At 42.3% G+C, this 111,406-nt stretch overlaps 4 protein-coding genes across 15 annotated transcripts; 2 read left to right on the top strand and 2 right to left on the bottom strand.

Moving 5' to 3' along the window:
- Positions 1 to 5,653: 5,653 nt before the first annotated feature.
- LOC306915520 (KAT8 regulatory NSL complex subunit 1-like) lies at positions 5,654 to 57,253 on the top strand. 4 transcript variants are annotated; one of them, XM_079492885.1, is made up of 15 exons: positions 5,654 to 5,732; positions 13,490 to 14,960; positions 34,703 to 34,844; positions 34,994 to 35,065; positions 37,839 to 37,948; positions 38,323 to 38,464; positions 44,758 to 44,923; positions 47,159 to 47,314; positions 48,377 to 48,577; positions 48,801 to 48,955; positions 50,239 to 50,360; positions 51,955 to 52,012; positions 53,511 to 53,623; positions 54,587 to 54,845; positions 54,992 to 57,253. In XM_079492885.1, the coding sequence occupies exons 2-15, from the start codon at positions 13,558 to 13,560 to the stop codon at positions 55,193 to 55,195; spliced, it is 3,303 nt and encodes a 1,100-aa protein (XP_079349011.1). In that variant the 5' UTR covers positions 5,654 to 5,732; positions 13,490 to 13,557; the 3' UTR covers positions 55,196 to 57,253. The 4 variants fall into 4 exon arrangements, with proteins under 4 accessions (XP_079349011.1, XP_079349012.1, XP_079349013.1 ...); XM_079492886.1 differs by lacking the exon at positions 5,654 to 5,732 and adding an exon at positions 9,781 to 10,217; XM_079492887.1 differs by lacking the exon at positions 5,654 to 5,732 and adding an exon at positions 9,781 to 10,358 and having other exon boundaries at positions 50,242 to 50,360.
- A 187-nt stretch (positions 57,254 to 57,440) lies between these two features.
- Positions 57,441 to 85,319, bottom strand: LOC306915521 (uncharacterized protein). 9 transcript variants are annotated; one of them, XM_079492896.1, is made up of 20 exons: positions 85,232 to 85,319; positions 78,455 to 78,632; positions 76,772 to 76,897; positions 75,833 to 75,904; positions 75,487 to 75,609; positions 74,709 to 74,732; positions 72,375 to 72,412; positions 72,059 to 72,187; positions 71,523 to 71,583; positions 71,398 to 71,436; positions 70,850 to 71,106; positions 69,987 to 70,079; positions 69,727 to 69,819; positions 68,966 to 69,058; positions 68,164 to 68,256; positions 67,237 to 67,329; positions 66,341 to 66,433; positions 63,486 to 63,567; positions 61,992 to 62,101; positions 57,441 to 59,694 (listed from the first exon to the last, which is right to left on the bottom strand). In XM_079492896.1, exons 2-20 carry the CDS (start codon positions 78,612 to 78,614, stop codon positions 59,497 to 59,499), a joined length of 1,977 nt encoding a protein of 658 aa, XP_079349022.1. In that variant the 5' UTR covers positions 78,615 to 78,632; positions 85,232 to 85,319; the 3' UTR covers positions 57,441 to 59,496. The 9 variants fall into 9 exon arrangements, with proteins under 9 accessions (XP_079349022.1, XP_079349014.1, XP_079349015.1 ...); XM_079492888.1 differs by lacking the exons at positions 67,237 to 67,329; positions 68,164 to 68,256 and adding an exon at positions 61,103 to 61,256 and having other exon boundaries at positions 59,553 to 59,694; XM_079492889.1 differs by lacking the exons at positions 67,237 to 67,329; positions 68,164 to 68,256 and adding an exon at positions 61,103 to 61,256 and having other exon boundaries at positions 59,553 to 59,694; positions 75,508 to 75,609.
- A 5,873-nt stretch (positions 85,320 to 91,192) lies between these two features.
- On the bottom strand, positions 91,193 to 93,718 carry LOC306915284 (myosin light chain 1, cardiac muscle-like). The gene is made up of 6 exons (XM_079492583.1): positions 93,690 to 93,718; positions 93,452 to 93,601; positions 92,201 to 92,374; positions 91,750 to 91,827; positions 91,606 to 91,642; positions 91,193 to 91,252 (listed from the first exon to the last, which is right to left on the bottom strand). The coding sequence occupies exons 2-5, from the start codon at positions 93,552 to 93,554 to the stop codon at positions 91,614 to 91,616; spliced, it is 384 nt and encodes a 127-aa protein (XP_079348709.1). The 5' UTR covers positions 93,555 to 93,601; positions 93,690 to 93,718; the 3' UTR covers positions 91,193 to 91,252; positions 91,606 to 91,613.
- Positions 93,719 to 98,650: 4,932 nt separating this feature from the next.
- On the top strand, positions 98,651 to 111,185 carry LOC306915688 (DNA excision repair protein ERCC-6-like). Its single transcript, XM_079493200.1, has 10 exons — positions 98,651 to 98,867; positions 100,978 to 101,054; positions 102,356 to 102,400; positions 103,269 to 103,590; positions 104,005 to 104,834; positions 104,975 to 105,089; positions 105,467 to 105,655; positions 106,299 to 106,642; positions 107,750 to 107,939; positions 108,447 to 111,185. The coding sequence occupies exons 2-10, from the start codon at positions 100,990 to 100,992 to the stop codon at positions 110,196 to 110,198; spliced, it is 3,852 nt and encodes a 1,283-aa protein (XP_079349326.1). The 5' UTR covers positions 98,651 to 98,867; positions 100,978 to 100,989; the 3' UTR covers positions 110,199 to 111,185.
- The last annotated feature ends 221 nt before the right edge of the window (positions 111,186 to 111,406 follow it).

Raw genomic sequence — 111,406 nt, 5'->3', positions numbered from 1 at the left:
GTGGAGAACAGCTACATGGTCATCAACGAGTTACATCATCAAGAATTGGTAATCCCTTATAATATATACATATTCGATATATATTCAGCATAATAGCATGTAAATACGTGCGCAAGTAAAGTAAAACTGCTGTTCCAAATCTTTACCTGAGACATGCTTTAGACCTTATACCATCCTGAAATGTACCCACCATCAACAACCAATAATGCCATTCTAATCCCGACATACTGTACACACTTACATACCCTCTACCGACCTTATACCAACTTTGTAACCTACTCTACTTACCTCATTAAGATTCGTGAACAACACTGACCTAAGTTACCAAGCCGATCGCACTACCTTTTACCCTCCCAACATTGAAACCTATCTTAGTTACGTCAACATCAACAACCAATAAGAGACCACCAAGGACACGCCAACATACCATACATAGCCTACCATACACACCATACATTAGGGGTGGGACGATATGGGTTCCTCACGATACGATATATATCGCGATATTAGGCCCTCGATAACGATAATATCACGATATTCGATATATTGCGATATTTGCGATATATCGATATATTGTATGAAATTTCATCAACGATATATCACGATATCTGCAACTACAAAATACTTGGAACTGAAAAAATGCAGCATTTTGTATTCCCACAAAGCTGTTTGGACAAATCCCCATCCAGTAATTCAGTACTTCTGGTTGCTGTGGAATCTGAGTGGGATTTGCTTTATTTTAGCTGTCATTTCCTCCTTTTCTAAACATGTTGTTCATCACTTCATTATGAACAACATTTCAAATTTCAAAAAAACAAAACAAAAAAAAGTTTTTTTCCCCCGATATCGATATTTTAATAATCAATATCGATTATTTATCGCGGGAGGACGTATCGATATATATCGCCATATCGATATTTCAGAACACCCCTACCATACATACCAGACATAATAATCTCTATAAGGATAATATTACCGTAAATAGTAATATGATATGATGTAGTGATGTCAATTCCTTAAAAAAAAAAATTTCTGTTGTTCCTCAGTTCCATCTGCTTTGACATGTCTACACATTGTCAGTTAGTCCAAAGTCCAGACTTTTGCCTTTTTGCAGACTCATGTGATTTCACCAAATCACATGAGTCCGCAAAAAGGCAAAAGCTGTAGTTGGAGAACTGAATCCTAATGCTTTATCGGTTGCATGTCTGTTACATTTGAGATATTTGTGGCACACTACTAGAGAGCATGTCATGTGTTCCATGATACGTGTAAACTCCCATGAGTCCCATCCATGCTGGCCAAGACACTGCGGATCCCATTAAACAAATCAAACTGTTGGAAGCCTGCAGTCAAGCTGACAGAATAGCTGGGGAATCTGTGGAGTGTACACTGTGGAGTCACCGCTCCATCTAGTGGCCACTGTGGCCACTACATTTGGTTAGGGCAAACCCTAAATAAAAGCCTGGGTACTGAGGCTAGATGGGCAAACCCCAACCAAATTCACTTACAGAAATGGTAGGAAAAACACTGAATTGTGGACAGCTTGAGAAGTAAGCAGAACACCCATCCATCCGATAAATGTCTGCAGGCCTGCAGTCTGCCCTATATGGACACCGCAGTCTTACCTATATCCTCCATGAACAACTATGAACAAGACAGCAAGCGTGGATTCCAAGGAAGCAACAGTTGGGTGATGGTTGAAAAGAAAAATATTGGGAAATAGTTAATGGTGGGATTTATCTCTCGAAAGGGTGGGTCTAGAACAGCTTTAGGCTAGTAATAAAGGCCAGATTGCAGTTGTGTAGGAAAGTTATCCAGTGGTGAACTGAGCCTTCTCTGATGAAGCCCTGCATGGCTGGCAAGATGAAACTCTTCAGCTGCCAAGAAATTCAATAATTTATAGTGCAAAGAAAGTCAGTTATGGCAAATTTATGGGATGTGTCACCATTCTGACCATTACTTTGGTGGGGGTTATAGAGGTGCACGGCAACTGACTGCAAGATTTATATCCACACAGCTGTGTCAATGTCAATCATGCAACGAAAGACAATATATCCAGGGAAACAAATCAAGATGGGTAGAGATTTTTGTTGCATATTGTGGGCCTGTATAATTAATACATATAAATAAATACAATTTTGAATTGCAACACTGACCGCTAAATCATAGCATGCCAATTGGTCAAGAAAATGAAACTGTGCTCATATTTAAGCTGACCGAAATGTAAGCATTTTAGTTACCCTTTATTACACAATTAACTGTTAATTTAACAATTATTTAAATAATAAATAAATAAATGTGCTACAAGATATAGGCCTACGTAGGGCATAGACCTATACAAATAAATAGCATTATTACATAAACATAATTTATAGGTAATCATTGCTACATTGTTTTTACAGTAATAGGGGTCTCTCGAGCTCTCTTCAGTTGGGTTGCCAATTTCATCCAATCAGGAGAGTATAGGCTATCAGTTTCAATGTTTTTGTTCCAGTTGATTTTGTCTGCTCATTTCAGTTCAATTTCATTACTTGAAACTGAAAGTTCTCTCGACTGATCAAATTGGTATCCCAACCTGAGCTATATGGGAAGACTTGTTACTGGACCAACACGATGCAATGAATCACTTCATTCAGGTAAGAAAAGACCCTCTAAAAATGATAGCAGTCAACACCAAAGTGTTTATTTGTGGTCAGCACTTTGTACCAAGCAACTGTCCTTGGTTGGACATCTGCCCTTGAACATCTGGGGTTGTTTTGTGAGGATCACCACGTGATAGATCATGAGAGCCTGCATTTATATACAAGTACAATAACTGATCGTACCTGACCCATGACCCACCTTTTTTAAACACATTTTGGTAGCATAGGATGCATAGCATTGGTCATCGTCATGTTGGCTTGTGGTGGACATTTTTGTCAACATGTATTTTTTTGCCACAGACATACAAAATGAGTGGACAAATAACAGTAATTGGGTCTTATGATCAAAATAAGAACATCATAATGGTGTGTAAAACAGAAAATCATTTTTTTTGGATGACTCTGGGTAGAAGACAGAGTCAAGCGAATTGAAAATGGAACTGACATTCAAAATTGTAAATGCAGCTCTGCCCTCCATGCCATCAGTGCCCGTACACTTGACTGTACCTCCAAAAGGTGAGCAACTCCCACAACCACAACACTAGAGGGAGTGTGAATAATGATCGAGGTGCCACCCTGACCCACCTTTAGAACAAATATGGGTAAATTCACCTTCCACAACACTGCCACTCAGGTGTGGAATGCCCTGCCCCCTTAACTCAAAACAAGCAAATTTCCTTTAAAAAGGGGATGAAAATACACCTGTCACTGTCATCCGGTCAAGGGGAGAGAAGGTGATTGCCCCACCTCTTTATCCCCCCCCCAATTTATTCCTATTCCAACCTGTACATGTTATTTGAGATATCTCAATTGTTGTTGTCATTGTTATTGTGAATGAATGCATGGGACATGGATGGAAACAAGACTGCAAGGTATTTCCAAATGTACTTGACTGTACGATGTACTGTTTTCATTTTATTGTCTAATAAAATTATCAATCAAGAGAAACAACAGCAGCTTCACAAACACTCAAATGGGTCTGTAGCCTAATTCAAGAGGTCAAGACCTGGGAGTCAGTACACTGCAAATTAACTGGAATGTTTCTGGTTCGGCCCTGACTCCTCCTGACATTTAGTAGCCTATAAGCGTAGTATTTGAGCAAGACACTGACAGCAATATTGCTCCTAATAGTTAGGATGCTAAATACGAACTACGAAGGACACGTTCTGTGTATAGCCTACATTACCATCTTAATGCCAAGACCACCATCAGTAGCACCACAGTCTGGCCATCTGGCCTTCAACCAAAGCTTCCCACTGATGTCGCTTGAAGCTTCTATGCACTCTGCCTTTGCTCAGAGGTCCCCCTCACCATCCTTATTGTTCCTTCCAGATATCACTCAACCCACATCGTCATGCACATGCTTTCTCGTAAAGCACGTTTGCTTAAATCTAGCGTAGCCAGGCAATGTTTGTGCTTGGGTGTTACTGAAAAATAGAAATTGTTGATGTGGAAAACATGATAATAATAGCTAAACGGGGAAGGAATGACTTCAGGCAAATTTTGACATAGGCTACAACAAAAAAACAATACATTTATTTGGTCAACGTTTAAGTAAAATATGGTGGCTGTCTGGATCTATAAATTGTCAAACAAATTGGCCCAGATGAGCTGAGCAACTCGTCTGTGTATAATGCTAATGGGCATGCATTTAAAATAATGCATTTTATAGATATAGCTATAGGCCAGAATGCAGTTGAACTGGATTATGAATAGATAGCGAGCGTTATGAGTTGACAACATAAATTTGAGAATACAGCCAATGCACTAATATACAACTAATGGTGTGATTGGGAAACAAGCAATTCGATATTTCAGAAGGAAAATATTTTGGTATAATGAAGTTTCTTGAACTTCGGGTAGACATTTCCGCTGTACGGGGTATTTGCATTGGTTGACAGCGGTGACAGCCAGTAAAAAGCGCCGATTCAAAACCTGGACCAATCGCCGAGCAGAGGGCGGGTTGTTATCAAGTCGTCAACGGTTAGTAACAGGACAAGCAGGTAAGTAAGATTTTGTCTTATTAATCTTGCAAAATTATTGAATGTTTCCAGTGACAGAAAAAAGAAACTCGTTTAATTGAGTCGTATGAGGACAGCTTTAACGCGTTTAGATTTTTTGCACATTTTTCTGACAAACAAAACGGCACACTATTCATCGTAAGTCAGTATGGGATTGGGAAGCTAACAAGCGTTAGCATGCTGGCTAGCTGTGCCTGGATTGCATAGGGTTTACTTTTTCCCTGGCCAATGACCATAACAAATCTCAAAGCACATTTTAACTGTGTAGAGGGCTTGAACTGAGCTCACGTACTTTTGTGAGAACTGCTAGTTTTACTCACTACGTTAGGAATGTAAAATTATATTCAAGTTAATTAATTATATGAAATGCATGGACTGAAAACATTTGCTTTTAAGACAAAATTTATACCATATGATCTCCGTATGGCCAGCGTTAGCCAATGTAGCCAGCCCAGCTAGCTTATGGAGAAAGTAACGTTACTATTAATTGAATTACATGGGAAATTAACCCATTGACATTTTATTCAGGTTGAAAAGGGTGTTATATACTTTTTTGGTTTTAAAGCTTGTTTATTTGTTTTTCTCAACTTAAGTGCATGATGTTGCTTGCGTTCGTAAGCAATTTCTTCTTGTCTTCTACTACTGCTGCCATTACATTAGCTCAAAACAAACTCGGCTGGCTAGACCATTTCATTTTCAGTCGTTTTATGTAATAATTTACAAGAATGACCCTTAAAGGGGGAAAAAAATCTGTTAAGCCTTTGTAACATGGACTGCTAAGTATATTTGTATATCATTCATGATTCTATTCAATTTTTTTATTTAAAAACATGGTTTTGTATTGGCTTCTAATTTTTAAATACATTTTTCTAAAAAGCCATTCAGTGACATTGTATTCAGTCACACAATTACTTTAATTAATCTAGCATGGTGCTGGAATTATTTACATGTCAATTTATTTAATGATTATTTTCTTTTTCTTTTAGGTGTTATGCCATTTACTCATGTGGAAATACCAGTTATGGCTGCAGAGATATTTGCAAGGAGATTCTCTGAAATGGAGTTCAAGGTATTTTTTTAAATTGTTATGCTGTTTGTTTTTTGTTTTTTTTTGCTTTTGTGCCTTTTATTGATAGTTACAGTAAAGATGGACAGGAAAGAGGGAGGAAGAGACAGGGAGAGACATGCAGCAAAGGTCGTCATGAACGGGACACGCAACGCGCTGTCAGGCCAGAGCCTATATGTGGCATGCGCCTGGACCACTAGGCCAGCGGGCGCCCCATGTATTTTGATTTTGTGCCAGTTATTCATGCCAGTGTAGTAGTGGATTAGCCACACATCTTTGATGTAGCTGTCAATAACTGCAATTTGACATGTAAGACCTGCTTAATAACAAACCTGCTGTTTAGGGCTGCAACTATCGTTTATTTTCTATGCGGTTATTTTATTCTATTCCATTTTTTTAGATCAACAAATCGGTTAACCACTTGAGTACATCAAAGAATCGATTAACCACGTATGCCCCATTTTCGTCACACAATGGTGTCATGCAAAAATAGTAAATGGCTGATCTACAAACTCATGACGTGTTATAGCTATTTTCTCTATTTTTGAGTTTGGGAATTTGGGATGAAAATGTTCACCTTTTTAATTACCAGCCCAAAATAGGATTAACTAGAAATGCACTCTCTCGAGATGCCAACTTGCGCCTTGCACACAAGTAGGCCATGTATGGCCTACTTGTGCGCAAGCAGAGCACGCCATGAGGTCCTAGAACTACTTTAGACCCGTTATTGATCTTATACCAACCTTGAAACGTACCTTAGTTACTTAGTACCATGAAGTAGCACCAAGAATAAGTCCCTAATAAGAGTTAATAAGTCCCTTATTAACTGTTGATGGTGACGTAATCTTAAACAAGAGAAGACACCGTCACACCGACATATACCCTGACATACATGCATACATGCATACCCAGCCGATTGTAGTACTTGCACGCTCTGCGCAAGTAATCGACAGAACTCTGACGTCACTCTGACTCAGACATAACCATAAACCAACTGCATACGCCCATATATAGGCAGGACCACAGCCACATCTCTCTGACTCAGAAATAACCATAAACTTTGTCAATGGCATAAACAAACCTGACATGCCTACGTATAGTCATGTCACTATGACTCAGACATAACTATAAACAAATGTGAAATGCCCATATATAGACATATACTGTATGGAGATCCGGTTGTCCAGAACTGCCAATCTGACCCATATGTCCATATATGGATATCCCTTTGTCCAAAACCACTAATCCAACCAATAGGCCCATATATGGGCAATGACATCCATTCTCCAGATATGGGTATAATTAGGGGACACAGACAGATGGGTATAACTGTTACTATGACTGAGCCCTAGATGCAACTTGCAACACATTTTTTTTATGTTTAATCTAGAGTTGCAACACCAACCATTGACAGCCCATACATCCAAACAGAAATGTCTTATCTCATTGTATTAAACAACATTAAACTCGCCAACATTGCAGCTGTACTGTTTGTTTCATAAAAATCCACAGCAGACCGATATGAGCTACTTTCTGTCAATAAAAGTGTTGGAGATTGGAAGTGCTCGTTGGAAATCACCCATGCCATCGGTACCTGGTACCACCTCTTTAGAAATTGCACATAATGCAGGAGGCAGCAGGAGGATGTTGTGTTGTTGAAAACAAGCACTTCCAAACTCAAATTATCATCTGCACAGAATTTATTGACAAAGTAGCTCATAACATGTTTTTATGAAACAAACACTTTGCAGATAGAGGATAATTCAAGCTTTCTGTACAGCTGCAAGTTTAATGTTTAATACAATCAGATAGGACTTTTCTGTTTGGATGTATGAGCTGCCAATGGTTGGTGTTTCAACTCTAGATTCAACTTATTAATATGTTAAATGTAGTGTTGTAGTGTTGGCTAACTAAGCCCCGACATTATGACTCAGACAGACATATCAGATCACCATAACATCGGTGTGAGGGCTGCGTATCGACCCGAACTCTAGATGTGACTGCTGCCTAGACCGAACCTCTGGTATATTATTAAATCATACATTGATATTTTTTTTAAATAATCAATTAAAGAGCTATGTTTTGCCAAGATACATATTATAATTACATAAAACCATAATTATCCACATTGAGGCAGACATACACAGATAATATAACAACGCTTTTCATCTGAGGACCTACAGAATCAAGTGGAAACTTTATGTGCAAACCCTGAATATTGGTGCGCTTTGAAATTTGTCACTGGCAAACACCTGCTGGTCAGGGATACTGAGCCTATTCTAATTTCACAATTGGTGGTGACAGATACATGACATGCCAAATATACAGTGTAAACACTAAACGGTAACTGTCACTCTAAATTACTCATTCTATACATTGACAGAACGTAGTAGTTATAGACTACACCTTTCAGGTGTCACTCCCTAGTTATTGCAGCTGCACAAAACTCAGCCCTTCAATCACGTATTTTTAAGCAATCCTAGCTTAAGCCTAATAGTTGATAACACATTAGATGTTACTGCATCTTTTGGAGACTTGTATGATTTACAAAAATGTTGTACACACACAGAGTTACACTCCAGTATCTGCATTTGTTTTTCTCCTAAAATTGTTCAACTGCATGCATTACACATGAGAGACTTTTGACTTAAGGTCCTTGCTAGCCCCTCTCGGAACCCTCGTAAAAGGTTTCTGACATTTGGATGTTTACCTTTTACGGAGGGTCACTTGACAGTTGTCGCCCGCAACATGGCGATTCTGGGATACAGGCGGACTTGGCCTCGCATATGTCCTTGCTGCGCTGTTTCAGTGATGGTTATATGTATCTAAAGAAGCATATATCTGCAATAGGAGACAACGGAGACAACGGAAACCTCAGCGAACGGCGATGAAGCCGTTAAGTATTTTTAATCTTTGTTAGACCGTTTTGGCAGCTCTGAAATTATCTCTTCCTCACTTCCCATGTCCCGCCTCCCGAGCGGTGGCTGGCTAGCTAGTTACTGCCTCTGATTGGCCGACCGCATACATGCAGGATGTTTTTCAGAGCTGCCAAAACGGTCTAACAAAGATTAAAAATACTTAACGGCTTCTGCGCCGTTCGCTGAGGTTTCCGTTGTCTCCTATTGCAGATATATGCTTCTTTAGATACATATAACCATCACTGAAGCAGCGCAGCAAGGACATATGCGAGGCCAAGTCCGCCTGTATCCCAGAATCGCCATGTTGCGGGAGACAACTGTCAAGGGACCCTCCGTAAAAGGTAAACATCCAAATGTCAGAAACCTTTTACGAGGGTTCCGAGAGGGGCTAGGTCCTTGCAAACAAAACCAAAAACACAGCAGTCAGTAAGGACCTTTACATAGTAACATTATTGTAGGCCCAAGGCCAAACATTCTCAATTAAACAAGTCATGTGCAATGTCTAACATTTTAGCTTTGACTTGAATTATAAGAGATTTTTTTCCTAATGTGAGTACATTTCAATTTCCTAGAGGTAAATGGCAACATTGGGTCTTTTGTTCTTGGTTGTGAAAAAGCTCCTTCAAGTGGCCATTGGTTGTATAGCATATAGCTGTGGTAATAGTGGCCAGTCCAGTTCCTGTGTACAATTCCATTGAACTGCAGTCATACTCGACTCCTCCCTTTTCCCTTGGGGTTGTCTGTTATATTCCCAATAGGAACTGTGAAAAATGTTACTGTTGACACAATTAATTAAATAGTTACATTTGCTTTTCATTCTACAGCTTGTCTAATACTGTATATAATGAGATGCATAACTTATTAAGTAATACGATCAGTTATAAAAAGTGTTTTTTGTAAAAGAGGGAAATAGAAAAGTGACTATTTTGAACTCTTGTTCACAGTATACTCGCTATTTAAGCACTGCCCACGTTACTTTATTTGGGCCTATTGTCCACTACTTTGATGTCTAATCTCATCATAACAGAGTGCAGAATATACATTGAAAGACAATGCCCTCCTGTGGTGTATCTGCCGGAGAGCTTTTCATGTCGTTTCTTATCTTGCCCTTCTAGTGGCGAGTATGAGAAATGTCTCCCGCCTACCCGCGAGCAACACGCACACACTCACACAGAGACACACCACACGCGCACACACTACACACACACAGCACTTCTGTTTGTCAGACTCAAATCCGAGGGAGAGGAGCTAGCCGCCATTTTCTGAGCGTCTCTCCCTGAAACTGGGGGAAAAGGCTCGCTGTAACGCGGCGTTCGGACCACCTTAACGCAACAAGAATCGGACGTTTTGACACGGGATTATCGTGTGAACACATAGATTTGAAGATATTTGGAACGGAACGGGCCATTATCCGGCCTTGTGTAACATTCTGTGTAGGCGGCGAGGCGGACTAGCCTAGCGCGCTAGCAGGGCGAGCAGCAGCAAGGTGTAGTTGGGTTGATTCGCCCATTTGCCTGATTCCGGAACGGATCCGAGGCGGCTCTGGAACCCGGGCTCTCCAGCTAACCCGGTTGGTTTGTTTTTGGACTGATCGATGGCATAGTTATCTAACCAAGTGGAGTGCTTTGTGACAAACACGGTTTATTATTTTCGTCTAAACTGGGGGATTTGTTGGCCGAAATTCCCTCGGATAGTGCAACCTCGTCACGTGGTAGGTTCCTCCTTTTTCTTTGTTAGGGCTAATGTATACTTGTCGCGCGAGCGTGTGGCTCGGGCAATAATGACGCTATTTTCAACTGGGAAAAGTAATGTCTCGTCTCACGTCGACACTTTGGCCAGCGGAAAATAACGTCATTTTTGCTGAAAATACGTCACTTTTGTCGGGCGACATTGGTCATAATTTAAGCCTCTAGTCTAGCCAGTTAGCGAACCTGAACAGGCAGTTCTACTCCCAACTTACTTGTGTGACATTATCTTCATTAACATGAGCATTATGTGACAAGGACGATACTGAATCCACATCATCACAGAACTGCGTAATGACTTATCTGAAGATCTCACCCTGCAGCGACCGTCCGATCTGCTGCTTTAATGCGTTGATTTGACGTAAATAAGTTGTGATCCACTGGGATTCTTGGTTGCATATTATTTCGCCAGTTCTCAAGCTTTCAACGTTATGTTTTCAGTAACGTTATTTTTCAAGTAATCATCTCTCGCCACTGTGTTAATCGTTAACATTTGCAAACCAGTGTAGGATTTGGCAGGCGATCAGAGTAATTACATTTAGTATGGCTACCGAGACCAAAGGGGCTACAATAACGTTACGCCTTTGCGACGCAGAGAAAAACACCGAGTTCTATGTTCTTCACGTAGGCTACTATATGGTTATGTGATGTGAGTAGGTAACATTATACTGCAATTGGCTTACTAGTCCTGCATGCTAGCCTGCTACGTTAGCAGGCTGTTTCTTGCATCAGCAGCTCTGCTGGGCTATAACCCTAGCCAGAAACCAGGCGCATTAATTTGCACGCAGTGTATTGAGTGACATGGTTTAGCTGGATATCCCCATTTGATCGCTCGCTTGCGTATATTCTGCTTTATAGTTTATACCCCTCCACTCCTCAATGGCTGGTCTTGGTAACGCAAGACCACGGTGAATTCTGGATGATATTTGGCGACAGCTATCGGACTTACAAGCTCGTCAAATGTTGCGGAGCCTCTGAGCCACGCGTGACTGGAAGACATTTACAGAGGCACCAGTTTTCATATACATTTGGGGGGTGGGGGGGTGTAGACGGTCCCACGCCTCTAGTCATTAAGATTTAATCTGTAGGTGAAACGGATGTTGTGACAGGATGGTTTACCGGAAGATAGTCAATTCAAAGGCAATCACGGTCTAAGCGACGATCGCACTAATTACGGCAGTATTTGTGGATAAATTGGGTGCATTTGTTGGTGCGGAATGGGCGGTTTTAGGTGGATGAATTGCATTGCATAATCTCCTTCTGAAATACCAACATGGCGTAGTGTGTGCTGACTGGAAACTGCGGTGGAATACTGAAGCCCCCCCATTCATCTGGCCTGACAAGACCATACGGTCATATAGCCTGCTTTTGATGTAGTATTTTGTTATAAGCAGTCAACATTTGGATCCCACTCACTCACACACACACACACACAAACAGTTCTTCCATGGCACTATTATTGTAAATACTATTTGCAGAACATTTTTATGTTAGACAATTGCAACATTTTAGAAGATTAACCAAGCTTTGAGTTTTTCATGTGAAAATGACAGGAAGCGAGGTAGGGTGACATCATGTGCTTTGGACTAATGCTAAGGCCTAAATCCACCTACTTACACGCCCTTATGGGAAACCCTGACTTACCAGGGCACATGTAGGCCAGTAGGGTTTGAATAATTTGCATGAGCTTTGCCTGTTTCTGCCCTCATCAACTAGTCCCAAATTAAACAGCTTATTAGACTATATGAGCCACTTTTTTGGTAAATGGCAGTGGGCAACTTCACACAGGTGAAGGTGACTACACACATGCAGCAAAATCATTTATTGGCCTGGGATTTAGCTACACTGCTGTGCTTACTGACATCCTGTCTCTAGCTTCAGAACCCCACCCCCAAGGTCATTGCACCTCATTAATTCCCTTTTATGTATAAAAAAGGAGGGGGGGGGGGGAAAGTAGTCTTGGGAAAGCGTACCCACAGACCAAAATACAGATGTGGCGCAAGTCATTCAATAAAATGTTTACGTCCTGTCTGGAATTGTTAAGTTAGCAGTTTTGTAGGTGCAATTGAAATTGGTTGCCACAGATGTGCCCCCCATTCTCCTGCAGTGTTTTGCCTGGTCCTCTTGCAGTATCAGTTTTAGCAACATCAGGTCAACAAAATGTCAGTGAGTCACCAGTTCATTAGATTAGGCTTTGAACTAGATTAGAAATGGATTGTCAGAGACAATCACTTACGTTTTGTAATTGTAATGCACTATTATTATCCACGTAAAGCTTCAAGAGTGGCAGTAGTGTATTTTCCTTGTTTCTAGATTGTATAAAATATTATAATGGCCCTTTTCCTCTTGACCAGGGTTTGTAATTTTCCACCAACTGTATGCTTAAAGAAGCTGCCCTGGGATTCCAATTGCATGTTTTAATTTATAGAGGTGCATGCCTATTTTTTTCCCTCGATTTTCCACTATCTTTTATGCTAGTGGAGAACTTGGAATCAAATTGAGTTTTCTTAGAGGTGCTCCGATCGATCGACCACAGATTTAAATCGGACGATTTTCACTCCAATGACTCAATTGGAAATTTACCCGATCTGGAGAAACCGATCTTTTATACCATATAAGTGGCATAAAAGTCGATCAGATATATAACATAATATCACTTTGCATCTTTGTGACAGGCCTAAACATTCCCCCCCTTCCTCCCCGCACACACAGTTTTGACATATTAAAAAAAAAGGAAATATTTGAACTTTCCCTGAGCACCCCTATAAACCATACACCTTATTTCCAAATTTAGTTGTGTTCTTCTGGTTTAAAATCTTGAACTATAAAGGGAGGAGAGACACCCACACCCAAAAGTGGGCAGCCTGAGGAAGGGTGAGAGCCTGCAACATCACAGCACCACTCTAGTGCAATCAAAAAGAAATCTGGAGCCCACAGTGTGCAAGCATTCTCTTTTACTTTTCATATAAGTCTTGGAACTCTCTTGAATTATTAATTAATGGTAATTATTGTCTAATGCTGGTCCTTTTGTGTCATTTCACCTCACCTGCTTATTTGACTTTTCATCTCTTGTTTCCCCCTTTCCTCTCTTCTCCAGGCTGTCCTCTGGCGGGGCAGTAAGCGGGTGGTGTGGAGCAGGCCGCGGTGCCCGTCCCTCTGCACTGCATGGCTGCGATGGCGCCCGCTCTCACAGACGCCCCAGCCGAAGCTCACCACATCCGCTTCAAACTGGCTGCCCCGTCCTCCAGTCTCTCCCCAGGCAGTGCAGAGAACAACGGAAACGCCAGTAACATCCTCATCCACACTAGTGGCCCCACTAAGCGCAAGGCCGCCTCCCAAGAGTGTCCCCTCGACTTCTGCAGTGCTGACCAGGAGACGGAGCCCCAGCCGCAAACCGGCCCTCCATCCCAGACATCGGCCCTGGGCAAGCTCCAGCCATTGGTGGCTTCTTACCTATGCTCGGATGTGACATCTGTCCCTTCAAGTAAAGAGTCAATCAAACTGCAAGGCGTCCTCATCAAACAGTCTGTGCTGAAGAGCCACGGCATCCTGCCTAGCTCCCTGCTCAACGGCGGAGGAGACTTCCTGCTGAGGAAAAGGCAGACAATTGAACTCTCTGGTGGAAAGCTCAAGAGCCTCATGAGTGGCAACACCAACGGCAGCGGCCAGCCCATGGCGCCTGTCAATGGACTGGCGAAAAAGCTGGCTGCCATGCCTGGCTCTGGCTGCGTCATGGCAGTGAATGGCGGCAAGCCCTCTGCGACCACCACGGACACCCAGCTCCAGAGCCAACCTATGGCTTCTGAGACCTTGACGGACACTATAACTGGGCATGTCCCAGTGAAAGGGGCCCTTAAGCAAAAGCATTCCTCAGGGGTCTCTCGAAACACAGACGGAAATAACCTTGAACCACCACCGGTCCAGTCTGCCGCACCTTCTCCCTTTGCCCATGGTAACTCTCAGCCTAATAACCAGATAAACTTAGAAGAGGCAAGTTCAGACACGCCCAACAATCAGCTACAGTGGTCAGACGGGGGTAGACCAGGAAGCAGCCAGCAAGGTTCCCCAGCTTGTTCACCTGCAGTGCTGCCTTCTTCCTCTTCTTTCTCATTGGACAGTCTTGATGCCCAGGTGAGGGAGCGCACCATACTCAACAGCAACCGTCAAGGTGAGATCGAAAACCGCCTGCGGCGGCTTCGTAAGCGTCTCCAGGTGGTGCAGGCCAAGCAAGTGGAGCGCCATGTACAGCAACAGCTGGGTGGCTTCTTAGACTCGGCTCTTAGTCGACTGTTGGCCAGTAACCGCAAGTCGGAGGTGGTGACCCCCACAGCCACGTGGAGGGCCGGCCGTCACTCGTCTTCGGGCAGCAGATACAGCCTAGGTCGCTTCCTAAAAAGCGGTGCTATGCCTTCGGAGCTGGAAAGGCTTTACCTGAGCGGGACAGCAAACTTGCACTCGGCTGAGAGTGCTTTTGACTCAGATGTGACAGAAAGCAGTTCAGGGGGTGATTCTGACCTGGAGGAGGAGGAACTTGCCAGAGTGGATATCGAGCAGAGACACGTTAAAATGTAAGTAGCACAGAGACCTGCAATGAATCTTCCCTGAAGCCCATCCAAATCGATACTTGATGATTTTGATGAGATTACAGCAAGTGCAAGATGAGCTACTCAAATTCAGGGAGGCATCTGCAAAATGTCTTTAGTTTTGTATGAAGTTATTGTATTTTAAGTAAGGTACTAATTGTGATATGTGCATCTTTTTGGAGCTTACACCCATCCACTCTCAAGCTCTGCCCTAAATGTTTCCCACTAATTCCCAGACAACGGCAGCAAAGCCGGCCTACTGTAGATGTGGGGTGTAGGTATTTCCCGCTAATTATCTCGCTGATAATTAAGGGTCTTATTCTTTGCTGTACGAAGCCCCACCCCCGAAGCTGTCAAGAAAAAAAAGTCCCTGTCATTTCAGTCGCTGCAGTCTGTTACATGGCAAATGCTAATGACAATTAGAACGGCCTCATCTCTGCATCTGTGGTGCAGGTGCCTGGGTCAAATTCCAGGGAGGGGCAGAGATACCACTCTTTCCTGAGGGCAGAAACAAAGTGTAGTGGTGTGGATGGCACCACACAGGGAAGCATGCACAGACCCCAATGGATTCAAATTAAGAGGTCTAAAGCTGAAACTGAACATTGTTTATATGCAGAGCAAAGTGAGCACCCCCAAAGCAGCAGAATGTTTTGATATGGCCTGAAACCAGGAAGAACCGTTGGTTGGGTGTCAGGTAATGCAGAAGGTGTGGGTTTCGTGTTTTCATGTGCTGCCTGGTGAGCTTTTGGGTTTCACCTCAGCAGGGGCTTGCAAATGTATTCCATGGGAAGTTCGAATCAGAGCACTGGCAGTTCTACCATTAAGGCACTGGAAAGCGAAAATAGACATCTAGTTGGGTCAGCAGCATTAATGGACTTACTGACCTGTGTAAGACTAGGTTGATTATTAACAAAAGCAGATTCTTTTTATTTTTTTCAACAGCCCTATCCTGTTGTCTTTGGACCTTTGACCTAAATATCTTTGTTACTAAACAGGTCTGTTTTGGTTGTGCAGCACATGACCCAAAGGCAGAGAAACTGGCTGTTTTCGATCAGGGAATTATAATCCTGGCTTTGTTGCCAGATTTATAATTGTGACGCATCCTATTTGAGGGGGAAAAAAGAAATCACATGTATTTGTTGGGAGAATACAGGTTGTCTGTGTAGGAAACTATGGGTATGAATCTTTGTCTTCACTTCGTTTTAATCATTCAGTACTTTGTCAATTTGATTGGATTGGATTCGGTAACTTTTAATCAAAGTTCTATATGCATGACTATTGAAATGAAACGATCAGTAATGATAGATACTCTCTGTATTGTATTCTTCTGAAAAGTGGAAAAATAATCTATTTATTTATTTGACAGGGACAGTGCTCATTAATCAACATTTCAGTTTTCACTTCCATGTAAATGTGCCAGAGTTAGCCATAAGCTAATTTTCATCTGTAGTCCCTGAGCAGGCTCTTAAAAAGGTAGTAAAACTAAACATACAATGACACATACAGTATAGGAAATAGAACTATTTAATTCTATGAAACAATTAGGCATAATGTTTAAACAATCTAAATGAAACTCGGTCCTATAACAAATTCACAACGTTAATTTGAATATGTTTGAAATGGGCCACATGCTGATGGGAGGGAGAGAGTGGGAGTTGAGATTCAATTGGGCAGTGAGTAGGTGAGAGGGTATATTCTACACATGCATTTACACTATATATATATATATATTTTAGCAGATCAATTTAATTGAATCTGTAGGATTTATTACAATCGATTAAGAACAAATTAATTCTTAACACTAAATGTACAGTTGCACACGTTAGACTTTGCAATAATTTTAATGTTAGTAGTAAAATTATTGCAGTTACTCCATATTCTAAATTATTATATTGATTGCCTATATGAAGCACCCCTACTCAAGATCACCATTGCATGCTTTTCTGTTTCACTCTGGTCTGCTCAAGTGGGTTTATGTTACCATGGGTTACCATTGTTGGCCAAGCTGGAAAGGTTTGGCTGAACAGATGAGTTCAGCCTCCCTACTGAGCCGCGTATGGGCAGCCGCAAATCTTTAGGAACATCTCCAACTTTCTTTATTTCAAAAGTCATAATGAAGTGGAGTCGATAACAAATCAGTATAATCCCCAACTGTATGAGGGTAGGAAGCTGTGGTAGATTCCCTTGACTAAAGTAAAGTTGACAAAATGGTTTATGCAGGGTGCAGCCTCTGTACAAAAGCAGTAAACTAAAACATTACGTTTGTTGCCAGTACAGTGTTATCTGCATTTAACCCACTCTAAACATTTGGAGCAGTACTCAGTGGGCAGTCACAGGTGGCTAGAGAACAGCTCCAGCACTATTGCCAGTGTCTTTTGGTAGGGCAGGAAGGAGCATGTTGGGTATCTAACATGCTTTAGTGTGAGATAACCAATGTGCACATCAGAAGAACACATGAAACTCTACGCAGTCCCCATGGGATTTGAACCCAGAACCTTATCACCATTGTGATAGTGCTGTCATGCCCTTGGCCCTTTGTCATACTGCTAGACAGATGCACAAAGTATGCACCACCATCATGACTACAAGTGTTCTACCAGTACCAAACCAAATCCATTTGTGTTTACTCCCAAAGGAAGTCATAACTTGTAAGGGAGAGAGTGCCTGTACCAGCATTTCACCACATTGTGTAGTTTCAAGTTCATACTATGTAATCTTTTTGGTACAAAATTCCCTTATCTTGAACTTCATAGCATTATTTTCACCTTTTTCCAGTTGGGTTGTATTTCCTAAAAGAGACGTTGAAGTGGGTGTACTGGAATATGTTCATCTAGGAAACGGCTCTCAGCTGGAAGAATGTATTTTTAATGTAGTCATACATTGTGAGAGTGAATTAGTGTCATGTCCATTTAGTCCACCTGAAAGTGGCTTTCTGCGCATTGTTCGGACTAGGAGACAGAATCCTGTCAAACATAGCATTATTTTATATTGCACTACGGCTATGCTCATATTTGAGCTGCTGCCTCTTGTGCAGGAAATGACTTCCACAGGTGTCGTGTTGAGCAATGTTATGAAGTACTTGTATGTCAGTTTGCACGCAGCTGTTTTTCTAAAAGTTGCAGGGTGGAGCATGACTCATTGTTGCTTCCCATGCAGTGGAGCTGGGGAGGTGGTTCAGTATTGGTAAAACCAGCATGGAGATTGCAGATTTGAATGCCGGTCTTTACAATGGAGATCAGATTAGAAATTAAATTATTTTGTAAGTTAATTACTAATTTGCTTTGATGGTGCAGTATCCCATTCCTCAGTTTCCCACCCAACATTTTGACAGCATTGTCTAAATCAGGAAAATGTATTTATACACCTGGCATGGGAAATCCCCACACAGAGGAAAGTGAAACAAGAAATGCATGTAGTTCTGTGTGGCAAACTTATTCAAAGGCATAATGGACATTGCTGATGTTTCGATAAAAGTGCTGTAAAATGATATTCTATTGCTAATCACATGTATTACTGTAGGACAACTTTAGTTTTTTTCAACCAAGGTTCATGTTTTAGGTTGTTATTAGAGAAAGTAAAAGATTTGCTGCTTTCTTTCGTTTTAGGGATTTTAGCTGTTTTTGACAGGGGGGCGGGGGCATTCGAGCATGGGGCTAAATATGTATTTTCTTTTACAAAATATTATGGCGATTTCTTCAGAGATCTACTGAATGTGTCAAACTGCATATTGAGCCTATGACAGTGTGGCTTCCCCCCAGTAGGCCTCCTTCACATTCAGTAGATCCTGTGATCTTCTGTGGCCAGATGTAATTTCCTGGGGTCTAGTAGGACTATAGTAAATAAATAAATAAAATCACCATAATATTTTGTAAAGAAATACATATTTAGCCCCATGCTCGAATGCCCCCGCCCCCTGTCAAAAACTGCTAAAATCCCTAAAACGAAAGAAAGCCGCAAATGAAAAAAAATGAACACTCATCTTTTACTTTCTCAACCTAAATAAAACATGAACCTTGGTTGAGAAAACTAAAGTTGTCCTTTAAACAGAATTCAAAGCCTGTTGTGTATTTCTTTTAGTCAGTCCCACAATTGTAAACCATTGGGAACTGGTTGTTGGTTACCAACCCTACACAGAGATGGGATTTGATATCCTTGTGAACAAGGCCTTCTTTCAGAAAGGCAGGGTGTGTAGATGACCATAATATCTCATCTTCAACAGCTGACGTGTCTGTCTCAGTCACCAATTAACGGCTTACAGGGCTCGGCAGGCAACAAGGAAGACAATTTAATGTCGTCTTCACGTAGCAGCACTTCAATTATTCAAGTCGGCCATTGTGGAAAACACCTATTTGGGGCTGCACATTTACCTGGCGATGTATTGCGTCCCAGTAATCTTCTCACACTGGCTTATACCTTAGACATGGTTTCCCATAACCCAGAGGATTGGTGGTCAGCCAACATCTGTTGCCATGCTCATGCTGCAGGGCCACTCTGCTCCAGCCAGTGTGTGTGTGTGTGTGTGTGTGTGTGTGTGTGTGTGTGTGTGTGTGTGTGTGTGTGTGTGTGTGTGTGTGTGTGTGTGTGTGTGTGTGTGTGTGTGTGTGTGTGTGTGTGTGTGTGTGTGTGTGTGTGTGTGTGTGTGTGTGTGTGTGTGTGTGTGTGTGTGTGTGTGTGTGTGTGTGTGTGTGTGTAGAATAGATGTGACGTCTTTCATCGCATCTAGCAGGGCACGGGTGGTGGTAGCTGACTAGCTGTAAGACTGACTAATGTGATGTCTGGATTTCACATACCGTATACAGAAAATGACTATGTGTTTTGGAAGTATTGTGATGTTATTTTTTGTTTATTTAGGCCTCTCTCTGTTCTCAAACAGAACACAGCCTTTGGTTTCTGAGGCAACAACGCATCAGGAAATGTCAGATCCTACATGATGGCTTGTAGATGAGCAAGGCATCAAACTAGGGATGTTAGCGGGTAGCACTAGCAATAATTCAAATCTGAAAATGCTAATGGATCCACATCTGTTAGAAAATGTTATTTGGCTAAATAATGGAGATGTCTTTACTCTGGGATGCGCAATAACATAGTAGTTTCAGACTTCAGCTGGTGATCCAGTATTTACAGACAGTAGGTCTAATGCTGCCACTGCCATGAGATGAGAGCATGCGAGAGTACGACCGCTACTTGACAAATCTAAAAGTGTCGTAAAATGAAACGCACAATGCGTAGCTCAATGCAAGTAGGAACATTCTTCACTGTATTGGTACAGTGATGTAAATAGGTTTTCAATGTAATGAGTCCCAGGATGCAGGGGTGGTCTTTTAGATGAGTCCCAGGGACATTTTATGAGTCCCACTTCAACGACGTTAGGAGTCATATTTTGCCATTTTTTACAAATTGCAGCAATTAACTCCTATTTATTTATCCCATTTATTGGTTTATGGTTATATTCACGTAGAAAACAGGAGAAGAAATGATTATTATAACTAAAGCTAGCAAAATGAACTAGAATAAAAAAAAACAGTACAGTAGTGCATCCCGTGGATGCAGAGGTCGTTGTTTTATTGCGTCCCTTAACTATAAACTGCGTTTTGAGATGCAAAATGCACCCTATTTTAATCTCTGTTGGTACTCTTGATTAATTGAATTTGAAAGTAATTGTTATTGCTATGTTATTACAAAAATAGGCTATATTCAGCATACTATAATAACTATATTCCAGTAAGACGCTTCTCGTCCTCAGGGACGCATCCGCCGGGGTGACGGCAGACTGCTGGGCGAGTGCTGGCCCTTTGGCATGGTGGGTCAGATCAACATATAGATTCTGTACTGGCCATATATGGAGCGTGTCTTGAGTGTACAGGGTTTGAGTGTATAGGGATTGATGAAGTCAGATCAACATATGTAATGTTAGAACAGGATGGACGGGTGGGGATGGATCAACATATGGAATGTGCGAACAGGTCAGCTCCACTCCATAATATGGAGATCTAAGGTGATGATCCAGTCTTCTCCATGTATGGTTATCCAGGTTTATATGAGGTCAGTGTCGTGATCTTCATATATGGAGATGGCCATATATGGTGGCAATTTTACAATTTACAATTTAGGCATTTAGCAGACGCTCTTAATCCAGAGCGACTTACATTAGGCAAGAACAAAAGTATGGGAATACATCACGTATATAAAATGCATTTATCAAGAAACATGCGTAAGCTAAGAACGTAACTAGAACATAACATATATACTATACTATGCTATACATATGTACTATGATGTGCTATGACTACATACAATGCAATTATTGTGCTGTCTACATGACATGCTATAAGTCTGTTTCAAATGCTATCTAAGTCTAAAAAGTGCTATCTAAGGGGGTAGGATAAGTGCTATGGGCCATGATGGAGTCTGAAAAGGTGGGTCTTCAGACTACGGCGGAAGATTGGGAGTGATGCTGCAGTTCTGATTGCAACGGGGAGTGTATTCCGCTTGGGGCCAGGAGGGAGAAGAGTTTGGGACGTGTGGAGCGTTGTCCCGGGGTTTTTAGTGAGGGTACTTCACACCTCGTGACGTGTCACGAGGTGTGATCATATATGGAGACGTGATGTCACAAGGTGTGTCCTCATATAGAGGTGTGATGTCACGAGGCTTGACCATATATGTAGGCGTGGGGTGACGGACGGACAGAAAGGAGATGCAGGTTTTCATAGTAAATGCGACCTACAGTCTCAACAATACATCACGGCCACGCACGCCTGTAATTTGTTGATGGGTTAGATTGACTGCATATTGTTTTACGGTTGTCTTTGAGTGGAGTTAATCTTGAAAATTGCTGGACTGATCAGTGCCACATTACTGGTGCACGGCACACTGCCAGTAGTAGGCCACACAAGTACCATCACTTTTCATCTCCATCATGCCTGGGGCCGGGGATTGTGTTTTCGCTCTGTCTGTCTGTGAGCAGCTAATCTCGGGACACCAGAAATTTCAATCTTCCCAATGGTGGTGCTATAACTGGACCCTTCATCATACAAAACGTTTTCCCTGGATTCTTAGGACGTCCCATGTATTCTCTGAATCGAATCGCTGGTGCACATAGACAAACATATCCATTGTTTTAATTGTTTTTTTAATTCAGTTGAATTGCCTTGCATGTGTTTCTTGCATTTCATTTGATCAGGTAGTGTGCAGGGATACAGCGTGCACACATCCGCAAACAGATATGCATATCCATGCGATGCCTTGCTTGTAGATGTGAAAGGTTGTGCAGATTGTCATTTGCAGGCAACGTGAAGTCAAAGGAACAGTACTGTATCAGTGGAAAAGTCAGTGTAGAGTCCTGCACCGAGCATGTCATCTGCGACACGTGTCAGTAGGCTGGATTACCAGCCTAGGTGCCCATACCGCTAGGCCGGCCTGGGCCACAGATAATATCGGTATTTATGTCAGAAGTATATTCCCAGACATGCAAAAATGTAGCTTTTCAGCGACAACCAATCATAAGCCGTTATCCCCGGCACTGTCTAGGGGGAAAAAATCTTGCTGACTGCATCTGCATGCGCCTGGCCGCTCCATGAAAAAATCAGGTAGTGTGCAGGGATACAGCGTGCACACATCCGCAAACAGATATGCATATCCATGCGATGCCTTGCTTGCTTGTAGATGTGCAAGGTTGTGCAGATTGTCATTTGCAGGCAACATGAAGTCAAAGGAACAGTACTGTATCAGTGGAAAAGTCAGTGTAGTCCTGCACCGAGCATGTCATCTTAAATCACGACTGATTTGATAGGTTCAGTTTCTGCCATATTGCTTTTACCTGTTCTAGCTTCAAGTAAGTGAAGTTAACCTAAATTGAAAGGGTCTGGACTTTCCTCTGACCAGGCCTCTAGGCGGCCTCACAGAGTGGAATGGGGATTCTCAACTCCAGTTGGAACAGCGTAGGCATGGGATATACGGATATACGATTATCATTTATCATGATAAGTTTATTTCAGGGTACTTTAATTATCACAGTATTTTATTAAGTTTCGGCTAAAAAATGTCTGTCGATTTGCTTTGCCAGGTTGCATATCCGGCCTTAGAGAGAATCAAAGGATATGGAAACATCTGTAGGCAATGCTGCATACATGTGTGTGGACAGCACCGAATACAGATCCAGGGAAGGCGGATGTAATGTAATGGGCAGAAGGAGCAAGTGCATTTCACTCACTCTCGTAATAGGCGTTTGTGCCACATGTACTAAGGGTGCAACGGTTCACTTAGCCCGAGGTTCGGTTCGTACCTCTGTATGGGGGCCACTTTATCGGTTCGGTTTCGTACAGAAAAAAAGCCAATAAATAGCAATAAGAAATAAATGTATTTTTTAATGTATTTTCCCCCTATCCAGATACACTCCAGCATTTACTATTTTCTGCCTTTTCATTATTTTCAAGGAAAAACAATCTTATGTCACCATATACTGTGCCTTTCAATATTATACTCAAGGGGAAATAAATCACCCTATGCACTCACACACAGCTGCAGGGAAGAAAAGAGGAGGCCAGGGGGAAGTGTGCACAGTGAAAAAAGTAAACATGTTTAGTTTACAATTAAAGATCCACATTTAATCTCGGCATAACAAGGATTTAGTTTTTTTATCTGACGGAAAATACTTTCAATGAGCTCCTGCTGCGAGCACAATGTCAGGTAGGCTAATCAATATGATCATGTATTAATCCGATGGTGTCGCCTGACTAATATAGACCATCTACACAGGCTCCCAATGTGTATTGATGCTTGTGGATCAACTGTTGCCAAACAACACCAGGTGGATTCACTCACGGGTCGGGGGGTACTCCGTAAAGGCGTATTGAACCGTGCAGGGCATACCGAACGGTTTGGTTTTAAACCGCAAACCGCTGCACCCCTAATAGGTACCCATATTTGAGATACGATTGATGGCAGTGCCATAGAGAACCGGCTGTGTACCCGGTACCAGTGGTATTGCTTTTATGTTGAGCTGCTGATCTTAGGTAAACTAAGACACGTTCATATTAAGTTGTTGTGACACGCAGCAAAGGTCGTCGGGATTGGGACTCGAACCTGCGACACGTGTCAGGCTGGATTACCAGCCTAGGTGACCATACCGCTAGGCCGGCCTGGGCCACAAATAATATCGGTATTTATGTCAGAAGTATATTCCCAGACATGCAAAAATTTAGCTTTTCAGCGACAACCAATCATAAGCCGTTATCCTCGGCACTGTCTAGGGGAAAAACATCTTGCTGACTGCATCTGCATGCGCCTGGCCGCTCCAGTTTCTGACTTGACTCGTGGGACATTGTTCTGTTTGTGTGGGACGCGGGACAGATGGTCCAATTTCGGGACTGGGTGGTCACCATAAACCGTAGACACACTGGGACTTGCCAGTCAACCCCAGCAGCAAGCAATGTTTCCGATTTAGGCACCGAAATTTGGTGCCCAAATTGCGGAAGTTCAAACGAGCGCTCCATGTTAAACCTCAGCTGCACGGGGTTTCCTCACAATTTACAATGTAGGCATTTAGCAGACTCTCTTAATCCAGAGCGATTTACATTAGGCAAGAACAAAAGCATGGGAATACATCACATATATAACATGCATTTATCATGAAACATGTGTAAGCTAAGAACGTAACTAGAACATATCTATATAATGACACTATACATGCGTATACATATAAACTATACATATATACTATACTATGCTATACATATGTACTATGAAGTGCTATGACTACATACAATGCAATTATTGTGCTGTCTACATGACATGCAAGTCTGTTTCAAATGCTATCTAAGTCTAAAGTGCTATCTAAGGGGGTAGGATAAGTGCTATGGGCCATGATGGAGTCTGAAAAGGTGGGTTTTCAGACTACGGCGGAAGATTGGGAGTGATGCTGCAGTTCTGATTGCAACGGGGAGTGCATTCCACAGTTTTGGGGCCAGAAGGGAGAAGAGTTTGGGACGTGTGGAGTGTTGTCCCGGCGTTTTTAGTGAGGGTACTTCCAGCTTTCCTGCGTTGTCTGATCTGAGTGAGTGGGAGGGTTTGTAGGGTTCAATCATGCTTGCAAGATATGGGGGAGCCATACCTTTGGTTGCTTTGAATGCCAGCATCAGAGTTTTGTATTCCTCGTCATAAATCCACGGGCCCGCCTGCAGTCCCAGGTCTGACCAGTAGGGCCGAGCGCTTCAACGTTGGAGAGCCTCCCTGGGGGCTTGGTTGTTATGGTCTCCTATGAATACAATATTAGCGACCGGCGGTAGCATCATCATTAGTTTAGCTTGTTTTCAGGTTTTATAAGGTCCTAAGATTTGAGCAGAAAAACTACGAATAAGCATGCGCATGCACGTCACGTGCACGTTGGATTAAATAATAATCAAATCTCATGATTTGCACAGGTGGATACAATAGATATTCACGAGATTATCTTGTTGATAAAAAAGAACGTGCAGCTCAACTGTTGAATAAAGGAGAGGATGTTACCCTTTGAAGTAAAGCTTTTTGTTCAATAAACATTTGACATCTCATGTATTTTAGTGTTATTGTCAGTAGTAGTAAGAGAAGCTCACTATTATCCTCAACTGTTGAATAATACAGTGAGCTTCTGCTGAAGAATGCAGCAAAGCAGAGAAAGCAAGCCCTTGAAACCCTGGTCCAGGCCACAGTGACGGAACTCTCCCCAAATAAGGTTGAACTGTCCCTGTTGACTGCAAACCGTTTGGTTTGGGCCGCTTTGTGGCCCTTGCACAGTAGCCTGGCCCTACAATATAAACTATATATAATATTAAAATGATTGTGCTACATATTTAATGACAAAATGTCACGCAACAACAGAGGATGCACTTGCATACTTTTAGTTGTGTGGGCAAGCCCGCAAGGCATGTGCTGCTATGAGTTGATGTCTGCCTGGTGACAACACACACAGAGCAGCTTCACACGTAATTCGCAGACAGAAGTTTGGGACCCCAAGCGAATGGTTTGCAGGGGTCCTTAGACACTGCAGGGATATGTGCTCTCGCCCAGCTAAGCTATGTGTGCAACACATGGCGACACGCCGACAACGGATTCCAATAGGTAACCAAAACGGCTCTGACACATGGTTTTAAAAGCGCTTCCAGTGAAAGATGTGTCATTTATAAATCATGCCGATGCGAGTTCGGACATGGCACGCTAGCAAGAGTTAGCCAAAATGACTAATGGTGAGCTTTGCAGTCACAAGGTGACAGGCGTGGTCGATTTCTGGACATGAAATGTGGTCTTCTAGAACATGGCAGAACTTACTGAGTACTATAGACTAATAACAGTTTAAGTCCAAATTGTATTCTGACCCCTCCACGAAAAGGCCTTGTCCATCATTTATACATTGTGGATAATTAGTGTGGACTTAAACTGTTATTCGTATGACCCGGAAGTCCAAGCAGTCATGAGTTGTCAGATTTGTATTATTATTAAATTAATTGAGATACAGTGGCATCACAAACTACGGACCATGTCATGATTCATGAACATGTTAAATCACAGCACCTGTTCATCCAAGCATTTTTAACAGGCAACAAGCGGCAAATGTTTATGCAAGGGGCAAAGTGATGTGTAAAAATACATATCCAAGCTGTATAGGCTAGTAAGGCTACTGTATTTTACAAGCTTTGCAGATTATGACACAATTTAGGCTTTATCATTATTATGCCTCCTACTTATTTGTCATGTTGAATATTGCTGTTTGACAGGAGCCAAAATAAATTCCATTCTGATACAATAACATTTTCATTTTGGACTGGGTATGAGGGTTACGAACCATTAATTAACCTGATTATGTTACCAATAGTTGTGAAACTATACCTTATTTCCATCCCTACATCAGTCTGGACTGGTGATATTACAGCACTAGATGACTAAATGATGCCAGGTTGTCAAACTTCATCCAGAGGTCACTCAAGACCCTAGAGAATGAAAATGTGTTACCTTTCTGGTAATGTTAGTTTCAGCGTGTGCAATGCCTTATGATTGTATGAATTGGGGTAACTGGGTTGGCAGAGACTACGGCATGCCTTTCATGCTTAGGCTTCAGCATTACGTTGCATTTTCTTTTTTCTCCCTCTCCCCATTTCCTTCGTGTGTGTGTATAGGTCTGTGTGTGTGTGTGTGTGTGTGTGTGTGTGTGTGTGTGTGTCTGTGTTTGGGGTTTCATTCTGTTTGACACATCTGGATGTGTTTAGCTCAGTTCCTCAGCATGAACCCACAAGCGTTACATAACCCCATCTTTTATGTAATGACTGCTGCAGCTCTGGCTGAATTTGACCCTCTAGTTTTTCCTGCCCCACCCCCTCACGGTATGACTTGTTCCAGAGGCTGACGCTTCTGTCTTCCACTTCCTTGTGTGATAAGGACTTCGACCGTCCGTCTTGTGAAACATCAGTTAACCTTCATGGCATAGTTGAACAAACCTGCATAATCATTTCATCTTTGCCCTCAATTTGTACCCATGCTTTGACCTCTCAGCAAACCCCTTGACTCTTGAGGAGAAAACGCATAATTCAATCTCTTTGTAATTCCTCTTGTAGTCTAAGCATGACTCAAAGCACGATATTTGAAGTGTATTCAGAAGGTGATCATTTATTATTTTGTATTTGGTGGTTTAAAAGGTTCAACTGAACATCTGCAGGCTTTTGTCCTTCCTTGGGGGAGGGGGAAGAAATCCCTTTGTCTTTTCCTCTCTGGATTGTTGACTTGAAGCTCATGTTGAGTGGTTCATTGGGTGCAGTCATTCATCTATCCCAATACCTACCACTTGGTGTTGGGTACCGAAATAATAGATGGAATATCGGTGGTAATAACCGGATGTATGTAGCGATCTGTCGTGCCTGTCAGTGACTGTCACGCATCAACAACACAGATATCCTGTGCATCTGTTTGAGCCACAGTGTTGCAGGCATCATGGACACACTGTGTAGTCTTTTCACCACAAATGCAGTTATCGCTCTAGTGGTATTACATTTTATCTTTGGTCAGCTTTCTCTTTATTAAAATCAGAATCCATTTTGTCACATTACAGGTTTACAGGTGTAAACCAGTGGGTGAAATTTGTTTTTGTGCAAGCTCCATATTTTTGTTGCTTTCAGGACACTTTTGATTGAGCCATTTGTTTGCAAAGCTAATGAGTTGTCCTCCACTGTTGAGTGCAGTTGTTTTCCTAAATAAGATGTACAACCAGAAGCTCAAAATGTATTCATGTAAGCCCAGATGGATCAGCTGCTTCCCACTGTGTTCTAATTCTACGTATGAGAGGTTATATTAATTATTGTTCTTAAAGTTGACAATATTGATTAGTTTAGAGACAATTATGTTTGATTAAGCAGTAAGTAACATTTATAGTGTTAAATAGCTCTATATTCTGAATTTCTGACAGCAATCATTAGTATTAGACTAGAGTGTTTAAGTAACGCACCTCCCTGTCTCTCAAGCTCTCAATTTTCAAACGTTTGGCATCGGGACAGTTATTAGATGGTGGGAACTGGAATTTTAACCATCTTACAATTTACAATTTTGGCATTTAGCAGACGCTCTTAATCCAGAGCGACTTACATTAAGCAAGAACAAAAAAGCATGGGAATACATCACATATATAAAAATGCATTTATCATGAAACATGCATGACATGCTAAGAACGTAACTAGAACATATCTATATAATGACACTATACATATATGCTATACTATGCTATACATGTGTCCTATGAAGTGCTATGACTACATACAATGCAATTATTGTGCTTTTTAAAACGGTTAGTCCCAATACTTGATTCTGATTGGCTGGTTACCGTCACGTGACCGGTGTAAATTTCACCGATAACCCACACCTTCAATCACTATATCATTCGCACCTGATTCCGCATCTCTGTAGCTGTACTGGGGAAGGGGAGCGCTTGATTACCTTACAAACCCATGCCGTGCGGGCGTCTAAGCGCCGCCCGGCTCATATGACTGTGAATGTGTGGCTCCAGGCAGCCCCGTAAAGACATCAAGCGCTATTCTCCCGTCACATAGGCTACTTGCCGAGCAAAACAAGGAAGTGATGTGGCTCGCTCTGGTGGTGCAAAGCGTAGCTACTTTTGTGAATTTAATAGTTGTATTTAGGTTAATATTGCTATATGTTTGTAACCGTTTTAGAAAAGCAATAAGCCACTCGAGGCCCCAGCTTACCGGGTATTTTACAATGGCTGGGGGGTAGAAGACCCTCCGCTCCGCGTCGGGTCTGCCTACGCCCCCAGCCATTGTAAAATACCCGGTAACCTGAGACCTCTCGTGGCTTATTGCTTAAGTCTACATGACATGCTATAAGTCTGTTTCAAATGCTATCTAAAAAGTGCTGTCTAAGGGGGTAGGGTAAGTGCTATGGGCCATGATGGAGTCAGACTACGGCGGAAGATTGGGAGTGATGCTGCAGTTCTGATTGCAACGGGAAGTGCATTCCACAGTTTTGGGGCCAGAAGGGAGAAGAGTTTAGGAAGTGTGGAGTGTTGTCCCGGCGTTTTTAGTGAGGGTACTTCCAGCTTTCCTGCGTTGGCTGATCTGAGTGCGCGGGAGGGTTTGTAGGGTTCAATCATGCTTGCAAGATATGGGGGAGCCATACCTTTGGTTGCTTTGAATGCCAGCATCAGAGTTTTGTATTCTGTGCGGGCAGCGACCGGGAGCCTTATCTTATGCAAATGCTGTTGCTATAGAAGTTAATAAAGAGTTGTGTGGTATAACTGCATACTGATGGAACTGCCTGAAAAACCAAATATTACAGGTACAGGTAGAAATGCGTGGGTTAATCATTTTGTGCTGGCCTCATCCTTGAATGTTATAATTAGGCTTAAAAAATATCTGGAGATACAGAAGGTAGATAAACAAGCTATTTCATACTATAGGAGCTCAATGTCTCTTAGATATGGGAGAAACTGTATGAAACAGCTGCCTGTTGTTCACTCTGAACATGGATAAAGAAATTCTTCAGGTGGGGGAAGCCCCATTTAGAACCTCTCCCTGGTACCCCGCTATGTAGCTTCGAGATGAGGTACTTCATTCTCAGGCACCGGTTGAGTGCGACACCGGCTACAAATTTTAGTTTTTTTACCGACAGGGTTTAAAATAATTATTTTTAGTCAGCCATGTTTTCCCAATGCAATCTTACTGGAGCAGGCGGATGGGGGTTGACTGGCCATAGGGCCGCCTGTTGCCTAATGCTGTCATACAGGGTAAACAAAAGTGAAATTAGAAGTGATGATGACGCAAAGAAGTGAACAGACTCCATTGGAGCTGGCGTCCTGATTAGCTGAAATTTGAACCTTTTTTGGTACTAAGACAGGCAATCGATAAGAACCTGGGAAGCAGAATCGAAATGAATAAAATCCTAATGCTCCCATCCTTACTACCACTACAGTTGACAGTTCAGGCATGGATTTGTTAGTGATTCAAATCTATTATGGTTTTGTTAACGACATGAACCCTTGCGTCTGTATGCTGGAGTGATCTACAAGCTCACGTGTCGTGACACATTTCAAGCTTGTAGATCAGCTCATTTTGTCAAAGACATTTTGTGTAGAGGGAAATTGGAGGGGGCCTAGTTAAACCCCTGGGGATCTCTGATCAACTAAGGTATTTAATGTTTAATAAATAATATGTAAGTAGATGTATTGATCGCTGCACTTATTCCCCTAATTGACACATAACGAAGCGTCAGAAAGCTGGATGTCATGCAGACTCTTGCAGAGGATGCAGAATTTGACCTGGATATAACAAATTCAAATTAGGGCTGCACCAAAATGAGGAAACATATGGCCGGAAACTGAATACCAAACCACTGAATGTGATTGGTGATTTTTATTTTTTAGTCATGCCTGTGAGTCCTCTTTGTGTTTAACCTAATGGTCACTCTGCTGTTCACCCATCAATGTCACTTGAACTCTGCAATAGAGCATAGTTGTCCACCTGTCCATATCCCTCATGCTTTGTTATTGTTTGTCTGGTGTTGAATTGTTTTAACATTCACACTGGATGGATACAAATCATCATTTGAACCAATGATTTTTGGTCATATGAATGTGGAATGTATTCAGAGGTACGATTCACATATTTGTTGCTTGTTAGACGAGAGGCTAACGTGACTCACGTATACTACACACACAGACCCATGGCTGTGGCTAGACATCTGCATTTCAAAGAACGTGTGGAATGTGTTTTGGCTTGTTTTGTTTGATGAGAGGCTAGCATGACCATGTGCACTCAACATTGAGCTACACACAGACCCATGGCTCTAGCCTGGTTTCTAGCCTGATTCGCTGCGTTCCATGATTTGTTTTGTCACTGCGCTACTAAGTCTTGCCAGCCTCTTGTTTGACTCGTATTTTATAACGTTACGTTGCTACGTAACCTCACTACGTACGTTACTAACTATTGAAAAAAATACTACTTTGATTCAGTAGTCCACTGTCATTGTCATTCAGTAGTACAAAAAAACTGCCTGCTGTGTGGTGTGAGTTTAGTGAATGATAAGGGGACGTTGCAGGGCAACGGCAGTAGCTGTGCATTGATATGAAGTCAAACTGGTGTTTTTGTCCCAACCTGCACCACAGACCAATCAGAAGCCTCGGGTCGATTTCTCCGTTTTGGCATGTCCCGCCAACCTGGGAGATGGGAGACTTTCCAGACTGAGTAGCGAAGTGACAAAACAAATCACGAACGCAGCGAATCAGGCTAAAAACCAGGCTACCATGGCTCTGGTACACACCATTGTTTCAAATACTGTCAATATGCATGTTATGTATGGCGTTATGAGTAAAAAATACTATTGCGGCCTAACGACATGTTAAGGAATGTTAATTTTTCACCCATTCGGCACTTGGCTGAATAATATTGGTGGCCGTGTTTTCAGTGCATCCCTAATTCAAATGTCTAAATAGGCCTAGCAGTGACCTGTGGAGGGCAAAATGCATCACCAGTTAGAGCAGTGGTGAACTGGGGTGCGTGCACCCCTTGTGGTGCGCCAGCTCCTGCGACATGCAAAGGTGGTGCTATGGTTTTATTTTAAATATATGAACATATTATGCCAATATATGGCAAATATATGCAGAATATAGCCTATGCTGCATATATGCCACATTCAGGTTCATATATGTGCATATATGTGGATAAATAGAAAATATGTCTCTATATAGCTTATGCAATTTATATTTCCATGTGGGGGGTGTGTCAGCTAGGTTGGGAGGTAACAGGGGGTGCATGGCCAAAAAGGTTTGGGAACCGCTGAGTTAAGAGTAACATATGACAAAAGGTACACATTATGTTAACTTCCTGTTATCATAGAACTGGTTCCAGGGACATTTACTACGAGAACTCCTCTTTATTCAGTGTAGTAGATTTCCACTGGAAAGCTGGTCCTTGTATATCGGGTGTTTACTCGGTCAGCTCCCTTGGCTTGTTTTAAACCCCAAGGGCCTGTTGGCTTTTTGTAGGAGTGCTGGGCTATAGCCATTGTTGATTTTAGCCAGCTTGGTATGGTATAGGAACGCCTGGTACTGCCGAACATATGTGCTGTGTCCAGAGAAGCGCCACAATGGGGAATGTGCTGACGAACAGTTTTTCTGAGGCCATAGGGACTGCTGCTGGTGCTTTGTGTATGCGAGTAAGGGGGTAGATACTAGATAGTCTGTGCTGGGTATTGGGAGGTAATGTGTGCTGGAGTGGGTGGGGGTGTCTGTGTGTGGGAGCTAGGCCCTTGTGTAAGGAGGGGGAGTCTGTGTGTGGGAGCTAGGCCCTTGTGTAAGGAGGGGGATTGTCCTGCGTTACTGTCGCCCACCATTCTGTTTAAGTCACTGGACTGGACTCATATCTGTCCTTTAGTCTCTTCAAGTGCCTTTTTTACCCTTAAATCACAATTATGCTACTTTCAATGAGCATTTTTCCTCACCATTACTGTGTCATTTGTCTGTGACCTCCACCACATCATAGCCTGGTCAACGGGCCAATACTGAGTCCGGCATTTCTGTCCATGCCTCAGACAGCGATGTATTTAGGCTCCTTGCAGCTTCATTTGACCCCACCCCCTCCATATTACATGAATCAATCCTGTATAAAACCCCTGTACAGAGAAGGAGCTCTCTATGGACATTACACACTCAAATGAGATGCAGATGCATTGATCCAGTTGATTGCCAAGAGGCGTGACCAAGAAGGTTGAGACATCTGTCAGCATTCACTCCCTATGTATGTTTGGTGAGACAAGCTAGAGTCTGTTTAGATTGGCAATACACCACACTGCTGGATCCAGTGTGGTCATATAGCCGTGTCTTGATTGCTAAACAATTTTCTGATATGTGACTGAATAGAAATGAAACTGAACAAGAATCACTGCTTTTCATGCAAGTAATGGCTCTTTGGTGCCTAGATGCCGCCTGTAACAAAGCAAACCGTAAAATGCCCCTTCTGAGGCAGTAAGGCAGGATTCCTAGTCGGGTTATTGGAGTCATCCCAGTGACTGTCATACTGCTCCAGTTTCTCCAGCCCCACCCCCACGTCCCTCGTTCAGAGCCCTGCGGCCTATAGATCGCTCTTAAAGCCAGTCTGCGGCTCTCTGGGCTGGCAGACTCTTCCTGTCTCCTTTCTCCTCCCATTCTTCCATTCTTTCTTACGCTCCATCCTCCTCTTGCAGCCCTTTTCACTTCCTCCATCCTGGTGGAGCTCTTGAAATTGAAAACAGAGAGAAGGGGAAGGAGGGGTTGTGTATGCAAGTTCTATCTTTGTCTGCCATCTGACTCATTATTTTCATTGTTCCTACACAGCCAGTGCAGCCCCATATTTTGATGAAATGGCGCCCTCTGCGGGCATAGCTCCATAATGCATGAGCAGACATTTTCCTCTCCTGCCTGCCTTTGAAATGCCCATTCAGTGTGTTATACTGGTAAAATGGAGTGTTCTGCTCTAGCTGGGCTGTGTTCCTTGACCTGTAAAATATCCACCTAATGGAAATCCATCTCATTTTGTAATCGTTGCAGTGCATAATATACTGTTCTGTCGTAGTTTGTGATTTTATTAGCCTTCAGGCTGGCTGCAGTAGTGTTGTTTGCTTGACACTTTTCTTAGTCACTGACCTGCAGTCCACCAGGGGAAATGCCCGGATTTATGCTGGTCAATAGTTTTCCACGAATAGACCGAAAGTCCAATCGTTTTGCGATTGATAATACGGTGTGAAAGAGAGGGTCTCTTAGTTTGAAAGATTATTTGATAGATGATCTATCATGTATCATACTTGTACAATTGTGTAATCCTAGTGCTGTCATCATACTGAAACACAACTCCCTATTTATATGCATACTTTATATACGATTCATTCCATAACTATTTAACTATATGTTTAACATAAGTACCCTACTTGCATTTTCCATGTCACCTACTTGGGCTGTGATATCTGATGGTGGATACCATGACCAACACATCTTCATACCAAACAAATGCATCCCAGAGGCTCCCACTGATTCATTACTACTTCCGTGTTTGATACGGAAGTACAGCAGTACTATGAATGAAAACCTATACTATTATTTCTATGGTTATTCTCTGACATGCATAATATCGGCTCATATATGCCAGTTCACTTATTCAGTTCCATTGCAGACACATAATCTGTTCACCCATTAAACGTGTGATTTTTGTCCATTGTGTGTTGACCAGATGGAAGCGGGCGGAGAGCCGCTACACGGTGGAGAGGGCTGCCATCATAAGCCACTGGAACTGGCTCCAGGCCCACATCTCGGACCTGGAGTACCGCATCCGACAGCAGACGGACATCTACAGACAGATCCGTGCCAGCAAGGTCAGTGGCCTGAACCAACCTGTCATGATGTTCAACACAAGCAAGGAACCAGGGCAGAAATCTGACTGTTTGTGGTCGGTTATGTATGTGAAGGTAACTTCTGTCAGCATGTGGATTAAAGTCTTAACCCAGGGTCATCTTTTCCACAGGGCTCGGTGGAGTTGGGCGGCACGGCTCCCAGCACGCTGCATACCGCTCCGCCAGAGGCTCTAAACACTCAGGTAATACTTGGCGCCTATTAGAGCATCCCACTCATATGACATATGATTTCAATCCTGTTATCACAATGTGCACACAAGACGATTGGTCATGGCGGAAGCATCACACACTTAACCCATTTAGACCTGACGACGATTCTACAAATGTATTCTAAATCATGACAGTTTTCCGGGAAAAAAAAACTTTCATGTCAAGGTCCCCAGAAATCTTATGAAATTGGCTGCCGACCCCCATCTGAAAATATGTTGTTCCAGGGATCCCCCCCAGAAGCAAAGATTTGAGTTAAAAACGTTCGCTTTGAAGGAATATATATTCAAAGATTTGCACCACATTTTCAATGATTTGCACCACATTTTCAAGTTCATAGCGCGGCACCGAGTGCCGCACTAGTCTGGTATTTTTCAACAGCTAAAGCGTAACGTAATGCTTAAAACACCAAAAGGGGTTCCCGCCCAAAATGGGTTAATGATCCAACATGACTTTGGAACAAATAAATAAGGAAGCGGACAGTCAGACACAGCTTGTTGTGAATGAATGCTTGTTAAATAAGTGTTCATCATTATAGTGTTGTCATTTGCAGAGATATTCTAAAAGTGGGAACGCCCTTGTGGTTATTGGGAGAGGCTAATTGGGCCTAAGCAAGCACAGAGATCAGGTTTAACCCAGACTGTGTTTACCATACGGGCTCTTCTTACGATTTGGCAAGATTTTTTATTTTTATTTTTTAATTGAATTGAATTTTATTGAATTTTAATCAAACATACATGAAAACGAAACCACTATGACAATTGACAGTACATACAACAGAAACAAAACAAGACAATCTACATACAATACACACAAGGGGAGATATCTGCCTCTCTTCTCTATAGAGCGTCGCAGTCCCGCCCCCTACCATGGACCAGGAAATTATTCTCCGTTCATTTTCCTCATAGACATTAAAGAAAGTATTTATTTAAAGACGTTTACGCCGTGGACAAAGCCAACTCGAGTCGTGACAAATCACGACAACAAACAAAATTTTTTGGGCCGAACAAATAATTAGAAAGAAGAAAAAAACGGCAGGTCACAACACTTTTTTTGTTGTTTTTCTTCTTTGTAATTATTTGTTTGGTCCAAAATATTGTTTGTGTTGTCATGAGTTGTCACGACTCGAGTTGGCTTTGTCCGCGGCGTAACCATCTTTAAATAAATACTTTTTGAAATGTCTATGGGAAAAATGCATTGGGATTCATTTCCTGGTCCATGGTAGGGGGCGGGACTGCGACGCTCTATTGATGATCATAATACATAAGTACCTCAAACAGGTGCATCTGCTTCTACAGGTTTAACAGATTTAACTGAATTTAAACAAAGTCAGGTCGTATGGTAGAGACATGAGTAATCCATCTAAACCAGTTATCTGTGAAGACTTCAACGTGACCTCTAAAGCTGAATGTAGTTCTCTCCATAATAAATATACTATAGATTAAATCAATCCATTCATTTATAGTTGGTATAACATTTGTAAGCCACTTTTTTGTTAAGGCTTTTTTGGATGCCACCAGCAATACCCTCAGTAGATGCTGATCCTGCTTTGCAAATTGAAGTCCTTCCAGATAGGCAAGATACATGGTTTTAAAATCAAAAGGAATGTCGACACCAAAAACTGCTTCCAGGATACACTTGATTTGGCATGATTTTCAATAGCATGTACCCACGAAGCACTCGCTGAATGCAGATTAATGCTTGTACTATTATCCCTTCACAACTCATTTTGAAAACTAGATTTTCATTGACTGGTGAAATTAAGTTACTACAAAGTGTTCTATTTGTACTGTGAACAAAGTGAAGGAGATATCTGGACACTGCCTTAGTTTGTGCCTTAAGACAGTAGATCACTGACATTTGTATTACTGACTGTAAAGGCATTGTAGACCCAGGTTGTGGACTTCCTTGTAGGCTTCCTCATTTGTTATCAGATTTCTGTACAGTGTACAGGGTTGCTGTCAACATCAAAAGATTAGATCAGACTTGAATCAAGAAAAAGAGCTCCATTGGAATGTAATTCATTAGGAGGCGTCTTATCTCTTGTTTCTCTCAGGATATATTTAGATGTACCCCATGCTGCTCTGTATTTTGGCTTGCTACTTAATGCTGAATCCGATTTTTGCAGGATTTAGATATTCAGATTTGTATTAATGGCAGATACTACATCATTTAATAATCAAGGCTGAATAGGCCGTGTTTGTTACAAATACATGATTGTATACGTTTGTTACAAATATATGTGCGCATTTTTACAAATACATATAATATACACGTGTTACAAATACATAATTTATTAATAATCGTATTTACTTGTTTGTGGCGACATGGGCTGTGATTGGTCTACTTTTGTATGATACATAGACAAACCCTATAGTAAAGATTTCAAGTATCCAACTTGTAAGGCTGTGATAATGGTAGAACCTCTTTGCTATAACCTGTTTCTGGGCGGGGGTACTGTAGATGCTATACATCATGTATGTTTTCTCCTTTCTACAAAGCATATACATGGAGGAGCCAAGCTGTTGTCATGTCTGATTGTGGCTCATTCGGAATGCCTTTATCTTCTTTTAACCACTAAGAGAGATTTGCTCGTATAAATACTGGGGCTGACAAAATTAGACCTTTCTTTGTGTGCTATTGCCCTTTTCAAACAGGCAGGTTTTGTGATGTGCTGTTTGTCAGCCCACATTGTCACCGGTTGTCACTGGGTGTAGTCTAACCGGCAGGTCTTATCTCTTTGTCCAGGATGGTAGTTCAGAGCGTCTGGAGCACACAGTAACTGGCCACGTCACCACAACAGAGCTTGGCCCCTGGAGGGGCCAGAATGGCCGCCCAGTCAACGGTGTCCTCAACAGGTGACACTGTTAATGCTAAATTCTCTCAGCTGTTGCCAGACTATGGTTTAAAAAGAGAATGGCCTTTAACGAATAGAAGGAAAGGTTTTGTACTTGTGTGAGACTACGTATACCACTTTGCTGTTTACATTTTTGAGGTTTTTGAATTGTTGTTTCTTCTTTTGTTCCCCGCCATTTTAATCTGTCCTGATGTGACATCTGAGTACCGTATACACTATGCACATCTGCTTGCCAAAACGTATATGAATGAGTTTAGCAACATTTCTTCTCCACTGCGAAAGTTATTGGAAGCATAAATCCTTGAACATAATTTTATTGTGACATTTTGAGACCGACTACTGTGGCTGAAACTGTCCTATTGGTTCTTCCATCAGAATGGCAGATGGCACTGACACCAAGCACCAACAACCCTCCGGCTATGACAGCACGTGTGTTGCTGCTCGCACACGACCTCTCGTGGGCTGTCGACGGCGACGCCTCATTCAGCCCAACACTGTGCCCAACCTCAATGGCAAGGTCAGTTGTCTGTGTGTGTGTGTGTGTGTGTGTGTGTGTGGGATGTATGTGTTCTAATGTTCTCTTAAAGATTGAGTGCCGTGATTTTTTTCCCCCACCCGAAACATGATCATCAGGTATTATTATTATATAAGGAGGAAGAACTTCTTCAAAAAAAAGTGTACAGTATTTGTTAAAAGGACGTTTTTTTTTATGTGGACACGCCCACCAGTTCATTAAGTATGCCTGGTTTGCCTGATGGGTGGTGATCCACCTGAACTGAAGCCGCACCCACAGCTGTTATTGTATCAAAGGGGGAGGGGTTAGGGGAGGTGATGATATTGTGATGTCACTATATCACTGCTTTTTTTCATTGGCACGTTTGACTGTTTCAGCCTCCAGGAAGAAACCCTAAATACAAAGGGAAGATATCATTGCACGTAACGACACACCAAGGGGTCTAATGAAGTACTGTCACCTCATAAACATATGAAAAACTGGAGAAATAAAATCACAGCACTCAATCTTTAATCATTTCCAATGAAATGCATGCATTTAATTTGCCTCCCAATAAGTATAACGTTCTGTACAGCGCTCCAAACAACCTGGACAGGAAGTGATTGAGCATGTTGATTTGGTTAATCGCATGCTATTGCTATTAGAAAATCACAGAGGCTGTGGTCAAATAGACTTTTTTATTTATTTGTTAGAATTGTTCCCAACATTGTAAAATGTCTTGGACAGATATCAGCGGCAGCCATGACTGGTTGAATTCTATTATTGCTAAAGTGCTATAGTGATTTAATGTCTTTTAGCATATTATAAACGATACATTAATTAATTATATGTATTTTAATAAGGAAAATGGATATCCTGTCCACAATTTCTCGCTCCAGCAATATTTAAAGGTACAATCCATTATGTTTTATGTCCGTTGTCTCCCTCTCCCTGTAGAGAGAGATATTTGCACTGATGCCCAGAGTCCTCTGGACTACAATAAAGATGGCAGCGCATTTGGACAATAACTTTATTGACATTGTCAACCAGTATGTGTCCTACCTGACACCGGGGTCGAAATGTCTCTGTGAAAGAGTAGGGAAACCACCTCTAACTAGTAAGTTAACATACTCTACAATACGGAATGGTTACAGTAAAGTTTTATTCTTTAAAATAAGTGCTGGACTGTAGCTTTGAAAGACAGCACACAGTTGGGGCATTTCTAAAATTAAAAAGACAAAGCTGTCACCCAGAACCCGAGGTGTTAACTGAATTGTGTAGTTTTTCCTAAAATGTTGGCTTCAAAATGGTCAGCTGGCCCGTCATAACTCGTCTCTCAAGACTGCACGATCATGGCCAAAATTATTATCACAATGTTTTTGATCAATATTGAGATGATAAAATAAATCTCCTATAAGCAAAATCGTCTTTCACTCCATGGTGGATGTGAATAAAACCCTTGAACCTCACTAGTTGATGAGTAACATCTGCGTCAACATTTTAACTGATAATGCTTCGTTGTACGAAGGTGTTGTATGCCGAAAATAGGAGACCTTCCACCTCAAATGTGTCGCAGCCTTATATCTGCTGTTTTTGGTGCACAACACAACATACGACAAAGTATAAATAAGCATTAGCCAGCGGAAGTAGAGCGGGGCTTGTAGCCTTATAGAGAAAGGGGTAGAGAGTGCACCGAAGACGGTGTTTCCAAACCAGTCCTTCCACATTCACATTTAATGATTATATGAACGTCCCTGTGAATGTGTGTGGGGAATCTCCCACGTTTAAGTGCTACTTTTGTGGGAATCCAAGTAATCCCGCACTGCAACTCGGGCCCTAAATGCAGAACTTTATTGATCACTTGATTTTCTTTGCACTGGAATGTGCTATGGGTGATCAATCATGTTCATTTAACTGAGAATCCAGTGTCGAGATTGAGATTTTACAGTTAGTTGCATTACTGAGACACTAGCCTGGAACTCACCTATGCTTTCTATGGCATAAGCAGCTCCGGGCAGGATCCACTGGCAGAAACTGTGCGCAGCTGCTGGACATGAGACTAATTAATTAGAGCGACAGAGAGGGAGAGGAGGAGTGTGTGTGTGTACGTGTGTGCGTCAATTTAACAAAGGTGCAGACGATCAGCAGAGTGATCGACGTTTGCGCTACTCTATGCCGAATTGAAGTGGACTCGGCCCCAGACCTTTTTTTTTCTCCCTGGAAATAAAAACGTCTGGGTTTCCGAGGCTACTGAGACACTGGTGCCGGGAACTGCAATTAGTGCTCAAGTAAACGGAAGGAAGTGGACAGTTGGTAATAGATATGTATGTGCACATCAAATTGTCTATTTAACAGCCAGAGCTGGTCCTCCTAGTTGACATGGAATATACTAGAGTAGACTGTTGAACTATTATTTATTATTATAACTTCCTTCATGGTAGTCTGTGTTGTCGAGTGGATATAACACTTTATTTCAGAGCACTGTACAGTACTTCTTATTGCTTCTAATTTGCCAATGGGTTGGCCACCTATAACCTGCATGAAATGATAAATAATGCACTAGGGAAACTATGGGAGCACACATGATTCAGAAGAAAAACAAATTCATTAGAAGAGAGAGAGATGGATAGTGTGTGGGTGTGTACTATTTTGTGTTGGGGAAAATGATGATGGACAGAAAATAAATTCTAGTTGGCCAGACAGAATGTCTCATCCGAGCCTTGAAGAAGAAAAGAACACAAGTTGCACCTTGCGTCACATGATTACGTAGCCCACATTTTCTTAAGGGCCATGAAACCCCTGGCTGTTTTTCAGTTCAGGTTAAAAACTACAGATTAACTACCTGTTCTTTCCTGTCCGGCCGGGGAAACTTCCCCCTGTCAGGTGAAAAGAAGCAGCTTGGACTCCTCATGCATAGAAGGAAGCATGAGGTCAGTCCGCTGCCCTCCCCAGGTTGGCAGAGGAAGTGTAGCGCCCAGGATTACATTAGATAATTGACACTGGGTGAAAGAAATGGGTTGCAGAAATCGTGTGATCGATGTAACTAATTCAGTAGCAGTAACATTAGCGTTTTCTCTCAGTCAGTTGATTCTTCATATCCATATGAGTGAAACGGCCTGGATGATTTGTTTGTTTTTCAAACACAGTTCTTATATGAGGCGTTCTAAAATCCCCCTATGGGGATTACAATGCAAATGTAAAGTACATGAACCCGTGGATTTGCGCCCTCTACCGATATTGACGTCAGACTTCGGTGCTCTATTATTCATTTGATTGGCTTCAGCTATGTTGCTTACATCACTGTATTATAGGGTTAGAGTTATGCAGCCTGCCTTGTTTTTAGTTTACCCTGCTGTAGTTTTAAACCTGAAGTGAAAAACAAACTACAAAACCAGACCCTTTTAATGGTTTTCCTTGAACTTGCATCATTTTCCATCATGATTCAGAAATATGGTTAGGAATGGAAATGGGATGTCATTTTATGAGTATGATTGAGAGAATGACTGCAACATGAATGAGCTCAATTCTGCACATAATTAGCTTGGCAGCCGAGAGTTTTGCTTGGTTGAAACATTGATTGGTGTTCCAATATCCTCTTTTATTGCAACCATGATTGCCCCAATGAAGATGCAGCATCATAACTGGTTTATTTATAGTAAATAGACTTCCATTAGACTAGAGGTGATCAAGGCAGCAGTGTACATGCTGATTAGGGAGGGTCATTTGGACAGTTTTGGTATATGTGGCCACTTGGGAGTGTGAGTGGTTACTAGTGTTGTCACGATACTGGATTTTCAACTTCGATACGATATTTGGAAAAGTATTGATATTTCGATACTATTTTCGATACCACGCAACCACGGCAATTTCTCTGAGGGTTTAAACATGAAGTAAAACAAGTACAAATAAAAGCTGTGCAGTCCTTTGCACTTTCATAGTATTTCTTTTGCATTTTTATTATGCATTTTATTTGCATCTTTTGCATTTTCATAGTAATTTATTATTATTATTATACAACTATGGAACTATGGATTAAAAACCAGTACACATAAAAGTAAAGTTGTGAAGCACAACAGCATTTAATTTCTTTCTGACCATAGTCAACCACATCATCTTGGTTTATATTCCTTAATTAAAACGAATGTTCTATTCAGAATATTATTCAATGCACCCAGTCTAAGGCCAGCCTACGCAAACTGTTAATATATCCAGAAATTCCCCCCACACACGCACGCACACACACACACACACGTCGTGCAAACGATCTCTGTGTGCATCTCTCTGATATTGCAACGTTAGCTAGCTTGCTAAATTGCTATCCTAGCTATGTTGTGTTGATGGCTGTGTTGTGTTAATAGCTTTAGCTGCTATCGCTAACATGATGACAACAACACATAGGCTATGTATGCAGGCTTGGCAACTGTTGGAAACTTTGGCCCTCCGTGTTCATCGGATTCTTTATCTTACATAAAGAAATACGAGCGACCAGCGACGTTAAAGAAGTTAAGAACACAACGGGAGCACATAGGAGAAAAAGTGACAGACCGACACGACAGTGTTAGGTGAGCGACTGAGTGAGAGAGTGGAGGACTCGGCAGCCCCTCCCCTCCCTCAGTACTCAGGAGGGAGTGGGCTGGCTGTCTGTACGCTGGGCAGGAGCACTCAACCAACGGGAGGACTGTAGTATCGATACACCGATACCATGGAAAAGTCATATTGAACCGTTTTTATTTTTCAGAATCGATATTTATCTAGTGGTTACACATGTCATGTTTAACCACTGGTACTACCACTGGTACACAGCTAGTGCATATCAGTAGCCGCCGTGTACCAAGCAGCCATATCATACTGTATGTACTGCAACTGATGTTGGCACTTAAATGCAGTCAAGTGAACAGCCATTTGTCTTGCTGGAAATGTTTTCCACTGCCTTGTGGTTTCCTAGATCTACTGCATGTTTCTTGCACTGGGAGGGACGCACTGGATATTTGCGCTCGCAATGGCTAAATATGGCATTAAAATTATGAATTTCTATTTCTAGTTTTTTTTTAAGGGCAACTGTTTCATTAATTGCAATACCACATGAGTCCCGTGGTCAGCAAGCCCCCCTATCAAACTTGAAAATGAGGAAGTGGCTTTCAACATAAATTGACTTTTCATTTGTAATCTGTTGTGCATATAAAATATATATTCCCCCTCAAGTACCCCAGCCACCACATTGTTCATGTGAACTACTTTGTCCACGCTTATTCATTTTAATGATCAAAATCGCTATTGCGGCCAGCGAGCACCACCGATTTTCTTTCTTCCTAGGGTGGTTGTGACCGATGATACACCCTTCTGCAGGCTTCAACCCGGCGGTCATCCGCGGGTGGTGACTCACAATAGCGACTTTCACCATTTCAACAAATAAGCACAAATAAACCACTTCACATGAACGATATTGATGTAACCAGGAGATTTGGTGGGGGATCTGACGTTCCCTCGGATCCCTCCCCTCCTCCGAATCCTCCCCGGGTGGAATCCAGCAAGAGCTGCTGCTACTGAATTGCACCCGAAAAACACATGCACCCCGCGGGAGACGGGAGTCTCCGGTGTGCGGCCAGCGAGCCAGCGTTGTGTGCGAGGGCTGCTGCTGCTACTGAATTGCACCCGAAAAACACATGCACCCCGCGGGAGACGGGAGTCTCCGGTGTGCGGCCTCTGAGCCAGCGTTGTGTGCGAGGGCTGCTGCTGGCTGCTGCTGCTGCTGCCTGGATTCCACACCCAGACCAGGCGCTACATAGAAATTCTCATTATTTCAATAAATAATCATAAACAAACTATTCCACATGACTGATGGTAAAACTAAGATATTTGAAGGGGAAATATATATATATATATTATATTGCATTGCACTCCGCCCCACTAACCCCCTCCTCCCCCACACTTCTCCCTATACGTCCCTTGTCACAACAACAATAAAACACCCAAAGGGAGAGTCTGTCTGCAGGAAAACACCCCAGCATTTTACAGGGGATGTTGGAGGGAAAAAATGCCTATATATATATATATATATATATATATATATATATATATATATATATATATATATATATATATATATATATATATATATATATATATATATATATATATATATATATATATATATATATATATCTCATTAAAGGAAGTTTAGACAAGATGCCACATCAATTATTTTGTATTGGCATTTGCTCCATAAAAGCGATTGGGTGGCTCTAGCAAGTGTTGTGATTCTGTATTATGTACGGTCTTCTCTTACCACTTTTCCTCTACTCTACTGCCCTCTATAGGCCCAGCGGAGCAGCTGCCTCCAGTGTAACTGCAGGGTCAACTCCAACTGTGTCATGTGTGGTGGCCGGTCCACCTCCAAGGAGGACGTCCAGTACGATCTTCCCACTCTGGAGCGCCTGTCTAGACTGGACTCAGGCGTTCACCCCATCCTTTCTTTCCCTGACGGTCAGTGTTGCATTCTCTCTCACCCACCTGCACAGAGATCAAAGTTCAAACTGTTCTTTCCTCTTATTTCTAAAGGAGAATTAAAAAAAGGTGTGGCACTGACAGTTTCAGTTTGAGTCAAAGAAGTGTGGTGAAGTTTGGAGTTTATCTGTAGTGACACTTGGGATTCACGTCTGAAACCAGAACTGTATTTTTTTATGCCTTACTTTGCCACCCTTAAAGTAAAAATAAACCACTTTATTTTTCATTTAACAAAATAAGCCTGAACTACAAGTTTAAATGTATACGGGCAACCCGATAGCCGAGTGGTAGGATTAGGGATGGAGCTCGTTAATTTTTATTGATACCGATCACCTTATCGAGCAGACTTATCGAGACCACTATCGAGCATTTGCTATTTTGTGGAAAGACGGGAGACAATTAATTATGAACAGAATCTTATTTTTATTGGCCAGTTGTGATAGTTTGTATGCCAATAAACAGTTCTAAGGTGTACAGTCACACACACACACACACACTGTTAATTGTGTACCGTCACTTTAAATGCGCAATGTATACATCATCGTACGGCGGTGTCACGCACCAAAAATAGCCAGTCTACAAGCTCACACCGCGTCTGGTTGCACCGCGTTGTGAGCTTGTAGCTCTGCCTTTTCAGCAACGATAAGTTGCATGCACATTGGAATACGTCACGTATTATGTGAGACTATTCAATCGATCCGCGGGAGATATTATAACTACGCTTCCTCCCCGCAAATATATATCGTATGCGGGGAGGAAGCGTCAGTGAATCCTCGCTATGAGTCTGGCCGCGTCAGGCTAGCAGCTGACGGCTCCCGTGTTGTTTCGACTCGGTGCAGACATGATGCAAAGGTATCGCATTTGGGTTTAATACAATGCATTATGGACAGATGTCTATGCATTGTCGAAATGCTCCCTTTCGTCCATGCAACAACTGTGGTAGGCTACATTATTGCATTTAGCTCCCCTCGTCTTTTTTTTTTAATGTTGCCAAACTTTTTCACCCGTTCCACCATAGTTCCACAGCAAAGCGATGACGCACCACGCAACCACCCGTCGCGTCCCAGCCCCCTTATACCCGATAACAGACTCGACAAGCCAAAAGCTTATTGATACTCGGGTCTCGATAAATGCCGAACCGGGTTTGTAATGGACCCGATTTTCGGGCTCCATCCCTAGGTAGGATGCATAGCACATGCTCTGATCAGCAGGTCCCCAGTTCAATTCCTGGCTGGCCCGACCATTTGATGAATGTCATCCCCCTACTCTGTCTCACCATTTCCTGTCTCTCCACTGCCGCTGTCATTTTGTCAATAAAAGTAAAAATCACACCCGTGTGAAGTGAGGGGCGCTCTTATGGGTTACATTCTTAGAGTATATATTAATAGAGACGGCACCGGATTTCTCCTCATTCACTTGCATTCAGTTGCTCAAAAGCGCATGAGGCGATTTCACTCCTCCTTCCGGCTAGGAACAGAGTGCATTCTGGGAAGAATTGGGCCAAATCGTGAACGCGCTGGTCCGTTGACTATCATTGCATGAAACGTATGAAACAGCGTTCACGTGTCATCATGAACGTGCGCAATGATAGTCAATGGACCAGAATTGGCCCAGCGCTGCAATACCAAATTCGGCCACTATGTCCATTTCTCCTCAGGGTTTCCTCTGGGTGCCGTCTCTATTCATATATACTCTAAGGTTACATTACATACATTAAAAGCTAGACATAGGACGGGCGATAGGGGCTATCGCCCCTCAAAAGAAAAATGCCCAAAAGAACAAGAGAAATAGAAATCCCACTCATGTGAAGTGAGGGACGCTCTTATCATACATCACATTCCGTGCTCAGCCAATCAAATCATTTCCGTGGTACACAAAGCTGGGCATAGGAGGGGCTAGCGCCCCTCAAAAAAGGTTTAATGTCTACATTGGCAGGATGCCCCCATATGCAGAGCCAACTTGTTTTAACAATACATCTCTTTGGTATGGTTTCAAGTAGAGCAAGTATGAAATATAGACCATTTTTACCGCAGACATTTCCACAACATTTGTGGGTGTGTCCAGTGCTTAATTTGTAAATTATTAGGTGCCGGATTGCACGTGCGCAAATGGTGGTCCGTGGCTCAAATGCAGAATATATAATGGGCCTTGATATGAAAAGGGTTTAAAACCACTGTAAATGAGTAATCTCATAAATGTGTGTGTGTTCCTTAGATGTGTGTGTAGGCCTGCGACTGCAGCAGGTCTTGAAGACCCAGTGGCAGAGCAAGTCCTTGGAGCGGAGTAAGCCACTGAAGAAGCTCTCCCTCAAACACAAGCTGTCGTCCTCCAAAGAGAAGCACAAGTTCACCAACTCGCTCATGGCAGTCAGTAAGTACACTGCCGTCTGCAACAGCACAGCTCTTGACCCGTTCGACACGAGAGATTTCATCTTAACTGGTTTATGGCCAGTGACGTAATTGACGTAATGAAATCAATAAATCCCTTATGGCCACTGACGTAATTGACGTAATCGATTGATTCCCAATAATCGGGAGCTTATTGTCGCAAAATTTAGCATTTTTTAGCTAATTTTGCTAACGGCCGATGTAATCTTCCTAAAACCGGCCGAAAATCCGCGCGTGCACGGTCGATCGCGCACGCGCGTGATCGCGCATGCATCGCTGCGTAAAATGCGATGTTTTGGGCTTGATTAGAGCTTAATTTGACTTAGTTATGAAAAAGACGATGATAGCTTAGCATTCCGGACATCTTCCATTGTGGCACACTAGCAAAGCTACTGCCGGATATTTTGATCCTAACCGGATGTGGTCATCGTTCACTCGCTCCTTTTGGTCAGAATCGGCAAAATGGTGACGTTACCGCCACCATCAGGACTGATTGTCCCAATACTATGGTCTTGCCCCGTCAGAATGAGATATAGTGTGTATATCGCGGATTTTTCTATTGGCATTAAAAAGACAAATTAAACATTTGAAAAATGCTGGCTGAAGAATCAATCCACTGTTAATTAGGCTTGGCCACAAGAGGGTTAAGTGGTCATTACCCGCTCATTTCCTTCGACATACTAACAGGCAGCAGCTCAAATAAACAGGGTCAAACAGGGTCAAAAGTCCCTCTAAACTAAAGTCAGAGGGAAGGGAATATCTTAACCCATTTAGGAGTGAGGCCGATTCTAAAAACTCCTTCCATGTTTTCAGAAAAACTTCAAATATTTGTTCCAAAATTACATTACATTATGTTTTTATATACTGTACATAGCAACAAGAACCCCAAAAGGGGTTCCCGTCCTAAATGGGTTAAGCACCACTTTCATCATCACTGGTAGAAAAACAAATGTAATTTTACATAGACTGTGCATCATACACAGTTAATATCTGTCCCAAATTTGGTTAGTTTGCTCTCATGACCTGACTGTTGTCTTCCCTACAGGGCTGGGCCACTACAAGAACCGATCCGAGAAGCCCAGGTCGTTGGACAGTAGCAGCAGTGCTGTCCTGAGCACAGCCAGGCTGGACAGCCCCGCCCTGTGCAAAGCCGAACGCCTGCATGCCCTGCCGTCCCCCTCGGGACCCTACGACAAAAGCTTCAGCCGCAAAAGACTACGAGAGCACTCTCTGGAGAGGGCTGATCGTGAGTGATGCCTTTCCATGTAAAAGTCCTGGCTTAAGCCCTGACCTTTTTCCACGGTCAACGGAAAAACACACCTATCCAAAAGATTGTATTGTTATCTTAAATAATTAAATTAATTATGTCAATTCAGTCATCTGCCTGTGCACAAGGTGATGGTGTTCATCATGGTTTGAATAACTGAAGCAACGGTCTTATTGCAATTTGATTTGCCTTTGTCTTCTAGCCTCCCCCAAGCTGTTCCTGGACTCGGGCAGCCCTTGCGCCTCACTGGCCAACATGCACTCATCCCTCCACAGCCCCCTCACTCGCCAGCTGTCCACCTCGTCTGAGAACTCCACGCCGCTCGGACTCAACAGTCAAAGTGTCTCTAATACACCTGTAAGGGGACACGCAGCGTTGTTTATTTGAAAGGAACTTCCCCTAAAATATCAACATTTTTCAGTGCATTGTGGTGTTTTTGTCTTGTAGTTTCATAATTTACATCTTAGTGTGCTTGTCGCACACACACTAATAATAATGTGCCTTTATCAGAAGGATAAACCCCTTGAGATGCATCATCTTGCGTTGGCGAGGCTCTTTATCACAGATATATAAAGAATACAATAAACAGAACAACGAATAATACATCTATGCATACACAGACAAAAGAAAAAATACCCCACTACCTCACAATTTCTGCTTGAGTAGGGAATGTCCATATTTGCCCCCATATCCTGAAATGGGAATGATGTGCCTCGACATGGTCACAAACCTTTTCCTCCTTTAGAAACTCTTTTTGTGTCTCGCTTAATGTTCTATACCGTTTAGATATTTGTACTTCCCAAATGGTTTCTCTCACGCATGCAGTACATTATGTACCATGAAGAACTTCAATGGAAGACAATATCCTCTGTAGATACTTTTGCATTGCATCACATAAATATATTTTATGATGGTATTCTAAATGCGTCACATTACTGCGATACCGTACAAATATGAAGTCATGACTTTTGCACGTCTGACTGGCAGCTCCAATAGCATTTCAAGAAAATTCACCTTTAGCAAAGCCCCGCCCTCTACCACTTAGACACTCCCACTTGGACACTTTCCAGCCGGGCTCATTCATTCCAATGTAAATATGGATTTTACACATTAAATACTGGTTCATTTTTGGAACCAGATATTCAAAATCTCTTCCAAATCTGTCAACAAGGCCTGCCATATGCACTGGAAAAATATGTGACATTTATTTTTTAAAACGATGTTTTATCATATAGGAAAACTATTGTTGGAGAGGTTTGTCTAACCCATGTTATGCTTTGCTCTGATTAAACCATAGCAGTTTGGGGAGGGGCTTAGCTATAGGTCAATTAGGTTTATGTTCATTGACGATACCCACAATCAAAGCCAGTCATACATGAAACTTCGCAATATTGCAGTCGAACAAATATCTCCCATAGAAATGTTATTCAGAGTGCACTGGAATTATGAAAAAAATTATATGAAACTGGTTTAATGAAGTGTCAATTACAAAATGGTGGTTTGTCATCAAAATCTATTTGAGAGCTTAAGATGATTGCTAGAGAATAATTCTTGAGGAAAAAGCGTAATTGGACATTTATAGTTGAGGGTTGTAATGTGTGATGTGCTCTGACTCAACTGTTTGACATGTCTATCAACAGCAGCCCATCAAGAGGAGGCGAGGTGAGAGCTCTTTTGACATCAACAACATTGTGATCCCCATGTCTGTGGCCGCCACCACACGGGTGGAGAAACTTCAGTACAAAGAAATCCTCACGCCTAGGTAAGTCCTCTCATTGACCATCAGACTGGTTGAGTGTTGTTACTTATAATATGACCGACTTACCATGAGATTGGCATTAATAATTATTTATGTTAAGGTGGAATTGTTTATATAAAACATTGTCATGGTATTTCGCTTTTAGCAGCTGCTTCCCCTCTAACCTGTTTGTTCGTATTTCATGAGGCTGATTTTAAATAAACAGAAGACATTTGAAACATGCATATACTGTACATAGTTCAGTGTTTCCGATACCGTTGTCCTGGAGATGTGGGGGCCGCATCCAATTCGGAAAATAAACTACACAATTAGCCTAGAAATTCTGTTCTGATGTTCTCACATCTGCATAGACTCCACAATTGGGCATGCCTGATAAAGAACTCCATATATGGGCATAAAGGTTAACTGGTTGGTCATGTATTTCCAACTTGCATCATTCCAAGTAGGCCAGTGCCCAACAGGCACTGCTCTAGTATATTGTAATTTATGAAATAGCATAAAATACAATCTACAGCTGTAGATTTGTGATGCTATATCCTTGTACAGTTTATACTGTATATGGCATCATAAATAATCAGTGTTGTCAAGTAACTTATGTAATATATTACTTTCAGTAATATTATTACTTTTTTCCAGTAACTAGTAAAGTAACTAGTTACTTTCACATTTTGAGTAATATTACATTAACTTTTTTCCAAAAGTAACATTATTACTATTTTCACGAGCCTTGGTGGAACTGTGGGTTTTATAATGGGAGACTGGGTTGGGGTGGAGTTGCTTTGCAGGCTGCTGATCTGCTCTAGATCTAGACTCTAGGGCGGATACGGAAACCATGCGCACTCGTCTGTGTATGTTTGAAGTATCGGATGCAGAAGGGCGGGCCTTAAACCGTCCGGAACGCTGCAAGTTGTGCATAGGGAAGAAGCTATATTCCACGGCCAAAAAATCAATCATGTGCACTGCAGGGCCTTTATTGCCCTGTTTATTTTTTGTGACCAACTTCTATATATTTTTTAAAGCAGCTATAGCATTGTTTTGCTTTAATAAACAACAGAAGTTGTTCACAGATTGTTTCATTATCTTTTTGAGCCCAGGTGTGGTTTAGACTGTAATTTATGAATTCATGCACAGTAAAAGTCTTAATGTTCATTTAATTAAAATGTGTACAAATGGAACCAAATGGACCGATCATGTGTACACTATACAGTACACTTTTCAGAGTTAAATAAACTGCAGAATAGACTGCTAATGTTGAAAATGCAAAGTAAGACTTTTGGGGACAAAAGATGCAATTACTGGGGGCGAGGGAAAAAAGTAATAAGTAAAGTAACTAGTTACGTTGGGAAGGAAGTAATAAATTACTATTTGAGTAACTTTGACAACACTGTAAATAATAACATGGTTGCTTTAGTGGCTAAAGTGAACAGGGCAGTGTAATACTCGATACTGAATGATACTGTGACAATGGAGTATGTGAGTCACTGTTTTTGAGATCAAGAGTCAGTGGTGTGGACTGTGACTCCCATAAACTATATGGCATACAATACTGGAGATGGTCAATTCCCTATGCTTATTTTGTTTTTGTTTTCTTTGTTAGTTGGCGAGGAGAGAACATCTTTGCCCAGCCCATTACCGAGGAAGAGAATGAGAGAGAGGTGAGCATTTTGTTCTGATTTCACATGGCCAGCGTCGATGGATGTAGTGTTGACCCCTGACTTCAGTAGCACCATACATGGCATACTGCTTAGTCGTGACTCGTGACATTCAAAATTGTAATCATTCGAACTTTGACATTAACCTGAATGCTACTCTGATTTACGGTAAAATTTGCTAATGTCACATAGTTGCCCCCATGTCATTTGTCAAGATGAAGACTTCGGTGATTCGGCAGTCATATATGCGATCGTATACCAGAGTATAAATCATGCTTTTTACAGTTCTGTCTCGACTGTTGTTAACAGACAGCAGGCAATGCAACACGAGAAGGCATAGTATCTCTAAAAGATTTTGACACCGAGTGCTTGGGCCCTTCAGAATAATGGAGTTTGAGGTTGCTGAGGGATTTGATTCAAACTAAGGACCTTTTCAAGGACCCGTCTGAAGTGAGTGGTACTGTACTGTACTGTACTGTACTGTACTGTACTGTACTGTACTGTACTGTACTGTACTGTACTGTACTGTACTGTACTGTACTGTACAAGCCCTCCCTGGCCTGTGTGTCTGACTGTGTTAGGCTGTGCAACAGTGACAACGCTATTTACGTGCTCTGTCACATTTTCGTGCTCGGACACAGGGACCCAGACACACACACAGCTGGTTGCACCACTCAAAGAATATTTTAGATTTTACCATCTTCCATTCTGGAGTAATTGACCATTATATATCACCTGTTTTTGTCTAAAAGGGCTGTTTTTGAACAGAAAGCTGAGATATGCTCATAGATATGCACTCTATTGCGTTATTGAGGTTTGTCTTGACTCTTGACGGATTTGGCGCTGCACTTGTTTGCCTTGTTGAGGTATGTGTGGTCTGGCAGCTGGGATTTTGTGATGTTTTTTTGTCCTTCGTTGCTAAATGATTTCATGGTGATATGACGTTCATGGTGGTTGTAGAGAGTGGATTGTGCTCCTTTTTAAGTACCGTGTATATACACACAACAACCACAGAGATTTTCCTTTTTGAGTGGCTCATTTATTTAGATTGAAAACTGTCATATGCTGTCCTAATAAGACTATTAATCTGCCCAGGTTTCTATAGCAACGGGTCCGCGACATGAGTGCTGTGAACGAGGAATAGACATAGTCATAGATGACAAATGCGGTTTATGTCTTGGTTGATTTACGTTAATATTCAATAAATGGTGTCTTTTTGTTTTATATCATTTTAGTATGACTGACATTGCAATCCAATGTAAGGCATATAGTGGTGAGGTTAGGTAATGACTGTGGAGTACATGGAAGGGTTGAGCTTGATTTATGCTTGTGACCGGTTATGACGGTTTTGCGCAACTGAAGACTATCTACAACTTTTAGATTGTCTTCAATATTTTCAGATGCACAACACCAGCGCTACTACAACTAAGTATAAATTAGTCAATAGGTTCCACATTCCTCACAAGTATATTTTACAAAGAGTGTGTGTTTGTGCGCGCAGGTGGAGGACCTGACAGATGCAGCCTTCATCCAGCTCCACCAGCCGTGTGAGGACCAGGAGCGATCCCGCTGGACCTGGATGGCCCTGGCCCCTGCTAAGAGGAGGGGCAGCAGGTATGTCTGCACAAATGCTGCTAATAAATTAACCACAAGAAAGTTGTGAAATGGCTCTCATTTTATGGCATGCTTCTAAAATTATCCTAAGAGGAAGTGGTGAAAATATGGATGACTCCTAAGGGTGCGTTCACAGTTCACACAGGCAGATGCAAAGACGCGTTGTGAGTGAATTTGGAGCAGCTACATGCATCGTTGCGTCTTTGCAACGTCATGTCGCTGGCTTCCATTGCCAATGAATGGTAGACTGCATCTTTTACTTATGTGTCCGTGTGAACCAAAGTTATTATAGTTAACTAAAACTAACAAAATAACTCAAACTAAAATAAATAAAACGTTTGTTAACTGAAACTAAATAAAAACTAGAAAAGGAAAACAATAACTAACTACAGGAATAATAATAGTGTTACAATTACAATAGTCAACCACACTAACTGTATTGTGTTTACAAATTACAAAACTAACTAAAACGAACTGAAATGATAGACAAAATGCCCTTATTTTTCGTTTTTGGCAAGTTATTTACAAGCTTAATGAGTAACTGAATATTCTTTTCTTAAATGCTATATTTTCCTGAGTTTTTATTACACAATACTTACTCTGGCCCTTTTCAGTCCTGCACCTTATATTTGTCAGGTACAGGATTGAATAGAAAAAACTACCACTAAAACTAATAAAAACTAAACTAAAACTAGCAAGGCCGCTCTGAAAACTAAACTAAAACTACCAAGCCCGCTCTAAAAACTAACTAAAACTAACTGAATTTCAAAAAAATAAGTCTAAACTAACTAAACTATAATGAAAAATCCAAAACTATTGTGTGAACGCACCACCATTAGACCGAGACTAGAAAACATTACCTTTTCTTTATTTTTTATGTCCAAAAATACCATGAGGACATGTCCATCCGTGCGTTCCCCCCCCCTCCTCACGTCCCTCTTGCGGTCACTCACTCCACCACAGGTCATACAAATCCATTGACGGGCGGACCACTCCGTTGCTGTGCGGGACCAACCCACCCACGCCCCAGCCGGCCTCTCCGGACCCTGGTCACTGCCCCCTGCTCCACGACTACAGCTACAGCTATGTGCCGTCACCCATGAGCCCCGCGAGCCCCGATGCCACCTCCAACCCCCACACACCCTGCTCCAGGGACTCCCAACGCCTGCTGTCCAATGAGGACACGCGCTGTTCCACGCCAGACTTCACCTTTGAGGAAAGGGTACGTGTTTTACAGGCCTTAAAGCTACATTCCGTGGGTTTTCTCTCTCTCCCCACATTAATTGCAATGTCTTCTAGCCAAAGGCAATGTCCGAACTACAATATGTCTAACGTTCTGTATTCGTTTTTCATTTGTCCATTTTTTAGACGGTGGCGCCGTTTGAGCGTCGAAACTTCCCCATGTCAGAAGACCCCGAGCCAGAGCCCCCCGAGGAGGACAGCGAACACAGGCACAGTATGCGCAGCATCTCTGGCTGCAGAGGCCCAAGCTTCAGCAGGATGGATTCTGATGACATGGACTTGCCTTGTGAAGACGATGGGCTAAAACTTAAGGCCTCTACTCACCGATGAATGACTTGCAAGCTGAGGTCCCCTTCATCTTTCCCCCGGTCACAACTCTCACCCCCAACCTGGTCACACCCCCCAAACCCCTGGGCCTCTCTCCTCTCTGGCATTAACAAGCAGAACCTCAAACCGAAGTTAAGATGTTAAAGGGTTCCTGTTGTTTGATATTCAAACATCAGTCTAATACTTTTCACAGTTTTTAGTGAATATTATGGAGATAGAAGCCTTTCCCTACACCTCGTTTTGTCACAGGAAGTAAAAAATAATAAATGTTAAAAAAAGAAAAAAAGTATAAAACAATGTGTTACAAAAAATGATTTCTGTAGTAGGCTAAACAATGTACATGGGGGCTTAGTGGTGTTTCATACGTGGCGTGTACACTCGTAGCGCACTATGTAGCGGACTCCTCAAAGTATGGCCAAAGGGTGTTTTCTATTGACTAGTTTGCTTGTAATTCCCATGTACATTTTTAGTGGAGTGACAAATAACAACAATAAAAAATATCCTCACATCCTACCCCCCACCCCCTTTAGCCCCCATCCAAATAAAACAGGTACATTTGGGATGTGGTGTCCTTCTCTCCTCTCCCCTTTAAGAGGTCGCCTGAAATCACCAGAGCACTTCTTGAACTGCCAAGTCCAGTTTTGTTGGTTTGCGTTCTTTTGTTTGTTTCATTCCTGACACATTTTTTATTTGTATCTATGTCTGTTCTGTTCCAACGCAACACATTCTTTGTGTTTGTTTATATTTGTTTGTTCTTCTGAATGATAAATCATTCCTTTCGAATCTCTTTGGAGAGCATCCAGCTCCTCTTCTCCCAGGTGTTGGCTGTCAGGGAGGAGTGTCACAGAGGACCTGGGTGTCTATTCAGCACTTGCCCCCCCCCTCCCCACCCACACACACACACACACACACAGCGCTGCTGCATGCCCCAAACATGCTAATGCTAGTCATAGTACAACAGCACACAAGAAGATTTCCATGGGCAGGAATACAGGCAACGGAAGGATTCTAGCATCTGCTATTTTTCACTCCCTTTCCCCCTTGTTAATATAATAAAAATCATGGCAAAATATTTAAATAATTTGGGGTTCCTCCCTCCCCATGGCACCACAGTGTGGGTGCACACAGCTGACAATTTGCAATTATTGTGCACGTTAACAGTGGACGGTGTTTTTGTTCTGTTTTTTGTTTTTTTAGGTTTATTTTCTGGCTCAACTTGACAAGAATAAGAAGTGTTCTCTTGCAAACATGTAGCAGCTCTTACTTAGCTAGAAGCCACCCCAACCTCAGGTTTTACAAATTAAGGGAATATTTTCTGATGCTGAGAATATTTTCAACGGGTCAGATTGATCTGATCTCGAGACTGCTTTGTTGCAAGATTTTGTTTTTGCCACCCCACAATGTCATAACCACACTATTGCCCCCTTAAGTAACTAATTGCTATGCAAAATCTATGGTTGTATAATTTTACACCTGTGTTTTTATGCCACAGTCATTCAATCAGTTTTCTTTCTTTCTTTTCTAGTTAAGCAAGATGTCAATGTACCTGTTCGATTGTTGCAGCAGTTAACCTAATCAAAAGCAGAATTGTTTTTTGTAAATAGTACCATTAAAACATTTATGTTTAACTTGGCACAATTGTTTCAGACTCAACTTTTTGTATATAATGTACATATTGACAACTCTTTCAGCTTGTACAGAGGGTGATTTGATAGCGTTTATTTTCAAATACACATATACAGCAACAAGAATCATCATAAACCAGTTATTGATAAAATCCACAATAACGAGAACAATCACATTTCCACAACTGTACAGCATCAAATAAAGAAAATAAACCAAAAGGTGATGGAAGATTTGTTACTGCCCAAAACCCTCTCCCAATAGTACTGCACTATTAGAGAACCAATAAATCACAACCACAGCCCATCCCATAGCAATATCCTTACACCATGTCACTGAATAACGGCATTGGGACTAACCTCCCTCGTACAACATACTGTAGCTCTCGTATCCATCTTGCATTCTAAGGTGAACATTTTATTAGTGATGGGGGGTGGGGGGAAAAAAACAACCATGAACTTAGCATGCAGATTATTGTGTTGCAAACACCCTTATATATCCTTTTGTGCCTGTTCTTTACTGATCCCTCGGCAGAATATTAACATCATGGCCATATGTTGTAAAACATACACGTGGGGGGCAAATTGTGGGATGCAAGTCATTTTATATTGCCACTTTGTCTTTCTTGCCACCTATAGGGAAAGAGTTGACCATTAACCAACAGCATGCCTATTTGGGGGGAACAGTCGCCAGAATAGCTTGTAGATCGGCTAGTTTGGGCAAATGTGGTGTAGACGGGGCAACAGCGGTCCAAATACAGTTGTAACTCAGGTCCGTCTTTACTAACGATAGAGGGTTTTAGTGTTTACGGTTATCTCCCATCTGCTCCCGCCACATACTAATGGTACCTAGGTCTATGAAATATAATATTCATTATGTCCATCCTCAGACATTTACAAAGTAGATATTGATAGGATATACAGTGATTTGGCAGAGTGAATCCTCTCACATGAGGTGCATGCAAGAAGTTTGTATTGTGATAGCTATTAAAGGATTTATTATTAGTAGTGGTGAATCACCATAAGGGAAGACCAACACTGGGGTTATGCTTTTGTTCATATGAAGTATATTTGTAGTGTTTCTATTAACGAGCACATCTTTTAGTTTCTGCCCAGGGCCATTATAAATCCAGGCCCTTGTGACATTCCTAAAAAGAAAAAGACTTACTCATTCAGAGTTAGCTGCAACAACTTTACCAGAGCTACATATACTGTATAAATACTGTACATGGTTATAAACTATGTTCTGCAATACAGTCCATAAACCATGTGAAATGTTGTTTGGTCTTAAGCAGCCTACAGGCAATTAAGATTAATAAATGAGCGTTGTTTCATGTATAATATTCACTGTCATGAATAATTCAGTGTACTCATATACCCGAGGGAGACTTTCCCTACTGCAAAATTCCAAATCCTTTATCAATACATGTGCCCAATTCCTCCTGCAAAGATTCTAATCTTTTTTCAATGAATGTGCCCAATTCCTCCTATTAACGTCATTAACACATCCACGTTCATGCAAGTTGAATAATTCATATCTATTGATATGTTTGTCAGGATGTAGATTATAAATGTAACCAGATCTGTTGCAGTGAACAGCATACTTTTGTCGTCCTGCCCATTAGAATGCACATAAATACAGCTGACTTTTAATACTGTCACTATCACTAATAATGGATGCAATCCAAAATTGTGAATATCACACACCAAACCTTAACTCTTCCTTATTCTTATTTTAAACATTTGATATTTTGGCCATGACATTTTCACTTGCAGTGCCTAAGTATATATATTCTTTCCACCTCTTAAGTCAAGCTTTAGCGCATTTACAGTAGAGCAGTAACATAACAAATAAATTAACACTTGACAGCAGCAGGCACGTTACAAATGCTTTCTCCATATCAAATACATGGCATATCAACAGAATACAATTATAAAACTGCCCAACGCAAACCGATATTTTCTATTTCAGTCATTCTATATGTTCAACTGCTTTTAGTCCAGACAAGATGAAATACCTCAGTGTGAGGTCAGAAAGCATGATAACGCTACTTTAATCCATCTATTCATCAACATACCCTCCTCTTCATACCCTGTAGCTTTGTTTCATGTTCAATACAAATCGCAAACCACTTTAATATGCACCCTCTGTTTCCCATGTCGTTTTCTATGTATCAAAAAACCATCAGGGGGTGCCCATCAAAGATAATTTGCACACTGAAAACACACAAGTCTCCTAAGGGGGTTAGCATGTCACTGTGATAGTAGCATGAGTCTAAAAAGGACATTAGATTTATCAGGGCATAATGTCCAAAGAAATTATAGAACCACAAAGTTTGGGATTCCGCTCTTACAAGGGGGCTTCAACTCTTAAAAGGGACACTTACAAAAACGAAGGTACAAATAATGGCAGATAAGTGATCAAGGGCCACAGAGAGAGAGAGAGAGAAGAAACACTGTAGCTCGACCTACTTCTTTTTTCCTTTACCCTTTTTTTTTAAAGCCTCCTCTAACAATACCTCGAAGAACAGTTTTCAAATTGTTAGTGAAGGATAAAACAGTGATGGGGTAAGCCAAATGAAAAAAGGTCCTGTGAAATGAAGGAGGAAGGCATCACAACTCATCTAACGTGACGGTGTGGGGGGCGCCTGAGGGGCCTCACTTTAGTTAAACGCAGCACGTTCACAAGCCTTGCTTGGCCAGAGAGGCCGACACCTGGTCGGCAAGCGTGTCGAGCTGTGGGGAGTCGGTGATGTTGATGCTTCCAGAGGAAGACATGGTGCTCAGCTGCTGGGGCGTGTCTTCCAGGGAGACGATCTCAGCGCCGTGGTCGGTGCGGGCCTTGGCCGTCTCACGGAAGCTCAGCTTGTGGCTCTCAATCTGCGGGCCGGGGGATATGGATAGATGAGACATGAGCACTGGTTCTGGTTCTGAGGAGCCCTGCTGGGGGTTTGACCAAGTGGTTCTGAGGAGCCCTGCTGGGGGTTGGACCACTGGTTCTGGTTCTGAGGAGCCCTGCTGGGGGTTTGACCAAGTGGTTCTTAGGAGCCCTGCTGGACCAAGTGTTAACACTGGTTCTGAGGAGCCCTGCTGGACCAAGTGTTAACACTGGTTCTGAGGAGCCCTGCTGGACCAAGTGTTAGCACTGGTTCTGAGGAGCCCTGCTGGGGGTTGGACCAAGTGTTAACACTGGTTCTGAGGAGCCCTGCTGGGGGTTGGACCAAGTGTTAACACCCAATATGGTGGACTTGTAGTGAATACCATGACTCCTGGGATCTGAGAGAGCAGAAAGTTTTTTGGTGTGTGTGTGTTAAATCATATAACCGTTGCCACTGGTAGTGAAACGGTTATATGTTATATTTTGGTTAGGTTAAAAAAGGCTGATTTATTGCTTTTTGACATGAAATGTAGATGTGGCACCACTCTACAAGAATTTTGTTTTTTAAATGATGGCGTGCGTCAGAAACTATAAAAACAAAACAAATGTCACACAGGAAACACTTCTCATGGGACAAGGCTTGAGGTGAGGTATGAAGTGCAAAACAGGAGTCATAGCATTCGTTTACCAATTCCAGTGTAACACCCTTGAGAACTTTACAGGAGGCAGGAGATTTTGATTGGGGATATTATTCTGTTCTTTATTCTGCAGACACTGCAGTTAACCAGTAAAGACAATGTTACACATTTGATTTTGTGAGACTTAGAGCACCCTCTGGTGGAAAAGGTAGGCCAAACAGTATGTCTGGTGTGCTTGACAATAGAAAATGGTTTCTGCTTTCTCATCTTGACAGGAGATCATATCTTTTTTTTCCCCACATATTATTATGTGGAATCATCACTACTACTGCGCGCGCACGCACGCACGCATGCACGTGCGCGCACACACACACACACACACACACACACACACACACACACACACACACACACACACACACACACATTGTAAACTCCAAGCCAATGAAAGTCACAGTTGCTCAAAAATGAAATGTCTTACCACATAGCAATAGACTTTGTATGTCTTTTAGTGTTTAATGTACATTTAGATTAAAATGCACAGATATATTGAAATGCCATGCCACTGCAGCAACTTAACAATATATATGTGACAGCAGTGACTGCCAGTGACCGTGAACTCTGGAGGTACCTTGTCGACGGCCTATACCCCAGTAGGGGGTGTAAGGCGTAAGTAAAGTAAGTGTCACAATGAATGCAGAAAACCTGTTATTGGCTAACTGGCCCAACTGTCTGACTGCACACCACTGAACACAGCTCTTTCAGTACTTACAGGAGTCCTCAATCTTTATGAGGGGGTTCATCAGGATGGGTGTGGGGGGGTTCTGGGGTGACTGTGGGGGGGTTACAGCAGGGGAGGGGTCATACATGTCCCCACTTGAGGGGCTGTCGCAGGTGCTCCCTTCTGCCTCTTTCCCCTTCTCTCTCTACAGAGGAGCCCCAGAAGCATGCAACAAAATACATGTGATGGAGTCAACAGAAATCAACATGTGTAAAAAGAAGGTTTTTCTGAATAATAATAATAATAAAAACTAATAATGATAAAAGATAATTAAGAATGATAACTGAATGATGAACAAAGATGTATTAATTAAGTAATGGCAATGACAGAAGGCACAAAAAATTGAAAGAAATACGCAGAGTGGGGATTGAGGGGTGAGAGTTGTGAGACCATGCAGTGATTGACAACCTCTGGGAAGGAAAGGATGAGAGAAGGGGAGCAAGCAATCAGGCAGCCAAAGCCTCCTAGCAGACCTGGCATCGCACGTACGTAGGTGTTGCACACATGTTTCATTGAATCATCGCGTTTCAGTTAAAACTGAGGCGACAAAACCCCTGAGACGAAGTTTGATTTGTGAGATGAAGACTAGCCTCTCTTCCACTTGTACTGTTAGGCCTGCTTTATATATAGTTGCTTGGCGGCGGCGCGCACCCAAGTATAGGTATTACTGTCATGCTATATGAGCATAATCGTCAAGAGAGATTTTCACAGAAAAGTGGCCAAGCAAAATGTCAGCTTACAGTAGTCTACAGGGAAAGCTTTAGGGCATGCTACAAGAGAACATTTGCTGAACATTATAAAATAAAATTAAGACATAATCTACTAATAACAGCTGCTAATAACAGTTGATTTGAACCTGGGGAGTGTTTTGATGTCTTACCCTCTTCCCTCCACCTCCTGGCGTGTGACCAACATTGTCAAGAGAGCCGATCTTGGATTGGACTTTGAAATCCATTTTCCCATCACTCCTGATCTCGACATTTCCACCACCTAATTGTGAAAGAAGATGGTACATAGCAATTATTCAACATACCACGTTGCACTGTAATGTCCAAAACTGTTACTTTTCAGGTTTCAAATTCAAAAGTAGCAAAAAATATCCCAAGCTCAAAACGTCACATTGTGGCACATTTTGAGTTTATAGATTATGGCCCTCATTTATCAACGTGGCGTACGCCTAAATATGGGTGCACTCCGCAATTACTGCAAAAATAGGCATTTATCATTTCCGCAAAACCTTGAACTTGAACGTGCGCCAGGACAAAAGTCACGTCAGGTCGGGAGCTGTCGTAGGCTTTGTCCTCACCTGTTTTTCTGTCGTAGAAAAGCGGAGCAGCATTGACTGACCAGCTGACAGGCTGTCACAGGCATCTAAACATATGTATTCACTCCTAACATATATATGCGAGCGCACTTGTGAGATGATTCGGGAGCAGCGTGACATCAGATGCCTATAATCCCTGTGATATTTAAAAAAGATATTTAGGCATAAATGGACTGCATGCCTTTATTTCCAAGTGACAATGACAAGCATAGGCCTATATCTTGCCTATTTGCAATTGTAGGCTATAGACCTATAGGTGTAAGGGGCTTAATCATTCACCCATTTAAATAAGTGCTTTAACAGGCATTCAGATAAACGGCAGATCTGGTCATCTGGGTCAGGATGAGCGCTTATGCGAGACGGGACGGGACCGCGGCGCCCCACACCACCCTTCATCCATATGTTTATGATTCACTCCATAAACATTGATTATTTATGACTGCCTTGCCAGCCAGGTTATCTGTCATTAACGTGCGGTGCAGGTCTGCAGGCATCACGACACTCACCCACCCAAACTACAGCATGCACTCACAGCAGTGAGCAGCATGGGATCGCCTTCACCTATGGCTATATGACTGCTTTAAGGCACTGCACACCAATGGGTAAGGCAAGCGGGGGAATTGGCTTTTTCCATCATGTAACCATGTTTTCCATACGTTGTTTAGTCGTATTGCAGTTGATCATGTCGCAAAAATGAGGGCGAGGCTTGATTTCATAGGGCGTGCCAGATTGATTTCAGCCGTCACATTTATCACTGCTAGGAATGAAATTAAGGAAGGATCAGCTGTTTGCGATCACTTTATAAATGCCGTGGCAACGTCAGTGTACTCCAAAACCGACGCTCGAATTTGAGGCAGATTTTACACTCGATTGATAAATGAGGGCCATACTATTTTTGCTACCTTTTGTGTGACACTGTGGTATGATGAAGTAGGGCGTTCATTTCTGAAAGAATGTGGCGATACAAGGTTTCTGCCCGATGCCAATGATATGTAATAAGTTCCAATTCTGTGAAAATGTTCTTGTAGCAATAGTAATTTATTTATTTACCTGGCTTATGACGAATGTTGTCTTTTGAGCCACATTTAGATTGAACGTTGCTCAGGTCAATCTTCTTGTGAACTATTGCAACCTGTGCAGGGAAAATAAAGAGAGAGGAGAAACAGAGCCTTTCAGTGGACTACTTTCTGAGGTGTCAAGATGCTCTATCTTCATCTGGTAAAGCTTCCCTGCATGCAACCACAGAGGAACTACTAGTGCATACACACCACACCACACGCCACCTGTTAGTTTTCTACAGGTTACATACAATTAAACATTTAACATGGTAGGACACAGACATGTTAACACCGATATCATCTATCTATCTTCTATCTTATCTATAAATATCTCTGTCTGTCTGTGTGTCTAATGCACGTCTAATGCACGTAACTCGAGAACCGTTCGTCCCACCAAGTTCCCCACCCCCACAGGGAGTGCAGTGCCAGGTATCGAGTCGGTCGGACCCACGGTTCTCCAGAACCACCACAAAAGGCTCTGGTCAGGCTCTGCCAGTGGGCCTAATGAGGCCAACACCTTTCACCTGGGCCAGGCTCTGCCAGTGGGCCTAATGAGGCCAACTCCTTTCACCTGTGCAATTTCCAGCCTCTGCCTCAGCCAATTGAGGCTCAACCAATCAGGCTCTGCCAGTGGGCCGAATTGATTGCCAAGTACACTTTTCAGTTTGCAGTCTTCACACACAGGCACACAGGCACATCTCCATGTGGGACACCGGCTGACAGTTTAAACGGGTGCTATGACAACGTATATCATTAGGTTCCCAAGTTGCATCGTTCCCAAGTAGGCCGGTGGCCGACTGCGACAGGCACGTACAGGTCTAGTACAAAGTCAATGCAAAGACGAGAAGTTACGTGAGCTCCGCGTAACTTCTCAAAATATATATTTTTGAGTGGTGCAGCCACTCAAAAACCAACAAGTGCTAAAGTGGCGCTGTTGCCTACAAACACAGAGAGAGTGTTGCACTGTTGCCAGTTACCTTGCTCTCCCCCGCGCCCACGCCCACCGCCTCCCCCAGTTCCCGTTCTCTGGCCGAGCGGAGTGAGAAGAAAATGAATCTGCAACATGCAGCATGACAGCCAACGCTGAAGTGGCACAACAAGCGCTACATAATATAGAATATAGATCATATAGCCAGGTCCAGTACTGGTTGATGTGTTTGTAAAGCGTTATACTAGTTAGTATTTATTATAGAGCGCCGAAGTCCGGACTTCACTCGCATACTTTGACCAGCAGCAGCCTGCACGTAGAAACTGCAGTGGTGGATGTCTCGGAGTCAGTCAGAGGCACCTACAGGCCCTGTAGCTGTAGGAGCGCCAGTGACATGATATGGCACCCTAAACACACCAATTAATAACTTAATATGACGCTGAAAGTAGCCTACTGCAGTGCGATTACAGTACTTGAATGAAACCCATATAACTATGTGATTTCAACCGTGCATCTTACAACACATAGCGTAGTAGCCTACTGAAAATAGTTGATTACTTGATTCAATAACAGCCATGCCCGTAACCGTAACCAATTAAAGAAAACTGCATTGCGCATCGCAAAACCAGCAGTAAAAATGAAACTTCTCATGACACTCCCTCGTCCATTTTTCTAATTCGTCCTCACGCATTTTTCTAATTCGTTCAAATCAAACTTCTCACTAGTGTGTGTGTGTGTGTGTGTGTGTGTGTGTGTGTGTGTGTGTGTGTGTGTGTGTGTGAGACTGTGAGAGTGAAAGTTTCTCTGTTCAACACAGAGAGACAACAGTCTTATGGAAGATTTTGTGTCTTTTCTGTCTGTCTGTCTGTCTGTCTGTCTGTCTGTCTGTCTGTCTGTCTGTCTGTCTGTCTGTCTGTCTGTCTGTCTGTCGTGTGAGATCTGTATGAGAGTCCCAGTTTCATTGCTATCGTTTTGCTTGACCGTTTCGGACGCGGGGTGGCTCGCGGGAACCGGGGTGGCACCCTGGGCTTGTTCCTGTGGTTCTGGAAGTTCCGGGCACCCCCACACGGAGTTGCACCACTCAGTTCACACGAGTGTGATTTTTTAATATATCAATCTGGATTGACTGCTTACTGCCATCTCGGACGTCAACCTTAGACCTAATGAGCTCATCACAGGGTCTCCTGTGATGAATGGTCTCTTGACACAAGACTCTTTGTCTCTCAGACTCTCTCTCAAGTGAGGTCATCCCTCTCTTGTTCACTACAATAGAAAATAGCCCAGTGAAGAGACAGATGACAGAGACTCTTTGTTGCTGCTGAAGAGACTTCTCCTCAAACCAATTAGAGTTGAGATTTTGGTTCAGTTGTCAACAGGAGTTATGACAAAATTAATATCAAGGGTACAAAGACTTACACACAGTAGTCATGCATGTTAAATATTTACCACCACCAGTCACACCAAAGCTGACCAGTGTAAATTTAGACATGAGTTATCAAGCTTATATCATGAGCATTATGCAACGTGTCATTCATCGTTGCACTGGGCATGTGTCACTACAGCAGAACACTGACATATTCAGATGTCTTTAAGGGGCAAACAAACATGCTTAACACCAAGATACAATACCAGAGAAAGTGACCCGTTCCTCTGGCTACAAAATACAGTATTAGTTCTATCCTATAGGAGAAAGTGTGAAATGCTCATGACATTCATAAGCTTTATGCCGGTAAATATTAATAGGAGTTATTAATAGTGGAAAATTGAGTAGTGGTCACAGAAAGAGGGTAGAACAGAGTAGGCAGGACTTTTCGTGCAGTAGTGTGTGACATCTTGCTTCTTGTTGATGCATTCAGTAGGGAAGGACTTTGTCAAGCTACTGCAGGTAGCTGTGGGTTCATACTGCAGCTGTTACTCACATTGCCACCACCAGCTACATGTTTTATATTATCTTTGGATCCACACCGGGACTGCACATTGCTTAAATCCAACTTCTTTTCAAGAATTTGTACCTGGAGAAAGCGCAAATGTAGGGAAAGAGACTGTTATCCCAGAGCAAACCAATGGTAGCCATAGGCACCGGAGGGGGGTTCAGAAGAGTCTGAATGTGAATATTGGGGGATGACTGGTCTATTTATTTATTTATTTATTTATTTATCCATCCCAACCAGTGCTTCATGCTTGCCAGTTTCCTCTCGTTGCAATGACCCTTCTGGCTATAGTCTAGTCTATGTTCATTCTCGTCAAGGTGTCAGACAAGCTAATCTAATCTATTAATGCACCAAAAAATGTCTGTCTGTCTGTCAGTCAGTCAGTCATTCTGTCTGTCTGCAGCCTACACTTCCTTATATTAACCTGACTCCGCCAGATGGGGCAGTAGAGAGTACTGCCCCATCTGGCGAACATCATTTGCTGTTCATATATTCAGAACGGGTAAGGACTAGTACACAACAATTCATCATTATTTGTATACTGGCTGTAGGTCTGAGCTGCGCCTGCTATGTCAAGACGTGATCCCACCCCCCACCCCCCACACATTTGTCCCCGCACTTTTTATGTCCCGACGGCGCCACTGATGGCAGCAGAGCTGCAGATGAGGACCTATGCTAGAGAGGAACTGAAGCTGTAGAGAAGTATGTGCAAGAGGTTCAAGGGAGGAGAGGAAATCAGGATTATTGTGGGTGGTGTGGGGTGAGGACATTTGTTGCTTATTTATTTATTTGTTTTTATTTATTACCAAGGGTTGGTTTTAGATTAACATGAGATATTCAAGAATCAAGATTCCTGTGTTGAGCTAATCCCATGAGTTACTCACGTTGCCGCCACCGGGTGAATGTTTGATATTGTCTTTGGAGCCACACTTAGACTGGACACTACTTAAATCCAACTTCTTTTCAAGAATTTGTACCTGGAGAAAGCGCAAATGTAGGGAAAGAGACTGTTATCCCAGAGCAAACCAATGGTAGCCATAGGCACCGGAGGGGGGTTCAGAAGAGTCTGTGTATGTGAATATTGGGGGATGACTGGTCTATTTATTTATTTGTTTATTTATTTGTTTATTTATTTATTTATCCATCCCAACCAGTGCTTTATGCTTGCCAGTTTCCTCTCGTTGCAATGACCCTTCTGGCTATAGTCTAGTCTATGTTCATTCTCGTCAAGGTGTCAGACAAGCTAATCTATCTATTAATGCACCAAAAAAATGTCTGTCTGTCTGTCTGTCAGTCAGTCAGTCATTCTGTCTGTCTGTAGCCTACACTTCCTTATATTAACCTGGCTCCGCCAGATGGGGCAGTATTGAGTACTCTCTACTGCCCCATCTGGCGAACATCATTTGCTGTTCATATATTCAGAACGGGTAAGGACTAGTACACAACAATTCATCATTATTTGTATACTGGCTGTAGGTCTGAGCTGCGCCTGCTATGTCAAGACGTGATTCTCCCCCCCCCAAACAAAAAACATTTGTCCCCGCACTTTGTATGTCCCGACGGCGCCACTGATGGCAGCAGAGCTGCAGATGAGGACCTATGCTAGAGAGGAACTGAAGCTGTAGAGAAGTATGTGCAAGAGGTTCAAGGGAGGAGAGGAAATCAGGATTATTGTGGGTGGTGTGGGGTGAGGACATTTGTTGCTTATTTATTTATTTGTTTTTATTTATTACCAAGGGTTGGTTTTAGATTAACATAAGATATTCAAGAATCAAGATTCCTGTGTTGAGCTAATCCCATGAGTTACTCACGTTGCCGCCACCGGGTGAATGTTTGATATTGTCTTTGGAGCCACACTTAGACTGGACACTACTTAAATCCAACTTCTTTTCAAGAATTTGTACCTGGAGAAAGCGCAAATGTAGGGAAAGAGACTGTTATCCCAGAGCAAACCAATGGTAGCCATAGGCACCGGAGGGGGGTTCAGAAGAGTCTGAATGTGAATATTGGGGGATGACTGGTCTATTTATTTATTTATTTGTTTATTTATTTGTTTATTTATTTATTTATTTATCCATCCCAACCAGTGCTTTATGCTTGCCAGTTTCCTCTCGTTGCAATGACCCTTCTGGCTATAGTCTAGTCTATGTTCATTCTCGTCAAGGAGTCAGACAAGCTAATCTATCTATTAATGCACACACTGACATCCGTCAGTCAGTCATTCTGTCTGTCTGTAGCCTGCACTTCCTTATATTAACCTGACTCCGCCAGATGGGGCAGTAGAGAGTACTCTCTACTGCCCCATCTGGCGAACATCATTTGCTGTTACTATTACACAACAATTCATCATTTGTCTCCGCACTTTTTATGTCCCGACGGCGCCACTGATGAGGCTAGAGAGGAACTGAAGCTGTAGAGAAGTATGTGCAAGAGGTTCAAGGGAGGAGAGGAAATCAGGATTATTGTGGGTGGGTGGTGTGGGGTGAGGACATTTGTGGGGTGAGGACATTTTATTTATTTGTTTTTATTTATTGCCAAGGGTTGGTTTTAGATTAACATGAGATATTCAAGAATCAAGATTCCTGTGTTGAGCTAATCCCATGAGTTACTCACGTTGCCGCCACCGGGTGAATGTTTGATATTGTCTTTGGAGCCACACTTAGACTGGACACTACTTAAGTCAATCTTCTGTTCAACAATTTTAACCTGTAAATTGCAGAAGTAAGGGAAGAAAAAATTACCCTATAGGAGTCACTGAAAACATGAGGAGAGAACATGATTGAGAGAACATGTTACAGACTGATAATTGTATTATTTCCCCCCAATATCCAGCTGTGTAGGCACACATTTTATGAGCTGTGCAAATGACCACATCATTTGAACTGTTGTTATAAATTATTATTATACATACAACTTTTTATTTTTGATTAATGTTCATTTTTACTGAGCCATGTGGCCCATATGTCTCCTGTTTCCATAGCAGCTTCCTTGGCAGCCTGACATACAAGTACACCCCCTGGACATGACAGTAATATGCCGCAAGCCCCCCCCCCCCCCCCCCCCCCCCAAATCCACCATCTACCATATATAGGCTACTGTATATTTGATATGACTCAGCCGGGGATTGAACCCCAACCTCCCAGTCTCAGAGCAGACACTCATGGCCACTGAGCTGGTTGTATTTCAGCCTTTAATTATTATTAAACCGGGTATGGGTAATGTTGTTGGCAATCCGGTTTCCAAACGATCCATTATTCCATCCCTAAGGCGTGTGATTATTGAGCCCAGAAATACCTTATTATAAATACTTCCGTGTGTTTTTATATTCATGTGAAATGCTAATTCAAGCTGTCATCTATTTCTGAGTTCCTCACCTTGCCTCCACCTGGTGTGTGCTTTAAGTTGTCTTTGGAGCCACAGCGGGCCTGGACGGAGGACACATCCACCTTCTTCTCAAGGATTTGGACCTGCAAAATGTGAAGGAACAGCATTACTCATTAGGAATTAAATAGCGACGAGTCTGAATAACAGTTTACATACTATTTTGTTTTGAAAACATGAACATGGTTTATATTCCAGTAATTCCAGGCATGTAGCATAAAAATGGTGAAACGTTTACCCCTCTGTTACTCACATTTCCGCCACCGGGTACATGTTTCATGTTGGCCTTGGAGCCACACTTAGACACGACATTACTCACGTCAATCTTCTTTTCAAGAATTTTAACCTTTAAATTTCAGAAGTATAAGGGAAGAGAACATTACTGTGGGAGTCACTGAAAGTGTGAGGCGAATATGTATGAGACATATGAGACACATGAGAAATAATCGGATTACTGGGAGAGAAATTGTTACTGATTGATATTGGGTCCACTTGTATTATTTTCCCCCAATATACAGCTGTGTAGGCTACCTACATTTTATGAGCCGTACAAATTACCACATTATTTAGGCTGCTATTATTATCAGGTCTAAAACTTTAAATTTCTGATAAACATTCTTTCTACACATGCATTTTAGTTCGGGGTTGGGTGTAGGGAACTCGACACCCAACTCGAGCAATGTGGCTAATAGGCCAGGACCCAGGAGCCTATCTACCTATCTACCTTAGCATGAGGTAGAAGTACTGTATACCCCCTGGACATTAAATTAGTATGTCGCAGGGACTCACGGCCAATCCAACCCTTGATGCTCGGTAGTAAGCAGGGAGGCATTGGGTACCATTTATATATTTGGTATGACATGGTCAGGGATTGAACCCTGACCTCCTAGTCTCGGAGAGGTCTAGGTCCTGCTTGTGTGCTGCAGGTTACACTCAGTTAAATGTATTTATAAGTTTAAGAATACCTAGTCATATATAATATATTATTACACAGTCAGTAATATTATAAAGTAACATATTCATTTAGAATGACATTAGCAAATAATATGTGTAATATATTACATTTTGAAAGAAACTTGACATTTGTCACTAAAACTGTAATTACTCATGTCCAACCTTGCCACCACCAGGCTGATGTTTTAAATTCGCTGTGGATCCGATCTTGGACCTAACGTTGGTCAGGTCTGGCAAGGGGGCGGCTGCCACCAGGGAAGCAGGTGAACCCCTGCTCTTCAGGGATCCAGGAGACTTGGGCGAAGAACGAACCACAGCCACCTTTTTCACTTTATTGACCTCAATCGCAGGCTTTCCAGAAATCCCTTGGCTGGCCGGAGACTTAGGGTTTCCAGGGCTGCTTTGTCCACTGGCGCCATCTTTAAATGGGTTGCAAAGCAACATGTAAGTTCAAGAGTCATTAATGGGGCATTGCAAAAAAAAGGGAGGAAATAATAAGAAACCAAATTAAATTATAACAAACAATTTATATTTATTAACAATTAATTAAAGCACTTAGGTTAGATTCTAGTGCTAAAAAGCTGACCAAGTTTGATCAAGGTCTTTCTTGATCAGACTGTGGTTGTGGCATTCTGGTGAGCAACTACTCTAGGCCATGCGTGCCTGTCTGTTAGTGGTATCTCACATTCATATCTGTGTTTGTTTTTTACCTTTGTCATTTTTTGGAGTGGGTGGTTTCTTGGCACTAGCTGTGTCGCAGAAAGCATGACATGTTATACTAACATTTTATTTTAACGTATGAGGACAATGTTCAAATGACAGTTACTGTGCATACCTGGCGGATTCATTCCAGGGATTTTGGTTCCTGCGGCTTGAGGTCTCGCGCCACCCGAAGTCTGTAAATTGCCATACTGTAGTTAACTGTATAGCAAATTACTTTCCAAAAAAACATAATAAATTATATTTATGTATCTGTTAATATGCAGTTCTACCTTGTGGATAGAATATTCACACCAATCATCACACCATGTCTCATATACATTATACTTAATAATACAGGATGAGTAAATTACTGTAGTATAACAGCGTGGTTATTGATGCATGCACAAGGCTTGGGTTAGTGTGTTAAATCCACTTTCTGCTTTGCCGGAAAAACTATCATGTGAAATATGTCGCTTGACAAAAATGAAGATTTGTTGGATTGTGGTTGAGCGACATGACATATAAGACTTTTCGCCAAAGCATAAATGTGGCTTTAGTTGTAACGAAGGAAAACACTGGACTAAGTTGCATTTGTACATTTGTTTGATCTCTCACAGTAGGGCCATCTACACTCAGGCATCTTTCAGGGCAGGTCAGGGTGTTACTCACGTGGGGCCCTGTGTAGAAGGCTTTAGTGGGTATTGACGTGGTGCCATTTCGAGAGGAGGCACAGGGTTTGGTGATCGGGGAGGGTCTTTTAAAGGAAGAGGTGGGTCTAGTTTTTGTGGCAGTTTGTGTCTTTTTGCATGAGGGGAAAAATGGAGTGAAAAACAATGGTTCTAATAACAACCTATCATGAAACAATATCCTAAATGAAAAAGAAGTCAGGAAAGAAACTGATTTAGGCCTACATGGTGAAATGACGCGTCAACAGTCCGTCTAAATGACATGTGAATTATGTGTGTTCATTTGTTTATTCACATACCTTCTTTTCCATAGCCTCGTTTTCAACCTTTGCTTGACCTATGGGAAATAAGGGACAAAAAGAAGGCATAAGGATTTGAGCATGTGCTCCATTTGCATCCAAAACCAATTTTGTACCCTTTTTCCTTTTGTGCGATACAAGAAGACAAGTATTTTATTATTCAGTGTGCACATTTGCAGCATGGGAAAGTGAAGACCAAATAAAAATCACCAGTCGGTGATGTGGAGCACGCAGCAGGCAACATGCAGTGTACATACTGTACAATAGCTTAATATTTAAACTCTCGCCAGAGTTTAAATTTTGAGCTAACTGTAAATCTTGAGCTAACACAGTGGATGGACAAATCAAGACCCTTTTTCACCACTGAATGAAAGAATCTTTATTTATTCATTCGCAATTCCAATTTTATATATTGCCAATTTTCCATTACATTTTTAGGAACTTTATATCTGCAGATTTTCCTTTATTGTACTTCTTTTATCTCAGAATTCTGAATTTGTAAGAAACTCCTTTTACATTTTATTCAGTGGCAGAAATGGGCTTTCATAGAACAGTGAGCGAGATGGACAGATGAAATGAAAAATACAAGCAAAAAGTGGGGAGAGAGGACAACAAGCTTCTCCTCGAGTCAAAGATCATTTCCACTGAGCATGTCGGAGGAAGGAAGAGTGCTGCATAACATTATAGAAGCTGGCTTGGTAAATCAAACAAGTGGGAGAAAGATAACTGAAGAGGACTGGTTCACAACTGGTGAATATGACAGCAAACAGACCTTTAAAGACAGCGATCGGCACCAGCGACTTTCTCGCTGGAGAACTTTGGGTCGTTTGCTGGACTTCAGGTGTGTTGGAGGTCTGTGCTCTGTTGATCATCTCAGAATCATCATCAACGGTGTCAGGCGTCAAGAGGCTGGCTGCGTCTAATGTTGAGTCACCGTTCTCAGCAACTAGGTCATATGGATTTTTTCTAAGAATGCTCTCTCTCTCAGAAACATTCCCATTGCTATGTGGGGAATCACTCGCCCTCTCAAGATCCACTGAGTGATGACAAAGGCTGGGATCAAAGTGGGAATATGACTGACTGTCCGAGTGGTGCCTCTCTTGAGTTTCAGAGTCCTGTGCACTACAAGGTTTTGGGGCCGTCTCATGAATTGTGTTTTCAACAGCCAGTCCATCTTCCATGTGCTCACTGTAGATGGATTCCTCTCCTTGATCAACCCACTTGCTTCTGTCCCCTATTGATGTAAGATCCTCCAAGGCTGTGCTACGGACTAAAGATGCGGCAGGCATGTTACTTTTTTCCGACAGGCACCCGGATGCATCGAGGCTGATTGCCCTGTGGGAATCGCTCCCACCGGTCCATTCTGGGCTCCCCCTGCTGGCCGAAGGGTCCCTTCTCATATCTGACCCAGAACCGAGGTCTTCAGAATTCCACAAAGAGTCAGTTAACATCTTTCCACACGCTCCTTCCTCTGTCCCATCTAAGCACACAGCGGTGTCATTTCCAGACTCTGGGGAATAAGAAGCTCCTATGCTTATGAAGTCAATATCTCTCCCATGAGCTCCATCTAAGGACTGCTTTGATCCATCAGCCACAAAAGGGAACCCACTTTCCCTTTTTTTTTGGGAAAGCAGATTAATGATGACATTCACAACACTCGCCTCCATCTCCCCCAATTTGAATATAAATCAAGAAGCAAAGAAGATAGCAAAACTGCACTTGATGTCATTTTAAAATGTAACTGTTTTCCATCAAGGCGAACAGAAACAAATCATGATTAAATGATGAAAAGGTGATAATGCAAGGCCATGAACTGAGAAGTGCTGCCTTCTTACGGAATGTAGTCAAAATAAAGTGATAGTTAATGGACATAATGGATCACCAATGGATGAAAGACAACAGAGGAAAATGACTTTGATGCTAATCAGTGCCAGTGAATGTGCAGTCATAGCAATGAATTATGCTTTTTCATTGTAAATGTAATATCTAATCTGGTTGATTTGCCTCCATGCAATATAAGGGATTATAAATGATCAAATCATCAGGTTTCATTTGTATCTCAAGCAATGAACCAAAGCTAAATTTGGATCCATGTGTTGTTTCATTAAATTAACTAAAAATAAATAATAATAGGATGAATTAAATAATTATAATAAAATAATTATGTGAAGCACAAAATATCTCAGTGTTAAACGTATACATGATCAACTAATAGGACTTTTTTGTGTTATCCTTTTACAGTATATGTCTACATTTCTGACTAATAAAGTATTAAATAAAAAATAAAACACATAGAATAAGTAAACACAGTCTTGGAAGCTCTTAATACACTACCTGTTGCAGTAGCTCCTCCAGTTGCTGTTTAAACACGGCAGACCAGGGTGTGCATGTGGGGGGAGGGTGGGACAAGAGAGGATATTCCGTTATTACTAATAAGAAACACTTTTCATACATGACTGCTTCATAAACTCATGGCACTGCAAAAAAAAAAGTCCCGCACACACAAGGTCTATGGTTAATGCACAAATTAACACCACAGCAAATCAATGTTAAGTCAAACATGTTAGAGCAATTAATATGTCATCCCAAAACATAAAAGCAAAGCATTGCAGACACATTGCAGTCAGATGGCGCTGAAGCTTCTGCATGGTTTCCTTTCAAGTCCTGACATACTGCAGTCCAGCGCCACACCGAACCTGGTGCCTCATTTGGTGCCTCATCTGGCTTTTCCATTACTCTGGGAATTGCCGTGCCTCAGAGCTCTAGATCTGTTTAACAGATCCCACAGATAATCAGTCACCCAATAGCATTTGTTTCATACTGAAATACCAAGCCTAACAAAACGCACCTCTTCCTCCTGGTATTACGCATGTGGACTGTGGTATTGTGAAAGGACCAGAGTGCTCAAATGGACCGGGATCGGTTTCACTGCTCAAAGCACACAAAAACAAAACTGCAATGGCTCAGAAAACAGGCGAATAAAAACAAAAAGGAATCTAAGATTAATTGATTCATTCAACAAACCCCAAATAAATTCTACTCCATGACTGAAAGAATACTTTCAACTCGAGCAGCGTGGGAAAAAAAGGCAAGTGCTGGGAAAGAGGCATACCAGGTTGACCCTCACTCTCACCACAGGCACCAGGTTGCATCTCATCTTCACATGGGACACTTTCTAGATCTGATTGCTCAGACCCAATAGCCCCTTCTTCTGCAGGTGATTCAACTGCCTCTTCTGTAGGATAAATGGAATACTGTTTTGACACGGCAGAAAAGGAAGATACACAGGCTACAGTTGCAGCTGGTCTTACGACTTAAAAGTTTAAAACGTAATGCACAGAAACAAATGCCAATATTGAGAAATCCTACAAAAGTCTGGCCAACAAGCGTGACAGACATTTTCTATGTTAAGTTTACCCCAAATAGCTTGGTTTGTAATCACAGCTGTGTCTCCTAACCTTGTGTTTGCTCTGGTGGGTCAGCCATGTTCTCTATTCCTGTGGCATTTCTCATGTCCAAGGACTCGGGATCTGTTTAAAACATCAGACAACCCTTTCAACCTACTGCATCCCCCCTCCCATCCTAAGGACAGGCTGTTCTGCTTCCTATTCATGACCAGTTTGGCTCACACTGGCTCCTCTAACGCAGATCATTCTTACCAGGGTTAGTATTAGTTAACTTGAAAAGATGAAGTCAAAACAAAATAAAAAATAAAAACGAATAAGAATGTCCAATAACTATACTATTATTGATTCTTGAGAGACATCTGTTACTTCACAGGTTTTTATGAGAGGGGGAAATAAAATCATAAATTCAAATTTATAAAAAAATAAATAATAATAAAAAGAGTTTTCACCATGTGACACGTTATTGATGTTTTACAGCCATTTCATAATGGAGGGCCCATAGCCAGAGGCTATTTGGGGGTCTTGGCATGGAAAGGTTTGCAACCCATTGTGTTAGTTCATGATCTCTACTTCTCTACGAACCCATTGAGAAGGTCTGAAGGTTGCCTGAATACTAGACCAATACTGAACGTTGTGTGGGAAACGTTTGTAATGAGTCAAGAAATGCATTGATATCACCAATGGAAGACATGCAAATGAGAATTAGAATATTAAGGCTGAAAAAAAAAAAGTATAACTGTGAGACAACACAAAATATGCAAACCAAGGCGAACATTTCTCTAGCTGTCTCTGAAATAAAGAAATATTATTCCGTAAATTAAAAGAGAGAAGGGGAAAAAAAAGATGAAACATTATCGGATGTATCTATTGCGTACAAACTGAAATGTGCCAAATAATGGTTAAAAGTGAAAAGAATAGTTATTATTAAATAAATAGTCATTGTCTTTGGCATTGAAGCTGCATGGAAACAGTGGAGGAAGGGGGGCATACCAGGTGGCACCTCCTTCTCCCCAGAGGTGTCAGGGGGCACCTCCTCACTGCAGTGCAGGACGCTCTCTTGTTCCGAGAGCTCAGACACTGCTGTAACCACATCGTCATTTAGCGCTGAGCTCTCCGCTGTGAATTAAACGTAAGGTTCAGGTCAGGATTTGGGGTAACAGACATGTTACCCCAGACATGTACACCTCCAGACAAATAGAGGGGCGGCTTTGGTACGGCCCACCATAGCCAATTGAGCATTCCCACCAACAGGCGCTGTGCACAATGGAATAAAAAAAGGATTTTATTAAAGACTTAATACTTTGCAAATGGCCATTGTTATTTAGACTCCAAATCCGAGCTTACTGTGAATACTTTGACCAGCTCTGTTTTGGGGAATAAGGTGAACATTTACCTCTGTATTATTACGGTTTAAATCATAACATGAATAAACTGTTGAAGAGCATCAGCTGGGGTGATTGCTAAATCTTCAATTACTGATCACTACTTTAACCATTACACTATTACTATTACATACTACGCTCAAACTTAATTTGAATGCAACAAATATTTTAACACTCCATATTTCACTCATGGACTCCGTGGCTCAGAAGTAACTCAAGCAAATTGTAATTCATGTTATTATTCAGATCTATGCAACTAACCCACAAAGACTACACTACAAAACAAATTCAATATAAACTCCAATTCAAAGATCCCATCTTCTAAGGCCTCAATCAGAGAGGTTCATATAATACTCACTATTTGGTGCACCGTTGAAAAATCTGCTGTCTGTTTGTTTGGAGGGACCTGACCCTGTGCACGCCTTCCTGTTTGAGTGTGGGCTGAGCAATAGATGCAATGGGGAGAGAGAGTGCACTAGTGAAGGCTGTAAGCTAGGAAATGCTAAGCTACGTACTAATTAGCCATATGGACGATTAGGATAAGAGGGATTGAGACAAGAGATTGTTATCATTGTCATATTTATGTCTTGATACAACAGTGCCCATTGATAGATTGCTGTCGTATCAGCTGCAAGCATCTCTCTATTAACTGTGTCCATTTCCTGTGCATTCGGTGCCCCTACCAGATAAAATAAAGGGGTTGGGACTGTGTCCTCATCACACATTTTCCTTTTTAAAACAATTAATACTCCTTGCAACTATTAAAACGATGTACTGAAAGCCTAATTGTCTGTGAGCTGAATTGGTATAGCTAACAGTGGATGCTGAGAGAGGGAACTCTCGGGCCTGACCCAGATGACTGGATTACAGCGCAGAGAGTGCAGCTGCAGTCAGGGACTGAGGGCCAGTGAAGCATGCCTTGTATGCTTTATGTAAAAGGGATTAAAACAAAGCACAGTAGGCCTCGGCATTCTCCCCAACTCAATACAGACTACTGAGACAGTGAAGGACTACAGTGTGGAAGGATAAACGCTCCCAAAGACATCACACTTTTTTGGCATTACCGGAACGCTGACTAATACTTTTTGGCAACATAAATTCTATGATGCTGCTACTGTATGTACTGTATACATGGTGCAAAAATATATAACAACTGATGGCTTATGAATGATGCTATTTGTATTCCCATCAAGATCATGTCATCGTCTGTACACTGCACTTACATTCCCCCCACGCGGGTCATACCACTGTTTGACCTTTCAGTTCAACACAGATTTAATGCATTTCTGACCTTTCATTGGACCGTCTCCCGGGCTTATATGGACCGCCTGGACTCCATTCTCCTGGTGGTGCAGGTCGTTGATGGTCATACCAGCTAAGGACGCGCTCATGCTGTCTCCCGGGCTATAGCTGTTTGAGGCGTTGTTCATGTGGTCCTGGTTCTGATCCATTGCCAGTCGTAAGTCAGGCTACAAAAAAAGCACAACCGGAGCGACGTAAATAAACCACATCCACCACGCAACGCAGTTAGACAGACAGTTCAAAATTGTCAGTCCAGCACGTGTTCTGTAGAGAGTGTCGGGTGGCTGGTTTGAAATAGGACTACTTCACAAAGCTGCAGTTCTACACAATAATTCTAAAATTGTGTACCTGGTTTTAAGGACAACACAATAATTGTTGCATAATAAATTAATCCTTTGTCTTCGGGCTTACACAACCCAGTTAGCCAGCAGCTAAATGTAAACAGACACTGTGTCTGCCAGTTATTTATATGGTTGACGTGTGAGGGTGATCTTCAAGTTACAGGTCTATGGACAAAAATAGTCCCCACTGCACAAGTCACTGCATCCCTGCTGTGATTAGAAGGGCTGTGTCATGATCATGACATTTTAATGACGATTAATTGTCATTGTATATTTAACACAAATATCAAAAGGCATGAAAAGTAAAGACATTTGTTTGCTTGGCTTTTAGGCTTTGTAAATGGAAATTGCACATAGGCCAGATACTGTATGACAAATAACTTTATAATGTACTTTTTTGAATGTATCTTTTAAATGTGCACTTATAATGACATGCCCCAAAATTGGGATGCAAATTTTTAGGCCTGATTAAAATTGTCTTATACATCGTCGTATGACAGTGTTGCACACATACTGTGACCTCACAGAGTAATTTCACAAACTAGTGCTGTCGGATTCTATATAGCCTTGACCTACTGCCAACTTCTCAGCTATAGCTGAGATTAAATGGATAGTTAAGATTTGTCTTTTTTTCTGGTATCTCATGGACGCTGAGGGTGAAACACATGTGCAGTCAACTAGTTTGATGTGAAAGGTTTAAAATCTCATAAATAAGAGGATTACATAACATTCAAAGCCTGTGGTCAGCAGATTTTATTTTGTTGTCGCTCTCTCAGGCACATAAACTCTCTCTCTCTCTCTCTGTCTGTGTCACACACACACACACACACACACACACACACACACACACACACACACACACACACACACACACACACACACACACACACACACACACACACACACACACTTCCAGGCTTCCACTCTCAGACGCTCGATATCAAGTCAGCATTGACCCATTGGGGTTTAGTCAAAACCTAAATGTGCATAAATTGACTAAATTGGCATTTATTAAAATTAGCTCTGTATTCAAGGTGTCCCCATTCTATGAAACAGCCGTGAATGTAGTGCTTGCAAAGTAACACGCACTGACAATAACAGCACCTGCCTCCGTTATATCTTCATTGTGAGCGTTGCCTCAACTGTTACCGTGGTTACCCCTCCCAGTAAAACCCACAGTGAGAAAAAACACTTGGCTCAGCTATGTGACCTTCCCTCGCTGCACCTGCATATCTCCTTGACCGGGATGTTTAAACATTCAACATTCAACATGCAAACACACATCTGCCACCATGAGAGGGACACACAATGCCAACCAGCACAGCCACAAACTCCTAGGAAACCCCAGGGAGTGTTATTAAGCCCATGAAGAAATACGCCATAAGACACACCTTTTGAAATACGGTTCCTGAACAGCCCATCCTTTTTTCTCAATAGAAACATAAATCCATAATGACATTAGGACGAACGGACAGACAGATAACTCGATCTCTACTGGCAAAGGTATAGCACAATGTTTGTGTGTCCCATAGAAACTCCAATGAATGGTCCAATCTCGCAGTAGTCGACAGAGCCCCTTGACAAACCACCCATTGTAGCATTACACATGACAGAACCCAAACAACAGCAGAGAAGGGCGCATGCCAAAGAAAACAATCCCTCTAAGAGAAAGCTCACACACTGCGTCCAGGAGCACCGAAACCCACAGAGATGGCAAACAAACTCAAGGCTGATAAGAGCCATAACAGTCATTATCAGATCAACCATAGTTGCATATCATGATTATGTTATGGAACCCAAGAAAACTTCTGAAACTTTTAGCTTGATCACCAGGAATGTTTTGTAGGGAATTGCTCAGAAAGCTTTGATGTATACATCCACATGCCATCAATTCATCTGTTATTACATAGACAATTGCAATTACAAGCATATCTGGGTGTCATGCATTATGGTGAGGCTTAGATTGGATCAGAAGACAATCTTTAGTGGTTTACTATATCACTGAACACTCAAAAACACACACACACACACACGCACACGCACACACGCACACACACACACACACACACACATGCGCGTGCACATGCGCACAGACACACATGCGTTTCACCTGCCCTATAAAAACCGACCGAGAGCATGACAGTGGTCTTTGTTTGCCTCATGGGGGAGAAGGGGGCTCAAAGGTTTTGTTGATGTGGCTCTTGTGGCTCTGAGGAGCGTGTGAAAATATTGTTTTGGCACAGACCTCGACTCTCAAACAAACTGCTCAGATGGCTCTAGAAGGAATGCGGTCAACACGGAGAGTAGTGACATAGTTCCAGCAGAACCAGCATGCAATAAGATACTGAATTTCCCTGACTTATCAGATTGGGTGTGTGAGGTTTTATTTTTTTAAAGAAACCCCTGAATGCAAGTTGTAACGCAATACAATGAGGGCACTGACTGATCCAAATAAACCTACCCCTAAGAGCAACCACAAGAGGTTTCTGCACTGACTGATCCAAATAAACCTAACCCTAAGAGCAACCACAAGAGCTTTCTGGCACGCGTCGCCAAGTGACTGCATGTGCATGGAGCAGAAACAGCAATGAGTCAGTGAGTGACCACTCAGATGATCGGGACCTAAATGGATTAAATGAAGTAATAACACAATAATTCGCTAAAATCCCAATGGGGGGTGCTATCAGTCAAGCATATTTCTTGCTGTTGCAATAAAGTGAAACATTCAAATTAAAATGGTTTTGCCCCATCGGATAGCATGCTTGCTAGTGTCACTAGTTTAGTAGAGACGGGATGCTGCCCTCATGCTTGACTGCTTCTGTATTTCTGACCTACTTTCCTCACCGACTCCCTCCTCTCTGCACACTCCCTGCCTCCCATCCTCAGGCAGGGAGAGCCAGAAAAGTGGCTCATACTCGTTCTACCTTTTCTAGTGTGTGTGTGTGTGTGTGTGTGTGTGTGTGTGTGTGTGTGCGTGTGCGTGTGCGTGTGCGTGTGCGTGTGCGTCTGCCCAAGCAGTTAGAGGGAGCTGAGGATGAACAGTGAAATGGGCCTCCATTTTCGAGACCTCGGAGTAAAACAACCTCCAGTGTGGATTGCGTGTGGCTTGCACAACGTCTGATGGCAGTGTCTGTAGTTGACAGTGTCTGTATTTCAAAAACATGTTTTCTCAATAACCGTCAGGCCTGGTGCTTACATTGGTTGAATATCTTCCAGTCTTTGTTTTCACAACTCCAGGATATACAGCCACGCCCCTATACTGACACTAAACACAAGGATGTATCAGCCCAATAGAATATAGTTATTTCTGATTTGCAGGCATTTGTGGGACACTCTCCAGCTAGAACATCCCACACAATGAACACATTCTTGGGTGTAAAATCTTGAGGTGCATGCAAGCCACATATGAGGAATTCTTCCTGCGTTGCCATGGCACATCCTGCTAAGTAATGGCCCCAGACACTGCAGCTGCTGCATGTTCCAATATGTACACAAGGCCTGCAGCTACGATCTGATCCGCAACACACCCTTGTCTTGCACTGTAATGATATGAAGCCTAGTTGGTGCAATGAGCCAGACTCCTCTATCGGCAGCATGGTGCCAATTAAGTACATTAAATAATACTGTTTAAAACCCATTGTGGCATTTCTTCTTCCACTTAATGAGAGTGCGCAATCAGCCTTTCTGAGCTGCATCTTCTGGCTAAGACACTGTCTTGAGGACAGCTAAGTCTATAGTATAGTGCAGTTCTGTCTATCTAGGCCCCCGCAATGTCCCCCAAACATGCGTGCAACACAAACACAGATTTTTGGTTTTGGATAGATTTGTTTAATATAATCACAAAAGTCAAGAATATGTATTTTTTGAGTGGTGTAAACCACTCCTACGACTGGCTTTGTTAGTTTACGTGTCTGTCTGTCTGTCTGTCTGTCTGTCTGTTCGTACCAAAAAATGAGCATGGTTGCTATGGTCACCCAGTTCACACGGGTGTGATTTCATTACGTCAGACTCAGACATTATGTCAGACCACAGTTGATCAGTCTATATAAGACCTTACACCACTCAGTTCACACGGGTGTGATTTTTTAAATCAATCGTAACTTTGCAAAAATATATAAATAAATATCTAAAAGCCTGGCTGTAATAATGTGTAGAAGTTATTTAAAAGATTATTTTGCTAATCTAATCTCCGCAGGCATGGTGTTGAAACGCCCTAGGGCCTAGACAGTGAAGACCTTTGACCTTTAGCCTGGATTCAGTTCATATTACCAAGGGTTTTTAGTCTACTTATAGTGATTCAAGACACATACAGTATATTGGCAGAATGTTGTCCAGTACAATGAATAAAGAGAGTCCTCAAACTAAGTATTAGGACACAGATTTTAGCTTTTTAAGGAAAGTCTGATCTCCACAAATATTTTAAATGAAAATTACATTTATTCACTCCAACTAAGGCGTGCTATTCTAGTAGCTGCAATTAACCTGGAACTATTCAAGTTCAATTAAGTGGTACTCTTGTCAGCATAATAGTGAGGGAGGAGCCCACCTCATAGTCTACATGTGCATACCAGAGAATTCTTCTAAGGTCAGCACATACCAGAAGCAGTGTAGAAACTTGCAGGGCTGTCTATCAAAACATTAAACCATCTCATGAGGGGAATAGTCTGATATGAGTATTAGGCTACACTGTAAAATCCCCATGTCCATTAATCCATGAACTCTGAGTGTAAAAATGTAGGTAAATTTGGTTACATTTTTACACTCAGATAAATTAGCGTTGATTTTACACCCTTCTTTGAGAAAAAATACTAATAAAATCAATGTAGGCTTAAGGCTAAGTATGCAATGTCCCAGCTGTGCACTGCTTTCTCAACACAAGAGAAGGGAGAGAGAGGTGTGTCCATGGCAAGGAAATGGAGACCATGCAGGCTTGGCTTTGCCTTTGCTTATCCGTAAAAAAATAAAGAAAGGAAAAGAAAAGAAAAAATACGAAGAAAAGAAATTAAGAAAAATAAACCAATGCAACTATTCCATGGTAAACCACCAATAGCCTATCAGCACAAGCAATTTATTGCGACCTTTCATTATTGAATGTAGTCTAGACTAGGTTTAGGCTATGCAGCAAAAATAATCGGATGGTCAATGGGTTATATGAGCAAACGTGCAGGTTCCACCGAAACAGATTATTGATAAACTATATTCTATCTATGTGGTGTGTCATTAATTCTGTCATGGTAACAACAGCACCGGTGCACCGTGCAATGGCTGTGCACGGAGACCACTCCGGAGAGACGACTGCATATTGCATGCAGCCCTATTGAACAGCCGCCACTATTTATCACATGAGAAATGGGCTTGGCATTTGCGCACAGTGCGCCGCATCCATGTCCATCCATTAAACTAGTTTTAAAAGACAAATGTGAAAATGTAAAGTGTCGGGTGTATCCAATTCCGTGCTAATCGCGCGCTCAAGCTTAGGACATTGTGCAATTAGAGCAGGAATCATTCGGGAGATGATAGCTTAACATGTGTAGTGTGGCACAGCCATGACATCAGCCCCGTAGGCCTTCGAATACAAGAAAAGAGGGAATGATCCAGAATAACGGGAAGGGAAGGAGGGAAAAAAGCATCGCTGCCTTCAAAGCTCTGCGTCCACACCACACACACACAACTGGCGCTCATGTTGCGTTGAAAAGAGACGTGTCATGACACAAAGGGTGGGAATTAAGCCCCTGTGTTGTTCATATTGGAGCAAATGTCATTAAATGTACCCGTATTCTTGTGTCCCCCCCAATGCTCCCATTAAATGATTATCAATGTAATGAGTAATGACTGACTGATCAGGCTTGTTACAATGTGTCTGCTCAATTGTCCCCTACAATGTTCTTCTCCTAGGGAGGGTGCGGAGGCGGTTTTTTCTCCCCAAATAAATCAATAGAAGGTGTAATAATGTGGGGTTGTGTCAGTGGCATGTACCCTGTTCAAAGAGACGGCGTTGGGACATAAATGGCAGCAACAAAAACATGTTTCAGTGTTTATTGTTGCGCATGATGAACATCGCACGCAAATGCCCATAGCGCATGTTTATTTCATCACAATAGAGGTTTAGGCGTAAAGCTCTGCAGGTTATTCTTGTGGGTTTCAGGGGTTATTTTATCGCAGGGCTTTAATCGACCATAGCATTGCTCAGCAATGTGCATGATGAAAATATCTATACGTGTATGTAACGCAAACAGGCCCAACCTCTCCCACCTCATGGAAAAAAATGTAACTGACAAGACGAATGCCGATTAAGAATTACGACGGTCCTTTATAGGCACGCATCTTGGCCCGTGCACGCTCGTCATTTAACAAGAGCGATGGCAATATATGTGACGACGGTGACTCGAGATGACTTCAATAATATAATTGTAGTATTTTCTTACCTGTGTGCAGACAGACAGCGGTGTTGTGTCTCTTCAGCGGCACGCACTCGCTCACCGAGCGCACGTACAGTCGGTCAGTCCTCCTTGCAGTTCAGCGGAATGCCACAGCCTGAGAGGAGGCGCTGTTGGGAAACATTCTGATGCCGTCTCCTGTTAAATGCAACCTGTCTGCACATCACCCGATTCTATTCAGAACAGATGATTATCCATCCATCCCCCGGCATATTCTGACAGTCTGGACACAAGTGCTGAAACAATTTTGCCTCAGTGACTCTAGTCACCAGACATAAACGAGGAGAGGCTTAAAGTAAGCCTTAGCCCTTAGACATTCAAAAGCCTTCATGCACTGCACGCGTGTGTGTGTGTGTGTGTGTGTGTGTATGTATGTATGCATATATATATATATATATATATATATATATATATACAATATTATATTGTGTGTGTGTGTGTGTGTGTGTGTGTGTGTGTGTGTGTGTGTGTGTGTGTGTGTGTGTGTGTGTGTGTGTGTGTGTGTAAATCATGTAATGTAGGCATATCCTTAGATAAAACAAAGATTATGAGTTACAGTGTGGGTTTAATAAAAGGTAAAGGGTTTCCGAGGCTACAGTGTGGGTGGCTAAATGAAACAGAGAGAGAGAGATAGAGAGAGAGAGAGAGAGAGAGAGAGAGAGAGAGAGAGAGAGAGAGTAGACTAGGCAGTGAGGCACACAATGACACAAAGGTCGAGACATGCATAAAATAAAACAGCAGAGGCCCACAGCCCTAATAAACAGTGCACCCTTGTGTTGCTGCTCTTTCACTGGCCTCCCTGTGGCCTTTTACTATCACACACCCTGCCAACTTTCACACTGGACCGAGAAACCATTCAGCTCCGGAAAACAGGAGGGGGAATTATTGACGGTCAACATTTCTATGGGAATGTTGAAGGGATGACGTCGTGGCAAGGCTGGACTCTCCCCAATCCCCCATTTCATTTTCCCCCCCCTCTCTCTCTCTCTCTCTCTCTCTCTCTCTCTCTCTCTCTCTCTCTCTCTCTCTCGCTCTCTCATCTCTTGAATATTCTCCCAGGACAACAGCTGCCAGTATGGAGCCAGTGAGTTTTATGCTTGTTGTTGAAGATGATTTGGACTTATCATCATTCAGCAGTGGTGGAAAAAGTACTCACATTTTGTACTTGAGTACTACTTTTGTACTTGAGTACTACAAGTAAAAGTTCGGAATTCAAAATGTACTTCAGTAAAAGTACAAAAGTATTGGCATCAAAATGTACTTAAAGTACCAAAAGTAGAAAGTAGCCTACTACTATGCAGAATGTCCCATTTCAGGTTTTCAAATGTATACAAATATTTTGAAAATAGCAGATCTACAAGCTCACATTCACAATGCGTCCCAATGCTATTTTCAAATGGTTATGGTTGAAATGTATATAGTGTTGAACTGTGTTTTGTAATAATAATCAACATCTACAAAGTAACTAGTAACTAAAGTTTTCAAATAAATGGAGTAGAGTAAAAGTACAATATTTGCCTCTGAAATGTAGTGGAGTAGTAGTACTGGAAATTGGAAATCCTCAAGTACAAATACCTCAAAATTGTACTTAAGTACAGTAAGTAAATGTACTTGGGTATACTTTCCATCACTGCATGGGACTTATCACGGCCTGTGAGTTCAATGAGGGTCAGACTAAGAGCCTCTCAAGGCCACCTTACTAATCCCTGTCTGTTAGCAGGCTGACATGCACCACCTCAGGCACACTGGTTCTGTTAGCAGGCTGACATGCACCACCTCAGGCACACTGGTTCTGTTAGCAGGCTGACATGCACCACCTCAGGCACACTGGCCTGTCTGTTAGCAGGCTGACATGCACCACCTCAGGCACACTGGTTCTCAAGACTGAGTACAGAAGGAAAGTGCTGTTTAGTTAAGAAAAGTTATCAAAATGTGTGGCAAAATAAAAAATGCTTACCACTAGCTTTCTTCACAAATGCGTTCATACTGTCTACTATCACCTGATCAATTTGTTCCAACCCAACTCCCTTGGGAAACTTTGTGACAATGACAACTGCTGAAAGTTGGGGTACCATTTACAACCTATATGAGGCAAAATGTTCCCAAATGTTCCCAAATGTGCTGACCTCATCACATTTGTGATGACGGCTATGGCCGTTTTTAGCCCAAGGAGTGTTTTTCGTGCAATAATGCTTGCAATGGATTCAGAATCATGAAAAACCTCATTTTTAAATATTTGCCAATGCCATAGGTTATTAATGGTACCCCAACTTTCAGCAGCTGTCACAACGTTTCCCAAGGGAGTTGGGTTGGAACAAATTGAGAGGTTATATTAGACACCTTTATGAACACATTTGTGAAGAAAGCTAGTGATTAGCATTTGTTTTGCAGATTTTCCACACATTTCACTAACCTTCCCTAACTAGTTGTATACAAAGGCAAGAAAAACAATAAGAAGCAACGTCAATACAGAACAACAGTATACAATAGTATAGAACCTATACAACTATCCTGCACTATGCAGAACAACGACAACACCATGCATGGTTACGTGTCCTAACAGTATCCCGCCCCAAGACACATTTTAGACTGAACTCGATCCGTATGAGAATGTTGTCTTGACAATGAAGTCTGTACACAATATATTTAATAAGTCATTATCCCTCTACTAAAGTTGATGACGATGATGATGATTATTTTATGTGGGATATTTCACAAGTTCTTAAGTATAGGCCTATGAGATCCCTGCATGACTTAAGGCAATACGCAGTCGCACACCACTTTCTCTTTTGTGGTGCAGACTGCAGAGTATCATATCCCTAAAGATCTGTGCATCAACCTAAGATTAAATTACCTCCTGGTAAGGGTGTCACCCAGTTGGGTTTGTAGAGAAGAAATCTGAGTCTACCAATTTGTCTTTTAGGTTTCTTAAAGGTTATCCTAGGCAGTTCTTCGTACAGTTCACCAACTTGTGGGTCACTGTAGTTAGGACAATGGGACATGCCAATGACTTCTGATTGAATGTTTGATTTACTATGCCAGGATTGAGTATCGTACATAGCTTAACATGGAATATTTGGAGGGGGCTTTTTCCGCTCTTAAATCTCCAAATTCCTTATTCAGTCTTTGTTCATCAATGTTTGCTCATCAACATATATCATCTCCCTATCCTTGAATATTATATTAAACATGCATAACATGCTGTATTATCAGACATGCTCTTCACAAATATAGATGTTTTATGTTCAGGCAAAGGTTGGCCCAAGTCTTAACACTTTGACTGCCATCATTTTAATGCAACTAATTGCTTACACTTTTGAAAATCTTATCCTTCAAGGGTAACCTTTAAACAGGACTGGAAGGGTTGGGGTGTGGTTACTTGGACAAGCCAAGTACTTGGTGTGTATTGGGAGTCATGTTGTCTGAACATGACTGTTGAACATGACTGTTGGCTGAACTATGAATGCACCTTCTTCATTATTACTTTAACTTATTGCAGCCATTCAGGGCGGCTGGCGATGCAGATGAATGGTCAGGGGTGTATGGTTTCCTCCAACAAAAGGGGAGGCTATATATCCCCTTTAGGCAGCATTAAGTTAGTCCACTTACCCAGTGCTTCTCTTTCTAAATTAGCACAGTTGTCAGATTCTGATCCCGGCATATGCAGTTACTATTCAGGAGCTAGAGTTCCAGTATTTGATGCATGTAGCTCATTTTGGATTTGGATTTCATGACAGAAGACATGTTTTCACTGACCTAAGATGTGGGCTTAGATATAAACTACCGGTAACCTAAACTGTAGGCTTAAGTCTGAGCTGAGGCCTAAGCTGTAGGTTTACAGGGCTTGATCCTAATTGCTCTGAATAATTAGCCTGATTGTCAGACTCTGAGAACCAGTGTGCTCAGTCGAGTGGGCGGGGTCTATGGGCTGGAAACCAGGCTACTGAACAATAACAGATTCTTGTGCTGCACAGGCTGCACTACTGGTGTATACCAATAGGTGTCATGAGTGTTTAGGTCTTGTGCATAACAGGTTATCTGTCCCCCATCAGGGGAGGGGGGACAGATATATGAGGCAATTTGGGCCGAGACCTTGTTCGAAGTATATTTCTTATGATAAGGCGTAGGATGACCACATCTCTAGGCCAAGTAACAAAAGGTACCACTTACCAAAAGTAGTTCACTGTAACCCAAAAACTCAATCCAAATAATTGCTTTGTCCAATGGGGGAATTCATCAATACTGCATTTTTGAGAATACTGTTGATGGATCTATCCTAAACCAGGGGTGGGCAATATTTTCGGGCACATGATCACTTAGCCGTTTTCTCAGGCTGGAGTGAGCAAACTATTGCTATTGCCTTTGTCTTATTATAGGACTTTATCCAATTTCAACCTGTGTTGAAATGTAATTAAAAAATAAAAATAAAAGCAGATCTACATTCATGCATTGTCACAATGCCTTGAGCTTGTAGAATTGCAATTCTAATTTTTAATATGACAAAGTAGAGTTAGTATATAACAAAGATTGAGTTAATTATTTAATATGAATAATAAAGGAAAGAACAAACAATAATGAATAGTATAGTCAAGCCCCTTTCTTTCTTTCTTTCTTTCTTTCTTTCTTTCTTTCTTTCTTTCTTTCTTTCTTTCTTTCTTTTTTAGACTGTCAGACCTGCCATCTGTTCTCACACTTTCTGGAAGAAAGGTTGTATAACACTGCTTTATCCAAAGGAAACTGAAGTTATATAATTTATGTTTGCTGCTCATAACCCTGCCTCTCTCTCTCTCTCTCTCTCTCTCTCTCTCTCTCTCTCTCTCTCTCTGCTGCTCAACCATATGGGGCTTAAAAGTGGTTAAACATTTCTCAGCCTGCAGTGTTTTGTGTTTTGTGTTTCACCCCTGTCAGTGGCAGGTGGTTTTATAACAGATAATTGCCACAGATCAAGTCCATGTCATGAGACAGACTATTTCTGGTATGGTGTGCTTAATAATTAGTCGATCTGAGAGGGATTATGTACATATCCAGATATTAACACATGGCAAAGCGCAGCCTAAATTTGAATGTGTTGTTTTTGGAAAACCATTCCTCTTCTCCCTACTTCAGTATACAGTAGCCGCCACTGACATGATTTGACCTTGCATTGTTGATACAGTAGATAATGTTATGCAAAGCGACTCCTAAAACTAATGGGCCACAGGGATGTTGCAAGTGGGCCCAAAATAATTACCAAAACACTGGGGCATTGCGCACGATAGGTCCCTAGTCTTATTACATAATATGTATGAATCATAACAAGAGAGAAGGATGAGGCTGGCAGGGCACTAGTGGCAAAGGGAACTAGTGGCAAGCTAACTGACACTAGCCAACTCAGGGCGAAGCCAGGAAAGTCAAAAAGCGCACCACCTATGTAGCCTATAGAAGTAGAAAAAAATACAAGTATTTTCATCATGATACCGATAAATAGGAACTTATAGTATACGCTGCCGTGTCAAGCGGCCAGATGGGTGGGCCGCAAACACTTTCTAGATGTGGGCCCTGATCCAGAAAAGTTTGGGAAACGCTGCTGTAACAGACATTCCCACCCCAACAACAGACTGTTCCACCCTTCCCATTCACAGAGGAAAAAGGGCTACAGATGTCTCAAGACTTCAACCACCAGATCCAGAAACAGCTTCTTCCCCTCAGTTATTGTCCTCTTGAACTCTCTGACCAAGAGATAGAGTATAGAGTATTATTGGTACTACTACTATTGGTACACTACTAACACATTATGATTACTTTTGTACTGCATTGGAGTGATGCCAACATATCAATTTCGTTGTACATGTGTGTAAACTGTGTTCAATGACAAAATAAAATCCATCCATCCATCCATCCATCCATCCATCCATCCATTCACGGAGTACATTACACAACATAGTACAATTTACAAACAATTTATTCAAATGGCTACATTCACAGAAAACATCAGCAGAGTCAAGACTCCAGAGGAATGACAGCATTCACCTGGATGGACAGTGAGACAGAGGTTATAAATCAACGTACCCAATCTTCTCATTATTCTGGTTCAGCAATTATTTATTTAACTTAAGTCACTGCAAAATACAAGAAAATCACCAGAGTTGTTTATTACTGACAGATACCCTTAAATCAATGGTTCTCAAAGTGGGGTCCTTGGGGTCCCCAGGAAAATGAGGAACAGTTTAAACATGTTTAATACAGGCCATTCAAAAATAGCAGATCTATCTGCACACTCATTGTGAGCTTATAGATCTGCCATTTTCATAGAATGTCAACAAATCTTCTCTTATGCCTTATGGAGGTCCTTGGCAGAAAATTAACTTCTTGAATGGACTTACACAATTGATCAACGGGTCATGATGTGCTTGACAAACCCTGTAAAAGAACACATGGATGAATACACAAACAAATAGACTGTGGGCATGTCAATACACTTGACGAGGACCAAACACTAGAGGGAGCAATTGCAACACCATCCTCACCTTCACAGTTGATGTAGCCATTGGCATCTTCTTGTCCTGTTAGCAACGAGCTCACTTCTTCTTCAGTCATCCGCTCTCCTAGATCAAACAGTTCTCTCATCATTCAATACATTAAATTAACCTCTAAGAAATAAAGGTTACATCGTTAGTAAGTTAATAGTCGGATATACATTCAGACAGTAAAATGTTAATGTAACCCATGGGAACGCAGTGAGAAGCAGGTTCTATAATAATCAGAGAGATGCACATGTATAGCATATATAGCAATAATAATAATAATAATAATAATAATAATAATAATAATAATAATAATAATAATAATAATAATAATAATAATAATAATAATAATAATAATAATAATAATAATAATAATAAATAGTACTACTACTACTAGTACTACTACTACTACTGAGGAGAAGGTGACACTGATTATATCAAATTAATACAACACCTAGTGAGGCAAGCACGTGACGAAGCTCTGCTCCCATGATAGTGCCGTCTCCCTGCTTGTCGAAGACGCGCAGACCTTCCACCAGGTCTTCAAAGGTGGCTCTGTCTGTGAGCTTGGACACTTCCTGCATCATGGGCAGGAATGTGTCGAAGTCTAACAGCTTTGTGCTCATATCTGTAGAAATAACGACAACTCTGAAATGGGTCTTACGTATTAGAGGCAACAACATGCGGACCCCAGGTAGACTAGGGACCACTTAGAAGCTAATGTGGATCCAAAGAAGAAAGAATGGCTTCATATTCTTAAATTTAGATTCTTTCCTAAAACATGACACATGTGCAAATTCAGTATTGAACAGAAGTGATGCTGCAGATCACATAATAGGAGTAGCAGTGCCAAAGGTCATGACTGATGTTTCATTAATGCCTTTACAAGCTTTCACTGGAGCCATGTTTAGGAGTTGACAAAGCATCTGTGATCAGTGGCATGATGGATGTTTCATTAATGCCTTTACAAGCTTTCACTGGAGCCATGTTTAGCAGTTGACAAAGCATCTCTGAATACATGGCTTGTCAGTTGTTAGTGTGATTTGCTCCGTCAGTCATACTCCATCAAATCAAACAGAACGTCACAACATTATTCTCACTCGACTAATCCTGCCACGTCCTCTGTCACAGAATCAAAGCCGGCCTGGGACATGATGGGTCGGTCACATACAGTGGAAACAATCCATAATCCTGTTCACACCTTCACACTTATGTCACCGTGTGCGTTTGTGAACCCATGTGTCATTTCAACTGCTCTCTTTGGTGTTTAAAATAATCCAGCCTTACAGTGTGTTGCACTATTGTCCAGCTGTGGGAAAACCAGGGGCTGTTTTGGGAAACTAGTCAAACTACATCCCCATGTGTATATGAACAAGTCTCATTCATTATCATGTATCAAAGTCAGTGGGTATAATCCATCTTGTGCTAATAATAAATGCCACTAGTGTTACCATTAATACCAGAGATCAAAATTGAGTTATTGTTGGCACATCTCTGATGGTTCTGTAGCCAGGAAAATTTCACATTTTGCTGCAATGTCTTGATCACGTGGTACATGTGGCTTTATTACATAGCCTACTGTTTGTGATATACCCGGTACTGTACAAGATGATGAATTGTTAGACTTCTTCCATTGCTTAAAAATATCTATTCAAAGCAGAGTTCTAACATGTATTTTCTGATCTGGACAGCTTGTTGAACTTACCCTCTGGTTTGGGCCTTCCCAGTATTTCAATCACCTCTGCGTTGGTGGGATTCTGTCCCAGTGCCCGCAACACATCCCCACACTGGCTATAAGTGATCTTCATCTCACCTGTTGGAGTCCTGTCGAACAGTGAGAAAGCCTCTTTGTACTCTGTGGATACAAGATGGGTCAATCAGAAGTTGTTTGTCTCATTTCCCTCGAACCACAGCAATTAGCAAAGCAAGACATGATACTGTACCAGCGATTTGTTCTGGAGAATATTCCACCTGTAAGTGGAGAAAAAAACATTTATTTTTAAGTTTTGTGTTTCTTCTACCTCTATAAAGCTTGGCGAGGGCAATCAGAGAATGACATAGAGGACAGTATGGGATATGTGTTATCTTGAGTCTTGACAGATGTGGACTATATAGCCTTTGGTACTGCAGACTGTTGGATAAGTGGCAGTGGCAGACTGTTGGACCACACCCTTCCTTGAGTGCTATTTCAAGCCCCATGACCACCAGTTCTATGGTATGGCACAGTATACATACTGTTGCTATTAAATGCTTAACGTCTGCGGCTGCCCATAGTGATAGTAGGGATGCTATTCTAAGACCAGAAATAAACAGCAGTATAGAGCTTCACCAAGGGATTGCTTAATGCGCTCTGGTTGACAAACCACATGTATAATGTATCCCTCATGCTCTGATGCACATATCCAGAAATACACAATGTACAGTACTTTAATTACAGTAGCCTATATTATGCACCACTTATAAATACTTCTAAACATGATAAATGTCATGAATATGGGAATATCACACTGTGGCATGTTTAGCAAAGATCTACATTTTAAAACAACTTGAACAAACAAAAGAAGTGAATACAAATGATCAACAACTATTTCTGTTATGGAATTGATCAAATACAGTATATTCATCCATGTGACTGCTCAATAACAAAAATCTCAAAATCAGCATTCAGTATTAAATGTATTCAGACCGACTACTAAACTACTGTTTCTGAATCAGTAATAGCTCCAAGATGTTCTTATTTTCCTATGCTATGTCCTGGTGTATTTGTATTTATTTTTGCTATACATTTTACCTAATTAAAACTAGCCCCTGGCCTGCATTTAGTTTACCTTTTCAGTTACCCTTTCCTGGTCAGTGCTAGGGTCCCTTGATGGTTCCTGTGCTGCAGCTGGAGCTGTGTTTGTGGTTGTAGTTGGGGCAGGGGACGCAGCCTTTGGAGGGGTAGGGGACTCAGCCTTTGGAGCGGCAGGGGACGCAGCCTTTGGAGGGGCAGGGGTTGTAGGCTTTGGAGGGGAAGGGGTCGCAGCCTTTGGAGGGTTAGGAGTCGCAGCCTTTGGTGGGGAAGGGGTCGCAGCCTTTGGTGGGGAAGGGGTAGCAGCCTTTGGTGGGGTAGGGGTTGTAGGCTTTAGTGGGGCAGGAGTTGTGGCCTTTGGCGGGGTAGGGGATAGAACTTTTCGAGGGGAAGGAGATGGAGCCTTAGATGATCCAGGTGACTTGGCAGCACTAGGGACTTTGGATGGATCTGCAATATCTTTGGGTGGAGCTTTAGCTGGAGCTGCAGGACCTGTTCCCTGTGTTTTCCCTGACAGTTGTGCCTTTGTAGGTAGTGCAGGACCTGTTCCCAGCCCCGGAGCAGGGGATGGATCTGGCCCTTCGGGGGCTGGTACAAGACTCTCCAAGGTTGAGCTGGGCGACTCTGACACTGGAGGTGACACAGGGGTTTCAGGGACCGGGGCTGGCGGTTCAGGGGTGGTACCAACCGCGGCAGGAGCAGGATCAGAATCTGGTGCAGGATCTTTTGTTGGCTCTGATGGTGGTACAGTGGCAGGATCCACAGAAGGTTCAGAATCTGGTGCGAGATCTTGCGCTGGCTCTGAAGGTGGTGCAGCGGCAGGATCTTCTGCAGGCTCTGATGGTGGTGCAGGATCCTTTGCAGGCTCTGACGGTGGTGCAGGATCCTTTGCAGGCTCTGACGGTGGTGCAGCTGTCTCTGTGGAGGATGGAGGTACAGCTGTGGCTGGTGCTGTCTCCTCTATCTCTGGCTCGTTAGGAGGCATGATCAACGACTAAGAAATAAGATATAAATCCACAGAATGTGAATGTCTCAATGTCTTTATTAAAGCTGCAGGGTGGCAAAGCTCTCAGTGTTAAATAGCCCTGGTCCGTGCTTTGACCACACCTCCCCCCCCCCCCCCCTCTCTCATGACATATCACACCTAATAAGGAAACAATGCAGAATTCCCATGGCTGCTATGACCCATTTATCTTTGTCGGGCCAGTGTGTCATTTTGACCATCTGCAGCATCCCTACCGACTGGGCACGTCTACTGACAGGTGTGTGTGGATGTGTGAATGTGTATGTTTCATATATTTGGGTTTGGATAAGGGGTAAACAATAGATGGGCTGTAGTAGACACATGCTGGGATGAAAACATTTCTTATTATAGGCACATGCCAGGCTTAAAGCCCCGCTTCATAAGAGCCCCACCTCCCAACAGTGCAAGATACACGCACGCACGCACGCACGCACGCACGCACGCACGCACGCACGCACGCACGCACGCACGCACGCACGCACGCACGCACGCACGCACACACACACACACACACACACACACACACACACACACACACACACACACACACACACACACACACATATGTTGCCCCACCTCCTGCCCCTCTGACATGCCAATGTACTCTGGGGCCTGACAAAGGGTTGTGTGTGTGCTTGACTGTACTGTACTCTATGTTCTATGTATGTTCTTTGTATGATCCATGGTTGCAAACATACATGCACACATGGCCAACTTTGGATAGCAACCCATATAGAAGGATGTTGTATGGTGGGGTCTGTGTCTCTTCTAATTTAACACAGAGTGTACAAATGTAACCAAATGGCCTTTACCGCAGGCGCCTACATTTTGTTTAATTTGTACACTCTGAGGATGGCGGATCCACTATAGTGAGAATTAATTATGAAGGCTTCATGGCGCATTTTCAAGTATAGAATATGGTTTTCTCTAAGAATATATGCAAGAATCAAAAGGCATATGGGGAAACTGAGTTTGAAGCAGAGTGTGTGCATGTGTGTTGTGTACGTACAAATTTACATGTAGCCTACATGTAGCAAAGCAAAGCAAAGCAAAGTTCTTTGTTTACCCAGGGTGAATGGACTAAGCTCGAGATGCTTGTTTACAGCCAGACCCTGCTCATAGAACATTTCATGGTAGGGGTTCAATGCCTTGCTCAAGGGCACTTCAGCGGTGGTCATTTTAACGTGCCGGTCCGGGGATTCGAACTGGCGACCTTCCGATAACAAGACCGCTCCGCAAACTGTTCGGCCACCGCTGTAGATTTGTGGGTACATGAATCTTGTATTGCAAGATTAAATGAACTTGTTGTTTGTTTGATTGTCAGGTTGTGAGATGGAATGGGAATGGAGTGAGTTGTTGGCCAGCTGCCTCTGGAGGTCAGAGCATCTCTGTGGATTATCAAAACTGCCATTCTACTCTCTGTGCTTGTAAGACCTGGAGTGTACTTGGTCTAGTGGTTAAGGTGCCTACCACATATACACGTATAGGCACTAATGTAGCCTGACAGTGAGCCGCAGGTTTGATTCCTGAGCCTGACGACTTTTGCAACATGTCATTCCCTGTCTCTCTCCCTGTTTCCTGTCACTCTCTGCTATCTGAAAAACAACAAAAAAGACAGAAAAGCTGAAAAACACATCAAATAAGTCAAAGTCATTTCCTAATGTTTAGTTCTTTCTTCCTTTTCACATTAAAGCTAGCCCCACCCTTGAGATCTGCTATTTGTTCTGTAAAGCACTTTGGGTCAACTGCTGTTGTTTTTAAATGTGCTATATAAATAAAATTGACTTGACTTGACTAGTATCAGTGACACCAAATTGCACTTTAAACTCTGTTGAGAGGCGTGAAAGTTGGCGTGCACTGGCATTATTCAAAATACCAATTAAACCAGAGTTTATTATCTTTTATCATCCTAGTTGTTTTATTCATGGTCTGGCTATTTCACTCTGTTATTTTAAAGTACATTTATTTTTATTCACCTGAACTATTAAGTAAAATATACATACCCGATATAAGCAATATTGAAGGGCTGTGTCTGTTGAGCCCCCTACTCTACACTCTCTACACCCACGACTGTACTCCCATCCATCTGACTCCGAGTAATGCCATCATCAAGTTTGCGGATGACGCTGTTCCATCGAGTCAGTTTTGTATCTCTCCAGCTGCACGGTTTTTCAGCTGCACGGTGGCAGAAAGAAAGTCACTTCAGGGGGTCATAAACACGGCCCAGAGGATCATGGCATGTCCTCTTCCATCTCTGGAGCACCTCTACAAGAGACACTGACTGTAACAGAAGAGCCAACAGCATCCTTAAGGAAACTAAAGGGACTTACTGTGCAATATGTCTTAATGTATGTTTTATAGTATTATGTCTTTTTAAATGCACTTGGGCTGGATTGCAAATTAATTTCGTTGTCTTGTACAATGACAATAAAGATATTCTGATTCTGATTCTACTACTAGCCAATCTACATCGACACGTTGTGAGCTTGTAGATCAGCTATTTTGTACCATTTTTAAATGTTTTAAAATAGTAAAAAATCACACCCGTGTGAACTGAGTGGTGTAAGGTCTTATATAGCCTGTCTGACGTAATGAAATCATGTCTGACGTAATGAAATCACACCCGGGTGAACAGGGTGAACATAGCAACCATGCTCATTTTTTCTGCACAGACTAACAAAGCCAGTTGTAGGAGTGGTTTACACCACTCAATAATGAAATCACACCCGGGTGAACAGGGTGAACATAGCAACCATGCTCATTTTTTCTGCACTAACAAAGCCAGTTGTAGGAGTGGTGGAGAATGGCAAATAATGAATTAAGTTTAGGGGTGGCACAAGATATAGCTCTGTCAGAGGAGCAGTTCATTCTTGTGGTGTCTTCCCTTTTTTACCAGAAGATGGCAGTATCTAACATTACAAAAAGAGGATGTTCAGTCCAAAGTTATAATGAATGCGGGAGGAATGTTCCCATTGGTTCTGCGTTACTGATCCCGCCCACCGCGCCTTTTCCTTACCGCTGATTGAACAACAACCGGTAAATATCCGTAATGCGTCACACGGCGGGAATAAACGGCTGCTGACCATAGCTGACCTGCTCGCAGTCGCTTTCTTGCGGAAGTGTATGTAGTTACTAGTTGGAGCTCAGCATTGCAAAGCAAAACAGCAAAAAACTCTCATCTCGATGATTCTTTATTTCTTTTCTATCGTTAATACTGCGCCAAACAACAGACACTACTGAGAATCAATTCGTCAGATTTCGTCTTCTCAGCATCTCCTCCGGTGTGCTTTTCGTCGTAGGTTTAAGGTAAGCCTGTTTGTTTTGTCGTTTGTCGTATTGGGTTTATTTGTCATAATTGCTAGAATTTGTCACGTTATTCTCTGTAATTATGCCCATGTTCGACACAATCCAGAGGAGTTTAAAGTTGAACCAACTATTGCAACTCATTTGTAGTTTTTAGCCCCATATGTGGAATGAGCGTAGTGCTGAGGGAACATACTGGGGCTAGTGTAGTTGTGTGTTCCATTCTGTGCGTAGTGAGAACACACTGGGGCTATGTATTGTACTGCTTATTATATGAAACCAGTGGTTCTCTAACATGTTGTCAGGGTGTTTTCGCACGACCCCCATTTGTTCAGCGAGACATATTCCACAACTGTTTACCGGTTTTGTCGATATCGATCGATTCTGACCATTTCAATTTACGAGATTTTTTTAGGGCAGTCGCCCCATGGTAGTGAGAGGCTGCACCGGTGCATCCCTAGCCCCATATGTGGTACCAGGTCATCTCGCCCCTTTTCCATCTCGCCCCCGCGAAAAGTGAAGACGGCTCGCCACAGAATTTCGAAAAGTGAAGACCGCTCGCCACAGAATTTCGAATAGTCATAGCACTTTATAGTACACATGTATAATATATAATATAGTATAGTATGTATAGTATAGTATAGTAGTAGGCTATTATCTGTACATTATGCTATAAGTCTAAAAGGGGGTAATAATTCTAACTTCTAAGGTTTTAAATTCTCGGTCCGTTGGGACGACCGCTCTTCCCGTTTGGGCGACCGATCTTCGCCGCTTTGGGCGAGTTGGAAAAGGGGCGAGCCGTCTCGTATTCCCATATGTGCCCTCTCCCTACGCTCATTCTGTAGCTCCGAGATGAGTAGCCCCATATGTGCCCTCTCCCTACGCTCATTCTGTAGCTCCGAGATGAGTAGCCCCATATGTGCCCTCTCCCTACGCTCATTCTGTAGCTCCGAGATGAGTATCCCCATATGTGCCCTCTCCCTACGCTCATTCTGTAGCTCCGAGATGAGTAGCCCCATATGTGCCCTCTCCCTACACTCATTCTGTAGCTCCGAGATGAGTAGCCCCATATGTGCCCTCTCCCTACGCTACGAGATGAGGTCACACACAGGGCCCCTCCCACCCCGTTCAGAAACTGCGCATGTTTCCACAAGGAACGATTCTTACCCTTTTCTAAACAATGAATCCTAAACGTGAAGGGGCAGAAGAGGTTTACACTAATTCAAATTTAGCAACGTCCAAGAAAATCCGAGTTTAAACGGTTACGAGCGTTACAGCGGTTGGTTTAGTCAGCCGTTTCCATGTTTTCAAGGAAGTTGAAAAGCTTTAGCGCCTCCCCTGGTCGAAAATTTCCAACTGACTTCAGTTCACTCGACATGCACGCGCACACGCACGACTGGAAACGGCTGACTAAACCAACCGCTGTAACGCTCGTAACTGTTTTAAACTCGGATTTTCTTGGACGTTGCTAAATTTGAATTAGTGTAAACCTCTTCTGCCCCTTCACGTTTTGGATTCATTGTTTAGAAAAGGGTAAGAATCGTTCCTTGTGGAAACATGCGCCGTTTCTGAACAGGGTGGGAGGGGCCCTGTGTGTGACCTCATCTCGGAGCTACAGAATGAGCGTAGGGAGAGGGCACACATGGGGCTAGTGCATCCCCTGCCTCAGAATAGCTCTGAGCATGTAGAAATGCAAAATCTAAGGTGCTTACCCTCATACCCTGCTGCCCCCCTATAGGGTTTTGTTCGGAAAGCGTTTGAAACTTAGGTTTGAAACCCTAAGGTCCGTAGTTTTCAATATAATTGTTTTAATCCATTGTGTCGGAATCCTTCCGCCATCTTGGATCTGTCCTAGTATCTCTAAGGTGCTGCTGTAGAGCCTGTAGACTAGAGGTTGTTTCATGCATTGTACTTATTTCCCCTCACTCTCATTCCAAGACCAACTTTGTTTGTTCACTGAACACTGTGGGGAAGTGTAATAATGTGAAGTGAACCTAGAATGTTAACCCTGCCCGCCCACAGGAGGGCAGTGGAGTTCAAAGTAGTCCTGTGAAGTGTTGTAAACACACATCATAAAGTAACTGTAGAGCTATTGCCTCCTCTGGGTTTACAGAAAGAAGACGAGATGCATAGAACAGCGGACAGCGAGATGGATCCATACATCAATGGCATTTCTACCAAACTGGAGAAGTAAGTACTGAATAATTTAACCACTTAAAGCTGCACTATGTAACTTTCTGACCTGGATTTGAACCCGGTTTCCTGCACGAGTGCTGACATTTTTACCATTGATGATGCGAAGCCTCTGTAGCTAGTTCAGGCAGACCACTTGTGAACGTGCCTACCTAGTACCTGATCAGGTGACTAGTCACGTGCACTCTCTACCTGATCAGGGTGGCTCATTTAAACTGCCGCTCTGTCATTCCTGGCTTCTCTCTCCTGCTGTGCGGTCGCTGCTGCTGCGCCTCCGCTCGCTGCCTATCTGCTGTGCTGCTCATGAAGTTGCTTTGCAAATCCCACTGCCTCCCCAGCATCCACCTGTAGGCTCTGTTTCTAGGTCCCCTGGCATGGGGGTCTTAATTCATTCCCTGTAGCGTCATTCTATTTGGCTTATATCATCAAAATGTATATTCATATACAGGGAATGAATGGGGACAGAGCCTGACGCCAATCTATGCTCCATATATCTATGCTCAACTTTGCTCAATACAATATATGCTAAATTAATTCTAAGAGTTGTCTGACTGAATTGAGCTAATGGAGCTACCATTATTAAAACCACTTAACGTGTGCTACTTACATTGATATTGTTCACACACTCGCACTGACTCCAGAGGCAACCGGCTCATCAGTAGCAAGGTTATGTACAGAAGTATGCCATAGCTGCACCATCGATGCAGCGGGTGGCAAAGTGGAGCTTGATGGAATGCATTGAAGTCAATGAGTGCCATGTGGGCAATGTTGTGAGTGAACAATGTTTCTTAATGATTGTGACCTTCAAGTTCAGGAAAATAAAATACTTCACACGTAGTATTGTGATCTTACCTTTTCATATGCCACTATACTATATACAATTTATTTTTATCAGGTGTCTATGGGCTGACTGGGTAGTATATGGGCTGTCATCGAGTATCGACTATACTTAATGCACAGTTAGAAACGTAATCTGTGTTTTTTAGATGTCTCAATGAAATGATATAGTGTGCACAGTGAAAAACTAGACGTCTGGTGATATTTTCCTGGAATTATTTTACATTGGTCTCAATCATTCAAACACTGTCACTTTTTCCACATCTCATTGACTTAAGTGAATTCCCTCTGAAGTTTGGCTGATTTAAAAAAAAAAAAAAATGTTTTTACCTTCTTTACAGCCTTGAAAAGACTTGAAAGAAAATATCAGGGATGCAGCACAGTATTCAGAATCAGATGGTTCTTTGTGTTCAACTGTATTACTGACATTGTAGTGTTTTTCTTCTCTTTGTTTTTGACAGGTCATTGACTTTGGACTTTGATGAGAAAACGGAGGCCTATCATCGGTAGCTATGAAATCAATTTCCAATGATTTCTGATCTAGAAATAAATGCCTGACCCATAAATAGTTGTCCATACTTGAAAACGGTTAACAAATAATATAAATGAACAACTTTATTTAACCACCCAATCCTTTTGATTTTTGAAAAATAGTTTATATACAAGCTTACGTGTTGTGATGCATTCTGAGCTTGTATCTGCTATTTTAGAAAGCTTTTGAAAAAATGGAAATGTTTGCCTGCCCTATAACGTGCCCAAATTCAGGCACGTCAGGTTGAAAGTGTTAAAAAATCGGGACGCATCAACTGCATAATTGCCAATACAAAATTACAGATTTTGTCAAAGTAAAAGGCTAATATCCGCTAAGCTCGTAGGTCTGCTATTTTTGAAAAATCGAAGAACGACTGACATAGAAACATAGCTTTTTCAGAAAACTGTCAGGATGTAGAAGACATTTTTAGAATCCGATCTCAGGTCAAAATGGGTTAAATAGGTTAATTTACAATGAGGGAGTTGGCAGATAGGGGCCACACTGTCCTCCTAAGGTTTCAGTGTTTCTCATCCTGGGGTGCCCTCTATGGGGACTAAGGGGGAATGTGGCAGTGTCTGTTTGAGGTAGTCCACCCATTCATCTTATCTAGAGTTGGGTTGCGTTGATTTAAATGGGTTGCACAAATCATGACTTGCATTTATCCACTGTCTGCCTGTATAATATATTCTAAAATGTGATATCAGTCCAACTTGTCATATAGAATCAATTACCCTATAACATAATACAGTAGCTATTTTGGGTATGTGTGTTGTATGTGATGGGAACCACTGAGTCATGCAACACGCTGGTGAATACATAACTGTAATGCTTTGATTTTCCAGGTATATGAAGGAAGGGAAAGCCGCTGCCAAAGTGGGAGATATGTCCAAATGCCTGGAGGAGTTCAAGAAGGCCTACAAAATCCTTCCCAGTGAGAAACTCAAGGGGAGAATGAATAGAATAGAGGACATCCTGGCAGAACAAGCGGATGATAGTGAAGATGAAGAGTTTGTGACAATCAATGGCCTTTCACTGTTCAAAGGCCTGCATGACAAACTGTACGACTATCAGAGAGATGGTGTATCATTCCTCTATGGTCTGTACCAGGATGGGCATAAAGGCGGTATCCTGGCAGATGACATGGGTCTCGGCAAAACCATCCAGGTACGGCTGCAACGAATGATTATTTTCGTTGATTAATCTCTCGATATAATCTTTTATTATTCAATCAATTCATCTATGCATTTCATTTTGAATACTAATATGCTGATAACTCAAAATGCTCAAGTTATCTGAACCCCTTGAATGTGTTTTCCTGGCAAAAACCCTCCATATATTGGTTCAGTTTATCCGTATATCCTGTGCTGCAGGGAACGGCCAAAGTTTAGCGCTGCATTTTTTTCCGATGACCATGCCACTTAGTATTAGTCAAATTCTAGTTTTTCACCATAGGTTTTTCAACTCACCAATGCTGTTGCCTAGTCTGTTTACATAGGCCTACCAGAAATGTTGACATGATACATCACTAAACTGATTATTCAATTACTGAAATCTTTAATCTTTCACCCATACATCCAGATCATCTCATTCTTATCGGGCATGTATGATGCTGGGCATGTCAAACATACCCTCCTCGTCATGCCCACTTCCCTGATCACCAATTGGACAAAGGAGTTCAACAAGTGGACCCCTGGAATGAGAGTGAAGGAGTTCCATGGCACTAGCAAAGTGGAGCGAAACAGGAATTTGGAGAAGGTCCAGAGACGTGACGGCGTGATCATCACCACGTACAATATGCTGATAAACAACTGGGAGCAGCTGGCATCTCACTACGGCCGGGAGTTCAAGTGGGACTACATGATCCTGGATGAGGCACATAAGATAAAGTGCTCCTCGACAAAAACCGCCAAAAGTGCCCATGCTGTACCGGCGAAAAACCGCATTCTGCTCACAGGAACCCCTGTGCAGAACAACCTGCGAGAGTTATGGGCTCTGTTTGATTTTGCCTTACAGGGCTCTCTCCTTGGCACGGCAAAAACCTTCAAATCAGAGTACGAGAACCCCATCACCAAGGCCAGGGAGAAGGATGCCACTCCAGGAGAGAAAGCCCTGGGAGGTAAAATGTCTGAGAACCTCATGGCGACCATCAGACCATATTTTCTAAGGAGGACCAAAGCAGAGGTCCAGAAGAAACAGGCCGCTAAAGAAGACATGAATGGAGAAGAACACATAGACCCCAACAACGGCCAAACCACAAATGATGAAACCAAATCAGGCACGGCAGTCATGCCTAAATTGACGAGAAAGAATGACCTTGTTGTGTGGACATACCTGAGCAAGATACAGGAAGACATCTACAACCAGTTTTTATCCCTTGACCACATCAAAGAGCTGCTCACAACAACCAGGTAGACCTGTCAACACACACATCTTTATGCTACTTTAGTACTTTTATGGTGTCACAGTTGACACCATCCCTTGGGGGACATTGGTCAAACTAAGTATATAGCTTTTACTAAGTGGCTAATCTCGACAACCCTACTAACAGGTCACCTCTGGCTGAACTTACTGTCCTGAAGAAGGTGTGTGACCACCCAAGGTTGCTCTCTACTAAAGCTGTTGCTGAGCTGGGCCTGGAGGAATGCTTGTCTGTGGACCAGCAGGTAGGTCGCTATACGTTTTGCACAATCATTAGAATTTAATTGTTATACTGGATTTGCTATCATTATTTCAACATCTTTGTTCACGCTCTTTTTAACCATTTTCAAACTGGCATCCCTTCGTTGTGCATTTCGGATAAAACTTTAAAATGTTATCTTTTTCCATAGTACATTATTTCTTTTGATTATTGTATCGTCGGTCATTTCTTTGTACATTTCATATTGGGCTTTGTTGTGTATTGAAGTTATTTTCATACTACATCTTCCCTGTGCAATCTTTTGTTTACAAAGCAAATGGAAATGTTAAGTTTCAATGCTAAAATCACAATTGAATAGTCAACTGAATGTCATGATGGTGACGAGTCTGACGACCCTACCAGCAGGAAACTGGAGGAAGCAGCATTGAGGGCATCTCGGACGAAACTCTTATCTCTGAGTCTGGGAAGATGATGTTCCTCCTCCAGCTCCTCCAGAGGCTCAGGGAAGAAGGTCACCGGACCCTCGTCTTTGCACGTTTCCGGAAGGTGCTGGACATTCTCCAGCGAGTCCTTACTAACAGGGGATTCAAGGTGTGCACTATTTTGTTTTTGTTTTTTTTGCTGGCCTATATCGATTAAATCAAATATGATTGATTATATTTGCCCAAATACATCCATCTGTATTGTAGTGATAATATTGTGTTGTAACGATAATGTAAAAACAAATTACAAACTGGACCATATCCAATGCACCAAAAATCACATGATTATTGATAAATAACAGTGATGTTTATGTTGAGTACTGGGTATGCTGTTTGTTCACCATAGATTTCATGTCTAGCCTAGTTTTCTTGGTACTCTAATTCAGTGGTTCTCAAACATTTTCATGTCGAGAACTGATATGCATTTGGCCATGGGTACCAATTTGCAAAGATTTTGTGCCATTGAGATTAGCCCCTCCTATATTCAGCTATAATGTAGATTTTTGTTTTACACAAACATTAATATTCCCATTGACAATGAATGGAGAATTTACGTCATATGTAGATGAGCAAATCGGCTATTGTTGTCCTGCGCAAAGATTCAATTCCCGTTGACAATGAATGTATGATAAGAGTGCCCCTCACTTCACACGGGTGTGATTTTTAGTTCTAAAAGCGCACAATACTTTGCGATGCTGTGAGGTTGTGTATGTAGCCTACAGAATGATTAAACTAATTGTATTGGTTGTAAGGTTATGAGGCTGGATGGCACGATCACCAAGATGGCTGAGAGGGAGAGGCTCATCCAGAGGTTCCAGAAAGACGGACGCTACTCCGTCTTCCTGCTGACCACCCAAGTGGGCGGCGTCGGCATCACGCTGACCGCTGCCAACCGCGTGGTGATTTATGACCCCAGCTGGAACCCTGCCACCGACGCCCAGGCCGTGGATCGCGCGTACCGCATTGGGCAAAAGCAAAATGTGGTTATCTACCGGCTCATCACCTGTGGCACAGTGGAGGAGAAGATCTACAGGCGTCAGGTCTTCAAAGACTCCCTGATCAGACAGACCACAGGTGACAAGAAGAACCCTTTCAGGTAGGCTATAAGATTATACGTTTTATATTCAATTTGATTATAGTGCCAATCTCTTGCTACACAATTGAAACTCCACCCCACTCCATGGATGGGACCTCTTTTCTCAGCCCACGCACGTTCAAATGCCTCCACACTTTCCACCACCATTGATAAGTAGTCTGCCCGCAACATCTTCACATTTTGTCCAGTAAGCATACATTGCCTTATTTCACAATCCAGGAAGTGGCCTACTTACTGAAGTGGTGACTGTCATAATCATCACCACTTCCCTCCCCCTTTTTCTCTTTCTCCCCAACACAGATTGGAACACACACACACACACACGCCAGGCTGCAGTGTGTGCACAGTACAGTACGGTTCAGTACAGTACAGAACAGACGAGCACAGTACAATATGGTACAGTATGCCACAGTACAGTATGGCACAGTACCTTTTCATACTGAACTGTACTGTACTGGAATGTACCATACTCGTACGGTACCATACTGTACTGTACAGTATGGTACCGTACGAGTATGGTACAGTACAACACAACACAGCACAGTATGGTACGGTACATTACAGTAAAGTACAGCATATGGTACGGTACACTACAATACAGTGTGCTACTGCATAGTACAGTATGGTACAGTGCATTATGGTACGGTACAGTTAAATACAGTACACTACCGTATAGTGATTCAACATAAAATTACTCATTACCGTTTCACTGTTCATGTTCATACTACATACTGTCATATCCTGGATGTAATTTCATTTCACTATTTAGCCTTTCTTACTCTTTGCTACAAACACTGTCATACATGACAATACACAACAAATGCTATCTTATTTCCATCTATGGTACTTCCCATCTGCATTTACACCCTATTGTGTGCATCAATCACACATTACTCACACGAACACCTTCCTTGCTCACTACAATTGCCAGTACAACATTGCAAGGGAGCCAACGACGCGTGGAACTAGAATCGAGACCGGCCAAAGTTTACTTAGACTTAGTTCCTCCCGTTCCTATTGGAATATATGACTTAACAGAGTCCAGAGTGTGAACAATTTCATTTTAATGACACAGTAAGATAAGACTGCATACATTTATCTTCACAGGTACTTCAGCAAGCAGGAACTGAAGGAGCTCTTCAGCCTGGAGGAGACACGGTCCTCCAACACCCAGATTCAGCTGCAGGCCCTCCACTCCAGGCACCGCATGACGGACCCCGAGCTGGATGAGCACATAGCTCACCTGCACTCCATGGAGATGTTTGGCATCACTGACCACGATCTCATGTTCTCGCAGGTAGTTATTGATGTTTCTGGGGGTCCTTGACATGGAAAAAGGTTGACAATTGTTTCATTTACTGTGATATGAAAAGGGTTGAAAAGCACTGCACTATTGGTAATTGTATCTGTTATTAACCTGATTGAGGCGATGTGGATGGATAACAGAATACAAAAATATTTTCCGCAATTGAAGCTTAAAGACACCCCCCAATCGATTGATTAATCGTTAATATTTAATTATTAATCATTTGACACTTTTACACTCCTATTCTGTTATGTAGGGATGCACTGAATACTATTCGGTGGAATAGTGGCAAAAATGCATATTCTGGGTTCGGTAGAGATATATATATATATATTATCTCTCTGTTTTCGACCAACTGTTTCCTATATTCTGTTTCGGCCAAGAATTTCCCATTCGGTGCATCCCTAATTTGTTAGGGATGTTTAGCGGACATCCACACTTGCAGTTGCACTGCTTGAACCTGTAAAGGTACTGACAATAAACCTTATTTTTCTTGAGGTGGCCAACTGCGATGACGAGGACCCTGAGGATGAACAGGCTCAGCGCTACATCGAGACAAGGGTCCAGAAGGCACAGGAACTTATGAGGGTCGAGTCTGGGCTGCAAGCTCAGCTGGCGGATAGCATGGGTGCAAGCACCTGGCTGAGACAAATGGTTCAGAATGGAGCGGCAAAGTTAAATGAACGAGAGATTGCAAAGCCCCCGCCCTCCGCCCTCTATAATTATGATGATGAACTTGGATACTCGCCTGTTGTGGTAGTGGACCTCGACCAGTCTGGAGCTTTCGAAGAGCAACAAGATGGTGCACAAAGTGAGAGTATACAGACGATCGATGACAGTATGGATGCAAGTGTTGAAGAGAATCAGGCTGTTGGATCGGTGGAAGAAGGCAAACCATCACTGAGAGATGTGGCATTTCAGTCTGGTCCTGCGGGGGAGCACCATGACAGCAGTCAAAATCTAAGCGTGCAGATGGTCAACATCACTTTGGAATATAGTGTTGCGGAGAACCAGGCTGAAGAGAAACATGACTCACCCAGAGATGCGTCCTTGAATGGAGTTCTGTGTGGGGTCAAGGCACAGGATGCGCCCTTTAGTGAGGTCATGGACACTTCAATGAAGGATGCCAGCCTTGGCGGTGCTTCAGCCAGGGATGTGTCTTTCAATGGGGTTCCAAGTGGGTTAGAGGAAAGCGATGCCGCCATTAGTGAGGTCATGGACTTGTCAATAACTAAGGACACTGGCATCTCTCTGAAGAATAAAAGACTGTCTGTCCTGCAGTTGTCTGCAGTGTTGAGTATGAATGAAGACAGTGAAATGAACTCATACAATGAGTCCCCCCAACATGGTGACTTCGTCCTTCAGCTGGAGGACAGCGATGGCGACATGTTCGAGGGTTTAGACCTGGACGAAGAGAAAGTTGAAGCCCAGGAGAGGAAGTTGCTCTCCCGTCTTCAGTTAGAGGGCAGTTTCGATGTGGATAAGTCACTCAATGTGGGAAGAGGGCATGTGAGTGTCAATGGCTCCCGTGTCTCTGAGATGGATCAATCTGCAGTCTCGTTTATAAAGACCAAGAAGAAGGCAGCTGTGATAGACAGCGAAGAGGAGGAAGATGACCTTATCCACCAGCCCATTATTGGCCCGATGGATGAATCGTTTACTCCAGAACTGGTAGCTTCGCCTTCCAGTTCCACTCCACTCAGATCCGCCCCACTCGGCTCAAGGTCCAGGATGAGCTGTGGAGGAAACGCCTCTGTGGCCTCTAGGCGCTCTCTGATTAGGTCATCGGTGGGAAGAGGGCATGTGAGTGTCAATGGCTCCTGTGTCTCTGAGACGGATCAATCTGCAGACTCGTTTATAACGAAGGCAGCTGTGATTTACAGTGACGACAGTGAAGAGGAGGAAGATGACCACATCCACCAGCCCGTTATTGGCCCGTTGGATGAATCGTTTGCTCCAGAACTGGGAGCTTCCTGTTCCACTCCACTCAGATCCGCCCCACTCGGCTCAAGGTCCAGGATGAGCTCTGGAGTGAACGCCTCTGTGGCCTCTAGGCGCTCTCTGATTAGGTCATTGGTGGAAGATGTGGAGGATGATGATGAAGAGAGCAGCACAAGAGAGGACGAGGAAGAGAGTGTAGGAGCGGAAAACATTGAAGAGATTAAGGAAGATGACAGTGAAGACTCCAATGAGGAGATTGAGGCAGATGAGGACAGTGAAGGCACTGAGTGGATTGATGCCACTAATTAAGAATCTGCTTCTGATGACATGGACTAATGAAACCAGCCAATTACATTTTAACTAATTATATTGCCTGTCAGAAACCTTTTCCGAGAAAATATTTCCGAGAATTGTGACATTTTAAAGGTGCAGTGTAACGGAAATGGTGGACATTTTATTTTGAAGTTTCAAGTTGAAACACCGGTCTGAAGTTTCTGAACCAATCAGAGCGTCGCGTCGCATCCCTTCAGGCGATGGGACGGTAGCTAGGGACGGTAGCTATGCTATACGCAGCAGCATGCTGTGTGTTTGTTTACAAATCAGATAGATGGCACATATGGGAATTAAACGGGTGAGCTTCATTTTTATTGGCTTTTATCGATGTGGGCCTCGACACGTCATCACGCAGCACATTTTCCTTTTCAGGAAGTAATAAAAAATATATTTTATGGACTTTTGATATAAAAACACACATGAGAATTTGCCCATTTTTTTTTGGCATCCATTGTTAGGTATGCCCATATGATGACCACGGATATGGTCAAAGTGTGAAAAACGTATTTTTCATTTCACTACACCTTTAAAAAAAAAAGGCCAGGAAATATTTTAGAAGATGAAAGTGTTAACGAACCATCTAATGGCAACCTCCCACCGTTTTTAATAAGATGGCATAGCTGACGGTGTTGACATCTTACAGAATTGGTGTTAATAAGTAGTAATTCGAAATATTTTGGTAGGACATATACAGGTATGTCCCAATTCTCAAGAATGGGTAATCGCACTATTTTGTCATAGTACAGTGTCACACAAGTTAACAAAATGGCTACAAGGCAAGCTCACAACTTGATCGTTGAGAGCTTAGATGATTGTATTGGATCCACAGCTTTTTTTTTTTCATTCTGAAAAGTAGGCTACATATTTTGCACATTCTTTAAGAACAAAATATACATTTGCATTTAAGTGCTGTCCTTAATTTTGTATGTCTTTGTGAAGAGAAAATAAACTTTTGTAATTCTATTTGTAGGTCGTAGTTCAATTCTGTACTCTCAAAAACACTATCTATACATTTTAAAGAAATTAACTGCTTTACCGAAACTTAACAGAAGAAAATAATCTTGTAACAAAGTTGGATCCTATTTGAGAGATTAATCATTTAATTAAAAAGCTGCGCCAGAGCTAAACTATTAGCACTTGGCACATTGTATGATTATGTGATCTGACTATATTCTATAATGTTG

The sequence above is a fragment of the Electrona antarctica genome (assembly GCF_951216825.1).
Source record: "Electrona antarctica genome assembly, chromosome: 22".
Classification (NCBI taxonomy): Eukaryota; Metazoa; Chordata; class Actinopteri; order Myctophiformes; family Myctophidae; genus Electrona; species Electrona antarctica.
The sequence above is the reverse complement of the archived record's forward strand: the minus strand, read 5'-3'. Positions and strand labels throughout refer to the sequence as shown.

What these genes read in the sequence shown, in the direction of transcription:
- LOC306915520 (XM_079492885.1), top strand. Translation starts at nt 13,558, where the DNA reads ATGGCTGCGATGGCGCCCGCTCTCACAGACGCCCCAGCCGAAGCTCAC. An exon ending in TGCCCAACCTCAATGGCAAG is followed by an intron (nt 38,465 to 44,757) that starts GTCAGTTGTCTG and finishes TGCCCTCTATAG; the next exon opens with GCCCAGCGGAGCAGCTGCCT. An exon ending in AAAGAAATCCTCACGCCTAG is followed by an intron (nt 50,361 to 51,954) that starts GTAAGTCCTCTC and finishes TTTCTTTGTTAG; the next exon opens with TTGGCGAGGAGAGAACATCT.
- LOC306915521 (XM_079492896.1), bottom strand. Translation starts at nt 78,614, where the DNA reads ATGGATCAGAACCAGGACCACATGAACAACGCCTCAAACAGCTATAGC. An exon ending in CCCTGGAATGAATCCGCCAG is followed by an intron (nt 71,437 to 71,522) that starts GTATGCACAGTA and finishes TCTGCGACACAG; the next exon opens with CTAGTGCCAAGAAACCACCC. An exon ending in CAGGAGGTGGAGGGAAGAGG is followed by an intron (nt 59,695 to 61,991) that starts GTAAGACATCAA and finishes CCCGGCCCGCAG; the next exon opens with ATTGAGAGCCACAAGCTGAG.
- LOC306915284 (XM_079492583.1), bottom strand. Translation starts at nt 93,554, where the DNA reads ATGAAGATCACTTATAGCCAGTGTGGGGATGTGTTGCGGGCACTGGGA. An exon ending in GGGAAGGCCCAAACCAGAGG is followed by an intron (nt 92,375 to 93,451) that starts GTAAGTTCAACA and finishes TTATTTCTACAG; the next exon opens with ATATGAGCACAAAGCTGTTA. An exon ending in TCACGTGCTTGCCTCACTAG is followed by an intron (nt 91,828 to 92,200) that starts GTGTTGTATTAA and finishes TGTTTGATCTAG; the next exon opens with GAGAGCGGATGACTGAAGAA.
- LOC306915688 (XM_079493200.1), top strand. Translation starts at nt 100,990, where the DNA reads ATGCATAGAACAGCGGACAGCGAGATGGATCCATACATCAATGGCATT. An exon ending in AAAACGGAGGCCTATCATCG is followed by an intron (nt 102,401 to 103,268) that starts GTAGCTATGAAA and finishes TTGATTTTCCAG; the next exon opens with GTATATGAAGGAAGGGAAAG. An exon ending in GTCTCGGCAAAACCATCCAG is followed by an intron (nt 103,591 to 104,004) that starts GTACGGCTGCAA and finishes CCATACATCCAG; the next exon opens with ATCATCTCATTCTTATCGGG.